Source organism: Xyrauchen texanus, chromosome 11, assembly GCF_025860055.1.
Source record: "Xyrauchen texanus isolate HMW12.3.18 chromosome 11, RBS_HiC_50CHRs, whole genome shotgun sequence".
NCBI lineage: Eukaryota > Metazoa > Chordata > Actinopteri > Cypriniformes > Catostomidae > Xyrauchen > Xyrauchen texanus.
Window position 1 is genome coordinate 35,531,871 of NC_068286.1, and position 137,992 is coordinate 35,669,862.

Here is a 137,992-nt window from a genome sequence, read left to right on the forward strand (position 1 = left end):
GGTAGTCATTGATCACCCACACGTGTAGCGCCCAGCGCTCTGGGTGGGGATGCCAGATCGTTCCGCGAGCTTGCGAGAGGAGATCTGCTCTCACTGGGATGGGCCACGGCGCTGTCAGTGACAGCTGCGTAAGCACCGGGAACCATGTTTGATTCTCCCAGCGCGGGGCTATGAGGAGCACCGAGTGGCACGTTTCCCTGATCCTCTGCATTACCTGTGGCAATAGCGAGATGGGAGGGAAGACGTAAAGCGGGCGGTTGGGCCAGTCCTGGGCCAGCGCGTCCTCGCTTTTCGAGAAAAATATTGGGCAGTGAGAGTTCTCTTCCGACGCAAAGAGGTCTATCTCTGCTCTGCCGAATATGCGCCATAACGTCTGGACTGATTGAGCGTGCAGGGACCATTCCCCTGGGGGAATATTGTCTCTGGACAGTCTGTCTGGGCCGTCGTTCAGGTGGCCTGGCACGTGCGTCGCCCTCAGCGAGCGCAGGTGGCGCTGGGACCAACTCAGTATGCGTTTCGTCAGATGGAAGAGGTTCCTGGATCTGACACCGCCCTGACGGTTTAGATAGGATACTACAGACCTGTTGTCCGAGCGGACCAGGACGTGGTGACCCTGAATGATCGGGAGGAAGCGCACGAGCGCGTACTCGACCGCTATCATTTCCAGACAATTTATGTGAAGGAGCTTTTCCTGAACTGACCATAGGCCAAAAACCGGAGAGCCCTCGCGAGACCGCGCCCCAACCCGTGTTGGACGCGTCTGTCGAGATGACTTTTCGGCGAGAATCACTCCCGCTGATACCACTCGGCCACTGTCCAGGGCTGCAGAGCTGAAATACAGGTCTGAGTCACTCTTATTGGCTGGCGGCCTGTGGCCCAAGCCCGGCGAGACGCACGGGTGTTTAGCCAATGCTGAAGCGGGCGCATGCGCAGTAAACCCAGTTGAAGTACTGCTGCGGCTGAGGCCATGTAGCCTAGCACTCTCTGAAACTTCTTCAGAGGTGTGAGGCTGTTCATCTGAAATGACGCGGCTAGTCGCTGCACACGGCGCGCGCGCTGTGTAGATAAGTGAGCCGTCATTGCCACTGAGTCTAGTTCTATTCCAAGGAAGGAAATTGTCTGACTGGGCTGTAGTGAGCTCTTGGTCCAATTGACTGCAAGGCCCAAACTGTTCAGATGACTGAGGACAACTGTCCTGTGAGACAGAAGCTCCGTATGTGATTGTGCCAAAATCAGCCAATCGTCCAAATAGTTCAGAATTCGCAAACCCTGACTCCGCAGGGGTGCGAGCGCCGCGTCCATGCACTTCGTAAAGTACGGGGTGCTAAGGACAGGCCGAACGGAAGGACGGTGTATTGATAAACCTGGCCGTCGAAGGCGAATCTCAAGAATGGCCTGTGACGGGGATTTATCTGAATCTGAAAGTATGCATCTTTCAGATCGAGAGAAATAAACCAGTCCCCCTGGCGCACATGCGCGAGGAGTTTGCTGGCTGTAAGCATTTTGAACGGTCTTTTTGCAAGCGCTTTGTTCAGAACCCTGAGATCTAATATTGGTCTGAGGCCGCCGTCTTTCTTGGGGACAAGAAAATAACGGCTGTAAAACCCCGACGTGCTCAGGCCCTTTTGCACAGAAAGTTTGCTATTTCTGAACGAAGCATGCACGCTGCTTCCGTGTTCACAGTAGTTTCGAGCCGCGCTCTGAAGCGAGGAGGACGGCGATCGAACTGTAGCAAATATCCCTGTTTTATTGTGCTTAACACCCATTCGGATATCCCTGGAATATCTTCCCACGCTTTGAAGCGTAATGTTAGAGGGTGAGTGGCCAAATCGCTCTGACTGCTGCACACAGCTCGCTGAACAGAATGTGTGAGTGCGCTTACTGTGCTTATGCTGGACTGCTCGCAGACAGCATGGACAGGCTGTTCTGTGAGTGACTTCCCGATTGAGGTGAATGGGGAAAGAGTCACGTCTGTTAAGTGATACGCAAGCATAGTCACGGGCACGGGACTTACATACTGAGAAGTGTTTGCTGGCCGTGTGACAGAGCGGGCAGAGAATGGGCGCGCGCATGTATTCGTGAGCGCATTTATTGACTCTAACACTCGAGTGGTTCGTAACCGCTTTTGAGTGTGCTCTGATGGGGACACGGAACGTGTAATTCTTGTGTGTAGAGGTGAACACTGGATTGTGGGCTTAGATTTATTTGGGTCGCCGTGAAAACGCCGTTTGAGCGCAGGCAAGCGGGCGTTAACACCGGCTTGTTGGCTGCTGAATCTACCACTGTAGTAGCCTGAAGGAAGGGGACTGACAGGGGGCAAAGCTTTGACGGTGGTCCGGCCGCAGCGGGACTGATCCGTCATTTTGTCAACAAAGCTAGGAGATCTTCGGTTGTTCAGGTTTCAGCGCAATTCTAGTCCGAGGCCCGCGGGGGGGCGGCAGTCTGCGGCGGCTGTCTGAGCGCGATCGAGGGCGGCCGCCCTGTCGACGCTGAGAAGTCTGGCTTTGTTGAGCTGGGCGCTGTGAAGAGGCTCGTGCAGGAGGCTCACGTGGGCGGCCTGCAGAGGAGCTAGCGCGACGAGGCAGAAAGAGATTCATGGCTTGTGTGGCTTTTTGGACCTCTGAAAACCGGTCAATGATACCACTCACCGCGGAGCCGAAGAGACCGGATGGAGAGAGCGGTGCGTTGAGGAACGTAGAGTGCTCTGCTTCTCCCATGTCGGCTAGCGTTAGCCACAGATGTCTCTCGGTCACAGTCAGCGCGGCCATGCGCTTCCCTATAGCTTGGGCTGCAGCTTTGGTAGCGCGGAGGGCGAGGTCCGTAGCACTCCGTATGTCTGCAACCGCCTCTGGATGCCTGCTTTCCTCATCCCACTCCTGCAGAAGGTCCGCTTGGAGGATCTGTAGGACGGCCATAGAGTGCAGAGCAGATGCAGCTTGGCCGGCGGTGGAATAGGCGCGGCCCACACAGGCGGAAGTTGTTCTGCAGGCCTTAGACGGGAGCACTGGTTTAGACCGCCATCTCGCGGAGGGCGGGCAAAGGTGTGCTGCTACCGCATCCTCGACCGGAGGGATGGAAGCGTAGCCCTTCTCAGTGGTGCCGTCCACCGAGCAAGAGAGGTGGAGACGTGGGATCGGACCCTGGCCAAAAAAGGCGCGTTCCATGATTTGGAAAGCTCGGCGTGGAGTTCCGGCAGGAAGGGAGCGGCCCGGGTAGCGGGTGCTGCGCGGCAGCGGCTCTGTAGAAAGCAGCCGTCAAGTCTGTTGGGTGCCTGCTCAAGGGGCGGTGACCACTTGAGCCCGAGGCGGTCGACGGCCTGTGTGAGGAGGCGTGTTAGTTCCCCTTCGACTCCGGCGCGGGTCCTGCTGGATTCCTGGGCCGAGGAGGAGGCGTGTGAGCCTGACCACTCCTCGCTGTCCGAAGCCATGATGGAACAGCCCTTATCCTCCGCTTCTTCGTCCGAGATGGCAGCAGAGCAGCCGCTCAGCGGCAACTGCGCGTCCCGGGTGGGCGGGGAGGGTGAAGGCGATGCTCGAGGGATGGGCTCCGGCGACGCAATCGCTTCTACCACTGTTTCCGGCAGCCTTTGAGAGCGGCGCTTTTTTCTGCGCGGCTGAACGGAAGGCGGCGCGGTGGCTTCGGTCCTGAGCGCTTTCGAGTCGAGCCCGCAGGGTCGACATCGGCAGCTCCTCGCAGAGATCGCATCCGCCTTTCGGCGAGGGCGAGCTCTGCATGCCCCAGTCCCAGGCAGAGAGCGCAGATGATGTGGCGGTCTCCGGTGCTGAGAGGAGCGCGGCATGAGGCGCAAGTGGAGCGAGGCATCTTAAAAAAGACGCTCGTACTCTTTTGTGAAGTTCTTTAAGAACTAGCTTGCTTTTAAAAAGGATACGTCGCCGGATGGCGTAGCTCGCAGGACGGCTGAAGGTGGCAAAGACGGCTGGCTTCTTCGAGCGCTATCCACGCTTGCTTGATGCCCCTCGAACGGCGACGCGGCTTCCGGTTCAGTGATGCGAAGAGCTTCGCTGAAGAGATGAAAAATCAGGGTTCCAGCCTACGAACTACGCTTATATGCACTCTAGTCACGCCCTTTTTGGCGGGCTTTGATGCAGTGAGCGCGCGGACGCCTCTCATTGGATGCGAGTTCGCCCAAGCTCGTCTATAGGCTGCAGCAGTTGCCACAGAGCAACCAATGAGCTCGCTAGCTAGCCCGCTCAAGGTCTGCAGCTGCCGCACTGCGTTGACAATGGATACAAAATTAAGGATAATTTTTTGGCTTCAAAATCTCAGAAAAGATGAATCTTTCCCGTAGCGTAAGCTAGCTTACGTAATACGAGAGAACCTCTCGTAAGAGAACTGATGTTTATTGTAAATTAGTATACGTATCATCACTGTCATGACTGCTGTGTTGCTTGGAATTGCACCCAAGTATTTCACCCACTGTTGTTGCACTTGTGTATATGTTTGAGTGACGAAGTGATTTGATTTTGATTTGATATCATAACATGGCGAGGGGTGAGTAATAGAGTGAAAAATACGTTTTTATAAAGTCCTAATCAGCAATTGTACATGTAGTACATTCTAGTGTTGTAAAATGTATATAGAGTAACATTCATTCTATTAGACCAGGTTGTGCATTTCGGCAAACAGAGTGTTTCAGATTAAATGGTGACACACTTTTTCATTAGAAAATCAGAAGAAAATAGTGGTTAAGAAGGATTTTTAAGAATGTTTTTTTAATCCAGCCTCAAGGAGGCAATAATAATCAAAACTGTCTTATTTCTTTTTATACCACTGCTTTCCTGTGCAGGCTTACAATGGTTTTTGGTCTTTGAACATGGCAGCTGATTTTGACACGGGCTATCTCTCCAGGTCAGTGTAGATAGCTTTTCAGCCTCTTATGTCATTCCCAGAAATCTCCACACTCACAGTGAAGGGCTTATATTCCACCTTAGATGCATATGTGTAGGTGCGCCGAAATTCATTTATACTGGGCCTTTTATGATGATGAATTATCCTATTTTGTACACCCGAAGAGTACAAATTCTCTATTACGTCTCTTTCCCAAACACAACCTCCAAAATATGCTAGAAATTTTAAAAATGTTTGACAAATTTATCAAATAAGAGCCACAATAGGATTTAGTTTAGTTAAAATTTCAGATAAGTTCTTAACCTTCATTAAATCTCAACTGATGGGGAAAATTGCAGAATGCAAATACTTCAATACAACTATCCATATAACCATGCACAGTTAAAAGAACATTTTTGCAACTGGATGCAACTTAATGCCCAATGTAAAAATCAGGGTCCTGAAGCAAAATCACTTGAAAACTACTGCATTAAATCTTAGGATATGGATAAACACTAGCAAAAGATACCACATGCACACATTCAGATAAACCATTATACACATTTACAAGGGTTGGAAACAGTTAAATATATAGGGCTAAACATGCATTAATGCAGGACTAACCTGCATTCATCACCCAATTCAAATAGCAACACACAAACCCTCTTAGCATAAATGCATATCAAACGCAGTGTGACATGAAAAGCTCAATGGGGTGTCCTCAGTTGTGGGCACTCGCAGTGGATCAGATGTAGAGGAACACTGGTAATCCACTTTCTATCAGCACAGACAGAGCACCAACACATACATTAGCATACGTTAGCATTCCTGTTCTTGTGATCTCACACATTGTATAATCTGTGCACTGCATATTTCTTCATATGACGACAAAGCCAAGTACGGATAGCACCGGAATAAATTTGTGTACATTAGAAGCCAAGAACATGAATCAAGATGCAAAAATACAAGCCTATTTTAATAAAACCTACTTTAATAATCTTGGTCATGCATGTCTGTTCACAGATACACAGTCTGTCCACTGCTAGCTAACAAGAAAATCCTTAAAATAAGTTCAAACGTTATTTAATATTAAACACAGGACAAGAGCATCTACTATCAGTTGTTTAAGTGAGTGATTTGTCAAAAGTAGGGTTCCTACAGTCATGGAACAATATCAGGGAATTTTCAGATTGTGATTTCCATGGCTGATAAATTCATGGCAATTTATTTTTATTTTTCTCTAAATAATTTCTACTTAATTTTAGTTATGCTCAGCTCTGAAACATTTAATTGACTAGAACTGGCTCCTCAAGTGTAATCTCTATTAAAACAAAAAAAAAAATGTAAATCCTTATTCCATGAACCATGAATGGGACTGATAAATTTATGGACAAATCTTGGAAATTCATTGGTCAAATAGTGTGGGAAACTTGTACAGAGGACACAACACATTTTTAATACTAAAAAGTTCTAATATGTTATTTTACCAAAATCAGAATGTTGGAAAAATATAACATTTCTCAGTGATTTAGACCATGGCATGATTGTAGTGCCAGACAGACTGGTTTGAGTATTTGTGTAACTGCTGATCTCCTGGGATTTTCACACACAACAGTCTCTACAGTTTACTCAGAATTGAGCCAAAAACAAAAAAAAAAAATAAAGTGAGTGTCAGTGTTGTTGACTTTAAAGCCTTGTTGATGAGAGGTCAATGGAGAATGGCCAGACTGGTTCGAGCTGACAGAAAGGCTTCAGTAACTCAGATAACCCCTCTGTACAATTTTAGTGAGCAGAAGAACATCTCAGAATGCAAAACATGTCAAAACTAGAGTCGGATGGGCTACAACAGTATAAGACCACACTGGGGGACTTTTTTATAACCATAGTGTTTGGTCAGTATCTATCTATCTTGTATCTTTCATATATAAACAGCAATCCTGGGGAAATAGATGTGTGAGGACAACTGTGACTTGTACGATGAATGGAAGGAGGCCACTAAAACAATGGAGAAGTACTGTCAGCTTAGGAAAATATGGACAAAAGAAAGGCATTTATGTTGCATATGAAAATTTATTGTACATTGTATGACCTAATGCATTTAAATTTACAATTTTAGTATTGGGTAGGAAAAAAGACTTTTAGGATTAAATTAAAAACTGAAACAGTTAAGGAACTGTTTCAGTACTATCAGTATGGTACAGAATTTTAAAACACATCTTTGATGAAATACAGTGGAAAAAAAGGGAGCTGGAACATTTGAAAAAGAACAAAAAAAGTGCTCCAATTTCAGCAGATCATCTGCTGACAATTTTGCTTCCAACAAATTTAGCCCATAGTCAATGCAGAAAGAAAAAGAAAACAAGGAAAAAAAATACAAATCAGGACAGTGGTTAAAAAAAAAAACATCCTAGTGGCAGATTTGTCATGATGGATTCCAATAATCAAGAGAAAATCCTGACCAATTTCTTTAAAAAGACCCTGTTGAATCAGGCTGTTACTAATACTAGAATACTAGATTCTGAGTTCCCCATTGCAAAAAGCAGCCACTGTCTGCCCCCTGCAGTTGAGTTAGTACAAGTATGAGTTTGGCTATAGACCTTTACATGCATTAAAACAGTGATAGAGAGTAAGAATTCAGCAGAAAGAGCACCAAAGGAATGATATACTGTATTCTCAATTAAAATATATTTATAAAAAAAAAAAAATCAATAGTCAAGTTTCAATGAATATAGTTTAAAAAGTTGGACCTTAACCTGTCCATTTTGAGTTTTGATCCAATATGAATCAAGATGATTTAAGACTGTCTTCTCTCAACGTTGCATCCAATTCCCTGATTCAGCACTAATGCGAGATAGAATCAAAATAATTCAAATTATTCAAGTGCAACACTTTTGCTAACAAATGTACAAATCACACCCACAAAGTTGGATGCAGAGACAGATGATAAATGTGAAAAAAGTACATGAGAATGGAGTGTGAAAATATACAATGTTGACAAGTCTCCAAAATAAAAAATGTTAAGGACTGTGTTAATACAAATCAGATTTTATGGATGAACTCAAGCTGAACTGCTAATGACAATAAGTAGAAAACTATTAGTGTCCGAGACAAACGCACACACACCCTCCATGAGGATCAGTCCTCCAAAGGTGTCCGTTTGCTCTTCCTGCTGAACCACTTAGATATGGATGATTTTTTCTTGATTTTGTCTTTCTTCATATCTGTTAGCAAAATGTAGAGCAGAACCCATAATGAAAGAATTAGTTTACCAAAGAAATTACAATTCTGTAATGAAAGTGAATGGTGACTGAGACTCTGCCTAACATCTCCCTTTGTGTTCCATCGAGGAAAGAAACTCATACGAGTTTGGAACAACATGCTCAAGTAAATAAATTTTCATTTTTGGGTGAACTATCCTTTTAACTGAAAGGTGCATAAAGTTCACTCATTTCAAGAGAAATCAAGAGGTCACTGACTTTAAATGTAGTCCTTATGTCGACCATAGTCTCGTTTGGTTGTTTGGAATTTCCATAACAGCTTCCAAAACGCTCAGACTATTTTTATGACATGAATTGCAAATGGTTATGACTTTTGCCCACATTTCTGCATTGGCCTAATTGGGTTGGTGAATTATACATTTTATTATTATTACTTACTTTAGTATTGAAAAAGCAGGCAGATTGTTAGCCATAGCTAGATACCGGTGGTGTCCATTAATGGTCTTGAAATCAAAATGGGTCACATAACTTTTCATGTTGCTCACATATTGGCCTTTTAAAACATGGACTACATAAACATGCATGGACCAATTACTCCTAAGATTCACAGTAGCTTAAGTGGTGGGTGGAGGGTTGCGCAAGTGTCATTGGTTCCACAAAAGAAACTTTAGATTAAGCATCAGTGATCTAAACTTAAATAAATAAAATATATATATATTTTCTCTCACCTGCTTGGTTAAAAGTTCAAACAATATTTTGCAATTAATGCAGCTTTATCTTAGAAAACTTTCTGATCTTTACATATGGATACTGCCTTTAAATGACATTGCTACCCTAGAAACAACACCACTTGCACTATCAGCTTTCCTAACAATGTAAACTAACTACAGATTTTTATTATTATATTGAGTGGAAAATAACAATGAACCTCACACATAATCAACTGTGCAGCTGTATGGCTATCACTGAACAAAACAGTGACAATAAACAATTGTCTCGCTAGTGCCAACCTCAAATTATTTGCTAACAGAAAGGAATGTTCGCTTTCAGTCATTCAGCAGAATGAACTGTAATAAATAGAGTTGGCTGAAAATTTCTGCCTATTTAAACCGGGAGCAGCTGGTGCACACTAATCAGTTTCTAGCCAGGAAAACTTAATTAGTTTGGGAAACTGCTTTATCGAGAAATTCATGGGGAACTTATGTAAAATTCCTTACTGGGGGTTGATTTTTTATGTTTTGTTATTTATTTATACTTTCGCTCCCTAAATATCCTTATTTTTTATTGATTTATTTATTTGCACCAGTTTTGAAAGACTTAAGGAAAGAACTAATCAAACATGATTTTTCTTATTTTCAGGATTTAAATCTACATCAACATAAATTGAGATGATGCTTACCAAGACTCTGTATCATCTTATTCAGCTGCTCATCCTCCTCTTCCTCCCTATGAACATAAGAGTAAAAACAGCACAATGAAAAATTTAAATAATGAGAATGAAATTAAAAACAGCTGTTTATGTGTGTACAGAGTGAGATCAGTGACTTGAGCCACTTTCTTTTTTAAATTAAATGTTGCATATCTTACATGAAATCAAAATTCACACACTATTATTAGCTTAATAAATGTCTGGTATTATATTGTCATAATCATCCATTAAATGTTAACTTTCACGGCCTCTGAAACAACTTTTCAAGACCATATGTGTGGCAAAAAAAATTATATTACCCATAATATTGTCCAATAACATACAAAGTCCAAGCACATATTGATGGATAAAGTCCTGACTCCCCCTTTTCACAAAATGTTCTATTATTTGAAAAATTGTCAAATTACAGACCATAACTGCAATGCAAATGGTTTTTCATGTTCTGTATTCTAACTTGTCAAATGTGACCAGTAAAACAATATCAAAGGAATAGTTCACCCAAAAATGTAAATTCTCTCATCATTTACTCACCATCATGCCATCCCAGATTTGTATGAGTTTCTTTCTTTTGCAGTACACAAAGATTTTTAGAAGAATATTTCAGCTCTGTAGGCCCTCACAATGCAAGTGAATGGAACCAAAATAATTAAGCTCCAAAAGCACATAAAAGGAGCATACAAGTAGTAGTAGTAGTATGTTTTATTTAATGCCATGTCAGCAATCAAAGCTATTTTCATGGCAAGAATTCAATTACAAAAATACAGATATCATGTAAATACAATAAAAACAAAACAAATATAGATAGCAAGTCATATTATACAATATTTTTTTTTAAGATTAGCATATGACAAGAAATCCAAAACCTTTTCAGGCACAATCTCATTAAATAAGTCTTTTAACGAGGTAACTTCATAAAAGAGCGAGCATACAAGTAATCAATAAGCCAAAATGCATAAATAAGGCTCCAGTGGTTAAATGTCAATGTCTTCAGAAGCGATATGAGAGGTGTGGGTGAGAAACAGGTCAATATTTAAGTCCTTTTTTACTGTAAATCACCACTTTCTCTTTTTTTTTTTCTTTTTTATGGCGATTTGCATTCTTTGTGAATATCACCACCTACTGGGCGGTTAGGAGAATTTATAGTAAAAAAGACATTAAATATTGATCTGATTCTCGCTTCTGAACACATGGATTTATCCACTGGTGTCTTTATAGATTACTTTTATGCTGTCTTTATGCGCTTTTTGGAGCTTAAAATACATTTGGTACCCATTCACTTGCATTGTAAGGACCTACAGAGATGAGATATCCTTCTAAAAATCTTTGTTCTTGTTAAGCAGAAGAGAGAGAAAGTCATATACATCTGGGATGGCATGATGAGAAGATTTACATTTTTTGGTGAACTATCCCTTTAAATGCAGCCATGTTCTCTTCAAGATGACAAATTACATTACATTATCATCAAATAACTGATGGAAAACCAGACCATCATAACGAATAATGACAATGTAAGATCAAATTCTAATCTTGTAGTACTGTATATGGTCCTCAATGAAAAAACATAATGACTAGGAAATGTGTCAGATTAAATTCAAACATACTGACCCTGTACACTCTCTTAAAAGAATACAGCTACAATTTCTGTATTCATATGTTCTCTAAGGCAATACGGTGTGTGTGTGTGTGTTTGTGTGTGTGTGTGTGTTTTACAGCCTGATCTCATGAAAATGATGCTACTATGGCAACATTTTTGCAAAATGAAATTATGTGCTTCATTACATGTTTCACTGCAGTTTCGGGGGGGTGGGGGGGGGTGCAAAAGCAAGTGCAATGGACTTGTAATCAGATGTTTTAAAGATGAATGATATATAGAGGTTTAGATGAGTAAAACGTACCTCCCTAACCTAGAACATTAACCTAAACAATGGTGTCATAAAAGCAAATGAGAGGTAAACAAATCACACATCTTTACCAGTAACCAACACCTAAACCTAACCGATGGAGTCCTAAAAGTGAATGTGACATGAAAAGCACATTTTCAGAAGCAACCATGTCATTTATTGTCACTTCTATGACACTTTTGTCTCACGTGTCAACTTGTGTGCTTGGCTGGGCTCAAACCGCAGTATTCAGAGTTCAAAGTCCAACACTCTATGAGGTGAGCTACAACAAGCTAATCACATAGGAATAAGGGTGTAAATGTAGGTGGGTCTGTAATACAAGCATTCAAATGTAATTTTTTTTAAATGAAACCTTCAAGTAAAAGTGTTTTGATATAACAATGTGCGAGTAATAGTGTGAAAAATACGTGTTTATAAAGTCACAATCAGCCATTGTAGTCATGATTTGTGTGAAAGTGAATGAAACGCTCAGTTAATTGCAACAGGAAACAGCAACGAAATTTAGAACGCAGCGCGTTAAAGTAAGTTTGCAAAAATATAGTTATAGTAACGTTCATTCTGTGTGACTAGGTTGGTGTTTAGGTATGCAGACCTCAGTCTGTCTTCATCTAGCCCCTCTAATATAGCATTTCTATCGTTCACAATATCCACCAGTTTGGCCATCAGCTCTTCCTCTCGTTTACGATCCCAAAAGGTCTTCAGATGCTCTGCAGAATAAAAAAATAAATAAATTACTGATTGGATAAAGATGTTTTAACTTCAATTGGGATAAATTGCATTTGCCAACCATACAGATCAGAAGACAGGTTTGAAATCAAGTGATCTGGCAACAACAATGAATAAAAGACAGCAATGTTTTGACATTTATTGCTAAACTGTTAGGAAGTTTTTACAGCAATAGCCTATTTGTGGCGAATCGATATGGATTTTTTTAATGGACGATATTGCTAAATACAAAGCATGGTGGTCGATTGACATTATATTACAGATATATAGACTATGATTATGGGCTAATACAATCTAAATATAGAATTAAATACTTTTTAAATTAAACTAATTAAATTGAAAATGAAATGGCCAAATATCATTCGATTTTTTTGGCCTGGCTGATTTTCCAGTCAATACAGAGCATCTTGAGATCTGAAGTGTCTCCCAAACCGCACACTTCTGCACTATTATATGTCATTTTGTAGTGCAAGTAGTATGTTAACACTGAAAATGCAACAAAAATATGTGTCCTATGAGTACCCTGATGATGCAAGTCTTCAAACGTCAAAACGGAGTGTAAAATGTTGTGAAACACGTCATGCACTCAGTGCTCCCAGTTTGCTGTATGCAGCAGAAGGGTGGAGTTACCTGTAAGCATTGCTGGTCTGACAAAACAATTGTAAATAATGGAGAATGTAGCAACTAGCAAAACTTCAGTTGAACTGAGGTTGGATAACACTCTAAAGCTAGCGGCAACACATCGCATGTGTTTGAAACTTCATTTCCGTCAACAGTTAAATGGCAAATGTTTCTATGTAGTAAAAACTGTGAAGCGTTTCATTTGTGATGATACTACACTTAAAATTCATTCATTAAAATTCTGAGTGCATCGTGTATAGTGCGTCATTTGGGACACAGCTCTAGTTTGATCTACCTGGAAATAAAAAACCTAGTGTAGACTGAATGGGTGCAGGTTAACAGAGTGGCTCTACAATTTTTGTGTCCCACCAACCTGGTTTCTCGAGCAATCTCCTTAGCTCTGCCTCAACACTGGGCTGCTCTTCCTCTAGATCCTGCGTTCTGGCACTATCACAACACAAACACTGTTATTCAGAAGCACACAAAGCATTCAGAAATCTGAGACATTCTCTATTTGCATTTCCAGTGATTCAAGAAATGCATCCTTACATGTACACAAGCTCAGATTCACGCCTCATGGAAACCTGTTTGTTTCTGATAAGGTTAAACCAGTCCACCATTAAGTCATTCATTAATGTGTCCTCTTGTCCTTCTGAAGAAAAGAGAAGAACAACATTTCTTCAACTTCATTTAATTTGTTTAGGCTAGTAATTCAACTCACAATAGAGAATCTGCTGTAATATTTGTCTCCACCTACTGGAGCATTAGAGAAGGACATCTATTCTTTTCAATAACGCTCACTGAGCTGGAGTCTACTAATACTCAGATACTCTTTTCTGTTTCAGTGATATGCGCCATGTCTTAGTGTTCTGGAATGATGATGAATAATCTGTAGTTTTATTTAGGTACTTATTTAGGCTTTTTTTTTAATATTTTATCATATAAACTATTTTGGTTAAAGGAATAGTTTGGGACAAAATTAAATTTCTCTCATCATTTACTCACACTCTTGCCATCCCAGATGTGTGACTTACTTTCTTCTACAAACGCAAAGATTTTTAGAAATATATCTCAGATCTGCAGGTCCATACAATATAAGTGAATGGTGACCAGAACTTTGAAGCTCCTAAAAACACATAAAGGCAGCATAAAAGTAATCCAAATGACTCCAGTGTTTAAATCCATGTCTTCGATATGATAGGTGTAGGTGAGAAATAGATCAACAGTCAGCATAAACATCATACATACCGACTCCAGCTGTTAAATTACTGTCTTCTAAAGCGATACGAATGCTTTTGGTGTGGAGCAGATAAATATTGAAGTCCTTTTTTTTTATCTCTACATCATCTTTATGGTCAGCAGCTGTATGCAAGTGTGACATAATCGCATTGTCACGTGAAACATTCGAGAACTGAGGCAAGTACGTCACAGCTATAAAAGCAGCGCTGTTTACAAATGAGGAGGAACACTGTACAGAAGCTTAATACGATTTTAATAAGATTTTTATGTATCCGTTTCTTTACTCAAAATGGTGCGTTTGTGTGATCATCCTGGATGTCTCAACCGAGAGGAGAATGTGAGATTTGTCTCCATGGCAATGCGAATACGTCACACGAGAGATCTCCACCCTCTCATGACGCTTACGCTCACATTGGATTACAATTAAAAAGTACTTAAATATTTATATTTTTTCACACCAAAATCGATCATAGAAGACATTCATTTAACAGTCGTATGGGTGACTTTATGCTGACTGTCTTTGATTTTTGGAACTTCAAAAGTGAAATCACCATCCACTTGCATTTTAAGGACCTACTGAGTGGAGATATTTTTCTTCAAATGTGTTCTGGTGAAGAAAGAAAGTCATACACACCTGGGATATCATGAGGGTGAGTAAATAATGAAAGAATTTTCCTTTCTGGATGAACTTTCCCCCTTTAAATTATTATATTATTACAGGGTTTGAGTGACAAGAGGGTAAGTAAATGTTTTTTTTTTTTTTTTTTACAGAAATTAGCCTTCCATCTCAAAGTAATTTTCACATTATATCAATTTCCATGAACAACTTCTTCCAAAGAAATATCACTAACTGTAAAATACACTAAAATACGAAATACTATTAGTAAAAATAGGAATTACTTTTCTGGGAAGTGGATTTGATAAAAAAAAAAAAAAAAGTTCACAGCAGGTCACGTTTGATTCAGTTGTCAAAAGTTTGATTAATTGTGAAAGCTCGGCTGTTTTTAGATATGTGCACACAATATGCAAGTATACAAACCCTCATCACACTGTCTAAGTTGTTTTTCCAGCTCTACTCCTCTCTTCTCCAGCTCATTCAGATTCATCTCAATTTCCTTCAGTTCCTTCATAATCTCTTCTTTAGGAATGTAATCCGGCTAAAGCAAACAAAGACATCCAAGAACGTAAAAAAAAAAAAAACCTCTGAATAGAATAAATAAACCATTGAGGGTCTGTACAATGCATATGTGGAAGTTAAAGAGATAATTCTAAAAGAGTTGAATTCCAATAAAGACACTATTTTGATTCTACTGTCTATTTAAAGATAACCGTTCCCCAAAGGTCCTTTTGATCCTCCAAAACAGTTTAAAAGGTCCCCTTGACAAATTAATCCCTCAGCGCTTACACACATAAAAGTGGACAGAAACGCACAAGACCAGATAACACATGTAATTATTGTTTTGACAGACCTTGTGCAATTTGTGAGTTTCAGTCCCTGAGGGGCACACAGGAGATATACTGCTGCTACTGATGGGGTCTGGAAGAAAGGTAGAGAGAAAACAGAGAGGTAGTAAGATAAATGGTCAAACAAACAAAAACAAAAACGTACTGTAGTACTTCTTTTTTGATGCAGGTTTGGTGGCACCTGGCACCCATGGTCCTGTGTTTTTTGGACATGGTACTTTGATAATTCCATAAATACCTTCATATATGAATGTGAAAATAATATACACTACAAAAATCCTTACAAATCTTAATAAGCATTTTATTTTTGTCTTGATTTACATTAACAATGGCTTTCTTATTTTAAAAAAATATATACATTTGCAAAAGATATTAAGACTAGAATTGAGAAAGCATTTCTTGAATATCCATGCCTAGTTTTTTTCTCCCTCTTTTGTTTGGATTCAGAGATTACTTGGAGATATTTTTTTATAAACTTACTCCGCTTAAGCATAAACTTTTCATTCAATCATTAGATTTTCTAACTTGTAAACAAAAGCCACAAAAAAAAAAAAAAAAAAAAATCTGGCATGTTATAGGCCTAACCCTCAATAAAGTACATTATTTTAGATATTCAAACTTGTTACAACACTCACCAAATGCATAATTCTATTTCTTAGATTTTCTAACTTGTTTTAAGCACAACCATTAGTAAAGCATTTTATGTTAGATTTTCTAACTTTCCACTCTCACTAAATTATTAATTTATTTATTAGATTTTCTAACTCGTTACAAGCATAAGCCTCACACATTTATTATTTTATTTCTTCAATTTTGTAACTTGTTTTAAGCATAAGCCTTATTTCTTAGATTTTCTATGTAGTTTTATGCATAACCCTCCCTAAATGTGTGTGTACAGTGTGTGTGTGTGTGTGTGTGTGATATAGATATATATATATATTATCAATTCTTAATTGAGAAAATTAAACATAACCCTCATTCATTTTTTATTTTATTTATTTGTTTTTTAAATTATGTGATTTTTAAATTATGTGATAAGCATAACTCTCTCTAAATGTATTATTTTACTTTAGATTTTCTAACTTGTTATAAACATAACCCTCACTATTTTATAGTTGTATTATCTTTTTGAGCATAACCACCACTAAATGTATCATTTTCATTTATTCTTCTTTTCCAATAAAGCAGTAAGCCATCATACAGTCCATTTATCATGGTGTTGCCTGTGATAAAATCAATGGATTTGAACGTGGCTCATCCAATCAGATCTTAATAGTCTGAGCAATATTTTTAACAGCAATTTGTTCTGTGCAGTATCATGATATTTATTAAAGTATCATTTCAGTACCATCTATAACCATGACTACACTATGGTATCACCACAGTACTTTTTACAAAGGCAGGTGTAAGTTAATGAGGCATTTTGTAGGGCACATTGACTGCTTTTTCTCTGAATTCAGACCAGACATTAAAAAAAATCCCAAACATACAACAAGATTCTTTGCCTGACCCTACATGTAAATAAGAATTTGTTATGGTTGGCTGAATAAAAAATATTTATACGAGACTTAATTTGCATTAATACAAATGCATATAGTCCATCAAATGCCTTACCACTAGGTCTAGGCCCATTTTTTAGCGGGCTAGGTGAGGGTGTTTTGGGGTGGTTGATACCAGTGGAATAGTTGGTGGTAGATGGGGCAGGAACAGAAGCCTGGGAGATCCCAAGACTTGACGTCCGTGGAAGGGAAGCTGCTTCTGTCCGTTTGGAGGGAGTACCGGTGCTTTCGATGGAATTAACAGTTCTAATACAGACAGAGATCAAACAAGCATGAAAAGATTTTCTGTAGAGTTTTGTGCCACTAAATGTTTAGCATCGCTTCTCTCACCTCTGATGGGGTGAACGTTTAGGAGGGTGGGGCAGGAGGTAGAAGAGGTAGTTACAGGTAAAAGATCTTTATGGGGAGAGTGCTTGTGCATGGAGTTATATTGGTTTTGGGGACTTTTAGATGCGACCCACCGCTGGCCTTTTTCGCCACAGCAGGGTTGCACACCCATCAAGACAACCAATCACAATAGAGCGTGAAGGAGTGGGAGGAACAGAGCGTCTGAAGAATGAACCGGTTAATCAGTAAGGAAAAGGATGATTAGTTAGGAAAATCATACAGAGACAAATAATTATAAAATTATAAATCACTGAGAAAAACATGCACATTAGGAAGGAAAAATGAAGAAAGACCTAAAGTATTTCACAAAGAGAAGACCTGAGCAGAAACAAAACTCACTTTGAAACAGGCTTGAGCATGGACCTCCAGTCAGATGGTGCGGTATCATTTTCTGTAATTACATCAAATTATTTGAACAATATCCAACCAGAAATGTCTTATTTTGGCTAGAATTAGTTTTAAGGTTACAGGTTTGAAGAACATTATCAACCTATAATTTAAATGACATCTAATCAGCTTATAAAGCTTACAGGTTATTTCGTCACAACTTCAGAAACGAACATTACGCAGATAATTTTAAGAAAAAACTGAAATAAGTTTTAAAAACAGCTATACAGTTAGTTCTAGTCCTATAATCTGATTGGATGAGCAGCCTTCCAAGACTGATGGCATTGATTCTTTAAGCAACCATTCCTGGAGATTGCATATTTACTCCAGGTGGTGACAAATGAGCAACTAACAGTATGTTATGATCACTGATTCAACTGATTTGAGTCTTTCACCATTGAAACTATAGAAGTGAAAAAGAATGATTTGTTCACACCTTCAGATTCATTTAAAAACATAGTTTTTTTTTATGAACAAAACACCTCTAGTTCAAACCAGAGTACTGAGAGTAATACAGAGAGCGAGTTGTGCTTTATGCTTTCTTTTTTAACCATTTTCATTGGTGGAGAAGAAATAAAAATATGCACAAACTACATCTATCAACCTATAAGGGGAACTGGCCCCCACAGTTAGCATGGTTTCTCTCAATGTTTTTTTCTCCATTAACCAACATCTTATGGCGATTTGTGTTCCTTGCCACTGTCACCTTTGGCTTGCTCACTGGGGTTCTAAATACAATTAAAATTTACAAATTGTTATACACAATTTACAATCATATTTTAATCAAACTACACAATGATGACCAAGACTTTATAGATATTACGGTTAAATTTTCTGTTTAAGCATGTTCTTCTGTAAAGCTGCTTTGAAACAATGTGTGTTGTGGAAAGCTCTATACAAATAAAAATGACTTAACTGCCCATTTTTGTCTGAAACGCAAGTTATTTTATATTATAAAATATAAAGTGCAAGTAGGACGTCACCATGATAATTGAAGAGCAACACTGCACGTCCCAATCCCGTTAGAGTGTGATAAAAATAATGATATAATATGAAATTGATTCCATGGGAATGGATGTAATGTACAGTATGTGATTGTGTATCAGCACAGCCCTAGATTAAATGGTGTCTACATTTTAAATTCTGTCAATTTATCAAAGGCAGATAAATAAACACTGTGAAAAAGAATGACATCTGCAAACACTTCATAAGAACAAACATTGTAAATGAGATCTAAATGGGGAATGACAGTGGAAACACACAGCGAGTTTGATCTTCCTCACCCTTGCTGTTGGCAGACATTGAGTTTGCAGGCTTAGATGAGCTTTTGTCTTTGATCCAGGATGGTGTTCCTGCAGCGGGTGCAGTAGTTTCCATGCTGACATCCAGTGGTTTCAAACGCACCCTACCAAGGGGGCCTTTAACACATGATTCCGCAGAGGAAGCATTACTATGGAAACGAAAGTGAGATGGCACAGCGTTAATGACGGATGTCCACATAGAAAAACTTGCATGACTTCAGATAAGTAACAAAAGGTCTTTGTACAGAAACACATGTCAACAGACACTTCAACATGCAATATGTGAGGAAATCAAACAAGACTCACTGGGACTGTGTACTTAAAGGATATAATTCCGCTCCACTTATCATGATCTCATTACTTTCACACCCATTGAAAACAGGTGATAAAATAAATGATGTAATAGTAGAGCTGGATGATATTGCTAAAAAGAATAGAGATACTTTTCAATATTTTGGATGATATTTTGATATAGGTCTTGATATTTATGTGTTTGCTATGAAAAGGTTTAAAAGGGTAATTTATTGCTTTACAAAATGTGTAAATTTTACTTAGAGGAATATTCCAGGTTCAATACAAGTTAAGCTTTGCATTTGTGGCATTATGTTGAATACCACAAAAATGTAATTAGACTCATCCCAAGCAAAAATCGAGGTGACAGTGAAGCACTTACAATGGAAGTGAATGGGGCCTATTTTTGGAGGGTTTAAAAGGCAGAAATGTGAAGCTAATCATTTTATAAAAACAATTGGATTAATTCTTTAGTTAAACTTGTGTATTATTTGAGCTGTAAAGTTGTTTAAATGGTAATTTTTACAGTCATTTTAGGGTTTTTTGACGTTACGTCGTCATGGCAACAAAGTTGTAAAATTATAATTTTACACAGAAAAGTTTAGGAAGTGATTTTATCACACTAAAGCCACGTTTACACACATACTGTTTATATATTGTGGCTATACTTTTGAAACAGAGTATTTTACTATAAAAAATTGGCCTCCGTTCACTTCCATTTTAAGTGCCTTACTGATACCCAGATTTTTGCTTTTTATTTATTTATCTTTTACAGAAAAGGAGGGATGAGTCAAACTTTATTTTTGTGATAATCAATATTATGCCACAAGTGTTGTCGATTGAGCTTAACTTGTACTGAAACCTTAAATATTCCTTTAAAACAATTGAGGAGAAAATTTTCAAATTATAACTTTTAAACTGTGATCTAACAACCAGGGCTGCGTATCCCAAAAGCATCGCTGGCGCCAATGCTCTCTACTATCAAACACATCCATGGTCAATTTGACCCACTTAGTGTTAGTGTTGCCAACTGTATTGGAAGGAATAATTTCACAGTAAAAATTAATTAAAATGGATGAAAAAATAAAAGCATTAAATAATTAAGGCATGCTTTTCTCTAAAAGAACATTAGAATGATTACTGTCAGCATTTTAATTTGTGTGCACCAATCATAGTACTAAACAGCAATATTCGCATAAAATTTTTTTTACTAGGTTTGCCAATCGCTTAACATTTTGTCCAAGGCAGACTTAAGTGCTGTTCTCACTGGACGTGTTGTTGTCTCACTGTGGTTGCATCACTTTTCAATGGTTTTCAATGCAGCATTAATGCTGCATTTTTAGGAATCTGTGTTGAGTGAAATGCCATTTGAAACTTTGACAAACGCATCTCAGGTTGTGCTCCATCCAGCTGTCTTTTTTTAATGCAGGAACGCGTCCAACTGTGTGGGGCTCCATTACACATTTTAAGCTAACTGCCCCGTGCTGAATGTGACTTGCAAAAACATGAAGGCAGTATTTAAAGTTTGAATTGATTTTTTTGGTAGTAAAATTACTAATTAAATAATTTACGTACTGTCAGGGGGCATGTTTAATTGCGTACATTTTTCATTTGAAATTTTTATATAATTAATCACACTGAATTAACGCGTTAAATTGACAGCATTACATTTTACTAAACATTTAAATATATACTGTAACGAGGACTTATGAACCTTTTTGAGAGATTATGAATCGCTGAATCAGTTTTTAATTAATTTATTGAAATGACACTTTCAAAGATCCACTGAAATTAATCAAACTGACTTTTCTCTATTTTTTCTACTGAAGTGTAATTTTTAACATTTATCTTAACATTTGCTATCAAAACATTTGTTTAAATGCCCTCATTCAAGGATCACAAAAAAAGTCTAAATAGCACTTTTAAAAAAACTTTTAGAAATTAAATATTCATTATTCAAATTCCAATATCAAATATCAACATTCAAATGTAAATATTCAGCCCTATATACTGTAATAATGCTCTAAACATAGCTCACCTGCCACTTGCTTTGAGCCCAGCTGGAGACAAGTTGCTGTTATTTTTGTCCCCTATCACCATCTTGCCGATCACAGCCTTGGCTTTCTCCTTTTCATTCTCCTTCTCTTTTTCTATCTCATGAACTTTTGTCCAGTCTCCCACCCACAGCTGGACTCTACCTTTGCTTGCTCCAGTTCCTGCAGTGATGCCTGGCGTTGTGCGCTCTGATGTAGACGTTTTAAGACGTCCTGGAGTCACTGATATAGTAGAGGTGTCTGCTGAGGTGCTCCTATTGACAGGAACACTACTGCTGGAATTGTTGCTTGACTCAAAGAATCTATCCAAGGAAAAGAGAAAAAACCCTTTCTGTGTGAAATGCCTCTTTAAACTTCAATATTTTCAAACAACAGAAAATCAAAATACGGAATTCATAGACGTTCACCTTTTTCTGGCTTCTTGGTTTTTCTGTACACCGCTGCTTGTGTTTTTAGATGTCTCAGAGGGTGTTATGAGGTTAGGAGTTTTTATGGTTGTAGTCACTGGTGTTGGAGTTGTTTTTGGTGCTGGTGTGCGCTGAACTGCTGGTGATGGTGTGGTAGCAGGGTCACGGGTGGGTGTTCGGTCACTTTTACTGGTGAGCCAGCCAAGTTTGGCTGTTGAACCTGCCTTTCCAGTACCTGCACTTGATGCATTCTGGTTATTCAGGGTGGAGTTTGTGCTCTTGCTGATATTGGAGGACTGAGTTTTTTGTGGTAGTACTGTAATGTGTGTGGTCAGGGTGGTCGGAGGCTTCTCAATGCTTGTGTGAGTCCTGCAGATAAAAGTCCCTGGTTCTTTTCCAGCCTTGTAAGTGCCAGAGAGGAGAATAGTGGAACACTCTTTGCATCTGTAGAAAAGGGATGTGGAAATGGACCATTAACAGCAAAAACACACAATCGGAAAAATAGGCTGAAGATGCTAAGAGTTAGTTTTCTTTAGAAAATTTGTAATCAGTGTTTTGTCTAACAAAGTAACAATTCTTTGTTTTGGTTGTGTATTTTCTTTGATATATAGAATATCTAAGGCAGTGACTCACAAAGTGGGCTATAATCACTGTTATTAACACATTGAGTCAGAGAGATGTTATATTAAGCAAATTCCATTATTTAATAATGTTAATAAAGTATGTTAATTAAGAGCAAATTATTATTCTTAAAATTGGCGGTTTAAAATAAAAAAAATGTATATAATAAAATAATGAACATTGGATTTTTATGTACATATGCATTTCTTCATTTTCCCTGGGAACAGATTTTAACTTTTTTCTTTTTGATATATGTATGAAGGTCTCATTAAAATTTAATTGGAAGCTTTTAACCAGGCCTTCATCATTTATTGTTGGTACTTTTCAAATGCCTTATATGTATAAATGTTAATGTTTGTTTAGCCTAGTATGTACATATACTGTTGGACACTGTTAGTAGCCGGATAACATGACTGCTGTGGTTTTCAAAAACGGTTTGAAATGTGGACACTTCCGACCAAAAAATACAGTTCCACTGTTCTACTTTCCATCTAAGATGAGACCGAGCCCAGAGAAGTCAGCAGCGCTTCTGGACAGTGTTGATGTATGGCTTCTGCTTTGCATAGTTAAGTCTTATCTTGCATCTGTGGATGCAGCGAAGAATGGTGTTGACTAACAAAGGTTTATTAAAGTAATCCCAAGCCCATGTTCATGATATCCATTACAGACGAATTACGTTTTTTAAGGCAGTGACGTATGAGGGATCAGAGATCACGTGCATTCACAAGTGGTTTTTGTCTTGCCCTTTACGTACCAAGATTTGACCAGATTCCTTGAATCATTTAATTATTGTGCACTGTAGAGTGTGAAATGCACAAAATCCTTCCAATATGTCTTTGGGGAACATTGTTCTCAAAGTGCTGGTTTATTTGAAGAATCTGTTGGCAAATTGGCAAATCTCTAATGATCCTTGCTCTTGAAGGGCTAGGCTGTTTTTGGAGGTTTCTTATACAGTATACAGTACTATGACACGGTTGCCTCACCCGTTAAACATCTCATATTTACATCCACTTATTTCAACTTGTCAAATTGTAATTAGTCTTAAATTGACAATGTCTCAACTTTTTTGCTGTGTTTTGCAATCATCTGATTTGAAATTACCATACATTTAAAATATATATATGAAATTCACAGGGTAAAACATCATATGTGCAGTATGTGTAGGGTGAATATACTTTCCAAATCACTCCTTTTTGTTTTTATTAGCATTATTCATACTGTTGCGGTATCTCACCTAAAACAGTTCCTGTGGTACAACTTGCCGTCGACTAGGTGGCGCTGCACAAGGTGAACATGTTGATTGCACATGTTGCAGTTGCTGCTTAGAGTTACTGTTTTATTAGCACGCTCAACCAGCACGTCTCTCTGGAAATGACAAAAAAAAAAAAGAAATGGCACTGCTGGAAAAATCAAGGCTATCAGTTGTGAAGCAATGTGCAAATACACTCTCGACAAAAGGTAATTATCAAGTACAAAATTACACCAGAATATTTCATTACAAAGCATTCAAATAAACAAGATAGTACATTATCGGAAGAACGTGCATGGTGCGGGACAATTTGCACACCTACATTTTTTTCTTAGGATTAGGGATTTGTTCAAATACTAATAGTAAAGCCTGCATTAATTGAGATCAATATAGTAATCTCAGAATTATGTAGCCTGAGACAAGGTTTGTCTTGTACACCCTCAAGGCAGTGTTAAATTGCCCATGCACTTCCATTAAACACACTATGCCCAAATTACAGACCTGTCCAACAATTAAATGATCCTAAAAGAACTGGCAGGATCAGATTTATTTTTGATGGGTTATATTGTGTACCTTAATGTCACTTGCTGGTTTAGGCATCAAATTCTCTGTAGCTGGTTTAGGTGAGGCAAAAGCTTTAGCTGTGACAGGTTGGTTCTTTTTCCCAGATGGTTCTTCATTAGATTCTTCAGCTGGCCTCTTCACCCCTGCCAAACCTCCAACTGCACATCCACACACAGTGAAACTATTACTGTTTGAAACCTTTATTTTTGTATTACGCATACTGGTGCACACACTATTAAACAATAAAATAAAATAATAAGTAGGCTAGTATTCCATTCTGGCCACTGTTGGCTTCTGAAGTTTGAAAACAATCACAACATTGTAAATTTGTCTGGGTAACAGCTATGCAGCGAATTGTGGCAAAGAGCAGCCACAGTGCTGATATCCATGTGCATGTGTCTTACTAGGAGAGCGTCCATGGAAATAATTGTAATACTGGGAGACATAGGTGAGAATACTAAGACGATCAGGCACTTTTAAAGCCACCATGTCTTCTGCATCCAGCAGTGCAGGTATACCCAACTCCCTCTCTGCCACCTGGAAAGCCTGACAAGGAAATACAAATGTGAGGGGTAAGAATTTTACTAGGGAGATTGAGCTCTCTGTAAAAAGTGCATTTCAGTGTGTGGAACAATATAACTGATGTTTTTTTTTTTATTGAAAACCATACTGGAAGCCAGATGTTGAAGCCATTTCTATGGAAGTAATAATATTTAGAGTCTATTTTGTAAAACCTGAGAAAACCTGTGTTGCATATGGAACGTAGAAATTTGAATGTAAACAGTTTACCAGTGATCTAGTATAATGTAATTTGATTGGTTGTTAGATTTAGTATGAAAGAAATAGAATCCTGCGAAACAGTCAGAAGCCACTGGACTTTGGAGCAACACAGTCTTTTGACCTACACGGAACTACAGTTAATTAGTAAGAAAAGTAAAGATCCTAAGTTTTTATATTTTATGTTTTAAAATTCATAATTAAACAGTCAAACGTTTTGTGTTGAGTACAAAAGAACTTTGAATTCCTAAGCTAGTGAGTCAGCTTGTTGCGCTCACACCAGACTTGCAAAAAGCCTTGAAAAGGTAAAGCTTTGTTTGATATCTGCAGACTGCAAAGCGAAAGCACTCAAGTAATAAATGCAGGCAATAAATATTAACTAGGAATAGACAAGGAACTAGACCATAATATGTAACTTAACTTACTGGAGGAAATTTAAAGCCTCAATTCAGACAACCTCTGAGACATGTTGACAACATTTGAGACATGCTGATGACACTTATCTGCACTTTTTAAGGGATATTTCACCCAAAATTCTCTCATCATTTACTCAACCTCAGGCCATCCCAGATGTGTATGACTTTTTATGTTTTGCAGAACACAAAGATTTTTAGGAGAATATCTCAGCTCTGTAGGTCCATACAATGTAAGTGAATGGTGACCAACATTTTTAAGCTCCAAAAAGCACATAAAGGCAGCATGAAAGTAATCCATAATACTCCAGTGGTTTAATCCATGTCTTCTGAAGATATCTAATCGATTTTGGGTGAGAAGGACTAAAATATAACCCTTAACACCAGCAGTCTCCTTGGTGATCATGATTTCAATTGATTTTTGAAAAATGACTTTTGGTTACCATTAACATGCATTGTATGGACCTACAGAGCTTAAGTATTCTTCTAAATAACTTAATTTGTCTCATCCAACTGGAAACATTAACTGCCGGTTCTCTTAAAGAGACACTACCAATTTAGCGCTTGCTTTACATATCAATGTAAACAATGTAAATCGTACAAGTGCATATAAACAAGAATGTAACAAGAATGTTTCAATGTAGTTAGTGTAATAAATGAGTAAATATAAATTATTATGAATAATTTATAACATTATGAAATATTGAAACATTAGAAAACACTAAATCTTAATAGGTTTGTGCCATTAAAATGGTCAAAATTAAATATAAAATAAAACATACAATCTTGATTTTTTTTCCTGAAGTCATATATATATGAAAACTATATACTGTATATGTGAAGATGCTCTCTTCTTTATTTTGGTCAGTAATACTCAATTCATAGTGTCATATTAAGGGAGTAATCAACTTTTAATGCATGACTTTTGTATAGTTTCAAACATTACAATGATGTAGAACAGTTGGGCAACACTTTGTAATTTGTGGTGATTTTCCATGCAAAAGGCATCTAACATGCCAGTATGCCAACAAAAATCTGAACTTGGCCTGTATTTCCTTTACAGAGAAGAAGAGGGAAATAACTTTGGTCAAAATAAACAAGAGCAGACATGACCAAGGAGAGAGCAGATACAATCTATAGATAAAACAGAAAGGTGTTTCTCTGTAAATATTTGTTTGAAAACAGGTAGGCTAATGCAATTCTAAGAACACACATTTCAATGTAAAATCTGGGAATCAGTAAAGTATCATTACCAGTAGTTACATGCCAAAGTTACTGTTAATTGCAGATGGTAGGGTTTGCTTGCTTGCTTGCTTGCTTGCTTGCTTGCTTGCTTCCCTTTCATACCTTAGTCAGGAAGATAATCTCCTCCCCGTAAATCATGCATTCCCCCCCATCTTTCCTTCTCATAACACTTTCTCTTCGCTTTCTATACAAATACAAAGATGTTTGTATACAAAGATGGCACTCTTTTTCAAAATCCCCCTATTTGCATTTCTTTGCTTCTTCTACAATTCTTCTCATTATCATCCTTTATAATTCTCTCTTACACAACAATGCCCTATTTGGACAGCATTCCTTTTCCGTGGAAATACGAACATCAGAGTGTGCAGTAAATGATTTATAATGGTCTAAAACAGCACAACATGTGATTCAGCTGCTGTAAAGGACAGCTCAAAATGAAAGAATAGGCCTCAAAAATGCATTCTTCAGCCAATCGGTCAGATCGCAGCCTTGGCCAACCACACAGAGGTCACATAGCACTTTGAGGGGTCAATGGAACTTTTTCCCAGTTAAAATGACAGAGTTGTGATCTGCTTGGAATTTAGGCATTTCACAGGAAATCTGGAAGGGATTCAGTGGCTGAGCTGCTCTAAACTCTTAAAATAAAACTAAGGGTTGCAATGAAAACCATAAAGGGTTTCACAGGCTGATGCCAAATAAGAACATATTTAAGTTAAACCCAGAAACCAATACACTACTACACAACTCAAGAACCAAATATTAATAAGAGGGTTTGAGAGTTTAGAATCAATAAAATGTGATAAATGTTAATAAATAAATCATTTAGAAAAACAACTCCAAAGTCTTACCAGTTGATTGTTTTCATAAATATTTTCCTTGCTCAAAGAGTCAAAGTCTCTGCAAGAGAGCAAACATTTAGAAACAGGCATGCATTAGTGAACATAACACTGATCAACATGCAACAGGGATTTCCCTAAACAAATATTAACAATAAGTGCGCTGTAAAATCTGAAACTAAGAAAACAAACACAATCATAACTATGGACTACCGCCATACACAGCAATAGGTATATCAAACAAATGCCAGATATTGGAGCAATGTTACGAGATATAAAGGGGTTTCTTCAATTTCTGGCAATTTCATGTCCCAAGGGTTGATTTTTATTATGGGGTGACTACTTGCACTAGGTAGAATTAGCAACAGCATCACAGCACAGCTCTTTGCACTACAATAGTCGTGTGAAAACACCCCTAGTGTCGCTGCAATGGCGTGGGGTGTAACAACATTGTGCATGTGTTTGTCTAGTGTAGTTGATCCGGGTTCGATTCCCCTTTTGGCCTACTTTTCCCATCTTGTTTCTACTACATTTAATATATAAAAAAATGAATATAAAAGTTGATTTCCTTGCAGTGATTTGGTCACGGTGAAGGTTGGGAAGTTGAGAGAAAGGTTTGATCATGGTAAAATTAACCATGGATTTACTACAGTAATATTATAGTAAAGTCCTTTGGCAGATGGCATTTTATAATGCAAGTAACTATTGTTTCTATATTAATAAAAAACTGTTGCTTTAGCCTTGTCCCATAGTAAGACTTACAATATTACACTATGAAAATTCAAATGACAAATTACAATGTTTTAAACTATGACAATCTAAACAAAGAGTGAAATAATCATAAACCATTTTAATGTTTAGTGTGTGAAATGTATTTATTTCAATTTTGCCCCCAACCATTTTTTTTTAAGTTACTGTACTTGAAGTAGCCTACACTTAAATCAAGTACAACGTTGGAGTAAAATCAAGGTAAATATCACCTGTGAGCAGAATATTATTATTTATTTATTTTTATGGGAGGGGCGTCAAGAAATGCAAAAAGTGTGAAAATATTTAATCGTGTGTATTTAGGATTGATAAAATGTTAGATATGAAATTAGACTTCGCAAATGAGTCGGCCATTTTACAAAAAAACAAAAAACAAACATTAACTGTTGGACATCGTTAGTAGGCAAATGTAATAAACTGGTGAGAGTCTGAAACATGTTTTAACGAGACTTTGACAGTACACAGGGCTAAAAGTGCCCAAAATTGAAGAAACTCCCTCTAATGTTCTCGTCCACCTTTATTGAAGTCTTGATTTCCAAAGTATGTTACGCTGTATAAACTGTGAACATACTCGAAGCTAGAGTATTTTCTTGAAACTCCCAAATTCCAAAAAAATCTAAAGTTTTCATTAAGTTCAATTGTAGAAGCTCCAATGTTGTCGTCCGCTCGCGTCCTAAATTATGAAAGTAAAGTTCTCGTCTAGAGTTCTAACGTCTCAAACAAACTATTAAGCATTTTTATGCATTAAAACACTTACTACCTTTTCACGAGATTCCAAATCGTTCAGACGCTGTGCTTTATCCTGCACAATACAATACAATACAAACCCCGCATTGGGTGAATGGGGGTTGCTACTTACATCAGGTCTGGTCTGTGTTTGTGAATTAGAGCGCAGAACGCCAAACCGTCCCGAAACGATGTGGTCATGTTTGTGATCGACACATCCCGATATCCTCCACACTGGATTTTGCACCACTGTTGAAGAGCCTTCACAGCCATCGCTGCGAACGGGACTTACACAGCTAATAGTGTCACTACAAACTCCAACAATGAATCTGCGCGTGCTTCCCTCCTTCCAGTCTGAACGCGGAATGTTTCACCAACGCTTTTGGTTTTCACTCTCCCACACCAAGTGATCTCACCGTCATCAGCTGAAGTTGAGAAACCCCTGAAAGTCCGAAGAAGTATAATGACGTCTTCATGGGTGGAGTCAAAGGTAAGCATTTTACAAAGACTTCCCCTATACAAAAAATATATATATATAAAAAATGTATATATGTATATATATAAACTGTACCATGATACCTTGATGGTTTCAGATGGTAAACATCATACAGTAAGCAACATTCATGAACCATTTGCATGATTCTCCAAGATACTTCTAGGCATACCTTGGTATAGTTTTGCTTCTGTACTTTTTATTTAGTGGTTTAGTTTATTTAGTGAACGTTAACCTAATAATTTGTTTATGCAAACTACACTGTAATATGTGCATACTGTGGCTCCCAAAAGTTGGCCTATTTGGGCACTTAGGCCACACTCAAAACTGTATAAATTCCATTGCATTAGATTAAAAAATATCAAACAAAGTGGCATCTGCAAATAAATTACACTGTACCTTTTGGAACTAGCTATACCTTTGTAGTCATTTTTGTAATTATTTTTAACCAACTAGTCTCAAGATCAATTTGAGAGGATGTTGAATTACACATTTGAATTTTAAAAACAAAATTCTATCCAATTAGTTGAGTAATCTTCAATAAAATAAACAAAAATATTGTAAGATTTACTAGTTTAATTTAGCTAAATATTACACAATTCAATTTGATGGTGTTTTGTTGTGAAATTGAAATGTGTGAATCTTAAAAATAAGCTAAGCTATTTTTTGAGTGTATCTGAATTCCCCTCAAGTTCACACAGATACAGTAGTAGAGTACCCATAAGTCTAGTAAAAAAAACGTTACTTGAAAAGTGTGCTTGTACTGTCTATCTATAAAATATACCACTTTGTTTAGTTTTTTGCTATATAATGCAATAACTGTCTGGATCAAGACATCAATAGACTGCAATGGTTATTGAGTGTGTATGCTCAAAAGGTATACTTCTATATTCCTGCAACTGTCAGGATATTCTCCCATGTAATGTAATAAGTCCATTGCTGCAGTTTATTGTTCATCGTGTCTTGATGGGTGTGGCTGTGTTTGCAGAGCAAAACACAGCTTGTTGGGCTTGTCTAATCTCGCTTAGTCACCTGCTCACATTGCAGGAAACAACTAAGCAAGACACGCAGATATAATTGACCTCTTTTCATATTAACCAACTTTAAATGTGTACTTGCTTTATATATTGTTTATATTTAATTATAAAAATGTGCATATATTTATTTATTCTCTTTTTTTAGTTTACTTGAATTGTAGAGATAATCACAGAATACATGGAAATGGTTTTGGATGAATGCTGCGAGTCTTGGGTGCAATTCCTTTATAGACCACTAGATGTCAGCAACAGACCAGACCTTAAGGGAATAGTTCACCTAAAAATGAAATTAATAACAGATTTTTTTTTTTTTTTGGACGCTTTATACCTTAAATTTTTCCTAAGTTTGCGATTCAACAATACTTTTTTCAAAGAATATAAAAAAATGCAAGAAAACGATAAATGAAAAACCATAGCCATAGCATGCCAAGTGAGTTACCTCAACACGGTGACAGACGGAAGCTCGAAGACAACAATTCATGGTATAGTGTCACTTCTTTGGCAGCTGAAAGTAAAAACTGCAATGTAACAGCAAGCTTATGAAACATCTGGAAGCTGTTAAATCTAAACCCCTGGCTGCTCGGCCGTGCCCTCATAACACTGACAAAAACTTAGAATTTTGTTTACAGTCCAAATAAACAGTATTCGAGTGACGAACAAGGTGGATATTTCCTGTTAACCTCCTGTTTAACTATTTTGCGATAACTGCACTGCTAATCCAATGCTCCTGGTTTAATACAAATTAAGCTCAATCGACAGCAAAAAATATTTTCGACTCGTTCCTCGTTATTAAGTTAACCTGATTTTAGTGTGATAAAATCACTTGCTTAAATTATCAGTGTAAAGTTATATGCAATATTACAAATTAATTGCCATGATAATGCAACGTAAACTCTCTAAGTGATTTTATCACATTAAAATCGTGTAAGCATGTATGACATCTTTTGAAACGGTATGCATTTTAGTGTTAATGAATTAGCCCATTCACCTCCACAGTAAGTGAATGGAACATTCCTTTAGTAATTACACTGTGTAAACCCTAATATTGTCCTTAGCCTACTGGAAAAATCTTAATTGTCTTTATTAAACATTACTTGAAAAGTGACATTTTTGGCTCATAAATGAAACATCTAAGTTCCTAGAAATTATTCTTCTTAAAAATCTATACACCCAAGCTTTTAAGGATAACTCAAACTATTAAGTACTATACTAAATTGAGGCTATGGGGAACACCCCCACTACCTTCTGCTTTAATTATTTAATTATGTTTCCTTGGTCAAAGGGAACAAATGCAGGCATTTCAATATTTATGAAAAATTCATAGAGGTTTTTTTAAAACAATACATAAATAGCTAATCTGACTTAAGTCTACTTGCATTTGGTTACCTTAACTTAAATAAGTTCATTATTTATGAACACCAAGTTAATTGAACTAAAGTCTTGGAGACATAATTCAATTGAGGGAACGAGTATACTCAGTCAGTCAACTTATTAGTGTTTTCAGTGAAGTATCTTTGTAAACACATCTAAACATCTTTTTAGATACAAGTGAAACAAAACTGAAAGATAGTTAAGTAGCAATATGCAACATTGATACCAAGCGTTTAAAATGGGTACTGCAGTCCAAATTCAAAATATCGGAGAGCGTTGTCTCCCCCGCCCCCTCCTCCCCATACTCGAAGCTCATGTGGGTTGCCAGGTTGTGGACGCGCAAAGGAACGAGCCTTACACTTTAAGTTGATCAGCTAATGTATATGTTTGCAAAGTGTTTATTGTTTGCAAAATATAAACCAGCTCATGTGGATTTTTTTAATAATATAATATACTGGACGTAGCATTTTTTTCAGAAAAAGCAAGTATTTAAACTTAGCATGCTTCCTACATTTCTGATAACATATTATGATAATTTTATGTTTTAGTACAGTAAATATCTTAAATATTGCACCTTTAAACTTGCTTTCTTTATTTAATACAGTAAAAGTAGTTTTTTCTTGTTCCACTGGCAAATTGTTTAACTAGCTTTACTCATAAACATGTAATTTCTCATCAGTCTAAAGTGTAATTCTCTTTGCTTGACTTAGAATATTTTTCTACTGGATTTTCTACTGCTATGAGAAAACTGTTTTCTCATAGCAGAATATTACAACAGGAATTTTGAGGATATCTTATATTAATTAACTTGTCAGAAAAACACTCTAAAAATATTAAACTGCCTGCAATAATTATAACAATTGCCTTAATTTGATGTCTTTGTAAGGTAATTATGATAAAGGTGTTTGATTAATAGATGAGCTCTCTTGGCAGAAAGTGAAAGTTTCTATGCAGGATGATCTTAATGTTTAATAATTTCTAACAGCACAATAATTGAATAATCATGAAATGAAAATACAAATCTGCCACCTTCTGTTTCCATCTTTGCTAACCTTTGTCTCTCTCTTTTATTTAGTGTATTTCTGTCTTTATTTATTTCTGCTTGCATCAACCTATACAGGAACATGGCTTTTCAGATACTTTCAGTCATATCATTTTGGATGTGGTAGCAAAAGTCTGTCTTTGATCTTCAAACAGGCCTGGTGTCAGTTTGAGATGAAAGCTGTGGAGTCAGACTGCAGATTTACTCCCAGAGGATGTTGCATTTGTTGACTCTCAGTGTCAGAGTTACAACAAAACTTCCTTCAAAACAACAAAAATATTTTTAAATGTGTTCATAGATAAAGAAAAAAAAAACACCACTTTTTGCTTCAAACAACAGTGTCAGACATGTTTAGACGAATATCTCAGCTCTGTAGGTCCATGCAACGCAAGTTGACAGGGTCCAAAACTTTGAAGCTCCAAAAAGAACAAAGGCAGCATAAAAATAATCCATACGACTCCATTGGTTTAATCCATGTCTTCAATATAATGACAGGTGTGGGTGAGAAACAGATAATATTTAAATCACTTTTTTACAATAAATCTCCACATTCATGTTTACTTTCACATTCTTCTTTTGTTTTTGGCTATTTGCAGTCATCATGCATATCACCACCTACTGGGCAGGGAGGACAATTTATAGGAAAAAAAAAAAACAAAAAAAAGGACTGTTGATTAAAACTTCAAAAGGAAACTTTCAATTAATTATTATTTTTTTTTTGTCTCTGAATTAATTAAATAATTTAATGATTTTCAATAACATTATAACACTAGAACAATGCATTTAGTGTAATAGCGATATATCTTTTCCAACAGTTTACAGTTCATTTCAGTGAGCTGAAATAAATGTTTTCCTAGAAGACGGAATGCCTCCAAATGCTGTTAGGATCATGTACCAATAACCTGGCCATACCAACACTACAGCTCTCGCTATGAGATATAGAAGTAATCTGATTAAGTTCTGGGTGCAAGAATGTTCATATTTTATTTCCCCAGAGCATGTACTGTGGTTTGGAAGTTCATACCAGCTTGACACTGACAGGACTAAACAAGATCTATGATAAAGGACTTGTTAATGCACACCCAAAGTTATGTGTTGAAACAAATGCAGTGAAGCCATTTTTTGGACCAAATCTGCAGTGTTGATAGTGATGCAATAGCCTGTGAAATAAAGGCTTGAATAAAACATTACTCATGACTTAAAGGAAGAATAACCTCATATTCTTTAGAAAAATGAAAAACCTTTTCAGAACAGTCTTAACTGAAAGGTTTAGGAATAATTTTTGAAAGATGGCATCTACCTGTGAAATATGAAGAAATCCTACATCATAGAACATTTTGTTTTTTACTATAGAACATGAAATGTAAGGCAATATACATTTTGACATCCACTTTAAATACTGTAATTCAAAGTTTAGGGAGAGAATACATAGCAGATCTGTCAGATAAACACATGGCAGGGATGGTTCTGAAGCAGCTGAAAGAGGGCTTGGAGAAGATAGTCAACTGTCATCTCCCAGACAAATACAAGTTCTGGTGTTAACAATTTACATTGTATCACCGTGTGACCGCTAAAGATGTGTGGGATCACTGCAGCGGTAAGGATGGACACTAAAGCCAACAGTTACATCAGGAAGTGGCTGAGATTGCCACATTATCTTTCAGATGTAGCATTGTTTGTTAGAAATGCCTTACAACTGCCAATAAAGTCCATCACCCTGGGTTACAAGCAGGAGATGACCAGGATGTTCTTAAAACTAAGGGAATCAACAGAAAAGTCAGTGAAGGCTTGTCACTCCTGAAAGGCAGAGGAGATTGTAAACAGGGCGGTTTAAAGACTGAAGCAACAAGAGATCATTGGAAGAACCCAAACAGGAAGAGCAGGCCTTGGATGGGGATGGCTCCCAAACCGTGTTTAGCAGCCTCTAAAATACAGACGAAAGCTCTGGTATTGACAGATATAACTAAGATGGAAGAGGAAGGGTAAATTATTTGAGCAGGGCCACTGGACAGCATGAGCTTTAGGATGGGCTGACCTGTGGAAGATACTCCAGGCAAGGCTAAGTTTTCTAATAAGATCCAACCCATTACACTCTTCCAAGCCCTGAAAATGTGTCTCTATGCTATGTTAAGGAGGAGCATTGTCCCCTCTGCAATGCCCCGAGTGTTGGCTGAGTGCAAGATGGCGGCAGGTGGCGACATGATCAGGTTCTGCAAAAGCAGGCAGAGATCATTGAGGAGTGTAGAATAAAGGCTTACAAAGGCCATCATTTTCCTCAGAGGAAGTACACTGAATTTGTTGTAGAGGGAGGTGCCGCACAAGGGACGGTACAGAGGGAGGAAAGGTATATACTGGCACATGTAAGCGATTGGTCAATAATGGTAAACCTTGGCCAGCAGCTAAAATTTCCTTCTGAGATAGCCATCACCTCCTTTAGGCCGGACATAATATTATGGTCGGCATAAGCTAGGAAAGTCATAATGATTGAACTTACTCATGGAAAGAGGGACTGAAGACAGCCTATGAGAGAAAGAAGCCAAAATATGCTGATCTGGCTGCCAAGTGCAGGGAAAATGGATGGAGACCCTGTGGAGGTCGGGTGTCAAGGGTTTATTGGAACATCAATGCAGCACCTGTTGAAAAGCATTGGTATCTTTGGATCAATGTTGAAAGTCTCTGAAGGAAATGGGAGAGGCAGAAAAAGAGAGCTTCTGGATATGGTTAAGGAAGAATGAAAAGTGGGGTGTGCAAAAGTGAGAAAGTAGGAATAGGGAACAATTGCTATATGTGGTGAGGTCATCCCTGACCGCTGCCCCACCAGGAGATTTTCTGGGATTAATGGGCCAAAACAACCGTGATATGGAGGTTCCCAGCTGATGACCCTGTAACTGGACAACTGAAGGCAACAGCAGAGGTGCAACAGGCCGTAATTAATTAAAACTATCAAATTGCACAGTTGCTTAACTGATAGAGTATTTGCCCTTGCGATGCACAGGATCAGAGTACTTCAGCGTCAAGTTCATAAGTAAACCAAGTGTCATAGATGCACCAAAAACTGCAGTGGGTGTTTTAACATTTGTATTTTTATGACACCATTGGTTAGGTTAAGTTTAAAGGCTTAGGGTAGGGAGGTAAGTATTGGTGATTTCAATCTGGGAGCATTAAACTTTAAAACCTCATCTGTTTGGGAGAAAATGTAACTCACTTTTAGCAACATTGTGGACATTTCACCTCAGAACTGTATCGAAACAATCTATGTATTATCATTTTGAAAAATGTTTGGCAAAATCACGTAATTTTCATGAGATCAGGCTCGAAAAGAGGGCTTTCCATACTGACTATTAGTGTAAAACCAAGGGCATGGATTGAGAAAGTAAATGCAGTTTATGAATTAAATTAGGGAGGTAAGGGAATACAAAGAAACAAGACAAACTGAAAGCTGTTTATTGCACATTACCCTGTATGTCCCCTGAAACGCTGTACACCAGATTATTCGGTGCCATTTAAAGAAAATAAAAGACTTAAAGGGATAGTTCACCCAAAACTGAAAATTTTAATCATTCATTCACCCTCATGTCATCCCAGATGTGAATGACTTTCTTTCTTCTGCAGAACACAAAGATTTCTAGAATAATATTTCAGCTTAGTAGGAGTTGAAATATTGCAAGTCAATGGTGGCCACACATTTGAAGCTCCAAAAAGCAAATAAAGGTAGCACAACAGTAATCCATAAGTCTCCAGTGCATAAATCAATGTCTTCTGAATCCAAACTGATTTGTGTGAGAACAGACCAAAATGTAACTCTTCACAATCCCTTCTGCGCCATCTAGCGCTCTGCTTATGCATCATGCACTAGGAACTATAATTGAGCTTGAAATCATGATAGTGCCTAAAGATTGCAATGGAAAAGTGTATAGAGAAATAGGAGTAACACTTTGGTCTCTTCTCACCCAAAACCAACTGGATTACTTCTGAAGACACCGATTAAACCACTGGAGTCATATGGATTATTTGTATGCTGCCTTTATCTCCTTTTTGGTGCTTCAAAGGTCTGGCCACAATAAACTCAGATTGAAATTACCTACAAAGCTGCAATATTCTTCTAAAATCTTTGTTTGTGTTCTACAGAAAAAAAATAATTCATACACATCTGGAATGGCATGAGAGTGAGTAAATGATAAGATCATTCTTTAGGTGAACTATCCCTTAAAACAGGCTAACACATTCATAGAAATACCTTTTAACTTCAGTTCTAAGGGAACAGGTCTATGCATTTTAACTAAGACATGTCATTGCCTTTAAATTCCAGTTATTCATTACATTTTGATAAAAGATTTAAACAAGCAGTTTTTTTGGAAAGAGGACTTTTATACATTTACAGTAAAGCCACTGAATGATGAATCACAGCTTTGATGAAATATAAGGCACATTATGCTATGAGCAGTAATTTCGATGGGGAAAAAAAATAATATACTGCATATTTATGCCTCTTTAAGCCTTGATGAATACTATATAGTGTCATTTGAATATTCACAATATTTTCATGCTTTTGCTTTATGCCAACAGTATGAAAAATATTCTGATTGGCTGAAGGTACTGGATAACATTCATTGTAAGCCTGTCAGCACAGGTAAATAATTAAATGGTTACAAACTAAAGCTCAAACATGTATTTCTGCTGCATACTCTACCATCGGTATGTCGTGAATAGTGCAATTATGCTTGTAAACAAAATATAAACATACATGATTCAAAAGTAATTAATCAAAATGGAATAACCTGAAATCTTAGTTCAGCAGGACCACTTTAAACTCACAGGAAAATCAATCTGTAATTGCATTGGTGGATAATACATTAATGATCCAGTGCATAAAAAAAAAAAAACACTTCCACTTGTAAGATATTCAAATTTAGCCTGAATCTACAGTATCTAGATTTACATGCAAACCAAATTTGTTTAAGGTTAGGAGCTTTACAATTCACCAATAAAACTTTAAAAACTGACAGAAGAAACTTTCTGCTTTAAAAACAATATGAGCAACAAACAGGCAGTAATATCAGAGTAGAGGTAAAAATATCTATTCATCCAACTGATCAAACAGATTTAATCAAAATACACTTTCCCTCATTCTTGCTTCCTCGGAGTGCAACTTACCACGGCTGGGTCAATAAAACATAGTACACTTAAAGTGCACATAAGATACTGTATATTTAACAAAGGGATGTTCTGCAATATTCTTGAGTCCAGAACCTGACCCACCACTGTCTTTGTACTGGGATAAAGTAAGTTGAGGTATTGCGTTGAGGTGCAACTTGTTCATGATTTCTGAAGCAGCCTGCCGTTTTGAATCAGCATTGATCATTTACAAATTTTCATCCAGCTGATAGTTAAGTTTTGACTGAGGTTTAGACCCAAATCTGTTACTGTCAGCACCTGAAGACAGAAATGTAGAATGAAACACAATTTTGCATTTTCTGAAGATAATGTGAGTGGTGTTTACCTGTGCAAAAGTCGCAGCCTCAATATTAGATATTTGTGGGTGATTGTCAGGGTGTAGCTATGTGGTTGCTAAGTTTTCAGTAGTTTAAACAGGTTTCTATGTGGTTGCTAATGTGTTTTGAGAGGTTACAACAAGTTTCTATGTGGTTGCTAATGTGTTTTGAGAGGTTACAACAAGTTTATATGTGGTTGCTAATGTGTATTGAGTGGTTATAACATTTCTATGCAGTTGCTAAAGTTTTGAGTGGTTATAACATGTTTATATGTGGTTGTTAAGGTGTTTTGAGAGGTTTTAAATTTTTTTATGTGGTAGCTAAGGTGTATTGAGTGGTTATAACGTTTCTATGCAGGTGCTAAAGTACTGAGTGGTTCTAACATGTTTATATGTGGTTGCTAAGGTATATTGAGTGGTTATAACATGGTTCTTTGTGGTTGCTAAGGTGTTTTGAGTGGTTTTAACTTATTTATATGTGGTTGCTAAGGTGTTTTGAGTGGTTATAACATGTTTCTACGTGGTTGTTAAGGGGTTTTGTGTGGTTATAACATGTTTCTACGTGGTTGCTAAGGTGTTTTGAGTGGTTCACAGTTTGTCTGTTGAACAAACTGTGTAAGACGAGTTACACACAGAGGCTTAGTCCTTGGCTTTAGAGGTTTAAACTTGTGGGCCTTTGAACTTAAAGACACAAAAATGGTACTGTAGTGTACAAAACAAGTAGTTCATATAGCCTTGAAGACTGCTGTGCTGTTCATTTGAAACATGCTCTTAATATAATTTACCTGATTGTCTTGGTAAGTGAATGCTGCCTCTTGGGAATTCACGGTTATTTTTTGTGGCTCCGCCTTCACTCCATAAAAGGAAACCGTTTCCACAGTGATGTAAGTGGCCTCTACATGATTATGCAGCACTTCTGACTTCATTGTTTTCTGTGGAAAATTAGTAAAGGAGCTTATTGTTCCTTTTACAAATTAAACCTAATATCAGGTGTGGTATTTACTAACGTGCACTTTGCAAATTATCGCAGCAGATTTGTTTAAAGAAATAGCTAAGAGCGAACAGATGTGTTTAAATAAACATTTCTAAGTGCAATTACCCTCAGGCTTAAACTGAATATTTGAAGGAAAAAATAATATAAGGTGTGATTATATTAAACGTGAGAAAGCAGCTTGTAAAACAGGTAAATAAATAAATGCTTACTGAAACTAAAGCATAATAATGTGCTATAGCATATGTCAATGGTGGTGCCCTCTGTACCTGTTCTACTTTGAAATAGATGAATGCATACTGATCAGTCTCATAGGAGTCAAGGGTCTCTCCATCATCCCAATACAGATCTCCCTCAGCCAGACCCTCCTCATTTAGAGACACAATCAGATGAAGGGGTTGGCCACTGCTAACCCGCAGAGTAGTGTTAGGTCTCTGAAACACACATATACAGAAGACAATCAAATAAACACAACAATATATAAAGCTCTACAGATGGCATTGATTGGACAGCATACATATAAGCATATGCAAATGTTGCAAAAAAACATTCATGTCACCTAAATACAATATCTGCTTTAAAATAATTTAAATAAAAATATTTTTTACAAAATATTTTAATTTGTAAAACATTAAAGATTTGTAATTTCTAAATAGGGGCAATTCAGATAGCTTGAATCACTATTAGCCATTCATGCAGACAAAAAGTTGCCTAATTTACCTGAATTCATGCTCTAAATATGAAAATATGTATATGCATATACACCGATCAGCCACAATATTAAAACCACCTGCCTAATATTGTGTGGGTCCCCCTTGTGCCGCCAAAAAAGCACCAACCTGCATCTCAGAACAGAATCAACAATCATGCCACTGTCCAAATCACTGTGATAAAATTTTTCCCCATTCTGATGGTTGATGTGAACATTAACTGAAGCTCCTTACACATATCAATGATTTTATGCACTGCTCTGCTGCCACATGATTGGCCAATTAGATTATCGCATGGATGATGCGATACAAACAACGGTCTCTAGAATTTACTACGAATCGTGCCAAAAACAAAAAACATCCAGAGAGCTGCAGTTCTGTGGACGGAAATGCCTTGTTGATGAGAGAGGTCAACAGAGAATGGCCAGACTGGTTTGAACTGTCTATGGTAACTCAGAAAATCACTCTGTACAAATGGGATGAGAAGAATAGCATCTCAGAATGCTATACTGAGATGTGGGTTGGCGCTGTTTTGACTGCATGAGGGGGACCTAAACAATATTAGGCAGGTGGTTTTAATTTTGTGGCTGATTGTTGTATCTATCTATCTATCTATCTATCTATATATATATATATATATTTATACCCATACAGTTGAAGAAAAAAATTATTAGCCCCCTATGAAATATTTAGTTATTTTTCAAATAATTCCCAAGTGCTGTTTAATGGAGCAAAGATTTTTTTCAATATAGCATTTCAACACATAATAGATTATTTAGGCAACTTAAGAGTGTTTATAATACAAATAGAAACAAAATTTTAACCAAGAATAAAAAAAATCTACAGGTCAAAACTATTAGTCCTCTTATGTTAATAGTCAATAGTGTATCCCTTTGCTTGATAACAGCCTTTAGTCGTTTGATGTAGTTCTCATTAAGTTTTAGGCATTTCTCCTGAGGAGTCGCAGCCCATTACTACTTAGCAAATATCTCAAGTAGGGTTGCAACGGTATGAGATTTTCACGGTATGATAACAGTCTCAGAAAATATCACAGTTTCACGATATCACGGTATACGGTATTACACAATTACTATTATCAGTGAAAAAAGATCATTTATTCATTTTTGAGCAAACACTTTATTATAATTGATACTTGAAACCATTTATTTTATTGAAGTATGTATAAAAAAGTCTCCCTTTTGAAAATAAAATAAATAGAAAAAATAAGAAAGCTAACAGAATTATAATAAACAGAATTATAAACATGATAAAAAATAGCATGTGACTATAACGTGTTATATAACTAAAGCATATTAGTTTACATGTTAAATTAACTACTAAATGAAAAATAAAATCAGCTGTGTGAGCTTTTAAATGTTTTAATGTCCTGTGATTATTAACAATTAACCTATACTGTAGACGGCTCCTGTCTGCACCTTTAAATCAGTGGTACTCAACTGGTTTTGCTTTAGGACGCATATTTTACATTGGACATCAATTGTCGACCTGCCATAGATCAAACATAACCTGTATTTAATGTATCCTGGGTTGCATTTCCTTTTATGTTGCATAGTTGTGTTCATGGTTTTCCAGTACAAGGACATGCATCAAGTGACGTTATTTTTGTTGTTGATGTCATAACCTACAGGAAGTTTTCTCTCCCCCTTTTAAAAATTGAAGAGCAAATTTACTTACCTAATATTAAATATTTATACACATATTACACAGAAGAAAAGGCTCCTCGTTACCATGGTCAATGTGCTAGTCTTAAATAATAGTAATATAATAATAAATGAAAAATAAAAATATTAGCTGAAACACATCTTGAAACTTTAACTACAGCTGCCACAATAGATTCTACCTTTAGATTATTTCAAATGAAACTATAACATTTTGTCAAAATACAACAGTTACTTTTACTCATGTAAAATCCTGAAACAAATTTGTAAAGGTGATGGTGTGTAATATATATATTTTTTGGCACATACACAGTGCTGCTCTTTTCCTCCTCAGTGTTGTTTGGCATGTCAGGGCTGCTACTGTTGAGAGGTTCGAATTGACAATCTCAGTAACACTTTAAACTAGAAAAGTCTCGCTAGAATTGAAATTGGTTGCATCAGTTTTGATGTCTGCACTCCGCAATATCGAGGGAAGCACAGTCGTTGAAAGCACGCGCCAGAGAGAACAGCAGATCATTAGCGCGAGCTCGTTACACTCGTGAAAGTGCAGATGAGACACCTTTAGCTGTTTGCGAGATTATTATTAAATCTGCCTCGGCAGTCCTAAATAGTCGATCACTTAGGCGGCCGCCGAAATATCTTCACTGAGAGAACCATGGCATTGTTCTTTCCCTGCTGTCCGCGACCCAGTCCGAATAGACCAGTTGAGAAACACTGCTTTAACACACACACTCTCTCTCTCTCTCTCTCTCTCTCTCTCTCTCTCTCTCACACACTCTCACACACTCTCACACACACACACACACACACACACACACACACCCTCAACTCGTTTCTCTCTGACATTTTCTCTGCTGCATGTTTGTGTGTGTGACTCAAGTTGACGAGTCTGAATGACAGTCGAGAAGGAAAGGAGATGCGCATGTGAGATTCGGTTGCATTTTTTTTTGTCAATACCGTAGATAAGCAAATGTACATGGTATGATAACCGTCAATTTTACAGTGAAACCGGTATACCGCTGCAACCCTACTCTCAAGCTCCTCCAGATTTGATGGTCTCCTGGCATGGACTCTAGTCTTCAGTGTGGCCCACAGATTTTCTATGGGATTCAAGTCTGGGCTTTGTGCAGGCCAGTCAAGGACGTTCACTTTGCTCGTTTGGAGGTTGTTCTTCACCAGAAGTGAGGTATGCTTTTTGTCGTTATCATGCTGGAAGACGAAATGTCGACCCAAACCAAGTTTTGTTGCAGATTCAAAATCTTCTCGTAATCTTCCTTTTTCATGATTCCTTCGACCCTGATGAGATTCCCAGTTCGAGACACACTGAAACATCCCCACAGCATTATTCTCCCACTGCAATGTTTCAAGGTGGGAACGGTGCTCTTTGGGTTGAGCGCCTCTCCCTTCTTTCTCCAAACATAGGCAACATCTCTATGCCAAAGAGCTCTAGTTTTGTCTCATCTGACCAAAGGACACATTTCCAGTATGCATAATTTTTCTCTAGGTTGTCCTTGGCAAACTTCAGTCTAGCAGTTTGAGTTTTTCTTGGTCTGCAACCTCGCAGTTCATTCCTGTGCAGAGCTCTAGTGACTGTCTTCATTGAGACGTCAATCCCAGACTTGGCAAAATCATTCACTAGTGTCTTGGCAGTTTTTTTTCTGACGGCACAGCACGCACGCACGCTGCACGAGAGTTTGTTTGTGGCCTGCTTAGCACTGCTTATTCTCATACGTTCAACGTTATAGTCATCGTTCATAGTTATATCCTTTGTCATTTTACCGCGTCGTTGCGGGCAGCACAGAGAGCAACACACACACTTTGGTTCCGGTTATAGAGCCCCTGCAGCAGGGCATTTGGGTGACGTCTCGGTGGCATACTCGTTCAGCAAAGAGACACCACTCTCCCGCTCCTGTTAGGGTTTCCAATAAATTCTACCCACTCAGTGATACACCCACTGAGAATCATAGTGAAAGAGCCCTTGTTATCGGTGATTCTATTGTAAGGAACGTGGAAATAGAGACTCCAGCCACCATTGTTAATTGCATTTCAGGGGCCAGAGCATCTGACATCAAATCAAATTTACAAGTGCTGGCTAATGCTAAACGTAGATTTTCTAAAATTGTTATCCATGTCGGCACTAACGATGTCCGGCTTCGCCAGTCGGAGATCACTAAAGATAATGTTAAAGAGGTGTGCAAATTTGCTAAAACGATGTCAGACACTGTAATACGCTCTGGTCCCCTCCCTGCTCGTCGTGGTGACGAGGTTTATAGTAGATTAGTGTCACTGAATGGCTGGATGTCTGAGTGGTGTCTGCAGAATAAAATAGGATTTATAGACAATTGGAAAAGTTTTTGGGGTAGACCTGACCTGCTAAAGAGAGACGGACTCCATCCCTCCAGGGAAGGTGCCGCTCTCCTCTCTAGTAATTTGGCTCATAGACTTAATAATGATATTAATTGACTAAATGGGGCCCAGGTCAGGAAGCAGACAAACTGGTTAATCCGAACGTCTGCTAGCTGCCTTGAGACGTCACACAGGTCACATAAACTACAACACATAGAGACTGTATCTCCTAGATATCTCATAGAGACTGTGTCTGTTCCACAAACTACGAAACACAATACCCTCACTAAATCATTTAGAAAAAATTTGATTAAGGTCAAACTTGAACAAAACAAACAAATTAAAAATGTACATCATATAAAATAGGGCTACTAAACATTAGATCTCTTTCTACCAAAGCACTAATTGTCAATGAAATGATTACAGATCATAGATTGGATGCGCTCTGTTTGACTGAAACCTGGCTTAAACCGGATGAATATATTCGTTTAAATGAATCTACTCCCCCAGGTTATTGTTATAAACATGCGCCTCGTCTGAAGGGTCGAGGAGGAGGTGTTGCTACAATTTACAGTGAAGTTTTTGGTGTTACTCAGAGGACAGGATATAAATGTAAGTCTTTTGAACTAATAATGCTTAAGGTGACACCATCAAATACAAATATAAATTAAAATTCTCTGTCGTCCTTTACCCTTGCTACAGTGTATAGATCACCCGGGCCTTATTCAGATTTCCTTGGTGAATTTGCAAATTTTTTATCAGATCTTGTAGTTACTGTAGATAGAGCCTTAATTGTTGGTGACTTCAACATTCACATAGATAATAAAAATGATACATTGGGATTAGCATTTATCGATATTCTCAACTCTCTTGGAGTCAGACAAAATGTAACAGGACCAACTCATCGCCATAATCATACGCTAGATTTAATTCTTTCATATGGAGTTGATGTTGATAATATAGAAATTCTGCAGCAGAGCGATGACATCTCGGATCATTACCTCGTCTCTTGCATGCTGCAATCAGCTAATTTTACTCAATCTACACCACGCTATCGTTCAGGTAGAACTATTCTTTCGACCACTAAAGATAGCTTCACTAATACTCTTCCAGATCTATCTCATATACTCAATAAACCCCAAAGCCCAGAAGAACTTGATGAAATAACAAAAAATTTAAATGCAGTCTTCTCTAGCACCCTTGATGTTGTCACCCCACTTCGATTAAAGAAAATTAAAGAAATAAGCCCTGCACCATGGTACAATGATCACACTCATGCTCTCAAGAGAGCAGCTCGGAAAATGGAGCGCATGTGGAAAAATACAAAATTAGAAGTATTTCAGGGTGCATGGAAGGATAGTGTCTGTAGCTACAAACACGCACTCAAAGCTGCCAGGTCAGCATATTTTAGTAAACTCATAGAAAATAACCACAACAATCCTAGATGTTTATTCAGTACTGTGGCTAAATTGGTTAGGAATAAAGCCTCAACCGAACCAGATATTACGTCACAGCTCAAGAGTAATGACTTCATGAATTTCTTCACAGATAAAATTTAAATAATCAGAAATAAATTTGGAATTATGCAATCATCTGTCATAGCACCTCAGAAAAGAGTGTCGAATAATTTCCCTCATGTGCAACTTCAATCCTTCGCAATCATAGGTCATGAAGAGCTAACAAAACTTATCGAAACATCAAAAGCCACAACTTGTTTGTTAGATCCTATACCAACTAAGCTCTTAAAAGAGGTATCTCCTGTAATATCAGAACCGCTTCTTAATATCATTAACTCCTCGCTATGCTTAGGACATGTCCCAAGATACTTTAAAATGGCAATTATCAAACCGCTAATTAAGAAGCCACAACTTAATCCTGGAGAACTTGCTAATTATAGACCGATTTCAAATCTCCCGTTTATGTCAAAAATACTAGAAAAGGTAGTATCCTCCCAAATATGTTCATTTCTACAGAGAAATAGTATATATGAAGAATTTCAATCAGGATTTAGGCCTCATCACAGTACAGAGACTACACTTATCAGAGTTACAAATGACTTGCTCTTATCATCTGATCGCGGCTGCATTTCTCTTCTAGTGCTTTTAGATCTTAGTGCTGCATTCGACACGATAGATCACGACATTCTCTTGAATAGGCTAGAGAATTATGTTGGAATTTGTGGAGTGGCATTAGCATGGTTTAGGTCATATTTAGCAGACCGCTACCACTTTGTCTATGTAAATGAGGAATTGTCAAACCAAACAAAAGTAAAATATGGAGTGCCACAGGGATCAGTTTTAGGGCCTCTGCTTTTCTCCATGTATATGCTTCCCCTGGGAGATATTATCAGGAATCGTGGAATAAGTTTCCACTGCTATGCTGACGATACACAACTTTATATTTCTTCAAAACCTGATGAGATTTCACAATTCTAAAATTAGCAGAGTGTATTAATGAAATAAAAGATTGGATGGCCAGAAATTTCCTTCTACTCAATTCTGACAAAACAGAGGTTTCTAATTATTGGACCAAAAAACTCTAAAAATAAGCCACTAAAATATAATTTGACTCTAGATGGATGTACTGTTACATCATCTTCAACAGCGAAGAACTTAGGTGTTATATTTGATACCAATCTGTCCTTTGAAAATCAAATTACAAATGTTTGTAGAACAGCATTCTTCCACCTAAGAAATATTGCTAAATTAAGGCATATGCTCTCGGTTGCTGATGCTGAAAAACTAATTCATGCGTTCATGACCTCAAGACTAGATTATTGTAATGCATTACTGGGAGGATGTCCAGCAAGATCAATAAATAAACTTCAATTGGTTCAAAATGCAGCAGCCAGAGTGCTGACGAGAACCAAGAAATATGATCATATTAGCCCCATTTTATCATCGTTACATTGGCTACCTGTTAAATTCCGTATTGATTTTAAAATTCTGTTAACTACGTACAAAGCTTTGAATGGTCTAGCTCCGCAGTACTTAAGTGATCTTCTACCATGCTATATTCCAACACGTTCATTAAGATCGCAAAATTCTGGCCTATTAATAGTTCCTAGAATATCAAAATCCACTAAAGGAGGAAGATCCTTTTCATATTTGGCTCCTAAACTATGGAATAGTCTCCCAAACAATGTTCGAGATGCAGACACACTCTCTCAGTTTAAGTCTAGACTAAAGACTCATCTATTTAGCCAGGCATACACCTAATTTATCCTCCAACCCACAATTAGGCTGTTTTAGTTGGGTCTGCCGGAACCAGAAACCAGAAACATTGAGCATGATCTCTAACTCTGCAATAAATTAAATGGCATCTACGCTTACATCTTTTTATTTGTTTCCCCGTCTCAACCTCGGGACTCCTATCCTAAGGTCACCAGAACCGGCTGGATCCAGCACCATTCCTGCTTCATGTTGGACTCCACTGCTACATGTCGTAGAATGATGATGACTAAATGCAGCCGGTGCCAGCCAAACATCACTTCAATCTATTATGACGGACTTCAGAGGATGAAATGATGCCAACTCCAACCTGCATCTCCTCGGTCTATTTATGGACTACGATCTTGAAATGAAATGCTTAGACTAACTATTGCCAACAAAAGCCTTCATCAGCCAATTAACAAGGACAATTGCATCTATGTGAACTTCTGCAATTAATCAAGATGGACTTCAAAGACTTTGGTCATTAATCTTACAGTTCAAACACAATCGATGTTTAATCACTGACCCTTAACACTTAGTTTAATAATTTTAAACCATGATTTTACCTATACATAATTCATATTTACATTACATTCATAATGTTAGCCAGAGGGGAACTGGCCCCCACAGTGAGTCTGGTTTCTCCCAAGGTTATTTTTCTCCTTTAATCTACATCTTATGGAGTTTTGTGTTCCTTGCCACAGTCGCCTACAGCTTGCTCACTGGGGTTATTAATACAATTATCATTTAATTATTTTTAAACACTATTAAAAATCGTATTTTATCTAAATTACACAATGATGATTAATCGACTTTATAGACATTACAGTTTTATCATCTGTTAATGCTGATATTCTGTAAAGCTGCTTTGAAACGATGTGTGTTGTGAAAGGTGCTATACAAATAACATTGACTTGACTTGACTTGTTCTTGGGTCTTTAGAAACCTCTCACCAGTTTTCTTTCCAAGGTTTTTGAAATCTTTCGCTTCCTGCTTCTGCAAGTCTTATTCTCCACTGTGTGGGTCTCTTCAAACTTCTTGACAATACTTCTCACGGCAGTTCTTGACACCTGAAAATGCTTTGATAAACGTATATATCTTTCCCTGCTTTGTGAGCATTAACAATTCTTTTTCTCAAGTCTAAACAAATTTATTTTGTCTTTGCCATGATGACAGTTTTATATTATTTCACTAGTTGTTTTGCAAGATACTAATCCTCAGTTTGAAGTGCAAGTTAAAGGCTTGGGGGATTAATTAGGTTAATTAGGCAAGTCATTGGATAACAGTGGTTGGTTCCGTAGCCAATCAAACAGATCATTTCTTAAGGGGGCTAATAATATTAACCTTAGAATTGTTTTAATTTTCTTAAATAGTAATTTTATTCCAGGCAAATTTAAATAAATAAGGCGTTCTCCAGAGGAAAAATATAATAAGAAATACTGTGTTAAAATCCCCTTGCTCTGTTAAACATCACTTGGGAAATATTTGAAAAATAATTGAAAATTCATAGGGGGGCTAATAATTTTGTCTGTACATATACACTGATCAGCCACAACATTAAAACCAACTGCCTAATAATGTGTAGGTCCCCCTCTGGTGTGCAGTGCAAGGCAGGTGTTCAAATGGCTGCTGCATTCATGTTACAAGCACTATCTTACTGTGTTTTTTGTGTGCTTTTCTTTCATTCTAAATGTTCCCCTGCTTTGCTACATTGATACAATGCTTGGTACAGGTCTCAGCATAATGTCTCCCATCATCTGCTTTTCATGACAAAATATTGATTATTGATTGTTTTCAAACAGCAAGGTTCACAGAACACTCCCCCAATCTGCCATTGTTGTTCAAACAAAAGTAGTTCAACTTTTGAAAAACACATTTTGATGGTTGTTCAAGAATTGCTCGGAAGGCAGGTAAATGATTTATTACAGAATATACATAAGCCAATGGTCATGATTAAATGCATTTTTTAAATTACATTATTTTTACAATTCATTTAACTTAATTGGTTAAATCGACAGCCCTAAAAATATTTTTTTTTTGGTCACTTTCTTGTAGCAGTCTTTAATGCATGGGTGATTTTTGTTAAATTTTGATGACATTTTTAATTCTATCATACAAAGACTCCAAATTAATGTAATTTTGCTATAAGCCCCATCTGGATTTAAATATTTTTTTTTCTTTTTACTGATGAACAAGCATTAACCTGTGTAGGGAAGATGGAACCCTCTCTAAGATGCAGGTTAATATTGTCCAGTGGAGGGTGAAGTTTGATCTCTTCCCCACTGCTGACCAATGAGTCACCCTGTGTGTCACACAAACAAATATCAACATTGCTGTCAAATAAGGCCAGTTTCTGAATACTGAATTAAAAGTTAAAGCACCAAAGGTTTCTACTGAGTCTTTGTTTACAGACTTGACCTACCGTATAGTAATCATACCACAGACCTTTAGGAAAATAGCCCACAACATATTCCACATCTGACTCTAAAACTGGTGAAACCAACAAACTCTTTCCCAATAGGAACTGTTTATCTATGCGACGCTTATGTCTTCTCATCATTTGGGAACCTGAAATACAGCACAGACTGTATTATACCGGTTCACAAATTCAAATAATGGAGATAAGGAGTTACAAAATACCATCATACTTCTTATGCTTACAACAATAAAACTGAAAACTTGGTATTCGCAACAACAGTCATCAAAACATTTAAATTGCTAAAAAGATTCTGAAAGCTTCTTACATGGTCCATATTTATTTTGTATTATTATACAGTAGAAACAAGAACTTGGTAGCTATAGTATTCTGGTGGAGACAGTGGTTACCATAGAAAACTTTTGTGTGTGATTTTGTTATCTGATTTAAACAGTAAGAAGTAAATAAGTTAAAAACTATGCATATCACATTCCTGTATCTATATTTCTAAATTCAATGTGAGTGTATGCATGTACAATCAGATTATGTCATGTGTGTTTGTCTTACTGAAAGAGCAGAGGCGTTGCGACCGTGTTTCCACTGATGTGTGCATGATGGAAGAGTGTGTAGAGATGAGGAAAAAGAGCCTAACGGAGGAGGATGACTTCTTTCATCGCTGTACGTGCTGCAGGACTGAAAACAGTTGGTTCCTGATCCTGTTGTTGTGAAATTAAAATACTGTAAATCCATAAGGGCATTGGGTCTTTTGAGCGCCACAGAAAAACATTATATTATACTGGGGAAGCAAAAGACAGATGGGCTACTAATCAGATGAAGATAAAAATGCCTTGAGAAAAATAGACATAAAAGATTGTAGAGGAAGAAAAACAAGATAAAACATTCTACAAATCCACCAGAGACCCCCTACGGCAGCACTCATCTGCTAAAGAACGTTTTTTGACCATCTGCAATTGCAGATTTTGCAGCAGATCTAAAGCTATAAGTAAAAACTTCTATAAAAACAGTCATAAAAGTGTTTGGGTGGATGGAAGGAGCACCTGTTCCTCTATGGAGTTGTGATTTCTAGTAAAGGGGACACACAGTTCTTCTGAGGTGCTACCTCCAAAACCACAGATGTCTGCCCCAATCAGAGGAAGGTCAGCATACCTGGGAAGGTAAAAATAATATATATTTTTATATATTAAACAATTAAGAGACAGTTAGAAAACAAGGGAAATTCAATTTTTATTTCACAGCAATATGCTGCATTCCATTCAATTCGGAATGTATGAATTTCCAACTTTCTACTAGGAAATTAGTGATAAACATTCATTCACTTTCATTAAATAGTATTAATCAATGAATCAATGTTCCTACATTACATGATATTAAAGCTTCTTTAACAAGTGTTTGCAGAGACAGGTGAATGAAACATGGTCAATTGTACTCCCTCTTGATAATTGTACACCTGTAGCAAAAATGCTAGCGTTGCAACATTGTTTTTTATTTTATTTATTTATTAGGGACCATGCACAATTTCCAACATAAATATTACAATTTGATGCATTGTACCAGAGTTAGCCAAAGGCAAATTTACATATGCAGTCCCAGTTTATCAATTGGGTTGCTATGAGACACTTCTGGTGACGGTCAAACCCTAAGCAGTCCTGCTAAACTAACAGGAGTGTTGCAGTTTTGTTTACTTACATGTCTTCTGAGCATCTGGCAATGGAATGCCTTTATGGTTGGAGATCTGGGATTTCTAGTAGGAATAATCCAAATCTGACTTTGAATGGAATGCAGCAATACTCTTGTACTGTATATATGCTAAATGGTGGCTCTGTTCTGATACCTAATAAATCTAAATAAAAAAAATATAGATTATAAATGTAAATTTTTTCATCCAATAGTAAAAAGTATCAATAAATAGTTCTAATAAATAAAAAAATGCTAATTTCACCCAATATTTTGTGTCGTGTTTCATGTGCTGTTCTTAAAATGATAGTTCACCCAAAAATGAAAAATCTCTCATTATTTACTCACCCTCATGATATCCCAGGTGTGTAGGAGTTTCTTTGTTCACCAGAACACATTTGAAGAAAAATAGAAAGAATATCTAAGCTCAGTAGGTCCTTAAAATGCAAGTGGATGGCGATTTCTCTTTTGAAGCTCCAAAAATCACAGACAGTCAGCATTAACATCATCCATATGAGTTATTTATCACATTATCAGTTGCTTAATTAATGGTTTCTAAAGTGACAAGATCACTTTTAGTCGGAAAAATACTTCTCTTTAAATCAAAATCAGGGGTCGGCAACCTTTTTGACATGGGGTGCCATTTTGATTCCTGGTCAATGGCAAAAAACAAAACAAAAACAAGCGCATGGATAGTATGAGTCCACAAATATTTATATTTAGCATTTTTCCTAATATAATTGTTTATTTTTCATTACAAATGAGATTATCAGCATAACAGTTTGAGCAAACATGTATGAAAATGTCTTGATGTAATAATAATCGTCATGATCATGCAATGAGTTTTCATCAGATGAATGGGAGGCTAAACAGTATTAAAGTGTGACTAGACTCGCACTGCACGTGCAAGCCATTCATGCATCACAAGCTGATCAGCTAGCTAGCTAAAATTTTATTTCCAGGTTTAATTTATATTTTGAAAAGGCTTAGATTTTTTAACCCCACGATGTGGGTTTATGTTTTGATTCATGTAATTTTGACTGTATTTATCCATTTCTTTACTCACAATGGTGTGTTTGTGTGCCCATTCCGGATGTCTTAACTGAGTTGAGAACGTGAGATTACATCTGTATCATGGCAACGCGGACACGTCACACGAGTGAATGCGATCTCCACCCTCTCCTGAATCGTACCAGAAATGATGATTTAGGATGAAAAAGTACTTAAATATTGATATATTTTCACACCAAAATCAATCGTATCGCTTTAAAGACAAATAGTTGTTGAGTTGTATCGATGCCATTTATGCTGACTGTCTGTCATTTGTGGAGCTTCAAAAGAGAAATTACCATGCACTTGCATTTTAAGGAACTACTGAGCAAAGATATTTTTCTATTTTTCTTCAAATGTGTTCTGATGAAGAAAGAACATTATACATACCTGGGATATCATGACAGTGAGTAAATAATGAGAATTTTGTTTGAAAAAGTGTTCCAAAACAGTCACTTCTGAGTTTCCATTCAGTTATATGCTGCCTTCAGTTCGGACACAAACGCTTATGGCCAAAGAAAAATTTGCTTGTTTGCTTTGCCAATTGCTCCGCGGCACAATATTCGTGACACAAATTTCGTCATCAACACAGTCTGCGCAGTCCCCGATATCGCCCCCTACCCTTTTTTAGTGCAGTATTTGAGGTGTCAACCATTTTGTAGTGGTTTACGAATTAATTCCCTACATCTTGTTTCCGAATTCTTACCTATAATGCACTCTGATGCACTCTAACAGTATATTGCCCATAATCCATTGTGGGGAGGACTAATGAGCTGGGAGAGACAGCGTGCTGTTGTTTACTGTACAAAAAGAGTATGCGTTCGTGTCAAATGTGTTCGTATTCACTTGCAGTCAAAAGAGTACACTTTGAAAGGTGTCGTGGTCGACCGTGTGCAATCTGATACAGAATACAGAAAAACTACCTGGGTCTTTAAGCCCAAAGTATACTTTGGTTAAACACGAACACATGGCATCTGCATACTGGATGTGTGACACAAATTCCGCAAGCGAGTTTGAACACTGAACACATACAGCTCGATTTTTTCTAAACCAAGCATTCCCTGAATGTGCAGAATGCACATCTGCCTGGATTTATTTGCACTTATTAGTCTGTCCACAAGGTAGAAACACTCACAATTGAGCTGTTGCTTTCACAAACAAGCACTAAAAGATGCAATTGCCACTAAGGAACAGGAGACGAAAGGGGGAAACAGTGGATGCACACGTCAAGACCATGTGTGTGAGGAGGCCAGGAGATACCTGCATTTGTATAACTTGAGTCTGAAGGAATATAAAGACATCTTTATGTGTCTAAACTCCTAAAGAGAAATAATCCAGTATCTCTTAGCGTGCATGAACCAACCAACTGTGTATGTGCACAATCAAATGAAGCATACTTTGAAAGGCTAGCGTTAGACTGTATGCAGTTGCTAAGAAGGTAAGTGCCTATATAGAAAGCAAGGCAGCTCAGAAGGTCTTTGGAAAATAACCTGTTTTTTGGCCACAGCAGAAAATGTTTCGATACCTGCTATAGATGTGCCCAGATCTTTCCATTGGCTCCTGTTATCTCCGAGCCAGTGGCCAGAGTACCAGATGACAGAGTACCATCAAATTAATTCGATGGCTCATTGATATCCTTGAGAAAGAATGAACGGAAAGAGTTCCTTTTGTAAGCATTTAATAAATGTTTTGCTGTGTAAATGACAGAAATGAACTTACAATCCACACGCCATCAAACGGCACTTTGTCATGGAACCTCTGCAGATTCTGGTACCGCCAATCGTGTGTCTGGATTGGAGAAACCTGGAAAGGCTGTGAGTCCTGCACAGCAAAACATTTGCAGTAAAGCCCCTGTCACATATGGCAATTGCATTAGTTCATAATTTTTACATTTTGGATTTATTTAATTGATAATAAGATATTTCTTTTAATGCTTTACAGGCTAAGCACTCAAAGGTTCAAGTTTTTTTTTCTTTTTGGCTCTCAAATCTGACTTGATTTAGTTTCTTTTTCTTTATTTTATACCTTGTTTTATATTTGAATATCGTACAGCACACTGATCGATATTCATTATGTGACATGTTAAGCCAATCGGCTAGCATGGTATAAGCTGATTGGTCCTTAGGCTTTGAGTCCATATCTGTTAGCTTTGATGTCATCTATTGTATCTGCAAGTCTACTCCTATAAGTAGACAAAATTATATTTTAGCAGCTATACAGTACACCTTTAAAATGTACTGTTTCTCTCTTCCAGAAAAGTGGACCAAAAATATTGAGAACTCCTCTTTCACTACACAAATTTTGTCTAATATAATAGTATGAGAAGGTTCCTTCCCCTAAATTAGAAATACCAAGCTATAGGCTAAATACCAATATCAAGTAGCAAATCATAGTTTTGCTAGAAAGGCTATCAACTATATAAAAAATATGTTGATATGTCCTGCTCAAACTTCAGAAGGAAATGTGACAACAGAACAGAAAACTAACTAAGGCCAAGCCTCCATTTAATGGGGTCTTTAAAAAAAGCATGATCACATGGGAAATCAACATGTTCCTTCCGAAAGTTCATGTACTGTGAAATCAACTCAATTCTGCTGAATTACTGACAAGCGGTAACCCCCTTTGGAACTGTTTGCATCCTTTCAACTGTGCTCACCTTTCCCTCTAGCATGAGCGAGATTCAGGTTACATTTTTACATTCAGGTTTAGGGCTGGGAAGGGGTTAGGGCTAAAAAAACATTGCATTTCTGTGGAATGTATTGCTTAATTTACAACTAAAAATAAACTCTATGGACATTTCACCTGGAAACTGGAGATCACACCTGCCCAAAAGTTAACAACACTTCCAGCTTCCACCAATAGGGGCAGTGATTTGAAATTCGATGAGCATAAAGTACAAACTGATTTCAGCAACAGAACTTTCAAGCTATTGCAGCCGAATTTACAGTATGATCAGTCTGCTTTAAAATTCTCTCATAAGCTCTACTAATCTACAAAAGATTAAAATAGACATGTTATTCTGTAAATCAAAATATGTACCAAGATCATGACATAGTGTTGATCATGTCTGTGAAGGTCTTTCACAAGGTCCGGTAGAGTGGAAAAGTTCACAGGCTCATAAGTGAAGTCTAAAGCACGATCCATGTAGTCGATATCATTCTACTGTACATCCTGAATGATTAAAAGAACATAACATAAAAAAGTATGGCATAAGTGCAATTTGTGAAAACCTCCTAGTTTGCATGTTGGCCATGCATATTTTATTTACAGTTATAATTTCACCTTAACCCTTTCCCCGCCAGCGTTTTAAAAAAAAAGTTGCCAGCCACCGCCAGGGTTTTTGACGATTTTCGCTAAACTTTAATGGCCCGCAGAATATTTTCTTCCATGAATATATGAAGATGCTATATAACACAATAAAGATCTGAGCCTCTGCTTTTAGGCAAAAAAAAAACGATTTTATTTTATCTTCATTTGTTCTTTTTTTATTGCGACTTGAACAGAGGTCGGTTTTGTCAAAAAACAACATTTCAGACAAAAAGCTGATAAAAAGGCATGTTTATGTCTGATATTTTGAGCTTCTCAATACTCCACTTCTTCATGTTTGAGACGATCGCAGTCTGTTTCTTTGATCAAAGAGTTGCGTACTCTTTCAAAACATGCGGAGGGGTCTTCCTTACCGTATAACACCTAAAACACGGAAACCCGGAAAATTCTGTGTTTGGCGGGGAAGCGTTTTTTCATAAAACACGGAAAATTCCGTGTTTGGCGGGGAAAGAGTTAAATAATGTTAAAAACAAAATAAGTTTTTGGTTCATTAAAATGCTGTGGAACATTAACAAAAAGTTACATTAAATCTGCACTGTACTTCAACTGATCTGTTTTTTAGCATGGGTTACTATGTCAATGAACACAATCTAAACAATAAATACCCACACCAAACCTAATAATGCATGAAAATTAGCTAAAAACTGTAGTACCTGAGGTATCCCATACTTCCTCATTTCTCTCACAACATCCCATGTTTTGTTGCTTGACTTGTAGCCCCATCGGAATAGAGGGGGTTGCAGGTTTACCTAATGTGAAAAACAGAGGGAAGAAGAGAGATGCAAAAGAGAATCTGATTACTTGGGGAATTCCTGGCTTAAATGTAATTGCTTGGCACTTTTCAGCAATTACTTCTTTTAAATTCCAAAACATATGTGCTGACCTACGACCTCCAGATAGTGAACAATCACAGAGCTGGGATCCGGTCCCAGGAAAACGTAGAAGTCTAGGATTCCACCAATCATACGCCAGGTGAGGGCGGGGCGGGCTGCAGAGCCACGTCTACATGAAAGATTATTTACACACTGTTAATAAGCTGTTTATCCTCTTCTGACCGCAAATGCACGGTTGGTAAAGGTTCTCTTTCATCATCTCGTGTTCGAGATCCACCTATGGGAAGGGCATCCGCACCTGACCTCTGCAGAAGCATCCAATTGCACCAAGTCTGGCCTGACAGACAGAAGCGCGTAGTCCAATGCTCGGTAAGGGACCGCCCTTACCAAGTGCATAAAACACTCGTGACGTGCTATCTTACCTCAGTTGTTATTCGCTTCGCGACCTCTTTGCTTCGCAGCTCTACGGTTTTCGCTGACTTCACCACAATCAACAGGAGGAAATATCCATTCGATCAGCCTCCGCCAGGCGTGATTGTCAGATCGGTTCGCGTTTAGTTGCGATTATTTCGGTTGCAAGCCACCCACGCCGCTACCTGGATTTGCTCAGGCTGCCCGCCTGTTTCTCAAGCTTTCACCTCTCCGATGGATCACAAGCTCTCCGGTCCCACTAACCCACCGGACGTGCAGTCACGTGCATGCCCTGCCGCCTGCGGTTCACTCATTGCCGCGAGGGATGCCCATCCCTTCTGCGTGGTGTGCATGGGACTAAGACACGCGCAGGAAGCGCTTTCACTTCCTGAGAACTGCACCCATTGCCTCGCCCTGCCTAGGAAGCTTCTTCGACGAAGACTCAAAGTTGCATCCTCCCAAAGCACGGACGAACATTACAACTCGGACGCTGGAGTAGGTGAAAGCGCTACAGCTCCGGGACTTCCCAGAGCATGCCTGCTCTCAGTTGGGCTGACCAGTCTAACGAGGGCCTACTCGAGGAAATCCTTCCAGGTATTTCCTCGCTCGACCACGAGCCGCCTGGCTCAGGCGAGGACGCAGGACCCCGCTATACTTGAGGGCTCGGATCGACGAGGAAACCACCCCGCCCACCCAAGCTCCCCCGGTTAGCGGCTCGGCTACACTGCCGCACGCGGTCCTTCTCGAGGTGTGTGAGCGAGCGGCCGCTCGTCTCGGCATGGAATGGCCGGCCCTCCAGGGCGACCCTCCCACCATCGAGCCCTCGATTGCCAGACACCTTAACCCCTCGCAGGGAGGGTTACTGGCCCCTCCTAAGCCAGTTCTCCCTAATAAGATGGACCGCTTCTCAGCATCTGTATTCCAGGCCTCGTACAAGGCCTCGGCTGTCGCGGTACAGGCTCTAAATGTTTCCTCCCTCCTCTCGGCCTACCAGGCCGAGCTGTTGGAGGACACGAGTACTCATTTGGAGAAAGGCGTGCCATCGCCGATGCTGTGGAAGGAGATCGTTACCGTGAACGACCTGGTCCTTCGTAACGCCCGCCAGGCCGTCCAAGCAGGCGGACGCTCCATGGCCCTATGTGTTGTGGGGAACGGGCCCTCTGGCTCAATCTCTCTGGTCTGCCCGACAGCGAGAAAAGACGCATAGCAGGAGCCCCAGTGGAACCAGGCCAGGTTTTTTGGCCCTGCTGTTGCACTTATGCAACAGCTGTGCGATGATAAGAAGGAGGATGAGGCGCTTAAACTGTGCCTGCCTAGAAAGGCCACTCCACACCAGCCCCCCAGACGGCCCCCTCAGGCCCCAGCCACAGGATCTGCCGTACCATAACACAGCCAGGCCTAAGGCTCGCGAGCAGGCCACCCAGCCAGCAGCCTAGCCAGCAGCCCAACCATCCTCCTAATCCCTGGGGTAAGACATCCTTCAGGGCGGCTGCAGCTAAAAAGCCCACTCCACTCTACCCCGTCCGGACGGGAAGAGGAAGAGGCCTACCTGATGCTCAGCTCCAGGGGCTTCTCGGTCCAGGTTTTCAGGCTGACCAGCCCAGTGGACACAAGCTTGAGTTTTTCCCCTTTACCCAAAAGGAGGAAGTCCTCAGCTCGAGGGCCCCTTTTCCCTCGTTCGAGTGCCCAACCCCAGTTCAATATGGACATATCACAAGTTCAGGTGTGGTCCATAAAAGAATTCCCCTCCCAGCTTCCAGTTCCAGAACTGGGGGGAAATTCACTGTCCAAGAGTGCCCTACCACTGTTGAAAAGTGCTCAACCACAGTCTCTTCACAGTTTGCACAAACCACTTCACACACATTCAATAAAGGTGCAATTCCCTGTGTGTGTTTCAAAAATAAAAACAACAAAAAAACAAGAACAACAAAAATATCAAACACTGAGAGCAAAAGCTCTGCCAAGTACTGTTGTTCCTCTGAAATTCTACATGTCACCCCTAAGTTGTCCACTAGATGGCGCCATTGTATCACAAATGAACAATCCGGTTGTATTGCCTGCCCTAGGCAACTCGCCGGTGAGTGTGGGCTCTCACGTCACACGTGACAGCCTGGCAGTCTGTGTCTGCCCCAGAATGGGTGATTCGCACCATTTCGAAGGGCTACAGACTTCAGTTTGCCAGGAAACCCCCACGTTTCAGCGGAGTTATCTTTTCTCACACAGAAGAGAGCTCACGCACATTCTGAAAGACGAGATCTCTTCTCTTCTCGAGAAGGGGCGGTGCGAGCGGTGCCTCCGCATCAATGTCAACAGGGTTTTTACTCCGTTATTTCCTGATTCCAAAAAGGATGGTTCACTTCGCCCTATTCTGGATCTCAGAGTGTTGAACAAACATTTAAGGAAATACAATTTCAGAATGTTAACCCACAACGCTTCTCTCGCGCAATAAAACAGAGCTGATTGGTTCACGCCAATCGATCTGAAAGATGCGTTTTCCACATGAACATTTGCCCGCCACACAGGAAGTTTCTTCGCTTTCGCCTTCCAAGGCATATGTTACTTAATTTACAGTGCTTCCATTTGGCCTAGCACTCAGTCCAAGAGTGTTTTGTATGCAGTGCGGATGCAGGGTTAGCCCCGCTGAGAATATCGGGCTCAAAATCCTGACTTACATAGACGATTGGCTGATTATAGCCGATTCGAGAGAGATCGTATTGCAAAACACTGCCCGTGGTGCTCGCCACATCACAGCCTGGCTTCAGAGTGAACGTGAGCAAGAGCAATTTCACTCCGCAGCAGAGAGTTACTTTTCTGGGTCTGGAGCTGAATTCGGTTACAATGCGGCTGTCTCTCACAAGAGCTGCTTTCTCCTTAATGAATTGCCTCTCACAATTCAAAGAAGGAACGAGAATACTTTATCGCAAGCATGTCTCAGGCTACAGGGTCTTATGGCTGCGGCTATACATGTCCTGCCTTTGGGCCTTCTGAGAATGAGGGCGCTCATGAAGTGGGTTTTAACTCTTCATCTCAGCCCTTTAGCGTATCTCCGCCGCTCTGTCACAGTGACGCTGCGTGCACAGCAGCGCTGCGCCACTGGAGGAACGCAGAGTTCTACGCCGCATGGGACCCTCTCGGGCGCATTATGCTGCGGAAAGTAGTGACGACAGACGCGCCCTTAACAGGATGGGGAGCCATGCAAGAGGGCAGAACAGTGAATGGTGTGTGGCCAAGCACACTTCACTCAGCCCATATAAATTATTTAGAGCTCCTCACTGTGTGGAAGGCTCTGAATCACTTTCTGCCCCGCGTGCAGGGGCATCATGTGCTGGTGCGCCATGACAACACGCACAGCTGTAGCATATATCAACCGCCAGGGGATGCGCTCCTCCAAGCTGCATGCTCTGCCACAGGCTGTTAGTATGGAGCAGGCGCACTTCCTGTCGCTACGGGTGACCCATGTCCCGGGCATACTGAACAGGGGCGCAGACCTCTTGTCAAGGGGAAACCCGCTCTACGGAGACTGGCCTCCATCCTCAGATAGTGTGTCTACTGTGGAGGAGGTTCGGCCAGCCAACCGTAGATCTCTTCGCCGCGCTAAAACGCCCATTGTCCTATGTTCTTCTCGCTACGGACGAGGACGCCCCTCGGCGTGGACGCACTGGCCCACCCGTGGCCCAACGTGCTGCTTTATGCATTTCCTCCCTTTGCCTCATAACTGCCTCTGGCCAGGGTGAGGGAACAGAGCTTGACCATGATTTTGATAGCTCCCAGGTGGCCCAAGGCCGTGGCTCTCAGAGGTTATCCCTCTGCTGTATGCCCAGCCATGGCCCCTCCCACTTCAGCACAGACCTTTTGTCTCAAGCTTAACGGGAAATTTATCACCCACACCCGACAGGGTGGCCCTCTGGGCCTGGCCCGTGAGAGGGCCAACTTAAACACATTGGGGCTCCCCACGTGTTGTGGCCACCATTCAGTGTGCTAGAGCCTCTTCGACACGGCCTCTTTACGACTGTAAGTGGCGTGTTCGAAGAGTGGTGTGAAGGGCGACGGTAACGCCATATCAGTGCTCAATCACCGACATCTTATGCTTTTTGCAGGACCTTATGGACAAGGGAAGATCCTTTTCCACTATTAAGGTCTATTTAGCTGCTATCGCTGCATGTCATGTGGGGTTCGACAGCGCTACGGTGGGGCAACACCCCCTTATTCAGTAGGGTTTATGAAGGGCGACGCCGCCTCTTCCAGTCCCCAGGAGAGTCGCTCCTGAATGGGACCTCTCCATGGTGTTGGACGCTAATGTCTCAACAGCCGCTTGAGCCCCTGGGGAGTATTTCCCTTAAGAATTTGTCTTTCAAGACAGCTTTGCTCTTGGCCTTGGCATCTGCCAAGCTGGTCAGTGACATGCATGCACTCTCTGTTCATCCCTCGTGCACTAAATTCTCTCTCAGTGGAGATAAGGTTTTTCTCAGGCCCAACCCGGCCTTTATGCCAAAATGCTTCCCGGCATTCACGCAGTGAGGTGATTGAGCTCTCCGCGCTCCACCCAGCTCCTTCCTCCTCCACAGAGGATCAGAGGTTGAACGCTTTGTGTCCTGTACGTGCCCTCGCGGGCATACTTAGACAGGACCAGCTCGTTTAGAAAAAGCGACCAGCTTTTCATCTCTTGGGGCCCCCCAGACTCAGGGAACCCCATTTCCAAGCAACGCCTTTCTCATTGGCTTGTGGAAGCTATATCTTTGGCATATGAATCAAAGGGAGTGCAGCCCCCAGAGGGCATCAGAGCTCACTCCACTAGAGGTATGGCTGCCTCTTGGGCTCTATTTAAGGAAGTCTCTTTGCAGGACATATGTGCCGCTGCAAGCTGGGCCTCTCCCCATACGTTTGCCAGATACTACCGGATAGATGTCACCAGAACCCCGGTAGCTCATTCTGTCCTGGGTGTCGGCTCTTTGTAGCTTTGTGCTCTTAGGCCCTCCACCCCTCCTTAAGTCTGGGCTGCCTAGTCCAGCACTTTAAAGTCACTAAGCATGTTTCTACTCTACACCTGCCACCATATATTCACCATGAGAGTGCGGTCAGGTTTATTCACCTAATGCATGTTACCATATGCTATTCTTTGTTGCTAAAGTGGCTTCCTCACTTTGTGGGGTGGTTTCCGTGTGACGTGTCATGCACCGCCTTCGAGGTGACCGCCCTCTGGCTTTCAGGGCCTCAGTGTAGTGTATTGGGCAATCGGGGAGCTGTCCATATCTCCCATAGGTGGATCTCAAACACGAGATGATGAAAGAGAACAATAGGTTACTATCGTAACCTCGTTCTCTGAAACATCGAGTGGAGAGATCCACCAAGCTTGCCCCGCTTGCTGCACGGAAGCTTAATATGCTCACTGAGGTAAGATAGCTGCAGTCGCAGTGTTTTATGCACTTGGTAAGGGCGGGTCCCTTACCGAGCATTGGGCACGCGCTTCTGTCTGTCAGGCCAGACTTGGTGCAATTGGATGCTTCTGCAGAGGTCAGGTGCGGATGCCCTTCCCATAGGTGGATCTCTCCACTCAATGTTTCAGAGAACCGGGGTTACGATAGTAACCTATTGTTACTCTTCAAAACAGAAGGCTGTTACATTGAAAAGGGCTGCTCAAACAGAAAGAACATATTTGCACAGCAGTTACAGCATGAACTCATAAGGCAAACATTGGGAAACTTTCAGAACTTTGATAACTCAGCTAAAGTATCAGTCATAAATGTTTACAAATTAACATAAATCACTTTCACACTCAAGGTGATCGGTTCAAAGTACAAGTCAAATAGCCTGTCTTTATCATTAGCCTGTGTAGGTAAAGGAATGAAGTTTACATTGATAAAAATAGAGAAGATTGAGTTTATGTTTGAGGATATGATGTGGTGCTGATATGATCAATTTTAGTTTTTTTCAATCAGGTTTTTGATTAATTGCTTGTAAATTACAATGGTTTGAAACAGATTTCATTTTCATTGAAAAGCTGGTGAGAATGCATGTCATTTGTGTGAGTTTGATTAACCTACCCATTGCATTGCTGTTGAGCATGAAAACCCCATGTGCCGTTCCACCAGATTCCATAGAGATAAAAGGGATGGACACCATAGAGGTTGGTCATCTCCTACAAGATAAAGACAAGTGGACATGTCAAGTAAGACTTGTCGTTGCATATTAAACTGGGATGCGAGAAGGAATTTTAACATACTGTAGAAAAAATGACACGGTTATCAAGTGATGTGTTCTGTACTGTTATTGTGCCAAAATTGTTGTTTTCAGTTTGTCATTATGCCATGTTTTTAGTTCTCAAATAGCACTGATGGAATCTAAAGTCAAAGAGCAAACAATTTTGGATTGTAACCATTGGCGGGACGTCTCGAGACCACATGGTCAGTGTGTTCCACTGGACATCATGCAGAAAGCTGGAGCGATGTTCACCCAAACCATTTATAAAACTTGATGGTAACTAAGTGGACATCTGCAGGAACTGATCCGCGTAAAAGAGAGGAGCTACGGAGGTGTTCAGCCTTAGAGCACATGAACATGCATGTTAGTAACACAGGTATCACATTTCTGGGCAGGTTTCTTATCACTTCTAATGATAAGAAAAAATGTTTATTTTAATATAAATGAATCAGACAATATATACATGGCTGGGTTGCCATCAATATATTTTTATGCAAATTTTGAGATTGCAAAAAACAGCTAAATGGAAAGACAAGATGTTAATAAAATTACAAAAATGTGCATAAACTACTATGCAGATACATTTACCACAATATATAATGCTAAAGGATTTATATACTGTATGACTATAGACGCGCATTAAAAAAGGTCTCGTGACTTTTCCTCAACAAGCCATGTGAATATATAATTGGCTCACATCATCGCATAGCAACAATAGCATCACATCTCAAATGTTGCTCTGGTTATTCTGAAATAGAGGTTGACCGATAGTGGATTTTGCAGATGCCGATAACTAAGGTGGTGGGAAAGGCTGATAACCGACTAATCAGTTAAATGTTAAAACATCTTCCTAGTCTTTCCTTACAATAATGGGCCCAGACATGGAGACTACAAGAGTCCCAAAAAAAAAAAAAAAAGGTCCCCAATGCAGTTTATTGTTCAACCAAAAGCATAATAAAAGGATTTAGAGCATAACACTAAATATAGTAGGGTTTATAGTTATTTTAACTAAAAACAAACCCAATAAGCATAGGGGACACTTATTTAGAAATGATGAAGACTTGGCTTGTTCCTGCGCACCCCGGTTCGAATGACGTCAGAGTTCGGTTCGTTTGGATGATGTGAACGCTGTCTTCCGAACTCGGGTGCGCACCCGCGAACCGTACTCGGGTCCGCTTAAAAAGGTGGTCTGGGGTACGGTTCATGTGAACTCCAGTAAGGTTCGCTGCTGATATGAACCAAACCGCGGAAGTGAACCGCTATTGATGACGTATAATGTGGTCGTCAGTCTCACACGCGTCACTTTCAAAATGAGCGGAAAGGGTTTACTTTCGTGCGTGCGTATACTCTTACCTTGACGAAAAGCGGGATTGATGCACACGCACTGCAAGCAGAGAGATGATTTCTGCTTGCCTTCGCAAAAATTGTCTTCGGCGGACAGCCCGGTGTCTTTTGAACGATTTCAGTATTTTTGCGGCAGACAGACGCAAGTGTGTTTCTGTATCTTGATGTTGAAAACAAAACCAAAGGTTAAAAAAAAGAAGAACAAATGTGAACCGAGCAAGTCTATTCATTGAATTTTGATGCCTTTTCATTTCGCGGTTATCAAGCAACACGATTATGCACCAGCTGCAGCTTGATGACGCAAGCGTACCGCGGTTCGGATACAAATATATAATGTGAACACAGTCCATCGGGGGCAGGGGGGAGCAATCGAACTCGGGTTCGGAACAGGCAATCGAACCAAGTGTGAAAGCCCCCTAAGTTTGTTACAGCCTATATATTTACTAGAATACTTTCCGGATTTCGGCACCAGTGTAAAGCAGTTCAATGGAAAGAAGGAGGTGAGAACCGGCCTGGCGATATAAACAATATTTTAATGATTAACTTAAAAGACAAACACACATGGCGGACATGTCCGTAAACAATCTGTCTCTCGTCGCACCACCGTCCGCAATTGGCCTTTATACCTCTCGGAGGCTTAATTAGCCTGATAAGGGACCGGGTGTGTATAATCACAACCCGGCCCCGCCCTCCGCCCTTTCACAATACTGTATACTGAAAAATGTACCTTTTATTTAAATTGATGACTTGGATCGAATAATTAAGAAAAGCAGCCACTAAGTGCCCAGCATATCGATGGGAACTACTTCAATACTGTTTAAAAAGCATCCCAGGGTGATACCTCAAGAAGTTGGTTGAGAAAATGCCAAGAGTACATGCCACTTTGAAGATGCTAAAGTATAACATAGTTTTGATTTATTTTGGATTTTAGTCACAACATAATTCCCATATTTCCATTACTATTATTCTAAAATGTGAAAAAATAAATAAAGAATGAGTAAGTGACCCTAAACTTTTGAATGGTAGTGTATATATAAATAATCACCAGATGAGGTTTAATGAGGAATAAGGTTTAATATTGGGCACATTGGGGAAAAAACTAAAACAAAGACTAATGTCAGCTAAAGCATAGATTTTTGCTGATAAACGATAGTTCCAAAAATCAACTATTGGCACAGATTAATCGGTAAAAGGATATAGCATCTACCTCTATTCTTAAATGCCAGAACCAAAGCATAAAATTATTGGCTTCTATTTCCTCCCAGAACTCTCTTACATGCTTTCACTCCCAGACATAAGGTATCTGCCAGTGAATGCTAGCAAACATTACGTTTATAAGAGTGTTTTGTCTGTGTACTCTAAAGGCAAGTAATTTATTGCATTTAATAAAAGAACCACAGTGGCTTCAGCCTCCACTATCATCACTATTTTGCACCAATTTCCAAAGAGTTGACAATATTTTTCTTGTAAAAACATGGGAACGCTGCTTTATTCACAAATTGTTTTTGTGATTTTTCAAATAAATTCAATTTGCAACTTGGATGGAAACAGTGTTAAACCTTGTCAAAATGTTCTCATGTTAGTCATCAGTAAACAGTGCTTACAGTACAGTCCCTGTCTGCATTCTCTTGACAATCAGCCCAAATGGTTCTGTGATGAAGTCTACAGTGTAAGAGGGGTTTGCTGCTCTTTTCTGAACCACAGGAACATCAATGGGCACCTTGTACCTTTTCTGAGCCGGGTCAGTTATCTGTACAAGACAAAGGAGCATTATGAAACTATAAATAAAAGTTGTCTTGCCAATATGAAAAACGAAATGCTCTCGCTCTCACCCTCACACGTAATCTGTTGCCTTCCTCATGGAATACTTCAAGTTGCAAAATGTCAATGTCTTTAGGGTAGTACGTCTTTTTATTCAGAAGTAGTTTTCCCACTTTCCCCATCTATGTGTCACTAATGGACACCAACTCATAGGACGGATAGTCAGGTGTGTAGAAACACCACGGCACTCCATTCCGTCCGGGTTTCTTACCCTCTGACGCTATGAAGCAGCAGTTTTGAGTATGACACATCTTCTCTGTAACCACCACATTTCTTTCTGGATAAAAGTCAAACCTCCAAGCTTCTAGAACTTTGGAGCAGGACTCCGGCTGCAGCTATGTCCCATTACCCTGAACTTTGTCTGGGCTTGGACACGCAGCAGGCGGTGGAGGTCTATGAGGTTCTGTGGATGGATGCAACCAGAATATAGTTCCCAGCAGCCAAACCCAGAAGATCAAAAGAATAAGTCCTCCGAACATCAGCAGGGCAGTAGTGATGTAGCAGCGAGGGCTCTGGGGCAGCAGGGGCAGTTCTGGGTCTTATTCCTTCATCTCAGTGACCGTTGACTCATAAAGTGGGGAATCCAATAACGTAGCTCCTGAGAAATTAACTTCCTCTGGGGTGAGTAGCTTGTACAACACCATTTCGTATGTTTGTGGGTAAATAGGATATAAAGATTATTATATGATTTCTAAGGAAAAAAATCTCATGAGTCACCCAATACAATACCAGATTTAATATTTCACAGAAAATATTAATTGATGATAATTTATGAATTCTAAGAATTGAAATCTTAAACATGCCAAATAAAAAGCTAAATGAACTAAAAACAATATCAACCTAATTTTTGGTTGCTTTATGACTTTTTTGTTATATAGAAAAACTTAAATGAATAGTTCACCAAAAATGAAAATTTTCTTATAATTTACTCACCTTCATGCCATCCCAGATATGTATTACTTTATTTTTTCTGCAGAACACAAACACAGATTTCTAGAAGAATATCTCAGCTCTGTAGCAATACAATTGAATTGGGGCTAGAGCATTGTAGCTCAAAAAAGCACATACAGACAGCACTAAATAATCCATATGACTCCAGTGGGTTAATCCATGTCTTCTGAAGTGATTCAATTGGTTTTGGGTGAGAACAAACCAAAATTTAACTGCATTTTCACTGTACATCTTGCCATTGCAGTCTCTAGGCACAATCGAGATTTCAAGCTTCCACTTCCACAATAACACTTCCTAGTGCTTGACACATGCACAGAATGCTAGATCAGTGTTTCCCAACCACTGTGCCGAGGCACACTAGTATGCCGTGAATGATTGTCAAGTGTGCTGTGAAAAATTATAAAAATTGCATAAATGCATGAAAAAAAAAAAAAAAAAAAACATTTCAGGGAACCAAACTCCTCACCTTTCAGAGAAATTCGCTGTTTTGAAACCATAATCGGTCACATGTGATTGTGAAGAGCAATGATTAATGTGCAAAGAGTGACATTTATACACGTTAAGGGTCTTTGACATGACTCGCTTCAGTGCAGCAGAATACATTGTATTGTCTATGAAGTGACGCCACTTTTTGCTTCACCAATAATGTCTTTGAGAGTACTAAGCAACAAGAAATATTTAAAAACTGTCAAAATTTTTGAGATGTTGAATGTCTCATAATTTAATTTAATAGTACATATAAATATATAGTATATAGTTTAAGAAATCAGAGACCCCAATTATTGAACTAATTTAAATTCACCAAGAAAACACTTAGACCTAAACATAAATGAGTCCTTGCAAGCTTTTTTCTCTCTTCCAGATCCATGTTTTCAAAGTTTATTATGCACAACTCCCACTTTTTTACGTGGCAAACTCATAAAATCACCCCTCTGTGATCCTTTCTGCAACTCTTGTCATGTGGAGGCCAATGCAGCACTTGAAACTTGAGTTGAACAGAGCGCTGACACCTCAACCCAACTCATGAGAAATGCGCTTTACAATGACAAAAGAACATTATTGAAACTCAAAATTATTATTATTTGTCAATTATTGTGGCCTTTTCTGATAAAAGCCATGCTCAGCAGTTTAAATAGGCTACTGTAGGAAAATGATACCGTAGATCTGCTTTGTGTTTATAATTCTTATACTGAAGTCAGTAGATTTGTAGCCATGGAAGTTTTAATAAAGGAGAAGGTAAGGACATTATTGAAACACTATTATTAGACTATTATTGTTATCCTTTTGGATGAAAAATAATGCTCAGACTGAATGCTATAGATCTGCTTTGTTCTTTTAATGCTTAAACACTATAAAGTCTCTTGGTAGATTTCAGTCATGAACGACTCAAAATGATTCACTGACTCACTCATAGCACATAAGACGTTCATTTGTCACCACCTAGTGACATTTCCAGAAGGGGTCACTGAACTAATCAGTTAAAGGGTTACTTCACCCAAAAATGTAAATTATCCCATAATTTACTCACCCTCAAGCCATCCTAGGTGTATATGATTTTCTTCTTTCAGCCAAACACAATTGGAGTTATATTAAAAAATATCCTGGCTCTTCCAAGCTTTATAATGGGAGAGAATAGTGCCTTAGAATTTGAAGCCCAAAAAAGCACATCCATCAAAAAAGTAATCCATACGGCTCCAGGGGATTAATAAAGGCCTTCTGATGCGAAGCGATATATTTTTGTAAGAAAAATATCCATATTTATAACTTTATAAACTATAATCACTGGGTTCTGGTAACGGCCTTCAGAGCATTCACAAGAGAGTCTAGTTCCGGCATATGACGTAGGTGTAGCGTAAGCTCCGGTGAGAAGTGACGAACGCGGAAGCACAGAGGATAGAGCAAAACAAAATGCCGGTCAATAATTAGAAGAAAACAAAGAGGATTTTTAAAGAAAAATGTTGGAGGATAACGCATCCATCTATCTGGATGAGGGAGGGGACAAGGGGAGGGAAACAAAAAAAGTTGCACCTACATGCCGTAATGCAGATCGTGCCAAATTAACACAAACATTTTAAAAAAAGAGAGGGAAAGGCAAACACGGAGCATCAGTGGGAGAGAGAGGAGAGAGAGAAAATAACAATAGGCAGCGCCTCCCCGGACGGATCAGTGGCAGTCTTCCGGCCCCTGACGGAACGCCCCGCCACGCTCTTGGGAAACAGAGGGGTCTCCCCCGCCACTGGCAGCGGTTCTCCCGCTCCAGGCGGTTGGCCAGGAGCCCCTTCCCACTCAGTGTCATACCCCGCCGTGTTTCAGCGGCTGGTAGGTGTCTCCTCTGCCACTGGAAGCGGCCCTGACCGCTCAAGGTAGTCAGTTAGGAGCCCCTTCTCCCTTCATGGTTGGCAGCCGTTCGTCCACTCTCAGGCGGCCGGGCTCCTCCGTCCTCTGTCGGATGGCTGCGGCTGCTCCGTTGGGGTGGATGGTAGTGGCGAGAACACCACTACGGCGCATCCCTCCTCCTTCCCGGATTTCGGCACCAATGTAAAGGTATTCATGGAAAGGAGGAAGCGAGAACCGGTTTGACAATATAAATAAAATTTTAATTAAGAACTTAACCAAAAAGACAAACACACAAAGAGTGATTGTCCCCTCATGAGTTTACATCCCTGTAATTTCTTGTGCAATTGCAAGACCAAATCTACAATTCTTTTTATTTCTTTTTTTGCATAGCCGAGTTTCAAACATTACAAATAAACATGCTACTAAGACGGACAGAAAACATGGAAACAAGTTCTTGAAAAGGAAAAATATTGACGACGGTTAGCCTATGTGGGATAGTGATGTGCCGTAGAATTTGTTTAGTCGTAAAAAGTGTGCCGTAGTAGAAAAAAGGTTGGGGGAAACACTGCGCTAGATGGCGCAAGGAGCTGTAATCAAGCTTAAAATAAAGATGGCCAAGGAGACTGCTGCTCAAGATTAATATTGAAAAAAGAATTACATTGTGGTCTGTTCTCACCCAAAATGTAATGTATTGCTTTAAAAGACATGGATTACTTTTATGCTGCCTTATTGTGATTTTTGGAGATTCCAAGTTCTGGACACACACTTGATTTGTGTCAACATACAGAGCTGAGATATTCTTCTAAAAATCTTCATTAATGAAGAAAGAAAGTCAAACACATCTAGGAAGACACGAGGCTGTGGATGGTAAACAAAGAGAGAATTTTCATTTTTGGGTGAACTATTTCTTTAAAATAGTTAGAGCTGCACGGTCTCTCACGGTCTCTTACTGTACCTATTGTCTCTCACGGTCTCTTACTGTACCTATTGTCCTGTTCCTTTTTAGTATTTATTGTACTGTCCTGTATTTTTTGCACACGTTTCCATGTGCACTTTATGTAGGAATGTGTAGGTCTTATTTAGTCTATATAGTCTCATGTGGTTCTGTGTTTGTCCTATGTTGTTTATGTAGCACCATGGTCCTGGAGGAACGTGGTCTCGCTGTGTACTATACTAACTGTATATGGTTGAACGACAATAAAAACCACTTGACTTGACTAAAAACTCACTACTGTCCCTGAATACTACACAGCCAGCCAAACAATAAACTATAAATATTGGACAGATTGTTCACGATGACTGTAATTTTTTTTAGCCTTCAGGCCATGTGCAATATTTGAGCGCTACACACGTCACAAACAACATCTCAGATGTAGATGCTCAATAGTTCGGTTCACTTATAATATGCATTTAGAATGGCAATGGAGGTGCTTTTTCTTACCAAAATTTGAATAAGAAGCTAATTAAAGTACCGTGAACTTCCTTACAAACAGTGATCCAGTTACAAATTAATTCTGTCGTCATCCTTGTTAGTGTGACAGACATAATTCGCCAATCACAAGCGCCATGCGCCTCCTGTTACGGTCCTGCTCACCAATCAGAGTTGGTACAGGGTACATTTTACAACAACAAATGAAGCTAGGTGAAAACGTGTGGGATTATGGCATCAGCTGAACCTACAGAGCTAGTCCCAAAAATTACCGGCACTTCAGTGATTTGGGGCTATTTCGGCTTTGAATAAATCAGATATAAACCAAAAGAAGATAATATGCAAAGCCTGTTGTGCAGCAGTTGCCACATCACAGGGCAACACGACAAACCTATACCAACATTTGAAAAAAGCACCACGGGTGGCTATACAAGGAGTGTATGGCCAAAAAGTCTAAGGAAAGAACTTCTGCTCCAGCCGAGTCAACCAAGCAGTCTACCACTGCAGAGTCGTTTTTTGACTGTAACTCCTTATGAAAAGAGCTCACGAAGACACCACGAGATAACAAACGCCATAACAAATTATGTTGCAAAAGATATGGTGTCTATTAACACGGTGACAAAAGGCATTGTCTCAGGTTCTTTCTGAAGACAAGAAGACACGTCACCTGGTACCCACTTGGCAGGACACAGAGGTCCTTGAATCGATCAACAACGCCCTACGTCCACTCCAGGAGTTCACAGATGCCCTCTCTGGTGAAGCCTATGTAAGCGAGTCATACCTGAAGCCAGTCCTGCATCTCTTTAAGACATCAACTCTGGCAGAAAATTAAGGGGACACAGACCGTACAAAGGTGATAAAGTCAAGAGCACTTGGCTACATGGAGGATAAATACAATGACCCATCTACACAGGAGCTTCTAGATATCACTTCATTCCTTGATCCAAGATGAACTGCATAAACGCAGAGAATCTCCCAGACATCAAAGCAAGAGTGAAGATTGAAATGGAACAGCTGGCACGAAAGGTAACTGTTTTAAAATCTGCACTTAAGTGCATGCACGATGCAACATGCAATATATGTTTTTTTTTTTTTTTTTAAATTACATAGATTGGCATATTTATAAAAAAATATTTTACATAAAATGCCCAATTGCTCGAAATGGCATCATATTTTAAAACTTAATAGCTCTCATCTGTGTTTTGCAGCATAAAAGGGCCCGTATCACCACCACAGATCCTGCGCATCCAAGTGCAGTGTAGCCATCCATTGTGCAAAAGGGAAAGCGGTCATTGGGCAGCTTCTTTAAGAGCAGCAGCGCTGTGCCACCTCCTTCATCCATGCAGTTGGAGGACACCATAGAAGCTGAGCTGAACAGCAACCTGATGACTCCTACCATAGATGGAGAGGAAGATCCTTTGGACTGGTGGAAGGTACACAGTGTTAACTTTCCAATGCTGAGCAATCTGGCTTGCAAATTCCTGTGCATACCCACCACAAGTTCGCCATCAGAGAGAGTATTTAGTGCAGGTGGCAATACAGTAAGATGTCAGCGTTCATGTCTGAAACCAGCAAAGTTTAACATGCTGGTTTTCTTGGCAAAAAGTCTTGAGTGAAGTACTCTTTTCTCTCTTGTGCACAGGAATTTGAGAAAATTTGGATTTGTGAAAAATACAGGTTATCAGCAATTAAGGATTTTAGTTGAATGTGCAATATTTTGTTGAATGTTTGGTGTAACATTTGGTTTAACATTTTTTATTCCTCTTTTTATTATATTATTTACTGATTTTTTATTATTACTTTAACATGATTGCAGAAGGTCCAATATGTAGATGCTGCTCTTGAACTGAGGCATAACAGAAATGTCAGTTTACAGGAAAGTATTCTATTTTTTATTGGAATAGTTTTTTCTTATTTATAAAATAATTGTATTATAATTTTACTTTAGCCTTTGTAATAAATATTCTGTGTTTGATTGTTCAATGTTAAATTTTTATTAAAAGAAAAACACTCGTTACAGGCAATTCATATCCATGTTCTCATCCTTGCATTAGAATATAAAGCAGTTTTTATGGTGTCTCATGTAATGTTCCATGACATGTTTTATCTATTACACAGAGAATACTGAACTTTAGCTAAACTTTTTTTTTTTTTTTTAAATCGCAAATCGAATCGTAATCGCAACATCTGGCAGAAAAATCGCAATTAGATCTTTTTCCCCAACTCGTTCAGCCCTAGTTGAGATATATTACTATACATTAGTGTTGTCAAAAATACCGGTATTTGGGTCTACCCAGTACTCATGCAGAGGCGGGAACTTTCGAACGCTCACAACAAGCAAAAGATGACGACAAGCAAAGCTGCTGCGGAGCCTCAACTGAATCATGTCGAAATGAAAAGTGGAAAAAGCCCGGTAATTTGAGGCTGATGAAAAGGGAAACATCACAGATCAGCAAAAACCTATTTATAAACGCTGCTTTCGCAATTTTCTGACGATAGGAGGGAACAAATCAAACTTAATAAAGACAGACACCCGAATTTATTCAAGTAAATAAAGCAGGTGAGTTTAAAACATTTGCATTAGGGCTGAAATGTTAGGTCGACATTATCGACATCGTCGAAAATACAAAATTGATGAGAAAAATGTTCTTTGTCGAATAGCCGTTTGATCTCATTTAACGTAACATGAAATCACATTAAACTGTAACGATGACGTGTGAGAGCAGCAGTTCACGCCTAATGGAGGAAGAATTACACAGATCAGTCCAGATGCACTTTAAACTTTCACAGTTTATTTTATGTAGATCCCAAAGTATTAGGGAATGATTAAAAAAATAGTACATTCAAAAGCATACCGTTGTGGAATAAGCGGAGACGGAGCTCTTTAAAGGAAACATCCCGGCGTAACATCTTAAATGCAGTAAAATTGCTTTATTAAAGTTCAAATAATACAGAAGCAGGTCATGTTAATAACTATAAACTCAGAAACATTTCTCTGTGTGGTCGGTGCCTCTTCTATGAGTTGAGTCAATGTCCCGATCTCAGTGGGAGAGATTGAAACTGTACCCGGCTGAGAGAGACTCTGCCTCGGTCGCTCCTCCCTCGAGCGCGCACGCTAAATGCATCTAGATTAGAATGCGGTTGCTCGCGACTTAATCATAATATATATATATATGTCACTATGCATTTCTTATCATGAAGAAAATTGGCAATATGCAGCTTTATTAATAAGAGAGCACTTTGCACATTAGTTTGTAAATTGTTTTTTTATTAATTCTATTGTATGCTTGTTTATTTAGGCTTTTTTTTAGTACTTGGTAAAAACTTAAATTAAAAGTTGCAAAAGTTGAAGCAAATCTTATATAAGTGTTCAAAAATACTTTAAATTAAGCATACATTGTTCAGTTTTGTTATAATTAAAAAATAATATATTTAAATTAAAGTGTTGCTCAATGGCATATTTCTGTTCTTAGTTCTGCTGCTAATGTTGTTTAGTAACCTGTTTTTGCTTTGGTACCGAAAATGGTATCGAGTACCATGAAATTTCACTGATATTGGTACCGACAACTGAAATTTTGGTACCATGACAACACTACTATACATTACTATTATCATTTATATAAAAAATAATAATTCCAGATACAAGTTGATACAAAATTGCAAAAAAAAAAAAATTTGACTTACTGTTAATTTTGCTGCTACATTATCCAGTATACTAGATAACAATAAGGTATTTCTTAATGAGCTATACCTTTATATTGAAATAATGTGTAGATTATCGGCCGATACTGAGATTTCCCATATCATCAACAGGTACCATTTCATCATCATGAGGCACATCAAGATCCAGCAGCCCCCACCCTCACTGGACCCCCTGCAGTTTACATATCATCCCAACCGCTCAACAGATAATGCCATTGCCACCACCCTCCATCTGGCCCTCACCCACCTGGACAATAAGGAAACGTATGTTTATGGTATAGAATAAATTTAAATATTGATAAATGACTGCTTAAATTATTAGTCCACGTACAGTAAATAATATTCAAATATTCAAACTTATTAACAGCTGATATAAATCGACCAAGTTACTGCATTCAATAAACCCTCAGGTGGCTAGACAGGGGACCATTCATCCCGTTAGATATTCAATGGTGATCTTGTTCATGTAAGATCATCGTTAGATCATTTTTGGCCTCAGTGGTTGCACTTTGGAAATTAAAAACAGTCATTTGCGATCAGAGTTTGTGAGATACATTTGTGAATACCAGCTGCGTGGCAAATGGGTCTTATAAGAGCAGATGCAATAACAATGATGGTGATTCCTGAAATATGCTATTCATGCCATATTCTTTATGTTGGCTACACCTCCAAAACACACTTGGAACAGTTAAGCTGAATTATTTTATTGCTATTTTGTACAAATCAAATTCACATCGGCCTACTTATTAAAATGACAAAACAAAACTGTAATTAAATTTTTTATAAATTGTACACAGAAATTGAGCAATGCGAAAAACTCTCTCATTACAATGATTGCTGTCTCTCACTGCAGGTTTACACTGTTTGAGATCTGCATTTTGACGCGAGTGCAGTGACGCTTCACACAAAGTTCTGCATTCTCACGAATGCTCTCATTAAAAACAAGGCGGTCTAATCAGCATAACAACTCAATTATTTACACCACGTCTGTGCCTTGATTAGAACGGGATCGTTTTAGTTTTGTCATGTTGCTCATTTGCAGTGTATTTAACATCTATGTTCAAAGTGAGCGGTGCAAAATGCAATGAATCCAAAATAATAACAAAATGCTTTTTGCTCTTTGTTCTACAGCTTCTTTTCAAGTGTCAGTATTAATTTTCGTGTGCCGCACGAACAGAGCTAGAACATAAAGCAAGCATCTGGGCATTGCTCAACGGACATGTTAGTGATTGGTTAGAATACTCAACCGCTGCAAAAACATAGAAACCATTGATGCAACAGGAGCAGACTTAAATTGAACGCTGTAATCATCACTTTTCACGATTACATAATCGTGGCAGCCGTAATCGCAATTAGTTTTTCGATTAATTGTGCAGCCCTAGTCAAGAGCACCAAATTCCTTGGTGTTCACCTGGCAGAGAACCTCACCTGGTCCCTCAACACCAGCTCCATAACCAAGAAAGCCCAGCAGAGTCTCTACTTTCAGCAAAGGCTGAGAAAAGCTCATCTCCCACCCCCCCATCCTTACCACATTCTACAGAGGGACTATCGAGAGCATCCTGAGCAGCACATCACTGCCTGGTTTGGAAATTGCACAGTTTTCGGAGTTTCGCAAGACCCTGCAGAGGATAGTGAGGACAGCTGAGAAGATCACCGGGGTCTCTATTACACTATCATAGACATTTACATCACACGCTGCATTCGCAAAGCCACCGGCATTGTGGACGACCCCACGCAAAAACTCTTTACCCTCCTGCCATCTGGCAAAAGGTGCCGAAGCATTCGGGCCCTCATGGCCAGAATGTGTATCAGTTTCTTCCCCCAAGCCATCAGACTTCTCAACAATCAGAGTCTGGACTGACAACACACACACACACACACACACACACACAACTGAACACCATCCAACTCCCTTTGCAATTTTGCACATTTCTGTATTATCTACCCAAATCTTTTTGCTGGTACTGTATTCATAAAATATTGTCCTAAATTTCTTGTCACTTCTACCATATGTTTACATTCACAGCATTTTCTATTATATTGTAATATATTTTTGCACTACCTGTTTCATCTGACACTTTCATACTAGAACTGTGTACTGGTCGGCACTGCAACGTGTACTGTCTCTTACTGTGCCTATTGTCCCGTTTCAGCAATTATTGTACCATCTTGTACTGTTTGGACATGCACTTCATGTAGAAATGTGTAGGTCTTTCAGTTCTGTGTTTGTTTTATGTTGTTTTTATGTAGCACCATGATCCTGGAGGAACGTTGTTTCGTTTCACTGTGTACTGCACTAGCTGTCTATGGTTGAAATTACAATAAAAGCCACTTGACTTGACTTTACCATGTGTTTTAGACATTTACCTTAGAACTACCATGGTTTTCTGGATCAAGTTGGTAGTTTCATGTACCATTGTAGTATTATGGTACTCTTTGAAGTACCTTGAAAATACCATGGTATTTGAATGTGATAATAATTGAGTACCATGTTAGGCATCAAAGTACCATGGTATTACCACCTGTTACTGTCATTGTACCATGGTAAGAATAAACTACAAGTTAAAAAATGTCCCGAAAGAGGCTAAGAAACATAATGAGTAAAACAAGTAAAAGTAGTTTAAATATATATATATATATATATATATATATATATATATATATATATGCGTCCAGTATGTCAAACTGAAAGAGATGCATACAAATTATCGTTTGCATATCGATAGGCTGAGACATTGTAAATAAACCATTCACATAACATGAACAAGTCTCTGATATCACATCAATCAGCAGCACACAGACAAGCGCAAACTTGCATATTTTTAGATTCAGTACACTAAAATTAATAAGCACTTACCTTCTTATGTAGTTGGTATAATCCTGAGGATTTTAAAATGTTTTAATATTTGAGAGAGTCCATTAGACGAGTGAAGATCCTCGGTTCGTACTCAGATGTGATAATAATGTCAAGAGTGATTCATATCTTTTAAAGTTAGTGTTGTTGTTGTTAGCGTCCTGACGATGAAACCCCAATTCATTTTAGAGAATCGTTTCGTTTGGACAGTTGGGTTGAATAAACCGTTAAAAAAAACATTCACTAGTCGTCAACTTCAAAGTACCCCCCTTTTTTGCTAATTCGGGAAAAAATATTATTAAATAAATACTTACGGCTTTTATCACCAAGTTTTCGAATAAGTTGTAGAGATCGTTTCAACGTGTCACCAGCCTTTCAGTTTTTCCCCCCAAAGCTCTCCTCACTCAGTCGAATGGTTCAAATCATTTTGAGAATCGGTTTGAAGTAATCATCTTAAAGAACTGGTTAAAAAAACGATTCCATCACGTATCTAACGTCTCTAGTGTCTCCATCTGTAACACTCACGCGTCCGTGAGAACACTACTGCCATCTACCGACCTGGAAACAGGGTTTTTTCTATGCACATATTATGAAAAACACATTCATATTTAATTATTCATAAACAAGGGCAGTAAAAACTTTTGAGAGAGAATATTCTATATCGGTAAATAATAATAAATAATCTTATGAATCAATGTTTTCTTGTTATTACATCTTTAACATTAGTCCAGCAGATGGCAGTTCAGTCTAATGTGTAAATGTCGTCAGTTTAAGATACAACATTAAAACCTCCTGCCTAATATTGAGTATGTCCCACTAGTGCCGCCAAAACAGCGCCAGTCCGCATCACAGAAGAGCATTCTGAGATTGTATTCTTCTCACCACAATTATACATAGCAGTTATCTGAGTTACCATAGACTTTTTCAGTTCAAACAGGTCTGGCCATTCTCTGTTGACCTCTCTCATCAACAAGGTGCTTCCATCCACAGAACTGACACTCACTGGATGTTAATTAATTTTTTTGGTACCATTTAAAGTAAATTCTAGAGACTGTTGTGTGTGAAAATCCCAGGAGATCAGCTATTACAGAAATACTCAAAACAGCCCATCTGGCTGTAACCATGCTACAGTCAAACTCACTGAGATAAATTTTTTTCCCCATTTTGATTGTTGATGTGAACATTAACTGAAGCTCCTGAACTGCATCTGCATGCTTTTATGCACTGCTGCCACATGATTGGCTGATTAGTTAATCGCATGGATGATTGTTGGTGCCACGCTGGCTGGTTTGAGTATTTTTGTTATGCTGAGCTCCTGGGATTTTCACACACAACAGTCTCTAGAATGGTGCCAAAAAAAAATCCAAAATCCAGTGAGCAGCAGTTCTGTGGACAGAAATGTCTTGTTGATGAGAAAGCTCAACAGAGAATGGTCAGTCTGGTTTGAACTAGGGGCAGTGGTGGCTCAGTGGTTGAGGTTCAGAGTTACTGACCAGAAGGTTGGGGGTTCAAGCCCCAGCACCACCAAGATGCCACTGTTAAGAAGGCCCTTAACCCTATCTGCTCCAGGGGCGCTGTATCATGGCTGACCCTGCACTCTGACCCCAGCTTAGCTGGGATATGTGAAAACTAATAAATTTCACTGTATATATGCAAAAAACTGTGTGTATAATGTGTGACCAAAAATAAAAAAAATAAAAGGATTCAAACTGACAAAGTCTATGGTAACTCAGATAATCACTCTGTACAATTGTGGTGAGAAGTATATCCTCTCAGAATGCTATTCTGAGATGTGTGTTGGCGCTGTTCTGGGGGCACATATTACAATATTAGTCAGACGGTTTTAATGTTGTGGCTGATCGGTGTATGTTATATACTCTATACAGTATATATATATATATACTGTATAGAGTATATATATATATATATATAAGAATAGAATAGAACATTTTGAATGTATTTATTTTATGTGTCTCTTCTCCTTTTTCTTTTCCAAATTATTGGGTCAAAATGAGAAATGTGTGAAAAGGGAACTTCTCTTGAATTGCTCTGTCTTTGATCTTTGTTGATTGAGTTCTGTTTGATTTAGCAGGGGGGCTGGTCAGCCTTTTTTTTTTAACTGTAAGATTACAAAACCATATAAGCTCTGCAAAAATGTCTTGAAAATGGAAAATATATAGCCTTGCCAGTGACGTGCAGTGATGTCTTAAAGAGGCTAGGCACTGAGTTATGAAAGCAAGATTACCTGATTTATTGTTTAAGCTAATAATACGTAATAACAGTGAACGTTACGCACAAGCGCGGCATATCAAGAAATATAAAAATCAGGATGTATATCGTGTACTCTCTCTCTCTCTCTCTCTCTCTCTCTCTCTCTCTCTCTCTCATCACAGACACACACACACACACACAAGCGTGTAAACAGTGAACGTTACGCACAAGCGCAGCATATCAAGAAATGTGTATTTTATGTTTTATATATAATATATACGATTTTGTTAATATATCTTCATTAGATATTATTATACAAAATTCAGTAGTCAAAACACAGAACATATAACAGTACATAAGTTGTTTATTTTTTACAACATTATGTGCTTATTTTTTTATGTGCAATCTTCATCTTTATAACAGAAGATACAATACAACAATCCTTTACCTTTTCATTGTGGTAGGTTATATACAGCTTCCTTTGCTCGTCAAGTGCAAGGTCGATCCGAGATTTTCCAAAGATTTTCAGTGTAATTTGACACTGGATGTGAGCTGACGACTTTTCATGCTTGGTTAAAGCTGCGGGCAGGTTGTTCAAATCACAATATATCCCGCTGAAGTCCAAACAGTCTGACTGGTTGAAAAAAGCAGGCAGGGATGCTGATTGTTAGCACAGCCACATAGCCAATCTTTTCTTACTTACCAATCAGTTTGAAATGATCGGATAATTTTTGGGCCCTTTTGCTGTACTAGTCTATCTAAGGCTGGCTTAGACCTCCCTCTTGCAATTAACTCATATTTGGAATTAAAATCGAGCTTGGAAGTTGGAAAAAATTCTTAATTCCGTGATTACGGCCGGTGCTGTCATTTTGATTTTGAATTTGGCGGGATTAGGCATGTACGCTAGCTGTGGTGTAATGACGTTAGCTACGCAAATGTCCAGGAATATCTCGATTTTAATTGGTCCATGTCTGATACGTAACGGAGATGATTACGGGCATAACATATTTACGTCAAAAGGCACAGCAGATTTGTGCTTTTTGCCGTACATGTTAAAGAATACAGGATCGAAGTGCGCATGCGCAACATGGGTTTTCCGCGTGTCGTCTGCAATGAATGGATCGTAAAAGCACTGCTTATTCTACCATTTGTTTTTAGTTGATTATGCGTAACTGCTACATTTGTCATCATAACGTCTAAACAATTGGAATAACACACATATTGCATATATAAATCACAAGAATAAAAAGTAAAAATACAAATACAAGTTTATTATTTAATAAACATTTTATTTTTGAATTTTGGCCGGGTAGGCAGTGCCTAGTTTGCCTACCCAGACCGCACGTCAGTGAGCCTTGCATTGTAGAAACCACAATGAAATGTATTCTTTTCACACTATATCTAACAAAGCTGAGACTGTACTTCAGTATATGCCACAGGCTATTTAAAATTGTTAAGATAGAACAAAAAAAGTGAAATGTCAAAATTATAATGCTCTGAATCCATGCGTCACACAAATGTTAGATCGCTTTTGTTGTTTCAATTATCGATGTTAAGAGATTTGCTCTGAGATGCGTGCTGCTATTAGACAATTTGACACTATAATCTTCTTTCATGTTCATGCTACAAATGATTCCACAAGATAAATGAAAGAATCAAAGTAAGATTTTCAGTGCAAGCCTCCTAATGGTAGGAATATTAGCTTGTTTGCCCACACATTCCCTCTAATGCTAGATGATAATCTCTGTGTTATGAGAACCCATTTATTGCTGGTGTAACAAATTATTCACAGATTTCACCCATATGCTCTGCATGAGTTTTACCTTAAACCTCAAACCCTCTAGTCAAAATTACATTTATCTCACAATGGTGTTTTATACCACACTTTTTATGATTTCTATAATTAAATTTCACCCACAAAGTTCCGTATCAACAACACAAAGTTACAATTATCTATCCCTAAACTGAAATTTAGCATTATTTCATTAAAAAGTAATTCTGAATTAGGTCAAGCCTGATGTAAGCTGTTTCAATAAGCTTTTCAAAAACGAACAGGAAAGTTAAAAAGCAGGTTTCTCTTTTCCAGATACAATCTATGAGGAAGTATCTTCTTTCTTTCTTTCTAAAATAAAATTAAATGTTTGTATCTGTGTCATGGACACAGCACTCAGTAGTGTCAATGAGTTTGTTTTAATTTTATCTCAGTGTGTGGATTAAAGATGTATTTTACTTATGTGTGATCATATGATGCAATATAACGAAACGTTTGTAATTTTTTTGGGTCGGCCGCAAAACGGGCATAGGAAACAGTTATAAAGAAAGTGCTTAACATGGCTTAATGTACTAAAACAGTTCACATTATTGATGATGTATTCTATATACAGGCAAGCAGATGAGCCCAGAATTTGTACGCAACATGCAAATTTGCATGTCAAGTGATTTCCTCCCATAGAAAACTGTTATAATTAAAATACTTAACATGGCTTAATGTACTTAAACAGTGATATTTGAAGGCCAAATTCAGTATGCACCTTATTGATGATGCATTCTATATACAGGCAAGCAGATGAGCCCAGAATGCAACATGCAAAAATATAGGCCAACAGGCAAGCAGATAAACACAGTGACTTCAGAGAATAAAAATGGAGTATGCCACAAGTGAATTTGGGCTTCAAAAATCACTATTTTAGTACATTACGTCACGTTAAGTGTTTTTCATATTAAGCATTTTTAAAATGTCCCAATCTGACTCAAATCTCTGGTTGTTATGGTGTTTTATTTGATGGTGCTGTAAAATGGTTGATTTTGTATTCTGGGTGGTTGCTAGGGCAACATTATGTAAAACAAAGGAAAGGGCGAAGGCACACTCACAAACCTATTGGTCCTGAGTGGAACCCTTTGAGTAGAATAAATTGCCCTTTGAAGGTTTTCTGCAATGTTCTTTCTTTTCTCAGCACTGAAGTAAAGCAATTATTGTTAATTTACACTCTACAAATTCATTCTGTTATTAATTAACCTGACTCCAATTTTAAGTTGACCTCTAATTTAGATTAAAGCTCTAATTATTTTCTGATCATTCTTTTAATATAACATTTTTAGGTTATTGATTACTCTAAATCATCTTCTATTTATTGTCATAGAATTAAACGCCTATTAGAGTCTTTAAATTACTTTTCTCCTACTCGGCTCTCCTAGGTGGCTGTCCTACCTGGTTCTCCTGAGTGGTGTACTCTATTTAAGCTCCAATATTCTAACTGAAATTCTTTAAATGTCTTCCTCCTATATTAAAGCTCCAGTAATGACATGTAGGGTGGTTTTTGCCAGGTGGTTGTTAGAATGTTATTTGGTGGATTCTAGGGATATGCAAGGTGGTTGGTAGGGCATTGCTAAGTTTTTGGATTCTGGGTGGTTACTAAGGCAATGTAAAGTGGTTGGTGTTCTGTGTGGTTACTATGGCATTGCTAGGTGGTTGTTAACATGTTCTGAGTTTTTGCAAGGGCATTGTAAAGTGGTTATTAGGGTGTTCTGGGAGGTTGCTAAGGCATAGCTAGGTGGTTGCAAGGGTGCTTTGGGTAGTTACTGGGGCACTGCAAAGTGGTGACTAGGGTGTTTTAAGAGATTGCAATGGTGCTGTAAAGTGGTTGGTAGGGTATTCTGAGTGTTTGCTAGGGTGTTGCTACATGTTTGGATTCTGAGGGGTTACTAAGTCACTACAAAGTGGTTACTGTGATGTTCTGTTTAGTTACTAGGGCATTGCTAGGGTGGTTATTAGGGTGTTCTGGGTTATTACAATGGTATTGTAAAGTGGTTACTATGGTGTTCTATGAAGTCACTAGGGCATAGCAAGGTGGTTGATATGGTGTTCTGGGTCATTGTTAAGGCATTGCTAAGTGGCTCCTAAAGGGTGTTCTGGGTTGTTCTGGGAGATTACTTGTGGGTGGTTGCTATACTGAATTGCTAGGTGGTTGCAAAGATGTATTTTTGGTAACTAGTGCATTACTAGGCGGGTGCCATGGGTGTTTTGAGGGATTACAAGGTGGTGGTTGCTATAGGGCATTGCTAGGTGGTGCTAGGTTGTTCTGAGTCATTGCTAGGGCATTAGAATGTGGTTGTTAGGGTATTCTAGGTGGTCACTAAGTCACTGTAAAGTGGATGCTAAGGTGTTCTGAGTCATTGCTAGGGCATTGATTTGTGGTTTCAATGGTGTTCTGGGTGGTTACGAAGGAGCTGCAAAGTGGTTACTATGGTGTTTTAATTGATTAGTATGGTGCTGTAAAAAGTTTGTTATGGTATTCTGTGTGATTATTAGGGCATTGCTAGGTTGTTGTTTGGGTGTTCTGGGTGGTTACTATGGTACTGCAAAGTGTTTGTTAGAGTGTTCTGGCACATTTCTCCTGCTGCATGATTTGAAGTCTCATTCATCTCTGTTTCACTCACAAACAGTGCTGCACTAGTCAAGCAGCAAAGTTTAATATTTAGGGTTAGGGGTTTGTTCAAGCATGACAAATGACAATATTTAAGAGCCACTCAGCATCCAGTCATCGCTCTTTTTTGCATCTCTCATTGTTTCACTCTTCTCTTAATGTTATACAAACACACTCACAGTTGCTCTTGGATGGAACAGCTGCTTCCCGGCGGGAATAATCATTTTGACCTTGGAATGATGGTGGCTGCAGTAGTAGTAGTACAGTGCTGAGACACGGGCATTCACAGCATTGGGCACTGATCTGGAAAACTGCTATCCACCCCAAGACCAAAAAATGTGCTCATGCAGCAAGATCCACTCTGCAAGAGACTCGAACAGTAAGCATTTGTGTGTAGAAGAGTGAGAGAGAGTATATTTTAAAGATAAAAGGTAAAACACCCCTTAACTCTCTGAAAATTGTAATGAAGTTGAAAGTTTTGGGCATAGTATTGAGGCTGCTCTTTTTAAATTAGGTAGGTGTCACTGAAAATCCACTATGCCAATAGGCTCTGATGTAGGTCAGATTGTACAGAGAGTGTGTGTGTGTGTTGGGGGGCAGGTTTGGGTGGTTTATGAGGACATTTATTTGACATTAAAAACTGATAATTACAAGGGTATCATGCTATAAATGTGATTTATGAGGACATAGTCTCCCCATAATTCAAATCGCTTAAAACAAATACTAAACAATGTTTTTTTGAAAATTAAAAAATGCAGAATGTTTTTGAGGGGGTTAGGTTTAGGGGATATAATCTATAGTGTATAAAAATAATTATGTCTATGGAGTGTCCACATAAGGATAGCCACACCAACATTTGTGTGTGTGTGTGTGTGTGTGTGTGTGTGTGTGTGTGTGTGTGTGTGTGTGTGTGTGTGTGTGTGTGTGTGTGTGTGTGTGTGTGTGTGTTGGTACGAAGAGAAGTTGAAATAACTTCGTCACATTTATTCATTCTCTACCCAGGAATGAAATTAAACAATTGTCACAATTGTGAGAAATTATTTGCAAGTAACAAGAAAACACATGGTGTTTATATGAAAAAATTGAGAGACAAATGGAGCTTTTACGATTTAAACATTTCTTTCATCACTCCAAAATACTATTTACTGTAATAAATTACAAAAATGTGTTTAGAATGGTGAAAAAGATCATGTCCATGTTATTTGTCAACTACTCACACTCAAGACTTGCTTGCATTGCATAGTCGTGCTTTATACAGTAGATTATTATCCTTTGTTGTGAGAACTCAGATAGAGGCAGATATTTAAATGTGTAGTCACTTTTGGAATATGAAGATGCCAAACCTCCGGTGACTATGAAAGGAAACACATGTGAGAGAAAAAAACAAAAAAAACAAAATGTGAATATGCATGTGTTTAGGGTTTATGGACTGACCAGCCGGTGTCCTGCATAAATGCCCTTTGAAATGCAGTGAAAGCTTTGTACCATAGCCATATGGCCCATGATCAGAGAAGACACCAGACACCAGGCAAATAATCAGCACCAGCACACAGGCGCTCATGCACACGCACGCTCACACGTTTGTTTTTATATCATGGTGGAGACTTTCCATTGACTTTTCATGTTTTTTTTTCCTGAGCTAATTATATTTTATATCACTTACTGTACCCCTAAACCAAACCCTCACAGAAAACGTTTTGCATTATATATTTTCATTTAAGGCATTATTTAGTTTGATGGGTTGCTCAGTTGGTAGTACTTTTGCCTCACAGCAAGAAGATCATCAGTTTGAGCTCAACCTGGGCCTTTCTGTGTATAGTTTGTATGTTCTCATGTGGGTTTCCTACTGGTGATCTGGTTTCCCCCACAGTCTAAAAAAAGATATGCAGGTGAAGTGAATTGGAGACCCTAAATTGCCTGCAGGAGTGAGTGAGAGTGTAAATGGGTATGTCTGTGTGTGTTTGCTTTGTGGCCACCTGTCCAGGGTGTTTTCCTGCCTTCAGCCTGAGTCAGCTGGGATAGGCTCCAACACTAACAGTGACACTGCATAGGATAAGTGTCTATAAACATGGATGGATGGATTATTTACTAAAAACATACAATGTATTTTTATTTTTTTGTGAACAACCCAATGATTCTAAAATATGGCAACAAAAAGCTGTAAAGAGAAAAAGGCAGCTAGTGGAAGAAACGACAGAAACAGCAATTAAAAGCATTTGTAAATATTACTTGACATTTCAATACAATAAACTTGAAAAATAAAAATATATATATATATATATATATATATATATATATATATATATATCCTGCATTTGTCAGCTTTTGATTCACAACAAGAGATGTCCACTTCATGAATGAAACACTCTTTCTGTTCACGATTCAGTCTGAATAGATTCGAAATTCAGTTTGAATCATTTGGACAGCTGACTCATGCACTTACTAGTTTCTCACTGAGCAAAACAGTAACAGGATACTTTAGATTAGAACATAATGAACAAAAAAAAAAATAATAATATATATATATATATATATATATTTATATATAATATATATTTTTTTGTACTTTTTCTTCCCTTTTAGCAGTCAGTATAGAGTTTGCAGTGTTTGCGTGTGTGGTGAGCACCAATATAAGAGCTGTAGAAAGAGAATGAGGACAGCTCAAAAAGCTTTGAATTGCAGCCCAGAGCAAAAGAGAGCTTATTGTAAATCGATGCATAATAAATGTTGCATTTTACAATTACACAGAAAAATCTACAATAGTAGAGAACAAAAGACAAAGTCTAATAACCATCTGAAATTGCCATCTCAAAATCTTTGTCTGTTGAATTCATTCTTTATCACCACAAAACTTCTACACCTATTTCTGTGTAATTTCATAACTCTAAAGCCCTAAAAAACATAATAAAAACAATTGACAACCCCTGCAACAATATCTCAATCCCATTGACATCTGTCACCCAGAAATGGACTCTTCTGACTATATAGTTAACAGCCTAAAAGATGGAAGTAGTTGCCCTCTGTCTGTCTGTTGGTTAATTGGGCAATATCTCTTTTTTGTCAATCTATACTAATTGTTTTTGCCTATTTTAAAGATTTTAAAACAGAATATATATATATATATATATATATATATATATATATATATATATATATATATATATATTTTTTTTTTTATTATTTTTTTTATTATTATTATTTTGTTGAAGATTACTGAATTCAATTTGATGGAATTTTGTTATGAAATTGAAATAAATAAATCTAAAAATGTATATTTCAATTCTTTACTCCTTCTCTTCCTCCATCTCCTTCCACCATCTCAGCACAGTGAACATAAGTTAATACAGTAACTTTTACTTTCAAGTCTGATGTACACGGTACTTACAAAAATGTACATAAATTGAATTGACCATTGTATTAGAACATTTTGTATTTTTACTTTCCTTAAAGATGTGTTTATATCATATCTCACATGGCATACAGAAGCCTTCCACAGGGAAGCTTAATGCATATGCAGTCTATTAGACAACATCACCTACAGGCAATTGAAAAAAGTAACAGAGCTGCACTTGCAGACCTCAAAACACGATGAGTGTAACAATCAACAGATTTTTATTTAATTTTTTTGATCGTGAAAGGGTAACTTTGAGGAGAAAATGATCTTCAGACTTGACAAATTAAGAAGTTACCAAATGCAACAACAAAATCAACAATAACATCTGTGTAAATAAACGTATGAATAAACCATGCAAGCTCATTAATTATTCAAGCTGGGAACATGCTGGGAACACCTGTTTCGAAAAGTTAAGTAAAATGTACTCAAATTAGTGCAGAAATATGACATGGTTTTCTACTTTAGGATTGATACATAATGATGCATTTTAAAGATAACAAACAATTATAAATAAAATGTACTTATGAGCTTGACAATTAATTTTTTTATGTTTTATCTGATTACAAATGTAGAATTTACTTAACGTTTTCAAGTTCATGCTTAAACTAACTTTCTGCTATATTTACTTAACCCACAAAATCATTTGTTTTTAGTGTAGGTTGCTCAGTTTACCCCTCAAACTTTCATCCAGTTCATGGGAAAGCCACTTTCAACAAGATTGTCATGGCACCTTATTTTTCTTTCTAAATCTGTGAGTACACGTCTAAAACCTACAAAGGTCGAGGAAGCTCTTCAGGGAAAATAAATTAAACTCTCTTCTCCTCTCAATCCCAATTTCTCTTTCTCTCTGTTCTTGTTCTCTCAGAATAGTGCCAAGTGTGTGAATGAGTAAGCAGATCTTTTAAAAGAGTGTTCAGGTAAAGACTTGAGTGTGTCCCAGGGTGCCTAGGCTCAATGCCAAGCTCAGAAAAGACCAATGAGCTGCATTCAAACAAGAAACAGAGAGCATGACTCTCTAGTTCCTCTTCTTTCTCATCTCACTTCCTGCCTGTCCATTCACTTGTCATACACATAAATAGATTTTATAGTCTCAATATCCATTTATGTAACCATATATAACAAACACATCATGACAGCCTGAGTCCAAACCTGAGGGCAAGTAGGCTTTGTCCTGTGTTGGGTTGAATACTTGGCTGTATTTTGGAACAGGTATGGTAATGGTGGAAGTGACTACCCAAATATGTGCTGCATGTGTTGACCATAACAATGGTTTTCAAAATGATTGTGAAGGTGAAGGATTAATAGTGTGCTTGCCCAGGCTGCACACTGTTTACTTTGTTTAAGGACTTACGATTCACCTTGGTCAGTAAAACAACACCAAGAACACCCAAGCAATGCCCTAGCAACGACCTAGAACATGTTGGCAACTGCATAAAAACTTGGGAAAAACACTGGGAAAACCTGAGCAATAGTATACAGTAGCAGTACCGTGTAATACATAATAATAATTTAAAAAAATATAGCAGACTAATCTCACTGCCAATTCAGTCACTATAACTACATTTCCATCCAACAGTTTTTTTTTTTGCAACAAAATGATATAGCTGATGGAAATGCAAATTATTGCTAAAATTTCACTTGTCGACATGATATTTTTTTGTTTAAATCTAGTGCATAAACTCTATGTCAAAACAACAAATGTCATGAAAAACATCTGTCCATCTCTCAGACACAGCAGTCTTGTTCATGTTCCACTCAGTGATGCGATGAGTGACAATGTTTTTAGGTCATGAATATGCAAAACTATGGCCGTACACAACTGAATGATATGCAAAAAGTAATTAACTTGTGTGCACCTTGTCAAATAATAAAAAAAGCTAACACTTGGTGTGGTGCAATGTTTATTCTGTTGGCTCCTGTTTTACATGTCTTTATTTTTGAAAAATTAAGTTCCTGTATCCTAGTCATGTGATGTCCTGTTTTCCCTCCATGTTCATGAGTCTTGTTTTTATTGGTTTATTGTTTAATTATCTTGTTTAGAGTTCTGTTTGTTCATTGGTTTATGTTCCCCCATGTCATGTATTTAATCCCTCATGTTTGCCATTGTCCTTTTGTCGAGTATTGTTGATGTAATGTCGTTTCATGGATGTTTCAAGTCATAGTCAAGTCTAGTTCATGTTTATGTTTTTAGTTAGGGTTTTTGGATATTCACTATTGTAAATAAACTGCACTAGGGTTCACTTCATCATCGTCTTCGTCTGCTCCTGTGTCTTGCCTGCCAGAAACGTTACATGTGGCACACTTCCACATTCTTTTTTGTAATGAACATGCTGCGCGATGTCAGTGCGGCCTACATGGGCGATGGGAACCTCCGTTTACTAGGCTCTGTCTAGGACTCCATTTTTAGAAATTGTAACTCTTCATGAAGATTCTCATTAAATGTATATTCACGCTTCCTTGACATTTTTCTAGCCGCAAATGTGACTCTTCAATCAGTTCACTAACTGGACGTCTATTACTTTGTGTGGTTTTGTTGTTTTACAAGCCATATCCATGGCTACCTTAGAATACTGTAACCCGGACACACACACACAAGATGAGACAGTCACAATGTGAGTCAACAAACTGCTTTTATTAAATAAAGAGCAGGCGAAGGTACAGTAAGGAAAATCCAGAGGGAGAATGGTCAGGGAAAGCGTAGAGTCGAGAGCCGGGGAACGAGGATATAACAAAAGGGCAATAGCAAATAGAGTGGTCACGCAAAGCAAGGGGGTCGAAGCCGGGGTAATCAGAATAACAATAACAAGAGGGTAGAGGATGGGAAAACAGTTAACAACTAGGGAGTTGGCAAGCTAAAAAGGTAACGAGTAGGGAGGTCAAAACTAGGTGAGACTAGCGGGGGTCAAGACACGGGGAACTAAATACAATAACCAACCAGAATACAAACGGAAGGATAGTGTATTTATAGGGGCGAGTGCAGGTGTAAACAATGACAGGTGACGAGACGAGTGCAGGTAACTAATGTGTGGGGATAGGAAGCGCGTGAGTGCAGGTGGTCATAATGTTCAGGCTGAAGCGCGTGAGAAGCGAGCATGAGTCAGAGGGGGAGATAGTTTACGAGCGAGAGCTCGTAATAGCAAAACCGGACGTGGAAGCCCGAGGGAGGAAAAAGAGCGTATGAGCTCAAGGGGGCGGAGCGAGGGAGCGGGAAGCGAGCACGCACACATGCACTCCGCGAGCGTGCTCGCTTCCCGCTCCCTCGCTCCGGAGGAAGCGGAGATGGGGCAGAGGAGCGGGGTTCGTGACAAATACTCACATGAATGAGAAAGCCGCATAGGCTATAGATACATTTTAGGAGAGGAGAAATACAGGACAAAACACAATTTTTTCAGAAAAATTCAGGACACGAGAAAAAGTGCTTGAATACAGGACTGTCCTGGGAAAAATGGGACGTCTGACCACCCTAATTGTAAACCCTGATATTACACTGCAACCATTTTTTAAATAGCATAACATATAAACATCAATGGATAGACCTTGTAGTAAGATCGAAAGTTTCCCCCACTTCAAGGTGCAGGTTACCAGTTTGAACAGGGCCATGATGATTCGCTTTAGGGTCGAAAATGGTGGCAACCTGCGATAGGCGCAACATCAGGACCAATATTACAGTCCTATCAGAAAGGCAACTGCTCCCATTTGATTGCAATTCCTTATCTTCTGATTGCATTTATTTTTTTAAATTAAAATGACAGTAAACTGGCTAATTTCAATGAATTGTCTCAATAGTCTCCCCATTCTACCAAATAATTAGGGACATCTGGGAGGCGAAAGGTACACAAAATGCGATAGACAAATATTCTGTATGGAAACGGATTAAGGGCAGATTTCTTTTGTGATAAACCAAAACTTATGCGACAAAGAAATTTTTTTAAGCATGATGTCATCACCATTTTCACTGATAAAAGGCCATTTGAATGGAAACTGGCAGAAGATGGTGGAAACTAGGTTAGTATATCAAAGTTCTTCAGCTGAAATTAGCTTGTGTTTACCAAAATTCAAACCACTGCCCCTAGTGGCTGAAGCTGGAAGTGTTTTTAAATGCATGAGCATGTTGAAGCTCCAGTTTCCCGGGGGAAATGTCCACAGAGTGTCACCAAAAGCAAGTTGTAAAGTGAGTAAATGATGTAATACAGTCAAAAGGAATGGGACAACAGGTTTCATTAACCTAAAGTCTTAAGCCAACCCCTCAACCCTTAACCTAACTGTCAGTGGAGTAAAAATTTTATCATAGAGTGAAAATGTAATCTCCGAATCGCGGTCATCATTGAATATGTGATTGCTTCCTGGTTTCCAAGGGACCAGATCTGTGACTCTAAGATTGTTCATGCAATGCATTATCAGTAGCGCCACAAGAAAAGGTAAACACATTTGAATTGATGCAAAGATATGACGCCGCTTGTCAGTAACTCAGAATGGGGTTGATATCAGGGTACCTGAACATTTGTTAACAACATGTCGAGTTCCTATATGATCTTGCTGAATCTAATTCACTTTCCTCTAAAGAGCTTTGGTTTGGTCTCTGTTTAGAATTTGCTCCGGAAAAGACTACTTTATTAAAAGAATATTCTGGATCAAATGCCTACATATCAAGTGCATAGGTTTGGTTTAAACGTTGGTTGGGACATATTGCAAGGAAGATAATGTAAAAAACAATTGGTATTAAGCTTATGCGAGAAAGTCAGTCTGGTAATATTGGCAAAATAAATGTTTTCCCTCATATAACAAGTCTCATTAATTATTTATCTGCTCCACCATATTAAATATATATCCTTATTTATTTTCAATAAAAATGTTTGCTCTATTCAATAAAAGAATTTGATTGGTGCATCCTGAAAAGCAATGAGGAACGTAACAGGTGCCACCTGAAAATGCCATTAATGCACTGCAGGTCGGACAATAACAGATGAATAATGAGATTAATACATTGTTATTAAAATTAAAACAGTATAAAATTAAAGTATTTTCTATGTGGTAAAATTGCCAAAATGTTGGTCAGAACATTTATGATTTTCTAAAAGTTTGTTGGGACATGTCCCTACAATCCCTACCTAAATCTACACCTATGCAATATATTACACTGGTGACAGCATGTCTCCTCTGAGTTTATAGTCTTCATTCAGAGGACAGCAAGTTTTAGAAGTCCCCAGGTTTTTGAACATGCCTATTATTGTCATACAGAGGGGGTTGTGTTGGGAAATGCAGTGATATATTTGGAGCACTGTAAACCTCTTGTGGTCGGGCTGTGTGTTTGGATGAGGGAATTGGGAAAAGTGGTTTTAGGTAAAACATTTCTCAAATTTCCCCAGTTTGCATTCAGTTGCTCTTCAAAAGCAGCTATTTATGACTTCAATTAATTGGGAGCTGAAAGTATCAGCTTCACAAATCTTAACTGAAAACATTTGAGGACTTTTGAGTGTTTCTATTTTAATGAGATTCTACAGGGAATCATAAATCATTATGATGTATTAATTTGTTCATATAAAAATAGGCAAGTAATTTTGAGTTTATAACTTTAGAAAATTTTTAAAAATGAGAGAACAGTAAAATATTTCTTGATGAGGAATGGCCAACTGCTGCATTTGAAAAGTCCCTCACCTTTATGACCTTTCAAAGCAATTATTTGATAGTGATGTCTGGTTGCTCTGTCTGCAATCAACTTGATCTACCATCACAAATACAGTACATTTTGAAAACTGATGGCCTTGGGGACAAAATGTATTTAAAAATAGAATCTAAAACATTTTGTAGATTGAGTCATGAGGGCTCTATATAATTCCTAGAAGCTAACTTTTATTGGTTCGTTAAAATTTCACAATGCTTGAGGTGGAGTACAGTGGGATGCCAGGTAATGCAGAAAATTTGTATTTATTCTAAGGTGGTGCTCTCCGTATCACTTGCCCCTGCTCTAAATTAAACCACCCTGAACAGCAACACTTCTCACCAGGCACACTGATAATTTGATCCCTGCTGTTGCTTTATAGCTGTTGAAGAGAGTGTTGATTGGTGAGGAAGGTAGTACAGAGGGCACAACTCACCATTTTCAGATGTTCTATGTGCACAATGTCACTGACAAAGACACAATTTGGGTTTTCTCACTGCTAAAGGGACACTTAGTGTAGAGTTTTTTTCCTCATTAAAAACGTTTACTCCATTAATAGTAATTTTTAAACAAATATATAAAATCATGACCGCTCACGTGAAAATGATGACTCCAATCAAATCAGTAAGCTTATAAAAGTTGTTTATTCTGCATGCAGAGGGTCCCCTAATTGGGGCTGCCATGTGTAGGATCACATGACCAGCTTAATACTACCCGCTTAATCTCAGTAATTGCCCAGTTATTGGACACTTTCACTCATAAATCAATCATGGTTGACTGTGAGAACTACATGTCTTAAATGGCAGTGGTAACTGAAAACTGTTATGTTTGAATGCCCCTATGTTTCAATGTGTGTCCAAGATGACATAAACACAAAATTACTGAGTGCACCACTAACCATAGGTTAATGTCTTTTTTAAGATCTGTTTGAGGCCACTTTTAACTCTGGTGGGGAAAAAAAAATTGTTTGGTGACATCAGCCAAAAAGGAAAGTCATTTGTTAAGTGGAGAAAATGTGATGAAAGATTACCAAGACAAACTGTTTTTCCCACTTTGGAATAATGTGGACCGATAAACCGTTCACAATAAAACAAGGAACATTTATTAAGAAAGTAAACAGGGTGAGTTTTGATTTTATGTTGACTTTGAAAATGTCTGGAGGGATGCATGCAGTTATTAAAGGAAAATTCCAGGATTAATACGAGTTAAGTGCAATTAAATGCATTTGTGGCATAATGTTGATTACCACAAAATATAATGTTGACTCACCCCCAGGGGGTCTGGTTAGCTAAGTGAATATTGACACTGACTACCATCCCTGGAGTCACGAGTTCAAATCCAGGGCATGCTGAGTGACTCCAGCCAGGTCTCCTAAGCAACCAAATTGTCCTGGTTGCCAGGGAGGGTAGAGTCACATGGGGTAACCTCCTCGTTGTCGCTATAATGTGTGGTTCTTGCTCTCAGTGGGGTGCGTGGATGCCACGAAGAATAGCGTGGGCCTCCACACACATGACGTCTCCACAGTAACACATTCAAAAAGGGTAGAGACATTTTTTCAGGACTTGCCCCTTGTTTTAAATTAATATATATATATATATTTTTTAAATAAATAAAACTTCAAAAATTGAGGTTACTGAGAGGCACTTACAATGAATGTGAATGGGGCAAATATTTGGAAGGTTTAAAGACAGAAATGTGAATCTTTCAGTTTTATAAATGTACTTATATTAATTCTTCTATTTGTGTATTATTTGAGCTGTAAATTTAAGTTGTAATTTTGATGGCCCTTTTAGGGTTTACAGCATTACGTTGTTATGTGCTATGATCTGCTCCCTTTTCAGTCTAGGGGTTAAGGGCAGAGGTAACCAAAGTTGAGAGAGAACAATACGTCTCAGGACGTAACACCCCTACCATTAATTTGACAACCCACGGTTTGTAAAAAAGACTACTTAAAGCACTTAACATGTATAGTAATACATCACCAACATTAAGCACTGACATAAACCAACTTAACTCTCCATATCCACAGGCCTAGAGAGTAGATCTGCCACTATGTTGTCTGCATCTGTTGCAGGGTCGAGGTTTTACTTCTGGACAATAAGTGTCCAGCACATCAAATGTTGGTTGGAGTTGGACATGTGGGAGAGAAAGATTAAGGCGTTATGGTCAGTGTAATAAAAATAGGGACAGGACCATTTCCCAGATAGACCTCAAAGTGTTAAAGGGCGTGCTATAGCGTTGTTGGCATTTTGAAAACTTCTTTGAGAAGTAGGAGATCGGGTGGTCAATACCACAAGAATCTCCTTGCAGCAGAAGTGCTCCAGTGCAGTGGCACTGGCATCTACCTGCAACATAAAGGTAGGTCAAAAGTAGGAGCAATTAACACAGGAGCATGGCACAGAAGATCTTTTGCAGCATTGAATGCATTTTCGCACTCTTGGTTCTAAATGAAAATCTTGGTCGTACTGAGAATGTCAGTAAGGTGTGACACTACTGTCTAAAAGTTCTGACAGAATCCCTGGTAATACCCACTCATCCCCAAGAACTGTTGTAGCTCCTCCAACAAAGTCTCCTAAGCAACCAAATTTGCCTGGTTGCTAGGGAGGGTAGAGTCACATGGGGTAACCTCCTCGTGGTCACTATTAGGGGTTCTCGCTCTCAATGGGGCACGTGGTAAGTTCTCAATGGGGTGCGTGGATCACTGATAGCATGAGCCTCCACATGCTGTGACTCTCCGCCATGTCATGCACAGCGAGCCACGTGATAAGATGCATGGATTGACTGTCTCAGAAGTGGAGGCAATTGAAACATGTCCTCCGCCACCCGGATTGAGGTAAGTAACCGAGCCACCATGAGGACCTAGTAAGTAGTGGGAATTGGGCAATCCAGATTGGGAGAAAAAGGGGATAATATTTAAAATAAAATAAAATAAATGAACTGTTGTAGCTCACGTTTGTTACGTGGTGTGGGGAACTCAAGTATGGCAGCCACCTTAGCATCAACAGGCTTAACATAACCATGACCAACTTGTTTTCCCAGATAAGTCACAACAGCCTTACCAACTTCACACTTTCATGTCATGTGGTTCCCCGGTCGTGTGATCATCCTGTTTCCCTCCAAGTTTATGTGTCTTGTTTTCTATTGGTTCATAGTCTTTTAATTAGTTCTGTTATGTAATTGGTTCATGGTCATTGTCTTGTTATCTTTTTATAGTTTGGTCTGTTCATTGGTTGATGTTTCCCATGTCCATGTACTTAAGCCTCATGTTTTCCATTATGTCTTGGTCAGGTATTGTGTTTGTAACTTTGTTGTTTTGTTTCAAGTCAAGTCAAGTCAAGTCAAGTCAAGTCTAGTCAAGTTATGTTTATGTTTTGTTTCATAATCTTACCAAGTCATGTCAAGTTTAGTTGAGTTCATGTTTACGTATAGGGTTTCTGAATATCACAATTTATAATAAACTGCACCTGGGTTCATCTCTTCTCCTGTCACTGCCCGTGTCCAGCATCGTTACAGCTGAATGTTGCAGGTGCATTTTGTAGATCTAGCTTAGTGACATAGTTAGCAGAGCCCACCCTATCGACACAATCCTCCATTCGGGGCAGAGGAAAGGAGTCTGGTTTCATTATGGAGTTGACCTTACGATAATCTGTACAGAAGTGATATGAACTATCAGCTTTAGGCACCAGCAGACAAGGAGAAATCCATGGACTCTGGCCTTTACAGCCAGACCATGTTGTAGCATGTACTCCACCTCGGTTCTCATCATGTCAAGTTTTCTAGGGTTTACTTTATAGGGATGTTGCTTGACTAAGGAAGACTTACCTACGTCAATGTCATGGCTCAACACAGTCGTTCTGCCAGGCACTTCATAAGAAATTTAGGAATGTGCATGTTTCAGTAATTTGTTTGTTTTTTCAACAAGTGAGAATAGCGCAGTTTGCGGAGTTTTCTAACCATTAAGCAGCCACTTTGGCTTTTTTTCCACCAATTAACCTCTCCTCTTCCAACATATCACCAACAGAAGAGACAGCAACAGGTATAACAGGCAAAAAAAAAACAGATGAGGGAATGAACTTCTCAATGTGCACAACAAACCTCTTCAACATGTTCTTTGCAAAAATTCCCGGGTTAAAATCCCAGATGAGCCCCCAATTGTTACGATCTGCTACCTTTTTAGTTTAGGGTTTAAGGGCAGAGGTAACAAAATTGGGGAGAGAATGTTGTTTCCATGTTTTATGGGGACTTTCCATAAACATAATGGTTTTATACTGTACAAACTATATATTCTATCCCCTAAACCTAACACTCACAGAAAACATTCTGCATTTTTACATTTTCAAAAAAAAAAAAACATAATTTAGTATGCTTTATAAGCTGTTTTCCTCATGGGGACCAACAAAACGTCACCATAAGGTGAAACATTTCAGGTTTTACTATCCTTATGGGGACATTTGGGGAGGGTCTCTGTCGAGGGGCCTGCCGGCGCCCCTGTAGGAACCACTCGTCCAGCTGGCTGCGGGTGGGTTCTTCCGGAGAAGACCAGTCGAGCCCGAGGTCTTCCACGGCTTTAGAAAGGATGCGGACGATCTCCGAGTCCATGCTGGTGCCCGTGCTCGTGTTCGCTAATGTCGAAGGCCGAGCCCGGCCAGTCGTCGGATGCAGCGTCAATGGAAAAGCTGTCATCTTTTTCACCGTCGTCCCCTGACGCGCCGAATGAGACGAGACCCACCGCTCTGTTGGAGGGGTGCTGGTCCGCCTGCGTGAAATGGACTGGCGGCGGGGAGTTCTTGGGTAGTGGTGAAGTCCGCGTGCTCTGGCGGCCTCTGTGAATGGCGCTTTTTCTTGCGCGGCTCGAACAGAGGGGACGGCAGCACGGTGGTAGCAGGCTCGTTCGCGGTGAAGGCGGCCAAGCGAGCGCGCAGCTCGGTGAGGCCCAGGGAGTCACATTCGGGGCATCCGCCTCGAGTGAGAGCAGCTTCTGCGTGGTCGGGTCCCAGGCAGCGAGCGCAGATAATGTGACGGTCCCCGTCAGGAAGAAGGCCTCTGCACGAGGCGCAGGTGGAAGGCATTTGGAACAACGCCTGGAAATTGCTCTTTTACTAAAATACAAAATCGTCACAGAGGCGAACACTTGCAAAGTAGCTTAGCAAAAAAGGATATTAGGGTGATGCGCGCCGGATGGCGTAGCAGAAGGCTTTGAAGGCGGCTGAATGCTCCGCCGTCCTCGTAGCAGTTCTGCTTTAGGCTTGTCTACGGCGGGCGAAAAGACTCCAATAATCCGGAGGATCCAGCGAAGAGAAGGTCTTCGCTGAAGGAGATTAAATCTAAAGAACTCTCATGACAGGGCGCCTAATATATAGCCTTGGCCATGCACATCTTGGCGGGCTCTGAGCGTGCGAGCGCGAAGCGCGCTCATTGGTTGCGCGTTCAGAGTCGCCCCGTCATTGGTTCGAGCAAGTTGCCGCAGCACAGCCAATGACCGAGCTGCCTCGCTCATTGCTGTCTGCTGTGCAGCTGCAATGCGTTTTACATAAAGACGTCAATATTTCTCGAGAAACTGAGTTTTCCCATAGCGTAAGCTACTTACGCAATAGGAGAGACCTCTCGAGAGGGAAACACAATTTGTCCACAGAGGCAACATGAAAACAAAGAAAAACAACAACAGTAATAATAATATGTCTCACATGGCAACAAAGTTGAAAAATGTAATATAACTTTGAACAGAAAAAGTAAGTTAAAAATTGTATCACTCTAAAGTCATGTTAACATGCATACTGTTTATGTCTTTTGGCTATACTTTTGAAATGTTAAGGTAACGTTTACAAACTGGCTCCATTCGCCTCCATTGTAAGTGCCACACTGTGACCCAAATGTTTGCTTTTTACTTTTTTAGAAAAAGAGGGATGAATGGAAATGAATTTTCATCGTATATTAGCACTGTCACAAATACTGTCAATTGAGCTTAACTTGTATTGAACCCAGAACAATTTGTTTTTATACAGTTTTATTGTAAATTATAAATATGTTTTTTATAAATTTTTTAATGTTAAAAGTTAATCTCAGAACCTAATATCAGTTAGCAAGATGCTAAAACTACCTGAGAGCAGTAATGCCTCAGGATAGACTGAATGACCTGTTTCTCCACTATTTCACAAATCTTGGTGACTTTGCCAACCAGAAATGTATAAACTGTATAGCCCCCACCACAAATCCAAAATGTTTAGGGGGCCCTGAAATCGTTCTGTGCCTGGGGCCCAACATTTGGTGCTATGCCCCTTCCCAGAATAGTCCTTCAAACAAGTTGCCTGCTTTACTTGTCCAATTAATGTTATTAACTTATTAAATATCCAAATAGTAACATTAACCAAGGGTTTACAAATATACAGTATAAAATCTTGAAACAATACTACAGCACATAGAATTCATCACTAAACCAAGACAAAAAATAGGCAATGTAAATCAAAGAGCAAGTGCACCAAAGGTAAAAATGAGGCTTGTTAACAATTTGAAGTGTAAAAAACAAACATTAATGTCAGCAATAAAAATCTCCAAGTGAAAACAATCCTCTTCAGTCAGCTCCTGAAGAAGAGGAGGGTGTTTACGAGGACATTTTTGGGTTACAAACTGTTAATTTGATTAAAATCGCTTAAAAAACACTAAACGATGTTTCTTTGTTGTTGTTGTTTTTTATGTAAAAATGCAGAAAGTTTTTTGTCAGGGTTAGGTTTAGTGGAAGGGTTAGGGGACAGAATCTATAGTTCGTGCAGTATAAAAATCATTATGTCTATGGACAGGGGCGCCGTATAGGGGGGAAAAGTTAGGACTATTCCAAGGGCCCCTGAATGACAGGGGGCCCCAACAAATAGGTAAAAACTAATTTCATTAATTTTTTTTTAATTATATTATACACTATATTATCCATCATCATTGAGTATATTTCAAATAATAATACAATTAATTATGTCTTTGATTTTACTTATTTTGGCAATAAAAGTTAAATATCCCCATTGACCAAAAAGTAAACATCATGACACTGTATCTGCATGAAATGGTTTGGTCCTGCCTTAACGCGCTCATCAGTGAGTGAATGATGGTGTTTAGTTGCAGACAGTTAGTCGATGCGCCAGAAACACAGATTACAATGTTGAGTAGTATAAGAAAATCTGGTTTTCAAAAAAGGAAAGCGAGAAAAGTGAGAGAGGAAAGACAAAGGAAAGGGTGTCAATCTGTAACCCAGTTTTTCACCAAGAAAGGTGGGCCTTTAGTCTGTGAGTGGTATTAACCTGTTGTCCATAGAGACAGAGGCCACGGAACAATCCAACCGTCTCCATTGACTTTGCATTGCGAGAGACTGCCTCCTTGTCATTTATGACTTATAACAAAAAAACAAAACAATATCTAAAAGCTGCTGTGTGACAAGGTATACAGCAAACAAGCTAAATAACCCAGAAATATTTTTTTATAAGCTGTCGACACCAAAAAACGGTTTGTTTCAGGACATAAAAGGAGACTACTACCCGAACTACTCTGAGAACTACGCCCACTGGAACGCGACATGATATTGTAAAAAGAAAAAAACATTCATAATTTTAACCATGTCGTTTGCTTATTTCACCACCCTATGTGAACCTGAGAGGAGGAGATATATTAAATTTACCCACTCTTCCTGCTGATGCTTCACGTCTTATTGCCTGTATCTACTTTTGTCTCCTTAAAGGCTGGCTTTTATGGTTCTGAAGCTTATAAAAATGTATTTCTGGGTTTAGTTAGGCATTTTCTGTCTTTTGTTATATGTTATAAATGACAAGGAGGCAGCCTCTCGCAATGCAAAGTCAACGGAGACGGTTGGATTGTCTTCCCTCCCGGTGGGCATGGTCTTCAGATTATGACGCGTTGCGCTCAGTCTCTGTAGTGAAATAAGCTAGCTAGCTAAAAAAAAAAATAAGTTAGCTAGCTGCAGGTGTTAGCCTACATTTCATCAACATTTAATCAGTGCAGGGAAACTTTTAGCAAGATATTCATATTAAATCATTGTCCATGCCCCTTTTAGCAGACTTAACAACAGATGAGTCAGCAGCACCCCAGTCTCCCCATAACTGCACCCCTCCCTGTCCCTGTGAAGAAGGTGAGCAACATCGTGTAAATGACTTGGCATCATTCCAGGGAGTCTGTGTGGGGTTTTCTGTCTCTCTTGCTCTTTTTACCATAACAAAAAAGAAAATGAAATATTTATTAATGACAGAAATCAAACACAAATTATTTTCTCACATAATGACCATTAGGCCTATGACATAAATAATAAAAAAAAAAACCTCCTGTCTGTACTGGATGCAGTTAGAAACAATGAGTAGCTTACCTCAACCTGCATGTAAGTTACAGACAATATTAAAATAATCCAGTTTGATGCGTAAATTTAGACAGAATTTTGGCCGTTAAATGACATCTATAGATACAGACTTTATTATTCCCATCATGAAGGGCAGTTTATTTGAGAAGCTTGCACGCGCACACACACACACACACACACGCGCACACAAAAATCTATCATGTATGTAATCAAGTGGTGGTAATACAGAACTATAGGTAATTTGGGTCAATGTCAGAAGGGGCCCAATTAGATTTTTTTGTCATGGGGCCCAAAATTCCTGGTGGCACCCCTGTCTATGGAGAGTCCACATAAGGATAGCCGCACCAACATGTGCGCGCGCGCGAGTGTGTGTGTTTGACTGGTTGCTCAGTCCAACCGCTTGGCGGTGAGAAGTATACACTCCTGCTCAGAGTGGGATAAACACGGGACGACGGCGGAAGAAATACGAACTCCCCATCACGTTTAATCTCGAGTAAATCACAGTGTGCTCCTCCGGACCAGTAGATTTGTAGTTTCCGCAGTGGCTTGTTCCAACTGCGGACATTTGCTGTTTGCTGCCTGGACGCGTCCGCAGTGCTGGATTTTGCTGTTCTTTACATTTGAAGTGATTGAGAGTCTCTTCGCAAAACCCCGAGTCCCTGCCGGGAGACTTGTCATCTTAAAGGGTAAGGCTAAACGCACATTCTCCTTAGAGCCTTCGAGTGCCAATTAAATGAGAGTCGATAAACAATCCATCTAGTCTCTAGTCAACTCTATGATTCAATAGCACAGTTATGAACGTGTTTTGCATTGATATTCACTCATCGATTTGCCTTCACATCTGGGTTCTGCGCACCAGTCATTATATAGCTCGTGTGAGACTAATCTCTCTCTTCTCTTTGGGGGAACATTTTGGGTTCCTACCTGTACCAAGGCCGCCTTACCGAAGGGCAGGAGGAAATTTGTATTCAGAGTTCGGCTACACCTTTGCGACTGCTTTCGAACTAAGTGAAACCATCGAGTCTATCGATACAGCGCTAGATACGCACTAAATCGACAATTGCAAGATACACAGATACAACTTAAATCTCTGAAGCTTATCATTTCATTTCGATCCATTTGATTGGCTCACACAATTTTCAATGTGTACATGTTCTGACTTTAAACGTGGGCTGTTATCCAAAAGCTCAACAATATTAGAGAGATTCGCTGACCAACGAATCATATTCCAAAGTTATCGCTGAGAATGGACGCGAATAATTGGTTCACTTGCTGTTTTTTATACTGACAAGCTGGAATAATTGAGTCAATTGTTCAGTAAAGCAGCGTTCACACAGGACGCGTACTGCTGGCGTTCAAAAACAACAAGAGCGCAACGGAACGGAACGCATGTTTCTCGAGACGACGCGTTTAAAAAGTTGAACTGTTTTTAAAGTGACAAACGCGACGCTCAATACTTTGAAACGCTTAAAAAATCAGCTCGACGCGACGCAACGACCAAATACGTTTAAGCGACGCATGTGTGCATAGATAAACGATTAAAATATAGCGCAAACGGAAGGCAAACACGAGTTCTGTGTGAACGCTCCCTAAGAACGGCAATAGAGCAGTAATAAGCTCATTCGAACGGGTGAAATCAGTTCCCGCAGCAGAGAGTTTCAGAACGCTGGACAGTGCTCAGCTTTACTTAATGATTCTTTACTGTTATAATACCAGCAATTTTATGTGACTCCACCAACTCATCTTAACTTGTAATGGCTACACATAAAAATAAATAATAAAAACAAAACTATACTTGCCAAAATCTTGAAAATGCTGCAAACCTGGATTTTTTTATTTCCTAGAACAAAGGTAAGTAATCTAGCTTTACAGTCTGAAAACTGCAATGCAGTCAAGCCTTTTTTGGGGTATGTATGTAGACAAGTTTGAGACTTGTATTTTCGGGTAATCAGAACACATTAGGACAGTGATTTTTCAGGACCTACATATAAATAAGCTCTTACCCATTACAGCACCAAAAGAGTTTATTGTACAAAAGTGAGTAAAATGTCCTTAAAGGCAAACTTTTACATTTTTTAATATTACCATGAATGGCAGTGCATTTATAACCTGTCCATGCTTGCATATGCCTAATGTGGCTACCTTCTACGAGGGTCATTCTCACGAAACCCGTCAAGGAAATGTCCTATGTTTTAACTTCATGTCAATATAAATAAAATATGACATTATATTTTACATAAAGATACTGAAGCCTACATTCAGAAACAGTTGATTTCTTTCTTTCTTTCTTTCTTTTGCATTGTGGCTGTAATGCGTACAAATGTTTTACTTTTTCAGTTCCCATTGTTTTCAGTGATGACTGTCTTTACTGTGACACAGTATTTTTATTTCTGTACTGCAGTTAAAAAAGTATTTTAATGACTAATGTCTTTAAATGCAGAATTGCACTAATTGAAAAAAACCCACATTGCATTACCAGTAATTTGTTTGGACATTTTAAAACATTTTACCCCCACATTTTCATTACAGTATTGCGGCCAAATGTTTCACTTTTACACTTACCTTTTAGAATTCCAAAGTTTTCAGTGATGTCGTTAACATACCACATTATTTTCTTTTCTGTATTACAATAAAAAAAATGTTATTGTACATTGATTTTAGTACCAAGAGTGTGCTACTATTATACTTTACCATTTAAATAATATAATTAAGTCACTTTGTGGGTATGAGAATGTCACAACTGCAATTTTTTTTTGCAGTAAAAAAAGTTGCAGTAATGAGAATTGGGGGGTAAAATGTGCGTAACTGTCATGAAAAAAGGGCTTCATTTTCTAAATGTAAAATAAATGTTAATTTTTTATTTGATTCTTTTGATTTTGAAAAAATGAATAGACAAATATAATAGATCCTGTACATTTTCTCATATGTGGCAGAAGAATTTGAGCAAAATGACAGTGTTTTTTTTTGGGAGGGGGGCACAAACAGCCTTTGAACAGCTTTTGATGTAAATCAAACAGGCTTTGATGTAAACAAAGAAATGTGAAGTGTTTCCTCCTTGCTTTTGTTGATAAGGCTACTTATTTTACTATGCTAACTATGTGTAATTTTATGGTTAGTTGCATTTTATTATTTGCATTAAGCATTGGTTTCACCCTGTGTGCCACCTGCTGAGAACCATTGCATTTGGAGTATGCTAAGACAGGGTTGTGCATTGTTACTTGTAATTGGAAGAATGGTTGTAAATGGGAATGTAATTACAAGCCTGTGACATTATAGTTACAGTATGTTACCAATTAGGAATGACATTATCCAAAAATGATGAATGAATTATATATCCGCCGGTCTTTTCTTTGTTTTTTGGGATAGCACAAACTACCATATTACTCTGCAATTACAAGCAAGTATCCAATCTTAACATTGCCACCAGCAGTATCATTAAATGCTCATCCTCTTTAAATATGATGAGAGCCTCTAAAAAGACAAGGTGGCGTGCTATCCGAGATGTATAGTTGCCATGGTTGTGTTGACTTTGATCGACGTTGTGGTGTTTGACACTGGATGTGCGCTCGCTACCGGCTCTGTGCATCAAATGGCACCTTGCCTCTCACAAGGCTCCGAGCTTATAAAAGAGTACATTCCCAGCTTGCTACCAAGCTTGTTAGAGTCACTTTTAGATTGTGATGACAGACACGCTATGTAATCAAGGAGTTATTGCTCACTGTCAGCGCAGCCCTCACTTATCATAAATACTGATAACAGAAATCAAACCTCACTCGTCATTCTCAAGTTAACTCAACATTGACCTATTGCACTGCAAGGATATGAAAAGCTGTGGTCTATTAATTGTTTATCCATGACATTATGACCCCTATGTCTCTGCACGTTCTGGGTCAATATCTCCTAACATTTCCTTGGATTAATGTTCAACAAATCAACACAAAAGGGTTTTGCCACACTCACACACACATGTGCAGGCCGAGGAGGCAATTGCGGGAAGTGGATTAACACCGTGCTCACCTTTTGACCAAATTTCATAGTTATGAATATTTTACACATTTTTATGCATGCAAATTGGCTTGAAGTGAAAAAAGAACCAGTGTTATGATTTAACAGTGACATGGCTTGTGAAGTACTGTTTGTTAAAGAGAAATTATGTTGCTTTAAAAAGGGAAAATAAGATCTTTTTTTTTTTTTTTTATTCAGTGGCTTTGTCAAACAGGAGCATGGAAACGAAGCAAAGAGATAAATTGAGAAGAGAAAAGTATTTAAAGGGCTAACGACAGCAGATAAAATACAATCGCTGAGATGTATCACCAACTAGGGCTGGGTGATTCAGCAAAAAATATTATATCTTGGTATTGTTATGCCTTTTGACAGTAAGAGGAACCCTTATTTAAGTTATTTAAAGCATTTAATGTAAAAACTATTGTTTAAAAAAAAAATTGTAATGACAAATGTCTTTCAAAAAAAATACAAAATTGAACTGAAAAATAAACACATTTTATTAACAGTTCTTGCATTTTTGGGGATGTAATTTCATATGGTTGTTTAGTTAAGTTGTAAACATTTTGCACAAAATTTCAACATTAAAAATTAAATTGTAAAGCCCTCCAAAAATCGGTCACTGATAAAACATCTACTGTAACATGATTTTTTTGTGATTTATATGCAAAAAAAAAAGAAAAAAAAAAGTCTAGCCCCCGGACATACGGGAATAAAGGCGGGGAATACATCTGTTTCATTCAGGATTTTTCTGAGGAGCTGGAAATGATCCGGCCACAACAGTGGCTCGGCTCAGCGACGTGGCCGGGAGGACACAACGTCTCGTCCCGTCCATCAGGGAATGGAGCTTACATCTGTAACCTAGACGTTCCCAATCTGTCGCTCACTTCGACGTTGTGTCGCAAGAAGCGACACTAGGGGTCCAATTTAAATCACACCATGTGCTGAGCCATGTAAGTGTACTGCTGACACAGGCGCGGGCAGGTACGTGACGTGCCGAAATGACCAGCTGTATCAGTCTGCTCGTACCCTTCCCCCAATGCCCCATAAAGTCGTCAGAATCCTTATAGTTACCTAGACAGTGGAACAAGGCAACGCTTGCCAACCTGGGAACAGGCCGAGCCTAGCAGGGCCTCTTTTCTCTCTATGTTTCTCGTATAGTCAATGGCTGGGGCCCTTACACGCATCTGGGAAGGGGGTCTTACCCAGTTTCCTATTCTTTCAGGGGGAAAAGACCCTGCAGAGACTACACCACATGAGCTTTTAGGTCACATGTGGGAAGTCCACGTAGGAGCCCTGACCTGTGGAGCACCTATTCCATTACAGGGTAGATTTGAGTACCCGCAGTGGATTGGGTCGGTGAATTCCTCCAGGCATCACCTGGGAGAAAAAGCGCAGTTTTACCTCAACCGAGGGAAAGGACGCTAGATGCAAGCGATCCACCCGGTCAGTCCGTCAGCGTGTTACCGAGTTCTACTGGTTCGGACCTGAGAAAACACGGGACGAAACTGAATCTACCCTGAGATTGTAAAATCTCGCAAAGGTATTAGGTGTGGCCCAACCCGCTGCTCTGCATATGTCTGCCAGGGAGGTGCCTCTGGCCAGTGCCCATGAGGATGCAACACTCCTTGTTGAGTGTGCTCGGACCTGCAAGGGGGGGGGGGGGGCACGGCCTGGGTGCGATAGGCCAATGAAATGGTGTCCAGAGCCTCTGTTTGGAGACAGTGTTCCCTTTCTGCTGTCCAGACAAAGAGCTGGTCAGAACATCTAAAGCTCTGCGTGCGGTCCAAGTAGGTACGCAAAGCACGTACCGGACACAGCAACAAAGGGGCTGGGTCTGCCTCCTCCTGGGGCAGCGCTTGCAGGTTCACTACCTGGTCTCTGAAGGGCATTGTAGGAACCTTGGGCACGTAGCCCAGCCACGGTCTTAGGATCACATGTGTCTGCCGGACCGAACTCCAGGCAAGTGTTGCTGACAGAGAACACTTGCAGGTCCCCGACCCTCTTGATGGAGGCGAGCGCGATCAGCAGGGCTGTCTTTAGGGAGAGGGTCCTGAGTCCAACTGATTCTAGCGGCTCGAAGGGGGGTCTCTGAAGTCCCGAGAGGACTTGGCCGGGAGGGATTTAAGCTCCGGGCGCCTCTTAGGAACCTGATAATCAAGTCGTGCTTACCCAAAGACTTGCTGTTTGCTGCATCGTGGTGGGCTGTGATAGCAGCTACATACAACTTCAAGGTGGACGGGGACAGCCTCCCCTCCAACCTCTCCTGCTGAAATGAGAGCACTGACCTGGCTGCACACCTTTGTGGGTCTTCGGCCCGAGAAAAACACCAATTCGCGAACAAGCGCCACTTTAGGGTGTAAAGTTGCCTGCTAGAATGGGCTCTGGCTTGATTGATCGTGTCTACGACGGCAGGTGTTAGATCAGCTAGATCTTGTGGCCAGATGTGGTGGTTCCAGAGGTCTGGGTGCGGATGCCAGAGCGTCACGAAGGGGCTGTCACGAGGAGTACAAGGTCCGAGAACCAAGCCTGGGTGGGCCAATAGGGAGCCACTAGAGTGACTTGTTCCTCGTCCTCCCTGACCTTGCACAGCACCTGTGCAAGAAGGCTCACTGGTGGAAATGCGTACTTGCGCAGCCCCGCTGGCCAGCTGTGTGCCAAAGTGTCTGCCCCGAGGGGAGCCTCTGTCCGGGCATACCAGAGCAGGCAGTGGGAGGTTTCTTGGGAGGCAAACAGGTCTACCTGGGCCTTGCCGAACTGGTCCCAGATCAGCTGGATCGACTGGGGGTGAAGCCTCCACTCTCCGCTGGGCAAGCTGTGTCTTGACAGCGCGTCTGCTATCACATTGAGGTTGCCGGGGATGTGAGTGGCGCGCAGTGACTTGAGTCGCTGCTGACTCCAAAGGAGGAGACGACGGGCGAGCTGTGACATGTGGAGGGAGCGTAGTCCGCCTTGGCGATTTATGTAGGCTACCACTGTGGTGCTGTCTGTCCTGACTAGGACGTGTTTGTCTCGAATTAACGTGAGAAACTTCCTCAGGACAAAGAAAACAGCCAGCAGCTCCAGGCAGTTGATGTGCCAACGCAGCGGGGCCCAGTTCCAATGGCCTGCGGCTGCGTGCTCATTGCATACAGCTCCCCAACCCAGTTTGGAGGTGTCGGTTGTGACCAGAATGCATCGGGACACCTGCTGCAAGGGTACTCCTGCCCGTAGAAAGCAGAGTTCTGTCCAGGGTTTGAAGGTTTGGCGGCAGGTGGTGGTAATTTTCACATTGTGTGTGCCACGGCGCCATGCTCGTCTCGGGACTCGAGTCTGGAGCCAGTGCTGAAGTGGTCTCATATGCATCAACCCCAGTGGTGCGGCCGCCGCGGAGGATGCCATATGCCCCAGGAGCTTTTGGAATCGTTTTAGAGGGACCACGGTGCCTGGCTTGAAGGAAGTGAGGCACTCCAGCACCGACTGAGCACTCTCGTTGGAGAGACGTGCTGTCATTGAGACTGAGTCTAACTCCTATGCTGAGAAAAGAGATGCTCTGAACCGGGGCGAGCTCACTCTTTTCCCAGTTGACCTGAAGCCCCAAATGGCTAAGGTGCCTAAGCACTAAGTCTCTGTGCGCGCATAGTAACTCTCGGGCCAGGATGAGGGGACAGAGACAGGCCGAAGGGGAGGACTTTCGTACTGATACGCCCGATCGTCGAACACGAACCGTAGAACGGGTCGGCGTTGTGGCAGGATCGAGACGTGAAAGTACGCGTCCTTCGAACCTGCGAACCAATCTAGATGCCAGCCAGAATTTTGTTTCTGGGTGAGCATTTTGAACGGGAGTTTGGACAGAGCCCGGTTGAAAACTCGCAGGTCCCAGATCGGTCGTAAGCCGCCGCCTTTCTTGGGTACAACGAAGAAGTAAGGGCTGTAGAAACCCTTCTTCGTTTCGGTTGGAGGGACTGGCTCTATCGCGTCTTTGATTAGCAGAGAGGCGATTTCTTCGCGCAGGGACTTGGCATGTTCGCCGTATACTGCGGTAAAATGGACGCCCGCGAAGGGGGCGGAGGCCTGGCAAACTAAATTGCGTAACCGAGTCGAATGGTCCGGTGCAGCCAGCGTGACGGGTTTGGCAGTGAAAGCCACACTTCTAAACTCCATGCTAGGGGCACCAAGGGGACGAGTGTTTTGGACGTACCCGGCAGGGCTTCACAGCGGGCAGAACAGGTAATACGGCGTTGGGAGGCAGTGAAGCGTCCCGAGGCTCTGGTGCTGAGAACAGACTCGAAGCACTTACCTTGCTCCGTGCACCCGGCATGGGGCAGGTTAGTGACTGAGGAGGAGGTCTGATGTTGGCATCCTCTGGACTCGTCTGAAGCAGCCGGCCGGGGAACAGTCGTGGGGCTAAAGGTGGACTGTGGCCGCGTCCAACATGCCGGGACTGTTGAGACCTGGAAGCAAAGTGCCGTGAGAACGGCATTTGCGGGCCAGGTGAACCCAGAAACAAAAGGAAATAGCTCTGAGAATGTAATGAAATTAACAAAAGATTCTCCTCCCGGCCCTCCACCGGGGAACGGAACGGTCTTATCAGCTCCAGAGCTACCGTCTCGGCCTCTGGGTCGGTCATCTCAGGAGCGCCTGGGAGCCTTCCGGGTCCTCGAGGGAGTCCGTGAGACGAGGGGCATCCAACTTCTGCGGGGAGCTCGACGCTGGGGCTGAGAGCTGGGCCCACTCTCTTTTGTTAGTTGAGGCGGAGCACCACTTTCTTTCTTTCTTAAAAGCCGCAGGTCCTGACAGATCCTGTCCATGCGTTGCATTTCTGGACCACGGGGGGTGGCCATTGCCTGTTTGAGTGCAGTTCCTGCAGCATGTCAAGAACAGGACTACCCAAGTGCAGGTTTTTAAGTGCCTTGGCCCGGTGGACTTGCAGTAGGGGGCCATGGCGTGCAGGGGGGAGCGGTCTGGGACTGTTGTACCACCGAGGGTAGCGAGAGCGGAGGAGCGAGGAAGCTAGGCTTGCTCAGCTCGTCATGCATGTCCGGGAAGGAACCGGGTGGGGGGGGGGTGATGGGGGCGCGGCTGTGAGCGGCGCACATGCCTACGGAACCAATTAAGCCCGGGAAGCATAGCGGACCTCTGTGCGTCAGACTCAGACTGGGCGGCAGACCCGAAGGTGGCGGCCCAGGCGAGTTATCCACATCCGACGCCGCTGTTACTCTCTCCGATGCAGCGGTGATGTCATCATCCAGTGCCGGGGAGCTCGAGGGACCGGACGGTAGGCCGTTAAGCGGACCGCACTCATCATGTGCTCGGACGGAAACAAGCAAGCGTGCCGGGGAAGCGGGGCCCGTCATTGCCCCCAGATCGTTTTCAACACCCGCGGCGCTTGCCTCAATCCCGTAGGAAGGAGGCGAGGTGCGGGGGGCGGCTGAAGTAGCTTTCTCTCACTACAAGAAAAAGCCTACGACCGCAATGCTGTCATGGCTATGTTCTCATACTGAAAACATAAACCATTCATAAAAACGTTGCCTGCGTGTGATCGCAACCCAGGTATGCAAGGCAGTTTTCATGACCGTCAGAGGTGGGGAGAAATCAACCGCATCCAGAAACTACACAGGGGCGGAAAAATCGTCTTTAAAAAGACGCGTCCTGAGAAGGACGTTCAACGCCGCTGTGTTTTGCTCTTTTTAGAGTGAAATTACTCTTTTAGAATAACTCTTTCGAGTTGTCTGCGCTGTCGAAGCGCCCAGGGGCAAGAATGCACAGCTGTGCACGAAGGAGAAAGCCGCTGTTGTGCGCCGTAAAGTCCAACAGCATGCAGAGCGTCAGAGATTTAAACAGGAACTTGGTGTGTAACTGAATACACGACCATCGGCTCCGAGGAAATTTTCTGAATGAACTCCTGTATTCGCCCTGCTTAAATACCCGTATGTCCGGGGGCGAGATATGCAAATATCGTCTGCCAACTTCTCATTGGCCTTTTTTCATAGAACAGAGGTATATATCGACGCTCAAGAGAGACCCCTAGTGTCGCTTCTCTGACACAACGTGGAGAGAGCGACAGAAGGGGAACACAATATATAGACCTATGTGTGTGTGTATATTATAATAAAAAATAAAAAAAAACATATCAAACGGAGCATAAAACAGTGCTGTGCATTTGGTCCTGTGTAATTTGATGGCAGCAGCATCTTTAAAACTGACTTTACATAAATCCAGATGGTAAATTGATTGGTCCATGTTCAGTAATGTAACATTCACTTTCAGCAACAGTCAAATTCCAAGGTGATGTAAATGAGTCTACACGCACCTAATTCTGATGCGAAAAGGGTTTTGTACTTGTGACATTCTTGGTGGTCAATGCATGTTTTAATTGATCTGAGCACCTATTATGACTTTGCACATGTGTTCAATAATTAATTGCCCAAAATCGCAAAAATATCACCAAATATAAGTTGCTAAATTTGATGACAGTCCCCTAGGTGTAGTGGTGTTGATTTTGTTTTATTTCAGTGAGGGCTCTTTTGATTCCGGTCACCGAAAATATTAGTTCACTGATCATTTCTTCAAGTTAGGCCTTTGCGCTTGTAGATGGTGCCAAATGACCATCTTTTATGTAATTGCATTGAACCTAAAGCAGTCATTCATGACCAGAACAAGTCTAAATGTCATTCATTCAAATTTGTGTGTCTACAATTCTACTAAGAGACTTCAGCACTGCAGTGCTTAAGCATCAAAGGTGTTCTCCACAAATGACAATATGGCATGTCTATCATATTCTGAACTGAGCAGAACTTTTTATCAAGCAATACAAAAAAAGTATACACAATTCTAGCCTAAAAAATAATAATGATTTGCAATAACGTCCATATGCCATTGCAATGTGTGGTCATCACTCACTTTTATACATAATTAATCTGGCCCTTTACTTGTTGAACAAGATTGATGAACAGAACAAGTGACATGCAGCTCCTCCTCTCGTTCAGCTGGTCAGAAGATCATGAAGGAGATGACTGATTCATTCAATTAGTCACAAACAAGTTTAACATTACATTCAGTTTGTTCACGAATGACATGACCGACTAGTTCAGTAAAGGGGTGTCTTTGTTCAGTGGGCAGAACCAATGATGTGTCCTTCACAGCCGATTCTCAAAAGGCATTTTCTCGCGCTATTGTCAGTCTTTAAAAGCAGGACAAAGCAGCACAAATGGAATTTGCGTGTCTACAAATGTATGAAGACGCTTTAAAAATAGTCTTTCACCACAAAGGGCAGGTCTTATTTTCCCTATATTTTGTCAAATGCTGTGCTTCATTTTTACCAAAACAGCGAAAAAGTTTAAGAAAAGCCTAACTATCTTACACTGTGCATCAAAGCACAGCATTTCCATTTGTAATTCATATCAATTTAGCTGTATATCTTCAGTAATTTTTACACATTCATACTTTGGTGATTATGTATTTTGCTTACCTATACATTTGTCTTAAAGGATTAGTTCACCGAAAAATTACAATTCTCTCATCATTTACTCACCTTCATGTTTCTTTTGCTGAACGCAAATTAAGATTTTTAGAAATATATTTAAGTGAATGGGTGCCAACATTTTGAAGCTCAAACATCCACATAAAGGCAACATAAAAGTACTCCAGATGACTCTAGTGTTTAAACTCTAGTGGTCAGAAGCAATTTGATAGGCGTGAGTGAGAAACAGATCAATATTTAAGTCCTTTTTTACTATAAATTCTCCTCCCTGCTCAGTCAATCTTCACTTCATTTTCAAATTCTCCTTCTCTTTTTAGTGATTTACATTCTCCATGCATTCATTCTCCTCTACTGGGCAAGGTGGACAATCAATCAATCAATCAATCAATCAATCAATCAATCAATCTATCTATCTATCTATCTATCTATCTATCTATCTATCTATCTATCTATCTATCTATCTATCTATCTATCTATCTATCTATCTATCTATCTATCTATCTATCTTGATCTGTTTCTCACCCACACCTATCAAAACTTCTAAAGATATTGATTTAACAACTTGAGTCAAATATATTACTTTTATGCTCCCTTTATGTGGATTTTGTAGCTTCACATTTTTGGCACCCATACACTTGCATTGTGAGTACCTACAGAGCTGAGATATTATTCTAAAAATCCTCATTTGTGTTCTACAGAAGAAAGTCTTACACATCTGGGATGCCAGGAGGGTGAGGAAATCTTGAGAGAATTAAAATTTTTGGGTGAACTATCCCTTTTAGTGCATTTCAACCCTTTCTCTCCTTGTTGAACGGGATTGACTCACATGCCGATCTGAACGCACCTCTCGTTCAGTCAGTCAGCAAATCATAATTTACATTCGAGATGACTGAGTCGTTCATGTAGTTAATGAATGAGTTTACCAGTATATTCAGTTCTCTCATCTTGTTCAGACTCAGTGAAGTGGCGTATTCCTTCAGCGGGTCGAAACAATGAAATGCGCCTTCACAGCCTGCACTCCAATGCTATTTGCTCGCACTAAATTCAGTCATTACAGGCAAGAAAAGCCACAAAAGCAGTCTTGCATTTCAAACAACAGCTCAATGGCTTTGAAGTAGAAAGTCATCAGAAATATGAGTCAGTGTATCAAGGTTAAAGAGAACAATTCGTTCACTTAAAAGATTTGTTCCAAAAGACGGATTCGTTCACAAACCAAACATCACTACCTAGGGGGCTGCCTACATCACCTGTAGGAAACTATAAATGTGAACCACCACATACAAAAGGCCACCATGTTGAGGCTATGGTATAGTGTCAGACTTACATGGTCTTTAGAAAATGTAGTGGCCCAAGAAAAAATCCATTAAAATCATTGTGATATTCACAGTGTTACTTATATCACCGGGAAGATTATGGAGAATATTTTCTGAATATTTAAGGTTGTTGCAGTGTGGGATGCAGTCCATTCACTCCCTTCACCTTGATGCCCTAATTCACACTCCAACAATGATGTTTCTATTGCTCTCTGTGAGGGTCTTTTGAAAGTCATAGTGGATAACATACAAAGAAAATGAAGAGTCAAGACGTCATCCTTTAATCAGACAAACCTGTCAGTCAGACCCCCAAGGTTTTATGGAGGCTGGTTGGAATCAACATGCGCTCAGCTCGGATGTCAAGAAATGCCTTTTTCTAAGTTCTTCTTTAATGATGAAAGTGTTTGTATGTGTCAGGGCCAGCTTTCTGGTTCTTTGGCTGTTTCCTCTCTTTGTTCTTACTTACGTACTTCTAAAGCTTCTTTTTTGTTCCGCACCAGTTCTTTAACCCAGGAGATCCACGACTGAGCTGTCTAATTGATGCTCTTTCGGCTCCAGTCTTGGCCAATTAGAGCTAGTGCACTTAGCACATTGTGCAGAAATGCAGTGAGGCAAATCTGCGTAAAATGAATGCCCTTTATTCTTAATCCTGTCATTAATGGAGATCTATTCTACCCTTTTGGGTTTTTAATAACCTAAAGCATAGAACTTCTATATATATTCCATATAGAAAATTTTCCATACATCCCCCTTGAGAGCATCCACATTGTTGCTGTGCAACTTATTTTTAACCTCTAGATATTTTCTCATAAATTCAGTTCAAGACCACATTTACATTTACATTTATGCATTTGGCAGATGCTTTTATCCAAAGCGACTTACAGTGCACTTATTACAGGGACAATCCCCCTGGAGCAGATAGGGTTAAGGGCCTTGCTCAAGGGCCCAACAGTGGGATCTTGGTGGTGCTGGGGCTTGAACCCCCGACCTTCTGGTCAGTAACCCTGAGCCTCAACCACTGAGCCACCACTGCCCCCACAAGGTTAACAACCTCAGAGCTCAAGTTTGATCTGTCTTTAAAGGTTTATATTTATTGCTTAAAATCAATTCCCCAACAGACAAAAATGTATGGTATTTTTACCTCTGGAAGTAGACAGTTGCATACTATTGTATGGCTTGTTGAAGAGAGGTGGGCTATTACTTTACTAAGCAATTGGACTGAAACAGGTGAAAAAATTCCATAGACGTACATTGAAGGAGGCATCCTTGTAAGGTGACTTTTGCACAGGCAAGCACCACTCACATTTTCTACATGTAACAAAATCCAGTTTTAACACGTTATTTTCTATCTTGTTTTAAATTCTAGTTGTAAATGCAAGCGATACAACCTTAGAGTGCAACCTTACAGCCAGAGAAATATTCTCTCCTTAATTTGACCAAAATTAATAAAGTTGTCAGGTACACACAGCAGCTTTACTGCCAGTTTAAAAAAAGATTATGGGATGTATATTTCTTCAAGCCAGTTGTGTGGACCAGCTCAGAAAATTGGATACACCAGAATGCATTGACATCTTGAGAGAAGTTAATCTTCTCTGACTTCTCTGACTTTTACAGCTCCTCTAACTCACTCTGAGAAGCTATTTTTTAAAAGAGCTCATCAGTACACATGCTTGCATTGCATTTCGAGTTTTAGGATTCAGTGTGTAATTTCTGTGCCATCAATATTACCAAACTGATCTTTCCATTTTGTTTTCAATCAGGTTTCCTTCTAAAATCTACCCATCTGCCATTGGTCAACAAAGTGATAACCCCACCCATAACTCACTAAGGCTGAATCACTCAGCAAACTTCCCCCTTTTGTGCTCTACCATAAGAGCTTTTTGTATCCCTAGAACACTTCAATTTAGTAAAGTAAAGATGGGGCTAAATGATGAGATTATATCACACAAAAAGCACACAAACTAAGATTGTGTGTAATAACAATTTTCGCATTGGTATGGGAGAGCAGCATCAACCTTGTGAAGTTTTTGACCTCTGTTCCTTTTTGTAATACATTTTTCTTTATCGTCTTTTCTTCTTGTTTTGTCTTTGTGTTTTGCCATGTATTGATTAGTGGTTGACCAATATGGGGTTTTTAATGGCTGATACCAATATCTAGAGATCAGGATGGCTGATGACCAATCCAATGCTGATAAACAGTATATACTATGTTCTGTGCAAAAAAGTTTTAGGCACTTGTGAAAAACTTTCAAAGTGAGGATTTCTTAAAAAAATAATGACATAAATAGTTACCATTAATCAATTAACATCGTCCTGTAAACAGAAAAAGAGCTAAATCTATATTTGGTGTGAACACTTCAAAACAGCACCAATTCTTCTACTTACACCTGGACACAGTTTTTCTTGGTTGTTGGCAGATAGGATGTTCCAATCTGCTTTGAGAATTTGCCACAGTTCTTTTATCTATTAAGGCTCTCTCAATTACTTCTGTCTTTTCATGTAATCCCAGACTGACTCGATGTTCAGTGAGGGCCATGCCATCTGTTGCTGGGCTCACTGTTCTTCTATTCTATTCTATTCTATTATATTTGCAAAAGGAATGTTTGGAGTATAACATGTATATTTCCTATTGACACACTTAAGTAGCAGATATAAATAACCATCTTTAGACAAATGTTTTATTTATAATTATTATTCTTAATTTAAATGAACGCTTATTTTACTCATTCGTTTCTCAAATTCACTGAACAGAAAATGTTAACTAACCATTGCAACACGATCACACTGGAAACTGATATTTTGCCTCCAAACGTTCATGTACCCTTGACCCTATTTTGCCAAATTACCTCTCACTCTTATGCTACTGAGAGTGCATTGTGCAGGCAACCTCTGAGACACAGGTTCTGGTCCCATGGAAACCAGAAAGTATTTGTGTTCACATAAACAATGATGAGCGTGATTCAGAGCTTGAACTTTCACTCTAAAATTGCATTTTTACTCCACTGACTGTCAGGTTTAAGGTTTGGGTTCACGTAAAGGGTTGAGTTAATAAAATATGCATTCCTATTGACTGTATTAACTCATTTACAACTAAAAGTACAACTAGTTTTAGGAGCCACTCTGTGAACACTTCACCCGAAAACTGGTGCTCACACGTGCCCATACGTTCAACAACACTGCCAGTTCCAGCCACTGGGGACAATAGATCAATTTCAGTAAGAACAGACCGATTTAAGCAGCAGTACTTTTTACCTAATTTTGCCATATTCATGGTGTGTCCAGTATGTCAGTTGGCAAGGCTGTTGATAAAAGTTTGGAACTGACACTAGGTGGAATGACTACTTCTGTTAATTGACCAAGCTGGCACTTAAACATTAATCGTAAGTGGAGTATTCATAAACAGAAATAAACAACAATAACATTTTGTCTTCTTTTTAAATATGCTATGAATAATAGAACTTGTATTAATGAGAATTAAGATAATAATTAGAAAGTAGAAAAATGCTATTATTCCTAAACACCTGAAGAACTAATGATGATATGTGGAAAAGTCTGCATATAGCAACTGCAACTCTGCATATCTGTCTGCAAGTTCAAAGCGTTAGATAAAGTATGTAGATATGTATGATAAAGTCACTGATCTTTTCAGTCTGATCTTAACAGTGTGTGCAGAACATTTTGTCATAGATTGTAGGTAACCCTGTCATAATATAATGCAGGCTTTGTAAAGAGGCTGTCATTGAAAGATGGGGCAGTTAAAAAATTGATTTGACACAACAGCAAACTCACAGCCGAAACACAGCACTCAGTGCTGTTAAACATTTGACATGTAAAGGGTTTCTTGAAGGTTCAGCAGCAAATAAACGTACAATTCTTACGGAAAGTGGGTGAAAATGTATAATGACAAGCAAAAATATAACTGGTTCTGGCACAGAGAAAACAAGTAAAAAATAATTAAAAAATTCATGATATGACCCTCTTTATTAAAATCTTATGAATACCTTTTTGATGGGAGATTTAATTTACCTTATTAAAATGAACCTTCAGTAACCTTAATAAGTTCGTTTCCTTTTTTCTTTTCCTTTTTGTATATTTCAGGGGGAAGTCAGAGAGGTGTGTCTCAGCCTCTGGCACTGACTAATTAAAAAATACATGTGGGAATGACTCATCATGCTCAGAGAGAGTGGTCTCTTGAGGCTCATTTCCCTCCAATGACTTATTCAGGCCATGACAGCAGGATTCATCCTGAACATTAATATCCTATAGGTAATAGGCGATGTTTTAATGGAACATGTTTTTTTCAGGCAGACTTGCAATTAATTTATTTGGATATACAGTATATATTGAATATATCAGGTTTGTCCAGGCTCACAAATGGTTTTCGGTGGTGGCTGACGTACGTGTTCATCACAATTGTTATAATTGCAATTAATATTTATGAGATGTTGCTGCATTTTATGTTTGTAGTGTATCTTATTTATTTTTGATCATCTGAGCATCTAGACTTTGTTGTCCTGCATAGTGCTATGGGAAATCAAACTAACTTAATGCCTTATTTCTATAGGGCTAGTTATAATATTAATGAGTACACCACTTTACTGATTTGGGACTGTGCTTCTATAGTATGTTTGTTTGCTAGTCCATAACAGATATTGTTTTTCTTTTATCAGACTATTGATGATTTAGGAATCATTGTGATTATAGGAATATCTGAAGCCAAACCTGGCAAATTTGTTTCCTAATATCAAATATCATTAGAACAGGAAGTATATTACAATATTACACATGACTTTCTTCATAATTTATAAAGGTCCAGACTTTTAATCTACATTGTAGCCTAATGCCCTTGTGTTTACCATAGGGCTTACCAAAGAGCTCCTCGGTGTTTATTTAGTCTTTTTGGCACGGGACCCCCGCATAAAGCATTAGCGTGTTACTCGTATTTGCGAGTGAAAATGTCTGCTTGCGAATTAGGGAAATTATTTGGGTGCACCGGCGTGAGTAAGAGCTGATCCCTAACATCATAAAAAAAACTTTTTAATGCATCGTCCCTCATATACCACATACTTTTAAAAGAGGCGCATTAGTTATTTTTGCATTAAAAGTGCTGTTATTTTCACTCTCACATGGCTGCGAGCACTGTCCTCTCCCTCCCTCTCTTTCTTTTACATGCGTGCAGAGACCAAGGGAGAGAAATACCACGTGAAGGTGGTTTAAGCAGAGTTTCTTGCTTGTTCTGTTTCGTGCATTAATGTAGTTAAGAATGTCACGAAAGTTTGATTTGATAGATTTAAATGTTGATGAACTTGCTACTAATCTGTTAAAAATTAGGTCTGCCTACAGTATTTAGTTGTTAATGGCAAATGCAGTGGCAGCCTGTGCATTTTTAATCTATGTCTTCAGTGCAATTCATGCCATTAAGAAAACAAGTTTCACAAATGAATAAGACACCTGTAGAACAGTTAAAGGATGGAGGACAGGAAACAGGTCTTCAGCACACGGTAAGCCTTTTAATACCCTTTTTGGTGACAGCAGTAGTAACATACACACACACAATACAATAAGGACTCAAACGCTGGGTTTGCTGTCGGTCTCTCTCTCCCCATGCTCTGTGGCTGCTGGCCTTTTATCCGCTCTCCTCGCTCTACTGCAATTAGAGACAGGTGTTAGACATAATTTGGCTCAGGTGTGAGCGCCCTTACCGCTTTTCTCTCCCGGACGGGCGCTTGACCACGCCCCCGCTGCCACATACCCCCACCGCCCGACTCAGGCCGGGCGTCATCCGGCCTGCCTACCACTCCCCCATTTCTGGAGAGGAAGTCAGCGGCAGCCATCTGCACCCCCGGTCTGTGGACCACCTTGAACTTAAAAGGCTGGAGGGCCAGATACCAACGGGTGATCCGGGCGTTAGTATCTTTCATGCGGTGGAGCCACTGCAGTGGGGCATGATCTGAGCAGAGGGTGAAGGCCCGCCCCAGCAGGTAGTATCGGAGGGTGAGGACCGCCCACTTGATGGCCAGACACTCCTTCTCTACGGTGCTGTACTTAGTCTCCCTTAAGGAGAGCTTTCTGCTAATGTACAGCACCGGGCGCTCCTCTCCCTCCACCACCTGCGAGAGTACGGCCCCCAGCCCTCTGTCTGAAGCGTCCGTCTGCAATACAAAAGGGAGAGAGAAGTCAGGTGCATGCAAAGCGGCCCCCACAAAGTGCAGCTTTAATCTGCGTGAACGCCTGTTGGCACTGCTCTGACCATTGGACCGGATCTGGAGCCCCTTTTTAGTGAGGTCAGTCAGCGGGCTGGTGACGTCCGAATAATTAGGCACAAATCTTCTGTAATAGCCAGCCAGCCCCAGGAACTGCCTCACCCCTTTTTGGTCTTAGGTCTAGGGCAAGTCGCAATCGCCGCGGTCTTATCAATTTGGGGACGCACCTGGCCATGACCCAAGTGGAACCCCAGATACCGTACCTCCACACGCCCAACCGCGCACTTCTTGGGGTTTGCTGTGTGCCCCGCCCGCCGCAGCGATCTCAGGACGGCCCTCAGATGTTGCATGTGCCGCTGCCAATCATTGCTATAAATGATAATATCATCTAAATAGGCAGCGGCGTACGTGGTGTGCGGTCTGAGGATCCGATCCATGAGTCGCTGAAACGTGGCTGGTGCCCCAAACAAACCGAAAGGAAGCGTCACAAATTGGTGTAATCCAAACGGCGTAGTGAAGGCTGTTTTCTCACGGGACATTGGTGTCAAGGGGATCTGCCAATAACCCTTCGTTAAATCCAAGGTCGAATAAAATCGAGCAGTACCTAACCGATCGAGCAGTTCATCAACACGGGGCATTGGGTACGCGTCAAATTTAGACACCGCGTTGACTTTTCTGTAATCCACACAGAATCGAACAGACCCATCACTCTTGGGAACAAGAACAACCGGGCTGGACCAATCACTGTGGGATTCCTCTATTACGCCCATATCAAGCATCGCATCTAATTCTTCCCGTACTATTTTCTTTTTATGTTCGGATAGCGATAGAGGCGACAACGCACCACCGCGCCCGGCTCGGTCTCGATGTGGTGCTGTATGATGTTTGTACGGCCCGGTAGAGGGAAAACACATCCGCAAATTCTTTTTGTAATTCAGAAACCTCTGTGAGCTGCCGCGGTGAGAGTTGGTCTCCACAAGTAACCGGAGTGTTGAGATTGTAGTTTTTGTTTATCTCCGGTCCGAGCTCCGCCCTCTCGGAACTACCGTGGCCAACGTCACAGAGGCCGCCTCCTCCCTCCATAATTTCAGGAGGTTGAGGTGATAAATTTGACGCGCCCCTCTATCGGTACGTTTAACCTCATAATCGAGATCCCCACTGCGTCGTGTGACCTCAAAGGGTCCTTGCCACTTGGCGAGTAATTTAGAGCTCGATGTTGGGAGTAATACGAGTACCTTGTCTCCCGGTGCAAATTCCCGTAGGCGAGCACCCCTGTTATACAGCCGGCGTTGGCGTTCTTGAGCTTGGAGCAAATTCTCCTGTGTTAGTTGCCCCAGTGTGTGGCGTTTTGCTCTAAGATCGAGAACGAACTGAATTTCATTTTTACTATTAGAAGGTCCCTCCTCCCACGCTTCGCGGATGACGTCAAGGACACCGCGGGGGCGTCGCCCGTACAGCAGCTCAAACGGGGAGAACCCGGTGGAGGCTTGCGGGACCTCTCGTACTGCAAACAACAAGGGGTCTAGCCACTTATCCCAATTTCTAGCGTCATCGTGTATGCAATTTACGAATCATGTTCTTGAGCGTTTTATTAAATCGTTCCACTAGGCCATCTGTCTGAGGATGGTAAACGCTAGTGCTGAATCGATTTGATGCCCAAGAGCTCGTAAAGTTCGCGAAGTGTTCGTGACATAAAAGTCGTGCCTTGATCGGTGAGGATTTCTTTCGAATCCCCACCCGGAGATTATCTTGAAGAGTGCCCCTGCAACACTACGTGCGGAGATGTTGCTCAGAGGCACTGCTTCCGGATATCGCGTCGCGTAATCCACTAGGACTAACACGAAGCGATGTCCGCGTGCTGACCGTTCTAATGGCCCGACGAGGTCCATCCCAATTCTTTCGAAGGGGACCTCGATTAATAGTAGAGGGCGCAATGGCGCTTTTGGGGTGGCCGGTGGGTTTACCAGCTGACATTCACGGCACGCCGCACACCACCTGCGGAAGTCACCGCCAATGCCCGGCCAATAGAAACGGGCTATTAGACGGAGAAGTGTTTTCCGTTCCCCTAGGTGACCGGCCATGGGATTATAGTGAGCCGCCTGGAAAACCATTTCCCGGCGGCTCCGTGGAATCAATAATTGCGTTACTTCCTCCTTTGTTTGAGCGTCCTGCGTCACTCTGTATAACCGATCTTTAATAAGCGAAAAATACGGATATGAAACGGCGACACCGGCCGGAGTTGTTGACCATCGATTACTCTCACTTGGTCAAAAGCGTGCTTAAGGGTTTCATCCCGCGACTGCTCCAAGGGAAGTCCCCTCCGGAATTCCGGAGAGGAGGGCGACCACCTCGCCCCTTCCCACGTCATTCGAGCAGCAGAGGGCGGCCCCGGCTCCGCCTCCCCGCCAAAGCATCGCACATCACACATCCCTTCACTTTCATGCAGGACCCATCCGCACAAACTCCCTCCAATAACTTTCTAAAATTCGGCCAATCAGTACCCAAAATTAGCGGATGGGTGAGGCGGGAACTACCCGCTGCCTCCACACTATGTCTTTCTCCCCGGAATTTGATCGCCAGAGTCACCACGGGATACTTGTGAATATCCCCATGCACACACCTCACCCTCACCAGTTTAGCTGAGCCCAGAGCCCGGGTTGAACCAAGCGTTGGTGGATGGTGGTCTGGTTACAGCCGGTATCCAACAAAGCTTGGTATGTACCCCCTGGATCCTTACCGAATCCGGTACGCTCCAGCCCGATCGGGGCAGCCTGCGGGACATCGGAGACCCGCACCACTGTCCCTATTTCCATCAGCGGACACTGATCCCGGAAGTGGTCCGGGTCTCCGCACCTCCAGCAGACCGGCCCAGGCGCTGCGGCCGCACCCGTGCTGGCGGGTGCCCCCACCTGAGGAGGAGAGCGGCTGAAGGACGGGAAGGGCTAGGCGGGTGTTCCCACGGCCGGGAAGCTGGTCTCATGAGTCCTCCGCGCCTGCGGGGCAGGAACGGGCCCTGGGGAGAGAGCAGAGCGAGAGGGAAGAGGGGAGGGAAGAAAAACAGGGGAAGGCACAGGGGAAGGGGAGGGAGGGAGAGAGGGCTCATCCGCCCTGGGAATCGCCGCCATGTGGTCCTCCTCGAGTCGCACGGCTTCCTCCAGCGACGCCGGGCGGTGGCACTGGACCCACTCCGCCGTTTTCGGGGCAAACGCTGGACAAACTGCTCCAGTACCACCTGATCGACTAGCTCCTCGACGTCGCGGTCCCGCGCGAGCAGCCACCTCCGACAGGCATCACGGAGCCGCTGGGCGAACGCAAACGGGCGGTCGGATTTATCCAGCTTCAAGGCCCGGAAGAGCTGGCGACTTTCTTCCGGACTCCGACCAACCCGTTGCAGGATGGCTCTCCTCAGATCGGTGTAAGCCAGGAGGCTTGCTGCCGGCAGCTGTTGTGCCGCGAGCTGTGCTTCCCCGGACAAGAGAGGGACGAGGCGGGCTGCCCACTGGTCGCGGGGCCAACCCCAAATTTCCGCCGTGCATTCGAAGAGGTCCAGGAACGCCTCTGGATCATCTGCCGGCCCCATCTTCTGTAGCGAGGGCGGGGGCAGGGTGACGCGGGGGTCCGGGGTCGCGGCTGCTTCTGGGGCAGCCTCCTGGCTGAGGAGGCTCCGGATGGCAAGCCGGTCCTCTGCTTGAGCCCGCATTATCTCAAAGAACCGGCGATCCTGGTCCTGTCGGAGCTCCACCAGAGCCTGTTGGTGGCCCTGATGAAGAGTAGCGAGGGACTGGAGGACTTCCGCCAGCTGGGAGGACTCTATGGGGCTGATTCTGTTCCATAATTTGGAACAAGAACAGGTGTTCCTAATAGCTTCCCGGGTTTCGGCACCAGTGTAGAACAGTTAAAGGATGGAGGACAGGAAACAGGTCTTCAGCACACGGTAAGCCTTTTAATTCCCTTTTTGGTGACAGCAGTAGTAACATACACACACACAATACAATAAGGACTCAAACGCTGGGTTTGCTGTCGGTCTCTCTCTCCCCATGCTCTGTGGCTGCTGGCCTTTTATCCGCTCTCCTCGCTCTACTGCAATTAGAGACAGGTGTTAGACATAATTTGGCTCAGGTGTGAGCGCCCTTACCGCTTTTCTCTCCCGGACGGGCGCTTGACCACGCCCCCGCTGCCACAACACCCTATGCCTATGGACATCATACCTAATCTTGCAGTCAACTAATAATACCAGCTGACATTTTAAAAACACATCCACATACAAAAGCCAAAACCAAGGAGGTCTAATACCAGTCAAAAGCTCTCTAATAATATTTGCGATTTAAATGTTGCTTGCAATACATTTTGTTTTGTAAGAGTACACGTTTACTTTTCAATACTTGAACCAACACTGAATGCTCCAGCCACTTAGAATTTACACTTAGATATCTCCTGATGTTGATATAACAATGTAAAAAGCACATACCAGTTAGATTGAAGTGAAAATCAGCCCTCCTCTCCTGTTTACATCTCAGGTTTTTAAATCCATAAGGATCTCTTTCTCAATGGTGGTAAATCTCGCACACTTTGCTTTCAAATTATAGTACGTACTTCACTTAAAACGTGACTGCGTCACTCAAGGACTTCTAGAAGGCTCCGACTGGGAAATATCCTAAAGACCACACCCACCAAGAACAAATAAATCAATCTGATTAGCTGATGAATCTGAAAATCTGACTTTAGATGCCTATTTACTTGCACTGTTGAGGGATTCTGTAGAAATTCTGAAGGCCTGACTGGGTGGAGCTCAGACTCACATGCTGCTTCGGCATACAAGCACGGCTTCGGGCATGCGATTTGTGTAACAGCCATTTGGCATGTTAGGCCAGGAGAGAAGGCTTTGCTGCCTGTAAGGTTAATTAAAAAAATATATACATAATTTGAAAAAGGTTCATCAGAGAAGGTGTCCTTTGTAAAGGATCAAGAATCTTTTGTTAATGAATTCTATAGTCATTTTTAATGCATGCTCGATACATTACAAGTTGTATGAATCTGAACTCTGGCTGTGCCCCTAAATACTATAGTATACTTATTATACTATAATTTTTCTTTATTGAATTAGTTACATGATATGCTGATTAATTAATAAAAAAAAAAAATAAAAAAAATTGTAATTAAATAAATAATGAAAAATAATTATGCTTAAATAATTCAAATAATGATATTTAAATAAGTACTGTATAGGTATAATGATTCAGATAATAAAAATACATTTAAACCGAGTGTGGTTTGTTGTCTGTATAGCTGTGCGTTTCCTGTTCTGCTAGAGTTTCTCTTACTGCCCCCTGCTTACTGAGACTCATAAAAACATGAAAGGTAAACATTCCTTATTACAGACAACAATACAGGCACCGATTCCAGAAGACTTTTTGCTGTGAAAGCTGCTACCAAAAAATATGAAAACCATGTCCTCAAAAGTATTTGGACACTTTAGCCATACTTAATGAATGAATTTCATTCACAACAAAATGTCAAACCAAGTGACATTTATTGTAAAGAAAGCACACACATTTATGAGCAAAATATTTCACAAAAAGAAGTTACCACTAAAATGGCCTTTTGACCAGTTGGTTGAAAGTAATTGCAAAAATGTAAGCTAGAAAATAAACAGAATAATTTATTTGCAGATGCCACTTTGCTTTGATAATGTATTATTTGATTCAATTAATTTCATGCAGTTTTAATTGTGGCTTAAATGTCCAAATACGTTTTAGGCTATTGCTCATTTGGGATTGAATATTTATGCAAAGAGCAAATGTCAGCTTTTTGTTTTATTTAGGAATGTTATCTTACATAAACACATTTTGAGTTTGAGGTTTTAGTACTTTGATATAAAATATATCACAGAGAACAGAGTGTTAATTTAGAATTTGTAATTTTGGCAAGACACCCTCAACCTCTTCTCCAACTTTTTAAAGACAAGACTCTCTCCAATGAATTTTGAATTGACTTGATTTAGTTAAAATGTTTCAACAAGTGCCTCTTGATGAACACAATCATTTCAAATAGAGGATACAGAACCTCCTCTTCACTTTGACAACATCTGAGCATAGAAAAAAAATACTATGGAAAAGCATTTATAGCGAGATAGTCAGGTTAAGCATAAAAACAAACATCAGACAGAGTGAAAGCAAGTATCTCATGGACCGTTAGAGCAGGTAAATGTAATTAAGATAAGTGCAGGCTTTATGTAGCCGTAGATATGGCCACGGAGAAAGGGAGTGAGCTTGTGATTGAGAAAGAGTTTGCTTTTTAAAGAGGCATCTGGGAAAACTCAAAAGACCAGGATTAGACAAGGCCATAAATTTGTGAGATATCTGATTTTGCACAATAAAACTCTAAACCTCATGAAGCCATTACTGAAGTGCTTAGGTACAATGCATTGTATTTACTTTTTATGTAAATTTTTTCTTACAGGCATATAACTGGTCATTACTGTAATAGTTTTCACATACCATAGCCATAGTTTGCAATTTCAAACCTGGCAAGAAAGTGTTCATTTTTGTGCATATGTCTATGTTTCAACAAATATACAGTGGGGTCCAAAAGTCTGGGACCACTAGTGAAAATGCTTCTAATTTGCATTTTCTATATCAATACAGTTTTTTTTTTATAATAATTTTTATAAACAGAATAAACATTTGAGTGAAAGTTCAATCTAAATGATAAACATAAGTGGCCAGTGTCACAAAGTTGCTCATTGATTGTTTACCTAGAAATATGGGCAAGTCAATGGGCATGGCCATGAAGTTTTGGTATTTTCGTATAGCATGTGCTAAGTCTTGGGAGGTTTGACGAAATTGTGCATACAAAGTGCTAATGGGCTGGTTCTTCTCTGGTTGCACTGTCTGCATCCTATTACATAGTCAATTCCCTGTCAATCACAAGGGATATAAACAAAGACAAGTGTAAATGGATTGTATGCATTGAATTAGAGGAATTTTCTAAGCATTGAAAATGGGATTCTTGTTAGGATTTGGATGTAGGCTCTGTTAAATTATAGATAATGTAATTAATTATTAATCATATTGATCAAGTGACACACAAATCATGGCTAGTATTAACAGTGATTGTATCGGCCTTCCAGGTTAAGTTGTGGAACGTTTTATTTTTTTGCACGCACTTCACTTCTACTGGTCGATTTTGTTTCAAAAATAAAATTAATTAATTGAAACACAAAAAACTTTGAAGCCAAAAATATTTCTAAATTCAAATTACACTTAGAATAAAATGAAAATATAATGAAAATAATGAAGTTGTCAAAAAAATTATATATAACAACCTACCCAAATCAAAAACATTTTATACCCTCCACAATTGTAAATATAAATATAATAATAATAATCATGATGATGATAATAATATAACAATAATAATAATAACCATGACCTCTAGAAAGTTTAATACAAATCTCATACATTGATGTTGTTTCATAAAACGGCTACACCTGTAATGCCAGGGACATTATTTGATGTTCCACTATATTCTACTATGTCTACCATGTTCTACAGAGTTTGGACATGAACTTTATTACATCCTGTTAGTGGAATCTCCAAACTGCAAATGCAGGAACTGAGTTTAGACTTTGTGCTGAAAACAGACATGGTTCTGAAACGTCTTAGTGTAATGAACTACTGTATTTCTCGAAAAAAAATGCTAATTACACTGGATTACAAAGTCTAATCTCTATTGCAAATTTTTTAAATAAATGTTTTTTTTTTTGTCATTAACAATTTTTATTGATTCCAAACTTAAATCAACACAATCAGCACATGAAAACACAGAATCAACTTTTCCATTGGATTGCTGAAGTCCAGTGCTTCTGTACAAATGTTATGAGGCAAAATTACATAACAGAAGAAAGTATATAAAACAAACTACAGACAATAGTAGGTATAAGCACAAAGAACAAGCAGAATCATCCACAACTGTCCCGAAGGAATGTTCCTCCACAAAAAAAAAAACTCCAGCCGCTAGGCAGAACCAGCACATAAAGAAACAAAACAGGAATCCCGGTTCCTCAGACAGTCAATTGTATATTTAACGAGTCAAGTTTACTCAGAGGCCACATAAGTAACACCATGATTTCCCATGTCCATCAACTCTACAAAAGACATTGCTTGTTGTAGGCATGTAGATATTTTGGGGTCATCCTTATCACTAGCCGGGAACTTGTAAAAGCAATCTTCCGTCAATGCAAAAGTTTCTTGAAGGAGTGTTATTCCACAAAATGTTGCCCAGCTTCCTTAGACAGTCGAGCCTATGTACAGCGAGTCAATCCACTCATATAAGAAATACCAAATGGCTTACTCACTCTGATGTTTTTATGAATTTTTATGCTTGCTTGGGGCATAAAAATACTTTTAATCAACAGTGCAAAAGCGATCCTCCATTGATGTCAGAATTTCTTGCATTCCTTGAATCGATCTTGTTTCTCTCTTGTCGAATTCGCAAAGTCTGGGAACAAGAACATTTTGTGATTCTTCCAAGAAAGCTTTCCTTTGCTTCTTGCCTCACGTAACACAATATCTTTATTGGATGATCTCAGGAATTTGGCCAGGATTGATGGGGTCTCTCTCCCTCAGCCGATCTGCGAGCCAGGACTCTGTGAGCTCGCTCGATTTCCAGCTTATGGACTGTTATGTCAAGGAGACTGGGGAAGAGCTGGTCTAGAAATTTCACCATATCTCTGTCGTCCTCATGCTCAGGAATTCCAACAATTTGGATGTTATTCCTGCAGCTCCTATTATCAAGATCTTCAAGCTTTTCAAGAACATGTTCCAAAGCAACTTTGGTCACTGGCGGATTATCAGATAATTCCCTCTCCGATAACTCCAGATAATGGATCTGCTTTATCTGCCACTCTTGTAACTAACTCAGAGAATTTTGTTTTCATTGCCGTAATCGATCAACGTGTTACAGCAAGATCTTCTAAGTCAGCAAATACTTTCGTCAGCATCACAAACATGTTGGACAGCTGATGCTTAATTTCTCACGCTGCACCATTCAAATCAAGTCCCCGGTCTGCAGGCCCATCAGTGGTTTCAGCTTGAGCACAAAAGTGTCTTTAATATCTCCAGAGCACGAGTATTTGGAATTTTTTGACATATTGACGTCAAAGAGCAAATGTGTAGCAGGGTGTACTAAATCTCACTGGATTATAACATAAAAATAATTAAAAACCAGCAAGGTGTGCAGAGTTCACTCACACATCCGCTCCCCATGGCATTACGTGACTCCCTAAAATAACAATTCTTTTAAAATTAAAAATACAAGCAAGTTTTCGTTGTCTTTTATCTTGAGTAACATGTATTTTTATGACCCTGTAAGCACCTCTTTTACTCAGCCCCTGATAAAAAACAAGTTTCCATTTGATTTGATGTTTTGTTGTTTAATGAAAGGAGTGTTCATTAGAAATTAACACATTTAAAATTAATGATTAGATTTTCTTCGAAGTTTGAAATGGTTAATCCAAAAGTAATCTTAAAGTAATCTGATTATTTTACCTAAAATGTATAATATAAAATATTACATAACAAATATATAATATGACAAAAGGAACATTGTTTCAGAAAAGAAGTTGTTACATTTTGATGAAAGATTACAAAGACAATGATCTTTTTCCTTTGGAATAACATGCACTAAACAGTCAAATGGAACATGTCATGAGGAATCAAATGTCTTTTTACTATAAAAACATAAAACATGTAAATTTCAGAATTAAAAACTTAATCCCTGATGCAATAAAAGCATTTCTTGAGACCAAGCTGCCAAAACGGCCCGTTCTCTTCTTCTGCGACTTCCCTACGCCACTAGGGGTACTCAATAATTCATGACCACCGCTGCAGCAACAATATCAATGCCTACTTAAAATCATTGCACCCTTGGCCACACAGTCTGGAGCTCGGTTTGTAAAGAGAGATTGAGAGTGCAGAGCAGAGGCCTACTGTGGACTCAGTATTCCTGAACATTATTCCTTATTTTTGTATATAAGCATGCACTACACAGATGTCTTTGACTGTTGTCATGTCTCTAGCGGTGTCAAGTGTCAACTCTGAAGAGAAGAAGCGGTATCATCAACTGCTGCCTCTTGATGTTTTGTGCATAAACTGCTTAACAAACTATTCTTTCACCCATCTGCACTATTTTTAATTGTTGGTGTATGTAAAGGCACTAAATGGACATCTTTGACCATTTGTCTGCATTTCTGTTGATGTCCACCACAGTACAGGATGATACTGCAATATGGATGTGTGTGTCTTCATTGTGCTTTGGACTATGTATGTGCGCATGTGCGCCATTTGCGTATTATAGCGTGGACTGCATGTTTTGTCGACTGATATCAGCTTGGATTGCTTGTGAACCAGTCATCATAAAATTATTCAGCCTTTGACAAGGAATTGTCATTGAAGGATATGGGGCATTTAAATACAACATTGAAACCAATAAAATATGTCAGTAAACAGTTCCATTGATTGTTTGATATTTTACATTTACATTTATGCATTTGGCAGAAGCTTTTATTCAAAGCGACTTACAGTGCACTTATTACAGGGACACTCCCCGCGGAGCAACCTGGAGTTAAGTGCCTTGCTCATGGACACAATGGTGGTGGCTGTGTGGATCGAACCAGCGACCTTCTGATTAACAGTTATGTGCTTTAGCCCACTATGCCACCATCACTCCTACTCCTAGTTTAAGGTGCTGATACTCTGTCTACACCGAGCGCATCCATTGATGCAACTCAGCGGCTTGAGGCTGTTTACACCAGCATTGACCCAAAATTTCTAAACCATTTATTTGTGTTGTTGGCAGTAGTAGCACCAGCAAAAAATGGAATGGGACATCTGTTTACTTTTTAAGTACTTTTTTAAATGGTAAATGGTCTGCACATAAATAGCGCCCTTTTTAACCTTAGTGGTTACCAAAGCACTTTACACTGTGTTCCATTCACCCAATCACACACACACACTCACACACCAATGGTGGCAGAGCTGCCATGCAAGGCACTAGCCTGCCATTACGAGCATCTTGGGGTTCATTGTCTGGCTCAAGGACACTTCATCATGTGGAGTCGTGTGGGCCAGGAATCGAACCGAATTAGTGCCTTACCCGCTCTACGACCTGAGCCACAGCCGCCCCTATACTTAACTTCTATAACAATTGATGATAAAAAAGAAAAAAGAAAAAGAAGAAAAGAAAGAGAAAAAATAAGAAATTGACTCAATAACAAACCTCTTCAAGACAGGAGCGAAGTCTTAATCAGTGGTACACATCTTTGTGTTAGTGGTAAATTATATTTTAAATGAACATATTTTGCATAAAGAGTACCATTGATAATTCAATCATTTCTTTCTGCATCTGTCAGTATCTGTCTCTGATTATCAAACCCCTCCATTCATAATTAAAGCGATAAAAACTCCAACTAGTCAACCTTAGGGAAACATGAGCTCCTGTTGCCATGGAAACAAACTGCATCAGAGAACTTCAGAGAGTGTGCAAGCATTTGGGCAGGCGTGTGTGTCTGTGATGGTGAGCGAGAAAAAGATAGATAGATAGAGAGAGAGAGAGAGAGAGAGAGAGAGATAAACCCCTGGGAGAGTGTGCTGATTACATTTGTGTGTACATATGTGCTGGTATGTGTGAATGTAAGAAGCACAGTGTTTTAAGTTCTGTGAAATGTTGGCTAAAGGTCTTGCCTTGAGGAACTTTTTTTTGGTCCAGTTGCTAAAATTTTAAAATATCTTTTTTTTTATAGTTTGTTTATAGCAAATGTTTGTTACAGAAATGGAAAACTGTGCAAACCTCTCACTGTGTGTCACCTGCCCGTGGGAAGGAGAAGTTACAAATGAGATCTCTTTAATATGTGTTATATTTCTCATTTAATTTAATATTTTCCTTCTAACAATGACATAAAGCAACGTTAGTCTGTAGTTTAAGTCTCCTGTATTTCATCTGAGAAAAAAGACCATTGCAATCTCCCCGCCACATTTCACTCTCCTCTAGTTTCAAAAGACTTAATTTATGCAATAATGTCTGATGGGGTGGCGCTTCACAGCTCACCACTACTTAGTGGTGATATGGAAGTAATAAGGGCTGCATTCCACTTCAAATTTTTACATCCTCCTTTGCTAACTTCCCTCCATTTCATGGACTTGGACATACGTAATTGCTTACGTTGCGGGAGTGGCGACTACTGGCAGAACCTGTACAATATATTGGAACGGCCTAAGCCCTTGATTGGAGCTCATTGTCACTCTTGCAATAGGGCTAATGTCATTTTTTGGAAATATTTGGTGAGTTTTGCAACTGAGAAGACAACGTCATCTGATATTGATGCAAACACAAATTAAAGTAAATTTTAGTTGTGAATTCAGGGGCTTATGTAAACATTTTGTCATGTACAAATGAATTTTTACACAAATTAAAATGGTAACATTGAAATGAACACAAAGACTATGACTGTGTCAGTTTAAGGTAGCTAAGTATTATGCGGTTACATTTCAGTATAACTCTTCTAAACTGCTTATTTGACCAAACTTCACTTACAGCTGTAAACAGCTTTCCATTATATCATTCACTAGAGTTGTGTGTGGTGGGGGTAGGTGAAGCGCGATCTGCTGTTACATCACAATCGAGTTGAATTGTGGGAAAGGGAGCTGCCTGAAGCATACATCTGTGTAGGCTTGCTCCCTCTGTCAAAATCAAGGGGTTGAGGGTATGTCAGTAGAAACTTTCTTCGCCCACTTAACGAAGTGGAACAGACTTCCAAAATGGCACCGGGGATTCCGCCGAGGGGAAGTCAAGTGCTTAGAGAAGTTAGCGAGTGGGTGTTTAAAGTGAAGTGGAACGCTGCCCATGCAAAGTAAGCACTGATGTATTGTTGTGGAAGTGATCAGATGCAAATGTCTACTACTGTGGAAATTTTGTGTTCTGAAACATACAGTATGTTTTTACAGTACAATGACCTCTTATATGTTAAAAGACCAAGGAAAATTGTATTCCTCATGTCATGACCCCCTTAAAATTTATTTCCAGATAAAGATTAAATGCAAGTTTTAAATTGATCAAAGGCCATCATCTGACATCACTCAGACTCTTTAATTGCACTGCCATAACAGTATTAATTTATTTCTCACCTGCCAAGGTGTGGAGTACTGTATATAGTGTAGGTGGTATTCTCCAATCAGATTGTGTGTTTGAAGCAGATAGTGTCAGCAGCATCAGGCCATTACAGAAGTGCAGGAGTGTGTGCAATACTAATGATGTCTTACTGTGCAACCTCAAAGTCATTTTTACACAGAGAGACAGGCCAATCTGAGTGTAAACCCAAACTCTTTTAATTTTTAATGGGGATGGTTAAATTTGTACTGTCATTTCCATATTATCCAGAATTGTCTATGGGCACAGAATATTGACGATCTGTAGTTCTTAATGTGCTTGGAATGTAAATGTGAATGAGCTTGGTACTGCAATGCAGGCATGTAATGGGCATACATTAATGATGGTGATTAATGTTGTTATTAGTGGTTCTTGTTAAGGGAATCATCACTATTACTATTGCTCAAAGTAAGGATTATGGATTAGGCCAAACCAGGTTTACTTACCAGGTAAGTATCAAACATAGGTATGTGCTACAGACATGAATGATACCTCAAATCATATGGCATGTTGATGAGATGTGTGCTATTACATTTCTAAGCGATCAGACTTCTGATTTTTGCCTTTTTTATAAAACAGGCCAGGAAATACACATACAATTACACTGAAAGAGGGACCTTATACTGTAGGAACCAGTTAATTATATAAACTCAGGGATGGGTTCTTTTGACTTGGGCCAGAAAGCCACCACCTAGAACAATCTAGCAACTGCATAGCAATCCCCTGGCAATCACTCACAACACCTTTGCATTGTGGCTGGGACTTTTGCACGGGCAAAAAAATACCACTCGTATTATCTTCAGAAAATGTACAAATTGAGTTCATAAAAAATGCAGTCATGCTAATGAGAATTAACTAAAATATGACAGAATAATACATTTTTCCCCGATCAAGAACGTTACACTCTAAGAAGAGTGATTTTTTTTTTGTTTGTTTGTGTGTGTGCATCCTGTAATGCATCAACATTTTGCATACAGGGCGTTTTATGAATACCACCCCCATATGAAAATGTTATTTACATAATTCAACTGGAGAGAATGATAGTGAGGGCCTCTGCTGTCAAGGTGTTTTGTCAGCGTTTACATTTACTCTCATCACTGGATGGGTACATGTCCAATCACTCTTTTTCTTCTGTGACATGTTTGAATCTCACAGTTCTGGATTGTCATGTACATAGTTGCTCTATTGCTTCAGTTTTTGAGGTAATTTGATATCAAAATACTAATTTTTAAAAGTAGAGTTCACTCCATAATTTAGTCACCCTCATGTAATTTCAAACCTTTTTGGCTTTCTTGCTAATGCAAAACACCAACGGAGGAAATATAAATATGTTGGGGCTGTTTGTGCAATACAATGGCAGATAAAGAACTATTCGGACCAAATTCATGATGAATTTGTTAAACAATCTACTGACGAAAGGTCTCACACAAAGTCTGAAACTAATAAAATGAAATGTTTACCACTGTGGCAGTGGTCGGCAGAGTTGCTGTTCTACAAACATGTTTATTTATGTTCCTGTTCTAACCTCATTCAGCTGTCAATGCAGACGATTAATAATTTTAACCCTAAAGGCATTATTTTAAGGCATTTATTGGCATAACTGTTTCTTTATGTTCTTTCCATGTTTTTAAGGAATACAGTATCTGTTGTTTTTATACAAATGAGATAAGTAAAGAGTGCTGTTAGATAAACATATGTTCGCTTCCTTGTTGCATACATATTTCATGTATTTTGCTTTGAGAATATTTCAAACGCACACCTGAACTGAACTTCTCTTTTTTTAAATGCCTGGCTAATATAACACAAGGTGCAGTGATATAAATTCACTTTGAATTATATATATTAAGGAAAAACAGGTAGAAAATATGATGCATAACATTAAATAATTATTTTAAAGGAAAACACTGGCTCAAAGTTTTATATTTATTTAATTATTGCATATTTGTAAAAAGAGCACCATTACAGGAATACTTTATGTGTCACATTATCCTTGCAACAAATATACCAGTGAGTTCCTGCAATTCGTTTGTCTACATTTGTAGTAAAATATTGCATGTACAGTATTTTATATGATTTTTTACTACAAGCTCTGTCCAAACGAATTGCTAAACCTCACAGCTATTTTAATGCCAGGATAATATAACAGGCACATAGATATACTGTACATATTAAATAATGTAAAGTAAGACAAACACCAGGCATATAAGATAATGTGAGATATCAACACATTAGGTAATATTCTAAAAAAAGAAAGTGTTTACTATTATTGTTTATTTACTGCATATTTGCATTGAATTCAGAATTTTTGTGCATGGCACAAGTAAAAGCACCTGTGTTTGCCAGCTGATTAGCACTACCAACGTGCTGCATTGTGCAGCAGCAGCGACTCTGGAAACATGTCAAAAAGCTCTTATCTCATTAGTCAGGTAGTTTTCATCGCCGTCCAAAGGAAAAAAAAATTCTCTCTCAGTACAAAACAAACAAACAAACACTTGCAAGTGCCACTACAGAGACTGTTGCTTGTACCTGTGTGTGTGTGTGTGTGTGTGTGTGCGTGTGTTTGTGCGCGTGTGTGTGTGTGTGTGCGTGGGTGCGTGCGTGTGTGTGTGTGTGTATTTATCACTTTGTGGGGACCAAATGTCCCCATAAGGATAGTAAAACCCGAAATTGTTGACCTTGTGGGGACATTTTGTTGGTCCCCATGAGGAAAACAGCTTATAAATCATACTAAATTATGTTTTTTGAAAATGTCAAAATAGGGTTAGGTTTAGGGGAAGGATTAGGGTTAGGAGATATAATATATAGTTTGTTCAGTATAAAAACCATTATGTCTATGGAAAGTCCACATAAAACATGGAAACACAACAAATTTAAATTCTCATTATGGGGAAAAAGTCAATTGCGACTAAATATTTTTTTTGGTTTGTTTTTTTTATTAGTTAAAAAGGATCCTCTCCCCAAGAGATGTGATCAAAGTGTTTAAGGCTCACTTATCTTTCTTAAGAATCAGATTAAGACAGTGAAGTCATGGCATCAAAGTCAAATCTCCCTTTGCGATCACAAACTTACCTAATTCAAAGAGAGCTGTGAAGGATTTAAATATGAGAGCCTTGCAAATAAATAAAGCTAACACACACACACACACACACACACACACACACACACACACACACACACACACACGCACGCACACACGCATACTTATTCTGTTTCTTATCTGTTTCTCTTATGACCCTGGAAAAACCCATAGTTCTAACCACACTCACGGTTGAAATAATTCACCCGACTAAAAGCTTTATGAAATATGAAAGCTTATGAAAGTGTGTGAAAAACGATGAAAGGCCATAAATCAGATGAACACAAGCTATTGGAATAGTTGTTTTTGGATAACGTTGGGGCACATTTCATTCTGTTTAAAATGAAGTGTTGATCTTTAGCCATTAAACCAGAACAATCAAAGCACTAGAGATAACCAGAGCACCAAAGCCTTTATTTAATGGGAGATCTTGCTTTCGTCTCACTGTCTCTGTTTCTCTAATCCTCTTTTCTCTCATCTGCTCCTGTTGTATGGCTTCTGAGGCACATTCAAATTCCTTTGTTTCATCTTGAGAGAGTGATACAGTAATACAGATTCTAGTTCCAGTGGTGGGTAGTAACAAGTAAGTTTACTTGAGTAACTTTTTGGGGAAAAAAAAACACTTTTAGAATAGGTTTAAAGTGGGTAATTTTTACTCTCACTCAGGTACATTTCTTTAAACTTTTACTTCTTTACAATGGGACTTTTATGAGAGTGGAAGTTCACACAGCTGTGTGCGCTGTCAGAGTGTCACTCAAGTCATCAATGCTGCAGTATCAAACTCTTCAAAGTGAAACACTTCCTTCACACAGTGAAAAAAGAATAGTTTCGTCATGTAATGCCTTCATTTAACACAAAGACAAGCTGATATTTCAAGATTAAAATTGAAGCTCCAATTTATGGCAGCATGCTGAGGTGTGTTTTTGC

General features: G+C 39.6%; 1 protein-coding gene and 1 pseudogene across 2 annotated transcripts; both read right to left on the minus strand.

The window, feature by feature from the left end:
- Positions 1-6,909: 6,909 nt before the first annotated feature.
- On the minus strand, positions 6,910-78,280 carry LOC127651393 (MICAL-like protein 2). Of its 2 annotated transcripts, none has more exons than XM_052137186.1 (18): positions 78,086-78,280; positions 29,165-29,473; positions 27,550-27,598; positions 24,671-24,812; positions 24,276-24,424; positions 23,688-23,818; positions 21,833-22,276; positions 21,410-21,727; positions 19,063-19,229; positions 17,732-17,783; positions 17,061-17,251; positions 15,452-15,519; positions 15,022-15,139; positions 13,293-13,395; positions 13,117-13,190; positions 11,989-12,103; positions 9,466-9,512; positions 6,910-8,069 (listed from the first exon to the last, which is right to left on the minus strand). In XM_052137186.1, the coding sequence occupies exons 2-18, from the start codon at positions 29,302-29,304 to the stop codon at positions 7,984-7,986; spliced, it is 2,394 nt and encodes a 797-aa protein (XP_051993146.1). In that variant the 5' UTR covers positions 29,305-29,473; positions 78,086-78,280; the 3' UTR covers positions 6,910-7,983. The 2 variants fall into 2 exon arrangements, with proteins under 2 accessions (XP_051993146.1, XP_051993147.1); XM_052137187.1 differs by lacking the exon at positions 78,086-78,280 and having other exon boundaries at positions 6,910-7,689; positions 7,972-8,069.
- LOC127651355 (lysosomal alpha-glucosidase-like) lies at positions 36,413-67,142 on the minus strand (annotated as a pseudogene).
- Positions 78,281-137,992: the final 59,712 nt, after the last annotated feature.

Bases quoted from the DNA above. Each gene is read 5' to 3' on its own strand.
- LOC127651393 (XM_052137186.1), bottom strand. From the start codon at position 29,304: ATGGCTGTGAAGGCTCTTCAACAGTGGTGCAAAATCCAGTGTGGAGGA. The intron at 27,599-29,164 runs GTAAGTAGCAAC...GCTCTCTTGCAG, and splicing joins AAACACAGACCAGACCTGAT to AGACTTTGACTCTTTGAGCA. The intron at 13,396-15,021 runs GTTTGTATACTT...TCTTTTCTTCAG, and splicing joins ACTTAGACAGTGTGATGAGG to AAGGACAAGAGGACACATTA.